At 41.7% G+C, this 144,179-nt stretch overlaps 2 protein-coding genes across 2 annotated transcripts; one reads left to right on the top strand and one right to left on the bottom strand.

The window, feature by feature from the left end:
* Positions 1-38,133: 38,133 nt before the first annotated feature.
* ANKH (ANKH inorganic pyrophosphate transport regulator) lies at positions 38,134-141,830 on the top strand. The gene is made up of 12 exons (XM_064443402.1): positions 38,134-38,879; positions 98,732-98,948; positions 107,354-107,472; positions 108,605-108,688; positions 111,224-111,394; positions 112,012-112,146; positions 114,744-114,836; positions 118,649-118,744; positions 137,042-137,171; positions 138,182-138,305; positions 138,892-138,991; positions 141,161-141,830. Exons 1-12 carry the CDS (start codon positions 38,784-38,786, stop codon positions 141,275-141,277), a joined length of 1,482 nt encoding a protein of 493 aa, XP_064299472.1. The 5' UTR covers positions 38,134-38,783; the 3' UTR covers positions 141,278-141,830.
* On the bottom strand, positions 64,730-66,099 carry LOC135312191 (uncharacterized). Its single transcript, XM_064445324.1, is given in 3 exon segments — positions 64,730-65,213; positions 65,215-65,306; positions 65,923-66,099. Coding segments are annotated over 3 exon segments (753 nt in total).
* Positions 141,831-144,179: the final 2,349 nt, after the last annotated feature.

The raw sequence follows: 144,179 nt of genomic DNA, 5'->3' as shown, positions 1-144,179 counted from the left end.
ACAGATATAACAGGTTCCTCTGGAAACAAAAATAATCTGACAAATTCCTTGACCATCTCATGAATACTGAGCCATATTTTATGTGCATTGGTTTTATCTTAATGCCAAGCTAAAAAGATTAGTTTGCCCCTGCGTTGCTGAGCCAGTGGGCTGTAGACTACATCTACTGCTGCAGTCGCTGAGAAAGAGTGCTTACACCAGTGTGCTGAGCTATGAAGCTAAATACCCACTGACATTTAAAACCACAGCTACTACTGAACATACCTAAGCTGCTGGGTAGAAGTCCAGTCTTCATATGTGTATGCCCTCGTACAGCAGGTTGTGTAAATCTAACCTAGAACCTCACCAAAAGCTTTTATTTCTTAGCGAGCCTGGCTACGCCTGTGAGACAAACAGGCTGCATTCAAATATTTGAAGGTATTTTCTTGGCACATGAAAAAATGTGAGGTTTTGGAAGGACTTCTTAATTGAGACTCTCTGACTCTGTGGTTCTATGGGGTTCTGGTAAAGAAGTTGTGTGTATATATATATTTATGTATAGATATACACACTCATACACAGAAGGGGGTGTACAGAAAAAGCAGAGACAGGCTATCTAGGTAATCCTAGGGGCACACTTGCATGCTTTGCCTGCTGCAAAGCATCAGGTATTGCTTGGATCACTCAAAGAACAAAATAATGATCTGTACATCTGCTGTAATGACTTGGTTTGAAGGCTGCATTCCAAATAAAAAGGGAGCTGGCAGGGACAGATTACAGTGGATTATACCACTTGTTGCTTCTCCAGCAGGAAGCCAACTCAAAATACCTTGTACATCTGCTAACTCAACAGCAGATGTGCCAATCTCATTGGTTAGGTTTACTGGTGATTGCTCTTACCTGGGGTCTCTAATACACGTCACCTGCTTTAGGAAAGACCAGCTGACAACACAAGGTTGAGGTGAAGAGGCCTCTCAGAAGGCAAGGACAGGCATATTGGCTAAACCTGGACCTGTCCCAGTGTCTGCTACTAACAGTGGTCAAAAGGCATGCACCTAGGGAAAAGTGTACAATGAGAGCGGGGAGGGAGCGATCCTTAACTGTAACGTGTGCTGTCTCCAGTGACTCTCAGCTCAGACACAACTCCTGAGCAACAGATTAATATTTAGTAACAAAGGATAGAGTTTTCTTCCACACATTTTTCCAGTTTCCCCTTGAACCTATGCAAAATATCTAGGACAAATAACACCCCATGGCAGGGATTTCTACTGCTTCACAAGCAGTTTTGAACCTGATTGCTGCCAGTTTCATCTAATGTCCTCTGTTTCTGCAACAGAGGGGCCACTAAGCAATCAAACCTCACTCACATTGTCCGCAACACTTGAAATATTACATGAGATCTACTTCTCATAAGCTCTCTCCCTTCCAGCCTGAAGAGTTGAAGTCTATCAGATGACTTCTCGTACAGGCATTATTACATACCTCTGACCCTTTTTCCTTCAGTTTTATTATCTCTTTTGAGGTAGGCTTGGGGGTGGAGTAAGTGGAAAAGAGGAGTACAGGAGAAGAAATACCATAATGGTACACAATGTGCCAGATATAGGTGTACTATGGATTTATGCAGTGGTCCAGTGCTGTCTGTCCTGGACTCTGACCATTACTGTACACTGAGCTGACAATAATACAGGTGACTATAACAAAGTCTATGTGCCGTCCCTCAGAACTATGGGAAGACAAACAGTGCTGTGTGTGCAGGATGGGAGTTGTTCCCTCCACCCACCCCTTGAGCACCACTTCATACCCGTCTACACAGAATTTCAACAGCTGTTCAGTGCCTTGAAGTTCTTCTGCAATTCTTTACAGTCTACTTCTGATATTATGCCTTCAACACCATGGTATCAGCAGCAACACAGTTAAAAGGGTAGCTTTCCTGTAATGCTCGTACTGGCCAATAGTCTGGGTGTCAAACTACTTACTGTCAAGTATGCTCAACTCCAGGTATACACAAAAAGCCTAATTAAACAGTTCTGGTCTCCTGACCACTTCTAAGTTTTTAAGTACATTGAAGGACATAAAATGCTGCGCCCACTTCTGTTCAGGATGGAAATTGAGTGTTCCTACATAAATACAGCAACAAAGAGGCTTTGACTCAAGGGTTTCATTCCCTCTTCTTTCAGTAAAAAAGTAGACAACACTTTAGATGCTGACTAATTTTTGTCCCATCAAAACATCCCCTCTTGTATATGTCACAGAGATATGAATAGAGGCATACAAACAGTGATTGTTAATACATTAACTTCTCCAAGCTGAGTTTGTAAGCTTGGTGGTTTATGGTTATCAAATCACCACATAGTTGGTAAGTCCTGGTCCCGTCTGTCTTAGAAAGCCATGGAGCCAAGAAAACTGGATTTTTAAATCTCTATTTTCAACCAGTAATAAAAGATTATTAGTTTAAGATCCTAATGAATGTATGTACCCCCTGCAAATGCAAAGCTAACTTCCTACACAGTGGAGTCCTGCTGGGACAGAACCAGCCCTGGAAAGCACTTGAAACACATGCTGTGAAAACTCAAGAATTTTGACTTTCCATCACAGGGAGAAATTATATATAGTAGACATTCACTGTGAGTTAATGAACTGATTCAAGCTATCTAACCCTCATACAGGAAACATTTAGTTCTTGTATCTCAGTCTGACGTTAGCCTTCAGTTATGTCACAAGCCTTAAATCTGCAGGCAGTATTTTGACCTCTAGATAGTGATACCTCAATGACAGAAGTTTTAATTTTCACACACTGATTGTCTTGAAAACATTTTCTTAAGAAACTTGATGGTAATAGTCTCATGGACACTTCTTCTTCAGGTGTTAAGACAGATGTATATCAACATCTCTAGATGTACTCCAGAGGGAATGACCTAATCTGTTGCAGTTAAGTAACAACAAATGTTATGACAATGGCACTGTCTTCCCATGTATTTTCTGAAAAGCATAGTATCATATAGTATCAAAGGCATCTTCATGCATACACTGACTATGCTTTTGACTCCTGCAAAAGTGCAACTGAAGTTGAGCACAGTATTAATGCTCTAGCATGGTCCATATTAAAAGGTGTTTGTAAAAATGGGGTATAATCAGTTGGGAAAGTCAACAATCACATTGTCATTGCATCACTTATTAGCCAGTATGCTGTGGCTTTTACACCCTTGTTTTTTCCATTCTGCTGTAGGTTTGATCTTATTTCTCTGCATCACTGCAAAAACAAATGTCCAGCAAAGTTTCATTCAGATCTTGCTGAAAAAATAAAACTGTTCTTTGTATGCAGGAAAGAGGAGAAAATGGTGCTACCTACCTGAATCTAAACAACTGTAGCCATAGGTGACTGAGGTGACTTTATGGCCATGTGGCACACACTGGAGATGGTTATACAAGTGACTGTTAAATAAATTAACAGTGAGTCCTGGGGGTTTCAAACAGCAAATTTCCCAGCCTAAGGAAACAACACAAAACAGTATCTGAATGCCTGCGGACACCACACCAAGAACCATCGGAAAAATTTAACTCTTCTTCATATTACTTCTTTAAGATGTCAGATGTGAGGGAGTCAAAGCTACTCCCTTTGTCAGACATAAGGGAATAACCCAAAATCAGAACAGAAGGCAATAGCTTTCAACTGTATAACTGCATGATTTAAGTGGCAGTGCAGAAACCCCCGTTTCTTAGATCCTACCTGCACTGTCAGCCTCAGATATATTGAACTAAAGCAATTTCTCAGCATCATTATTCTGGCTAACCTAGAGAAGATCCTGCAATAGAAATATTGGCAGTAGTAACTGCTGTATAGTGATGACTGCTGACCTCACAGGACGAATCACTTCTGTCTTCCCAAGTGAGAGTATCGGAGACAACACTTAGAATTTAATTCCACAGTACATGTTACTTCTAATATGCACGTCAAAGGTCACCTTGCCTAGAGAAATGTGGTGAAAATATGCATTCTCCTCTCTGCAACAGAACCAGTGCACATCACCTGTCCTCCAAATCAAAAGATAGATAAGCCAAGCACTGCCTTTCCTATTGCAGTCACCTTCAGAGATTCCTCCTCTCATGTCAGTTATGCAGGCAGCTGCCTAAAGGATAAATCACTACAGTCTGTTTGAGGACTGAGGGAAAAAGCACTGCTTCCTTATTTCCCTCAGTCTCAGCAACAAAAGGGCTGCTGCTGAGACTTTATCAATTATTTATGCAGCTGACATTTCTTCTGCTGCTCTTTATTCCCCAGATTCAAATACCCTCTCTCTGGATGAAAATTCATCTTCAATTATTCATTCAACTGGGCAAAATTTTTCCCTTGCTCATTTAAGTTCTTTCTTTGTTGGACCTGAGCTGTTGGAACAGCTGCGATTTGTAGATTAGGTAATACTGAGTTTGGAAGTTAGCCAAGAGCTATAGGATGACGTGCAAAGTAAATCATCTAGACTTGGCAAGGAGGATGGAGTAAAGAATATTGCAATGACTGTCATGGGCTTTGCATCATATCATAATCATGCTGGCCTGATCCATGTGAATAGTGGCACTCACGACAACTGGATAAGTAGCACAGCTGAAGTACCTGTGCAGTTTGCAGATTCATAACATGCAGTGACCTCTGTATATCCGTTGCAGCATATAAATCCCCAATAACCACACAAGCAACAAGTAAAACACCCAAATACCAGTCAGCTCCCTGTGCTGTCATCCCAAGCAACACATTTCGCTTGAATTCACTTTTTCATCTTCAGAAGAAATTTCTTATTTTGCTAAGAAATATAATTAAAACAAAATCAGCTTTTTTAGAACTAGCTCTACAAGCATGACCCCATTACATATGCAGGGTACTCTAAAGTACCACAGAAGCTAAAGAAAAGGAGGGAGAAGGTTTTTAGGTTAATCTTAAGCCCACAAAACCTCCACATCATCTCTGGAAATTTCTCTCTTTGAGTCTTTGAATTTTATACTGAGCCTTTTAAGGTGTTAAGGACTCAGAAACAGCATTTGTCCATCTTTTTAGAGGTTGTGCATGACATCTTTAATATAACAAAAGCACACATTTTAAAAAAAATACTCAGAAAATAACTTCTCACTCTTCCTTTCTCATTCTTTGCAGCTTGAAAAATCTCGTTATTCATATAGAATCATTTTGTCTCCTATTGCCACCAGATAACACATTAAGACAACTAACCGTAGAACCTGAAAGTTCTGAAATGAGAGCGAAAAGCACAGAGAAGGCTAATTACTGTCATTATACAGACAGTTGTTGTGCAATGGTTAATTACGGAGATAACCATTGTGGCACCATGCCTAAGGCCGAATCAAGAATTTGGCTCCAAAAGTGTGGATTTTTTACATACAGTTTCTGAAATCTTAACATATAATATACAAGCAAGCCTTGTTTACATTGAAAACATAAAATGGAATCAATGTGGAAGTCTCACCATCTTTCTCAGAGTTTTTTTTAGTGGTAACTTCTCTCCTTAGTGGATAGAGAACAAAGCATATTTTTCTGTCTTCTGGTCCTCTCTGCATCATCATACTCTACTAAGAAGAAGTTGTTTTCCCATCAGACAACAACAGGATCCTATGGTAATGTACTAGAAGGACCTAAACCCTTGCTTATGGTGATGAACTGTACCTCTACCTTAGATCCACTGCACTCTGTGAACAAGCATTTTCGAATGCTAAACACTTAGATAAATTGGCCAGATAACACATACTTGCTAGCAATACTCCGATGACACACAGCTGTCTGTTGACAGAGCATTGCTACTACACCCAGTGATTCAGTATTTGGAGAAGACCAATTACAAGATGAGGGAAGGCTGGTTGAAACCAAAGCTGAGGTAGGTAAAAGTGTAGTCACTCCACAGCTCAGCAGCCTTATTTTAAAAGACCATCTGCAACTTCTGGCTGACAGTTGGAGCAGATCGCTCTTCCTTTCTGACTTTGGGGGTATCTCCTGGGGAGAGGAAGGAGGGGGCCCGGGAGGAAGAAATGCTGGTTGTGTAGGAGACAAAAAGTCTCACATTCAGTCCTTTAAATAAATATCCGACACAAACCTCATCCCCACTTCTTTGCTTTGTCTCTTCTAGAAGACTGCATGTAATAATTACAAATAAAGTAAAAAAAAACACCCACAGGGCAATGTACTGCACTTTCCGCCTCCACAAGGTGGGAGGAAAAAACATGACAGATGTTAGGTGGCCTTGTAGAAGGTGATGAACAGACTGTAGCAATGTTGAGAGGCATGCAATGGCACGGAATACAGGAGAACAAGACAAATGAATTCTAATGCTCACTGAGTGGTCCAGATTCAAATAAAACTATTTCAATCATTAATTTTACAACAAAGCAACATTAGCCAGAGATTAAACACAGAGGGACTTTTAGGTCAGTATCAATCTGTTGCAAAGAATGAATGAAGCCAAAACAGACATGTGTTTTAAATTTACATCTGTTAAATTACTTCTACTTCACGCAGGTTTGGTTCAAATAGACTTGTCTCTAGCCTGTATTCCAGAGAGTTTTTTAAGTTTCGAGGTATTATTAATATGGCTATACTTTAAAGTTACTTTTGTCATTAGTATCCCATGTAACTAAAACTAGAAAAAGCCAATGCTTCTACAAAAGATTCAGTTGGAGCATGAGTACATATCAAATGCCACAGACTAAGTGTACAACTATTAGCCTTCATCCTCACATAGCTTAAAGAAGTACTAAAAACACTCCAAATGAAAGCAGACTCACTTCAAACACCAAAGCACAGCAAGCCTCTGTACATCTTGACAGGACTGATGCATTTTGCATCACTCTTTGAGTACAGATTAGACACTAGATTAGTCACTACTACTTGGAAATTTTTATAAAAGAGCTTTAAAGGCCTCGTTCATGTAACCAGTATCTTTCACCCTCAGGCACTTTACCCAGTGGCACAGGTAAAACATCAGCAAAGCACAGTCCAACCTTATTTGATTACAGCAGCACTCAGCTTTTATAAATAAGGAAAGAGAAAAGACAGAAATAACTTACTCTAAACACTCAGTAAAACAGTGGGCATTCCTGAAATTGCCAGTGAAGGTGAAGGGCTGTGACTGCAGTGCATCTATTTAGTTTCCCTTGGTTTGCGATTCTGACCTGTCTTCTTGCACAGAGGAAGCAGGAGCTCATGGACTAACTTCTTGGAGCTGCTGAGCCCAAGGCAGGCAAGAATAACAGCTCTGGGTGCTCAGTGTCTCGAGGAAACCATCCATTGAATTTTGAGACTTCCTCCACAGGCAGTCTCAAATCATGTTGTACAACTGTTAGTACATCTTCCCCTCCCCATAGAGTCAGAGCCATGCCAGTCCTATTAGAGCTCAAGAGTAGCTACTTATTTCAAGCCTGCTACTTATGACAACTTCACAAGACCACGGTGATGTGAATTAGGAAGGTTCTCCCCCTTCTCCACTTTCCCTCTCCCAGTAATTCTTTCCTACAGAGAGAGAAGGGTGTTGGATGGAGCTAGCATGCCCATGAACTCTCACTGCAAGCGACACTTTAACTTCTGCATGCTCCGAAGATTACCAATGGACCTTTGGCATTCCATGTTGAGAAGAGAACACTTTGTATTAATTATATTGCCATCAATTAGCCATTGCTACGACTTCAGTGCATTTATGCTCAGGACCAATTTGTCTGTGAGGCCTTTCAGTGCTGTGGCTTCAGCTGCCTGTTAGAACAGCAGTCCCTTGGGAAAACCTCAAAAGACAGCCTCTTCTTCCTCTTTTAATTTCATTCTGCAAATTTAATTCCAGTTATTATGTGCATTGACAATAGCCTTTCTATGCTGTTTGTTTATAGAAAGTGACATCACTCCCTTTGAAAATACAGGAGGAGGAATCTGCGGAAATAAATGCACCGTGGCAGGGGACCACTTTGGAGTAAGGCCCCTTCACACAGGGTGAGCAGCTGTACCGGGAGCTCGCTAAGGGACCGAGTCCTTTGCAACTGCAAACCACCAGCAGGAAGCAGCCTCTGTGTAAGGAAGTGATTAGGTATTTATATCCTTCACTGTGGCCTGTAAACAGAATTAGTGTGACTTGGACCAAGTTTTAATTACACAGGAGCTTAACGATCTAATCTGTTGTGGGAGGAGAGTGTGGGGAAAAAGAATGAAGGGTCAACAAAGTGCATCTGTCTGTTTTCTCTCCTCTCTTCAGAAATGGCATTCACAGATCTATTTTTATTGGGTTTTTCAAGGTGTTTTTTTCCCCCCTTAGTCTAAGGAATATTAGATTCATGACTGACTCCTGAAGCAGTGAAAAGCAAGGAGATGCCGGGTCATGCTTCTAAGTACAATGCCTTACCAGCATGTAGGTCACTAAGCTTAAAACACCAGCAACCTAATTTCTCAGCATCCATCCTCAAGCCTGCTAGGCAGGTCAGAAAATCCTCTCTGAATGGCACCTGCCCATGCTCTCTGAGCTGACAAAGTTACTCTGCTGCCTTGAACAACAGCACAACTTGACGGTCTCAGTGAAGAATCAGCACTGATTCCATAACTGGCTGCTCTAATTAGAAATCTCGGTGAGAGTGGGTCAGTTCCTACCCGTCTGAAAGGAAACTAATCTCCTTCATGCTTAACTTCAGGATCTGTAATCAGATTTGCATTTGACTCCTTATTTTTCCCACAATCTCCCAAATTAGAATCTACTCTTGGCAGATTGTATTGAATATTACTGTTTCATTCCAGCTACCAAAAAAGCTCTCAAAACTATGCATGTTCAGTCTGTTGTTTTGGACCTTTTGATCCTTTCTGATTTTGCTTTGCATAAAGGGAGCACTCCTTGAAAATGTCCAACACTTAGCTTGCCTAGGAAGGCTCCTCAGCTCAGCTGTCGCAGCTAGAATGGCAGGGAAAGAAGAACGCTTGCACTATAGAACTCATGTTTTGCATTTCTAAATGCACTTACAGTCATAGATAAGGCCTTGGATGGTCTTCCTAGGCAAATGGAGGGTCCGTACAGGTTCAGATCTTACTAAAGCCTACTTGCAGGGATTTCATTAACCCCTGCCATTCATTTTTAGGCTGGAAATAAGTATAGAGAAGTGGCATGCATGCTATAGTAGGTAAACTCAGAGACTTCTGGTTTTAGTCACAAATACTGGTATTTCCCTTTTTTGTCTTTCAAGTGCTAATTGCTACACCAGCCTCCCAACATGACTCCAAACTGACAGAATACAATCACTATCATAAACGAAAAATAGGGCCACCAAATTAAAAAATGAGGGCCCTGGCATATACTACTTCCACCAATCCAGAAATGTTCTTATGCAAGTAGTTTGCAATCCCCTGGAAAATAGGCAACGGTGATCAACATCATTATTCCTCTAGTGATGCTGAAAAGCACCTTAACACTAAAGGTAGCCTAAAATGTGACTTTCAGACATTTCTTTTACATGTGGACCTAGTATTCAGTATATGCCTTCCAGACAGAAAAGTACAGCACAGGAAATTGTGATTTACTGCTACCCTCTCCCTTCAGTGAAGCTCATTATGATTTTGTCTAACAAGCCTCCCCACCAGCAGGAGTAAACCACTGCTTTGTCAGCTCAATTACCACTCACCTAACCAGAGCACAATCCTAAAATCAATCAACTCTGTCTGCACAGAGACACCAAGATAGAGTCGTATTAATTTGCCCCACGGATGCTCAATCAGAGAAATCTCAAATTGGAACTGACTGACAGGCTCCTGCACTTGTCACCTGTACTTGTGCTGAGCAGACACACAGTTAAGTATTTGCAAGCAATATGCAGAGCGCAGGTATGTAGGAGAGGCATTGATGCATAGTTCAGGTAAAGGTTACACAGATTTGAACAGCTGCAGATTACAAAGCAGCTATTTAAGCAATTAAGTGCTCCTCACCCTGTGCTGAGACTGCAGAACACAGCGTTGTGGTTCCTACGCTGCTATTGAAATCCATTTACCAAAGGTTTGGTGTTCTTTTCAAAATGGCTGCTACTAGTTTTCAGCTTAACCAGTAGTATCAGCCTATGTGGTTAAAGCAACCTCAAAACTGAAGTTACCTTTTTTAGTGTAAAAAGGTTGATTGAAGGCAGAATAAACCATTGACACTACCAAGCAGATAGTATTAAGTGGATAATTCTGTACTCTCGTTTAAGGGATGATCAGCTGGATTCAAGTGTCAAGTGAAGAAAAAATCGGGTTACCACACTTGAAATCCCAATCCAATACATCATCATCTGTGAGTCAGCTACCATAGAACCCATGTCTTGTTCAGTGTGATAAAGTTTGGTGCGGCAAAAAACGGTTTCTCTATGCCCAAAGATAAAACCACAAAATATCTAAAATGAATCAGAGAGGTTTATTCTGTAAGAAGCTATCTATCATTTTGAGCCAATCTTCTGCAGTTTGTCATTCTGAAATAGACATCTACTGCAATTAAATTGGCTTTTCTTTAGGCTGTGCTGTTGATAAATATAATTTGTGAATATGCCAAGTACTGTTTCTGGAGATTCCAACCTCTTCACAAACAGTGACAGCAACTGAAGGGATCATCATCACTTATTCACTTACAATAAATGCCACAGCAAGAAGTAAGTCATCCTTCTGTTTTTCAAGGAAAAGAAAGTCTTTAAAAAACACACGATTTATATGTTACATCCTTTTGTAAAGCAGAGACATACCTTCTTAAAGATGTTGTTATATATGTTTTCAAAGAAGCCACACAACAAATAGTGTTGTCAATTCCAAATGTCAAATGTTCTATTAACACCACAGCAAAAAAAAATAATCCAAAACTGAAATTCTTCACTTCCTGACGAGCTCATGTAAGACCATGCATTGGCATATGTGTAGGGGTTATGCACTTTCTAACCCTGTTGTGCCTATCAATCACATGCATCAAGGACAGGGTCTTCAGAGTTTTCATTCTTACATGTAAAACTGCTAGTTCAAATCTGGAGGGCAATGCTTCAACACAAAGCAGTCAGCAATGTGTACATCTGGGATTTACTTTATTTCATGACTCCCATTCAACTTCAGTGAATGACAGTTTAAAATGTTGCAGTCATATGGTAAAAACACTATGATGAGACAGCTGGAGAGTGACAAAATTGATTGCTTCATAACATGGACAGACTTTTTAAAACAGAAAATCCCAGGCTGAGTTATTTAACTCTGCAATAGTAAGCAGCTGTTGACCAATATTTCCAAACTATCAGTAAGGAGTCAGAATGAAGACTTGAACTAAGACATTTGTAAGGTTCTAGTCCTTCTTTCAAATGCAAACAACATGCATTGAAAATGTGTAAAACAAAACATATTTGTGTGTTCTGTGGCTTCTGGCTACAATACTTCTACATGCACCCACTTCACAGAACAGTGGTGTGGCTGGAACACAGTTTTACTTATTTAAATTAAATTTCAAATAGGAGGAGGGGAGAAAGGGTTTACTGAGCAGAAATCAGCATTTACATACAAATAACTTTCTAAGCATGCAAAGCTGTTCAAGAAGTTTAAAAAATAGCAAAGTGATTCACTCAACCCCGAATGTTGAATAAGGAAGAAAAACCAAAGGCCACTTGAAGTGAGCATCTCTGTCATTTCCTGCTACAATTATGCTGTTTGCAAAGAAGTGGAAAACTCTGCAGTACATAATAAGAAGGGAGACTTAGAAACTGTGGCTATGCTTTCAGAATCCCCATCAGAATGATTTTAGGCAGCATTTTTAAAACAATAGAGATTAAATGTAGGCCAATGTAAAGATTACTTTTTTTTTTTTACTTCTTATCCTATGTAGGTGTTTTTCAGAATGAAATAATTTCTCTAGTTTCAAGAGTCTTGTCATGATACTTCAACAAAAAAACAATCATTGCTTTTCAGCAGAATGGGTCTGAGAAATTTAAGTACTTGACTTCTTTCCTTTACAGAAATATTCAACAAACTGAAACCTCACTCTCCTAAACTGTTTGCTCCAAACAACATGCAAGAAGTTACTTTATCTCTCTACTGAGCCCACCTGACGTGCTGGGCCAGGTGCCCAGACCCGACAGGAACAAAGGAAGGTGGCACAGAGTAAAACACAAATCAGAGAAAGAGGGTAGCGCAAGAAGCAGGGCACCACCAGGATCAGGACTCGATTCTGGAGAAGGAGCACTCAGTCAGATCATTCCAAGATAAAAGCCAGTAAAACATTAAGACACAAGCTACCATTAAACTATGCACTGTCAGTGCCACTGCACGATTCATCACATTGCATGGGATTCACAGGATCAGGGATGTTGCCCTGGACATGAAGTCTTTTATGCTGCAGGTTTTTTCCATTACTTTTCCGTTGAGTTGAGGGAGTTTTGGAAACTACGAGAGTCAAGTCAGGAGGACAGAAATCACCATGAGTACTACCCCTATAGCGTGGGTCTTTTGATGTCAACGGAACGGAACAGTATTTTCCAGGGAAGGAGTTCCAGACAGTTAGTCATTGGTGATAGTGCAGAATAACAGGCTAATTACAGCACTATTTCTGGACAGCAACTTTCCAGCTCCTTGTAGAACACTGTAATGAGAGAGCTGGCATCATTTTTAAGGTGCCCAAGGTGACAGAAGATAGCTGTTATGTGCTATCCCTACAAGCACAACAAATATAACAGGGGCCTTGGAAATCTCAGTCAAGAAAGGAACAGAGTAAATTTCTGTTCAGAGGATAAATGGCAATATTATAATATTCTAAAGAGAGTTTAATGATTGTCAATCCATGTTCCCAGCATGAAGCCCTGCATTTGACAACTATGCTTTTGAGAACCTCACAATATAAGGGAGAAAAAACAGTGAAGTTGGAAAAAAAATTAACACAATATGCTTTGCAACTCATTGCCAAGTCCTCATCCAACTTGTAGTCAACTCGCTAAAAGTAATAAACCAGCAAAACTACACAAATAAAAAATAAATCATTGTATTTTAACACTTAGCAGCATGGAAAAGAGACCATTTTGACTTTCATTCAGTTAAAGAATTCAGGGACTTGTGCAGGTTCTCCATTAACCCCAAGGACATAAACTATCATACAAGATATGTACTGATGTACCTCATTGAATCAGAAACCTAACCCCTGAGAGGTTGTTAAGATTTGTTTCGCTCCGCAGGACTTGCCCAGCACCTCTTGCAAACCACTTTTTCCCACCCCACACTGCTTTTTTGTACTACTTTTCCACTGAGTGCTTACTCACAGGTTTCTATCAGTTCATGACTGTATGGCACGCTGAAGGTAGGGTGTAAACTGAAGTACGTGTGTATCAGTCAAACACCAAAGTTATTTTGAACTCATTGTACAGCTATTACCACACAGGGATAAGCAGGCCAGCCAGCAAAAGATAAGAAAATGTCATGTGGGGTTTCATATAAAGCTTCAATTTCAAGCACAAAAAATCCATAAAACTGCTTGGCTCACATCTACAGAAATGTGAACCTGTTTACAGGAGGCTTTGACCTGACTCATGGAGATCATTTATTTACCAGTAAGCTCAGGTTTTTCCATTTCAGCTGCTCACAACTCAACTTGAAGCTTCTTATCAAGAGAAATAGGAGTTTCTCCCATTCCCTCTGTGACACATTTCAGCAGCAGCACAAAGCCACAGTTAATGTCTCAGTTTTAGAGAATAAAACACTCTCCCGTTCAGTCTTGCCAGGATATCTTCAGATATAGGAGTCAAGACTCTTCCTATCCTTCTTCCCACCAGCCCACTGTAAGGTGACAGCAATTCTTTTTCTTCTGCACACACCCCTCCTTCATGAATTTTAAGAGGTTCTTAAGAAACAAGAAGCAACCAAACTAAATACAAAGTTTACTCTTTGCTCTGCCGATGCTCTGCAGACTGTAGAATATGGCTTTCATAAATCACTTTCAACTCATAATGAAACACCTTATCTATACCTGTTTTTAATACTTGTGATGTTTCAGGATTTTGTTAGCAGCATGGCAAAAAGAGACTTTAATGAAAATGCAGCACAAAGATCTGTAAAATTAAGCAGTTACTTGGTTTTGGAAAGGAGGGGCTTTATTAAGAATTCAGTATACTAAAAGAAGAACAGTCTCTTATCTGTGCTATTTTTCATACACTGGTGGTGCCATTATGGACGAAGGGGCACCCAGGATAACAAAGGAAAAATGCAAAGCAATTCCCTTTAAATATTCTGGAGTGCATTACAGAATAGCCCCAGTCTGTCAGGGCCCTGAGTGCGCTAATACACCTTAAATAGCTGTGACCAGCCTCACCTGAGACTGCCTCCATACCCTTGGGCCCAGAAGCTCTATTTAAGCTCAGTCCTGGGCCTTCACTCTTTGCCTGGGCTATGGTAGAGGTGTGCTAGTCTCCATGGCTGAAACTTAATCTAAGCCCTCACCCACAGACCAGCTTTCTGGCTTGACCTCAGCATAGCCTTATTGTTCTGGACCTTCTGGGTGATTACTGGACCTAATCCTAACCTTGACTTATGGATTGACTTCCTGGCTTGACCTTCAAACTGCCTCGACCTTCAAACTGCCTCATGGCCATGATACTCTCTTATGATCTGAACTCTTGGTAGGACTTAGTCACCATCTCCAGATCTGTTCTGCTTGGCTGATGTGGGTACTGGAGGAAGGGCCCTGGCCAGTAAGGCCCCTGTCCTGCTAGTCCAGTGATCCCCCTTGGCTTCCAGCTCCCCATCCTTCAGAAAGCAGCCCTGATCTTGATGCAGTCTGTACAACATAGGGTGATCAGTAGGTGCAAAGCTTACTTTTAGAAAGGCAATCAAAAGATCATTTCCTGCCAGAATACTCTCTTTTGGGAGACAAAAAGACAGGGGCTGGGAGGCCTTTGCCCACATATTTCCATTGTTTCTTCTGTTTTCTTCCCATGCCTAGACAGAACATTGTCAAGTTTAGCATTCCCCTGATTCATCGCATGTCTAATCTTTGTGCATATTAAACATGTTTGTCTTGATTTTTTTTGAAGACAGCAACCATCTGAAATACTAAGTAAAATGAACTTTAGAAGCTGAAGCAGAAGATGCTGAAAGTCGCACTTATTCATGCTCAAATGCTGCTCATGAGAGTCATCCTGTTCATGCTCATAAATTCGACGCTTAAATCCTGGTTTAGTCAAAGACCACTTCCCACGGTACAATAAAGGTAACTTTCTATAGATTGCCTAGCACATCATTGGCTGACCCAGTCCCAGGATTAGATCTTTCTGCCCTGCACAAGGATTAAAACACATTCTTTTTACTAACCATTCTACGGGGAAAAAAGTCAACAGATGAGAATGACCCAGAATTTAACTTAGTTTGGAGAAGCTGAAGCAAACCAATAGGTATGCAGCTGTTTTTAGATGAAGCTATGGTAGTAGTTGCTTTTCACTTCTGTTCTTGTAAAGGTGTGCGAAAAATTAGGGAGAGACGTCTCCCTCATGAGTGAAGAGGATAGCATCTTGAGAATGGAAATAAATGGAACTGATATGCAAATAACAGCTTTTTCACTCTAAAGGAGAATTAGTGAACGATTCCGTCCAGAACACTGAAGGAAGAGTTACTTCTACACCACTTCAAGGATCACTTGTTATAACCAGAAATAAGATTTTCATAATATGTCAGATCATCAGTCACTGTCTTATTAATACAACTATCAAAAGACCTTGACTTGTACAAAATGTCACTGTGGGAGTTTTATGTGAGGGACATAAATCTGAAAACTAGTTCAACCCTAAAATAAGGAAAAAAATATTTGTAAATTTAGAGTTATAATGGATTCCTGAAAAAGAAAACAATTATAATATTTGGATGTGCATTTCAGATTGCATTCAGGAAGTGGGCTGACTTGTGGTGCAATCACATGAAAGTAACTCAGATTTTTTTTTTATTGGTTTATGCCTTCCTAAGAGCAGATTGTAATGCCTACCTGTTTAGGGAGCTTATAGTGGGCCTTGTTAGACCACTTAAGGAAATGCTTTCTCATTTGTGCATGGGATTTGGGCAAATGCAATTTATTGTTCACTACAACTTTAAAACAAAGGCCTTCCTTTTTTTTTTTTTTTGGGGGGGGGGGACAAAACACAAAAAAGCCAAAACCAAACAAAAACTTCTACCCAGATGAAGTATGCTAACACAGATCAGTTCACAACATACTTTAAACGACACTGCAATATAATGAACATTAATTCGCCCCAAAAAATGCTATTTGCAGCCAATCTACATACCAAACTATTAATTTTAAGGTAAAGAGACTTCATTTTTTAAAGCAGTTATGTAGATTGTTTTGCAAATATATTGCTTTTTAGATCTATGACCTCTATTTCTTTTTACCCTCAGGTTATGAAGCTTATTTCAGAAATAAAAAATGCTATTTTGTACAATCTTTTCCTGCACTAATTTAAACTTTATTACACAATATGATGAAGTCACAGTTCTGTTTTCCAAAAGGAGGCAGGAAAGACCTGACCACAGGAGAAAGAATCTTGGGATGTAAGGGGGACAGGGGCAACATAATTATCCATTACTTAAATACTGCAAGAAAAACAGGGGTAGCGAAGAGCATGATGAGTGAAAGAAACAAGGCTTCTGTTTACCGATGAAGGGGAGAGTCATCTTCTGTTTCTTGTGTAATCTGTCAAGTAAGAAATGTTTGATTTGGGCAAGAACCAACAGTAGAAGAAAAAATACCACTACTGATCAGTGTTAAATCACCTTTGAGACCTAGAATAAATTTAGAATGAGACTTCTTGCACAAAAATATCTGAAAACAAAGGACCATATGTCTCTAAACATCAAAACCCTGATGTTTTGTTCATCATACTGCCAAAGGAACTTAAAGTAATTAATCTGCAAGAAGCATATCTTTAGTACACATTTCTTAATCCAATTTATCCCTACTATAAACCTTGAGCTCCTGTTCAGGCTCTACTTTGATCCCTGTAAGTTTTCTGCCTCCTTCCATTCTCCTATCACTTGATCCTGTTTTTTCATCCTGCTGCTGAAGTATCCTTTGATTTTCTTGGCTTGAAGCCACCATTTTCTAGATTCTAAACAGAGGCAAGTTTTGTCTAGTACTGTACAGCAAATAGCCATGCTACATAGCTAGTATGTTAGCCAACATATATCCCTTTTAACACTCTTTCCTCAGTTGCCAAAAGACTTAAGCTACATCTGCTATATTGGGTTCTTCCTCAACCTGCATACTTTTGCAGTTTAGATTTAATCAGAATCAATTCTATCATTTCTGAGCAGCAGGAAGAGTATTTCATCCTGATTTAACAAGAAAAATAAAACTATTCCGTTTTGAAAATCATACTCAGTGCTTTCCAGAAAAATTTTAGGTCTGCTGGGATGGTACTACAGTCAAAAAGGTAAAGGGAATGTACCTTTTACAGTCACTGTGAAATCCAGACAAAATGCAAGCCTTTGTACTAGTCATAATCTATGTATGTATTCAGGGCAGACTGCCTAACTGTAAAACTCCTATCTCCCCAAAGATTTTATCTGCACTATGTACAATGAACCTTTCACAGACATATCTAGTGATTCTACTTGCTCCCTGGAAATGGGAATGATGAGCAGTCAGAAGATGCAGTTGCAGGAAAAATCACGCTGAGGTTGAGTGTTCTTGCTTCAGGCAACTGAATGCTGGTGCTGGAAAAGGAAACAATGTGCCCTTCTCTGACACAGCGCCCATGGGATGCAGGACATTCATCCAAGATAGAAATTTCAAAAGTGTTAATTCCAGGCACTCACAGGAGACCCTTCAGTCTGGCTTAAAAATTCTCAGCATACACAGACAAATGGTGTAGAGAGGGACCCATGCTTTGAACATATCATATAGTATATATGGGCTCTTCAACTTTCAGGTTTTAGACATCTCAGACCAGGTATTCCATGTTAGTTACCAAAGAGCTTTGACTTTAATTTCTCTGTGTTTTGATTATCACCTTTAAATTTAGGGCATTGCCCTTTGCACATCTCATACAAGTATCTGTGAGAATTAGTGTTTGTGGAAGAGACACTGTTCAGAGTACACAATAGAGAAGCTCACAAAGATCCTGCCAACAGGTGTGGCACAGTCTGCTGTAAACAGGGTCTAGCATTATGAAGGGAATGGGAATAAGAGAACTTCAGGCAGCTATGCAACAGCTTCCCATGAGCCCTGAATTGCCCAGACACACCTCAACATCTCACTGTACACCCAAGACCCTCCTGTCTGCTAGTGGCCACTGGGAGACATAGCTGTCTCCCCTCACCCCACCATGCCAGCTCTTCACTCAGGCCCCAGAGGAGCATGGGAGAGGAGATTGCAAAGTCTGCCAATGCACTCAGATATCGTGCAGGGTCATGACCCATAATTTGTCTGGCTATTGAAGAACTCCTTGCCTCAGCAAAGGATTTTTTTTTGTTTTTTGGTGACTCACAGACTTTTTTCTGTGTGAAAAGTGTTTTATGGTGGACATAATGCATCAATGTTTATGAACAAAATATGTGATTCAGTCAATAATACAGGATAAATACATGTAATTTTCATTACTGCCTCAGACACAACAGTATTCAACCACTTTTGGGATCATAGCAGTCTTGGGAGGGCTGATCCTCAGTCTCGCCTCAGAATGAAAAATAGGATGTAGTCATCTAATTTAAGACTGCATTGATGCACCCAGTCAAGAAACCAAACTAGAACTGTAGACAGAAATGCAAAAAGGCTGAACAGTCCCTACACCTCTATTCCTACCCCAATGACTTAAGTTACTGTAATGTTTCAAACAGTTTAACTGCCATACACTTTCACACAAAAAGTCACAGGGATCAGAGGAACCAAAAGTTACAAATAATAGATTGTGCTGGATGTTTTGACTTTATCATCACATAGACTCAAGACTGTGAGGCTTCTCTTACTGATAAATCCCTCCTTTAATCCATGGGGCTCAATTTGATCAAATACAAAGCACTGCATTTTCAGTTTTAAACTCATGCTAGGCTGCGTTAACTTTCTCTGTCAGTGCTTGCCCGGATAGAGACTCTCAAAGGAGCAGGACCCCGTCATTTCTCCTTTCCAGAACTGGCATGCCATAAGACCAACCAGAGGGAAACTCCTCAGTGTCAGGTCTATGGCCAGTGTAAGTCACAGAAAGAGCTCAGTCACTGCAAACTGCTCTGGGTGAATATCTTCCCAAGGGATGAAACTCTGGCCCAGAAAAGATAACAGGGGGGAACTTTATGAAGTGAAGCTCCAGATTCAATCATCTCAGTCTCCCCTTCAAGTAAGGAATCAGTTTCCTTTTGACAGAAGTCTCCAGCTTTGAGGACTGTCAGGTTGCTACCACAACCCAATCATCAGGTTAAAAGCCAAACACACACCCTGTCCAGGTGGAATCACAAGAAAAAACTTTTCCCAGTGAACAACTTTCTCTAGCCAATGTTTTGGTGTACTTTTAGATAGAGTTAATATAAATTCTTTAGTACAGTTGCAAATGCAACACAACAAAATTCTCCAAGTAAAGAAAATAATAAACCAGCGCATGTTTCTAAAGCACAAAGAGACCAGTGTATTATGTTTCCACAGACTTTATGTGTATTAGTTTTAAAATTTTCCCTTCATACAGGAGATTCCAGTCCCACAGTCTTACCACTGCTGTTTGAACGGAAGCCCCAGTCTTACTCAGCATGAGCTGTTTTGTTGTGTTCAGAGGAATAAATCTAACAGGATAACATGCTCCTTGTAGAATCTAGTGACATTACTGTATATTAACATCCAGATTTACTTTATATTTTCAGTAAAATTACACATTTCCTTTCTGATTCATTAGACAATAAAATACAATGAAAATAGACCTCCAGAATTAAGTAGCTTTTGTTGTATTTTTAAAATTATTATTCTAATATGAAATATACCACTTCTCTCTTCCTTTCCTACCAACTGCTTTGTTGTAGTTGTCATTTCTACAACGAAAAATCAAAGAATTTGAATTTTTTTTCATTATAAAGGACTACCAGACTTACAAGGTTTAAGACTGAAGGCCTTTCTTTTTAAGCCACTGGAAGGGTTCTGTCATGTTAGTCACATGCCTCAAGTCAGCAGTAGGGGGTCTGTAACATCTCCTCTTGCTGCTTTGTAAGCAAATACGGTTTCACTGCAGGCTAATGTAAAGAAGATAAAATAAGCTGTTGAGGGCTTAAGTCACCTTAAACCATAAAACTCAGGGTCTGATAGGGACTAGCCAGATAACAATATGCAAGGAAGAAACTATAGAACTACGGAATTAACTGTGGACCAGTTTTGGAAGCAAACAATAAATGGTGGTACAGTCTACTCTTCAGCCTTTCTGCTGTGCCACGTGAAACGTTAGGTTTATATTTAAGCTACCTATCCATCTGCAAGGCAACCAAGAACAGCAGCCTAGAAACCAGCCTAGAATCCATCCTACTTCTAAATTACTTGTAAAGATGGCTATTTTGTGAAATTCTGTACCCAGAGGTACTCTGCTGTCCAGAAATCTCCTCAGGGCCTAAAAGCAGTGTTTCTGGACAGCGTTTGCAAGGCATTCGAGCACACTGTTCCCTGTCTTGGGTAATAAAAGCCTTTCAATTTGATCAAGTTAGTTCTCTTACAGATGGAGACATTTATAATTTGTTATTGTTATTGTTAAAACAACTGAGGTTTTGAAGGCAGGAAAAACCCTTACGGAATGAGGTTTCTGAAACATGACCAAGCCAAAGCCACCAAAAATAAGTCTGGCCTGTCTGCAAAACAAAACTCTTTGTCTGTCTCAGTCCATTCCCTGTGTTGAAGCTATGCTTCTGGCAAGACAAACTCACCTTGCCACTTAATCACCAGAGGAAAAACAACCTAGCCAACCTCAGGTCAGTAGTTGAACCCCAAGTCTTAATATTCACACAACGGACTGGAAAACCTTAGAAGAATAAGGTTTCATTTCATTGTATTCCTCTTCAGAGAAATATACACAGAAGAAAGGATTTAGAAACAAGCTAAACAGCACAAACATGCACTGACTTCAGTGACTGTACTCCAGGTTTACGTCAGCAGAAGTGGAGGATATCATGTGACTGACTGACACTCTCCAGATGTCCTCAGGGGACCAGAATGCAAGAGAGCTTACTGAGATGGCTGTTCAAAAATTAGTGAAGGTTCAGACTGTTGTAGTTTCCTTCAAATAGTTAACAGCAACTTTTCTTGGAAATCTCTTTCCTCGGTAACTTCTGGCTAGAATCTCATCAACAAACTAATCTAACTGTATAACACAAAAATAATTACATTAGGGGACCTCAGAGCAGCACCTGAAAGAAACTCTGAACACAAAACACTATTCCCTTTTTGTCTTACATCAAAACCATACAAAACAATGATTATAGGGAAAACATGATAAAGAGAAAAGGAAGAGATCTTGAGTTTTTCTGTGAAGGATCCCACACAGGATATTTACTCGGCCAGTTGATGACTATGGAGAGAGAATTCCAGACATGTGGGTCTCAGCTAGGAAAGCCTTCTCCTCCCCTACACACCCACACACATCCACTTTGTGCTACTCTTAAGCAAGCTCCAGGATGAAACAATAAGAATTATGGGTGAAATATTTGACATGAACATACACTCCTTGGCTTACACAGTGCTCTTGATGGATTGTCTTGAGAGTAAATGTGTACCATACAATTTTCCTTGAATAGAAGGAAATGCCAGATGTTTACACAGTCACCAAGTTACCACTGAACTTTGGTGCCTCTGCTAAAGAGAGCTGTATATTTGATTCTCTTTGAAGAGGTTTCATTGTCAGAGGTCACAGGTTTTGAGCTTAGGGACACTGTGCATTAGTAACCATTAAGAACTCAACAGTTATCTAGCAGATGTTCTCAGATATACTGCCCTTATTTCTTCATCCAAGTGCTGGGAAGTACTGATATACTGTCATATATGAAGACTTCTTCATGGCCGTTTCATACTGATATACCAGCGTTGACTATGAGTTTCTTGTACCCTTCATGGATACCAAATCTTCATATCAGGCTTCCTCCATTTTCTTCAAGCTAGCAACTTTGTTTGAACCCAAAAAATTAATCAAAACATAACTAAAGGCACTAAAACATTATAATGTCTATACTAATAAGAGAAAAGTAAGTATCTCCATGCTAGTCACAGCTGATAAAATCTATTTGCGTTCAAAGCATTAAGAGACCATGTGAGGTATACAGTTGTTGAAAAAGACATGACTGCAATAGTTTTTACTCTGTATTGAGCTTAAGCATCTTGTGAACCTAGTGGCCTTTCAGTTGAAAACATTCTGTTTATTCTTTCTGGTGTGAGAAGCCAACATACATAGCAATTCTCAAGTCATATGACCTTCAGGAGAATAAAGAGCTGATATTTGCACTTCATCATAAGTCAGGAAGGATGACTCCACTTCCTGATTGCTAAGTTTACTGTAAATCCCAAAAACTGACTTTCAAAAATGAAGTTCCAGGAGCCCAGGTCTTCCCGAAAATTTATCACAACGGAAAAACAAAGTAGCTTACCCTTCTTCCACGCCTACATCGCAAAGGAAAATAATATTCTACCTACTGATTGCAGAGCTCTACCAACTGCTCCAGCCACTCTATTGTTTTGGCCTGGATTGCTTTCCTTGCTGGCTTTTAGTCTTGGAGAAAATTCATCACTGAAAAAAATACCAAAAAAAAATCTTTCACTGATTTTCAGAGAACATATATGCTTAGACCATTAGTAAGTTTAGACCCACTATTATAATTAAAAAGGGAAAAAAAACCTTCTCAAATGCCAAGCTCAGGAAAGACTACTCTGACCCACCTGGTCCCCTGGTTATGCACCTTGTACAATTCTCCTTTCATTACTATTGCAAGTTATGGATCTCTTAGGTATGGAGCATGCATCCACAGGTACCAAGTGGCTGATTTTCTCACAGACTTGATAGGATGGATAGAATTCCTAACTATTTTTCATTTTTAAAAAACCGTTAAAGTAGAGCAACAAGAAAAAAATCACTTCCTCTGTTAGAAAATAATAAATTTAAAATACATGTTTTGCTTTTTCAGCTTAAACACTCCAATACTTGAAGGTCAATGTCTTCCAAAATGCTGTTTCTAGCCACTGTGGGACAGAAAGTGAAGCACACGTGCTCAGTGCTTGCCTGTTTAATCTGCCCTAAGATTTCTGCACTCACATGCATCTTGTAATTGCCATGTATCAATCCAGAATTTGTCCCCAGTTGCAAGGCTGAAGCTTCCTGAAGCTTGGCTGAAGCCACCCATCAATTCTGACTAAATAAGCAGCTAATTATAGCCATATGTTGATGAGTGACAGACCTGTAAAGGAAGATTTTTGTAAAACAATAAAATAAAATTAGTGGAGAAATAAATGCTTAACTTCACTGAGAAAGCTTTCACTTTAACTGAAAGCTGTTGACTCCGTACTTCAGTGCTGAACGTTAATGGCATGTGTAGATAGCAATCATAACCAAAGAAATTGACCTGCTAGGATCTACAAATGCATTTTTTTTTAAAATAGTGAAACTACAAAACAAAATTTGCAGCTTGTTTTGGAAGAGCCCCATTACTTCTTACTGAATCTTGATCTTCATGACAGTTACCTCACTGTCTCAGGAGAGGCAGGAGGACACAGTTGTACTGCATTTTGAAATTTACTGGTACAGAAACCACGCTTGTCAAGACGGTAGCATCAGTCACCTAGATTTTAACCCCTGTCTGTCTGTTTCCTTCCTAAAGAATGTAGTTAGGCAGCAACACAAGGATTTCCTGTGTTTTAAAATTAGTATTTGCACAGTCTGATGGAAACGTAATGATGGGTCTTTGCTTCTGGTAATTGTGGGTTACACTGTCACAGCAGTTTTGCAAGGGACGAAGGCGGTGGGGGGTAAATGGGGAGGATGTGGTCGCCCCATTAAAAAACAAAGCGGTGGGAAGCTGTCCACTTGGCTGAGGATGCTTCCCAGAAGCAGTAACACGCTACTGACATTCACCATAGAGCCCAGTTTATTTCCCTCATGGAATTAACAGGTGTGCAGTGCCTTCCTCACCATCTCTCCCTTACAGTAAAGTAAGAACTTGCTGATTAAGAATAGAAATAGAATAAGAAATAGATTAAGAAATAGAAATAGAAACGAACAGAAAGGTGTGACTGCATCCTTAATGATTAACACAACTAGGCTCCCTTTTCTCCAGTCAATCATCAGAGTGAAGCATGAACATCAAAAAGGTGATTCAGCCCCTCTCAGCCATATCTTGGAACTGCCTATTTCTCTCCATCATCTGAGGAGAAGGACAGAACCATTTTCATCTGAACACAGGCCTCTCAGTTAGAAGGACAGCAGCTGATCTACTGTGTTGACGCCACAGCCAGGCCCTGGCTAGATTCTCTTCCCAATTGCTCTTAAACATGAGTGCCAACGTGAGATATTTTGGCACAGATGCCTCCTGGAGCAGTGCTGTTTCAAAAACACTTCAATAATGCTGAAGTTTTCTGACCAGAATATTTGAAGGATCCTGAGAGAGCTAAGGACCTAACATTCAATGAATCCTCCTATTATGTTAGCATGGCACTTAGCTGCCTAGGTGTTTCCTGCCACTGGAATAAAGGGAAAGAAGCTAAAACATACAAGACACCCTAAAATCTATTAACATTTGACATTACCTGCTTCAACTTGATAGTATTTTGTCAAGGAATAACCTTCTTGGCTTGCAGTATCAAAGAGCCTTTGTTGGCAGCATACATAAAATCCAGATTTCACAACAGTAAAATGGCACATCTGATTTTAGCTGCAGATAAAAGCATAATACAAGTCTTCCACAACTCAGCTGATGATGATTAGTATAAGCTACTTTTCAGACTTCTAAAGAAAATGAACCAATTATCCTGTCCAAGCAGATTTGTACTCTATCCTCCATCTGTAAAGAAGGCACTTCTATATTTATTTTTATTTTGCTGAGAGATTAGTAACATGCAGTGAAAACTTTATAATGCTACAACTCTTTTTATAATTACTGCCATGTATTTGCCACCTCTCACATTGTTGTCAAGAATTTCAATGAATGCTGTCTTTAGCCAGTATCTGGGGCAGAAAGTGAAAAATCACGGCTTCATTGGTGAGAATTTTCCTACAGACATTATCTATCTATCTATCTATCTATCTATCTATCTATCTATCTATCTATCTATCTATCTATCCATCTATCTCGTTCCTTGAGCCAACAGCGTCTCTAGAAGGACGGCCCAAAGCACTGTGAATATGCAGGTGTTTGTCTTGAACCCCTTGTCAAACAGTTTGGCAGTTATGAAATGGATGGTAATCACATTGGTTTTGCTAGAAATTATATCTGGCAGATGGATAAGCGCCTTAACATCATTCACTGGTGTTGCTTCAGCCCAAATTTTACATGTAATTTCATAGGATTAGAGATAAGCACACTTCACTGACTGTTCTGAAGAACAGTTTTCCTCTGTACCATCACAAGTGACACATGAAATGATGGTCACTCTTGTGACGATCACCGTTCACAGTTCAGAGGTTTCCATTTGTTTGTGGATTCACTACAAGAGCAGGAGACATTATTAAGTGAAGACAGCTGATAGACTCCTGAAACTTGCCAGCTTTGTCAAAATCTCCAAAAGCTTTAAATACCACTTCTATTGTCAGCACTAACCAATAAAGCAAAATCAAACATAAAGCCTTAATATTCCTTTCCAAGAGTTCATTCCCATGTCTTCATAAAATCCACCAGCCAGAGCACAAATGATATTTTTTTGAACACTTTTCACTTCCGGCAGGATATCACCATGGAGGTGAATTGCAAAATAAAATGTAACTAATTAACTTTGACAGAGCATTTATTTGATGAAGTATCATCTTGCAAAGCATGGAGTCAGTTACAGACACATGCTGCCAGACTGAAGAAAAGAAATCACTGTTATTCTGCTTAACTGCAAGGCTTCTCTAGCTCCCAGACACCTTCCGACGCAGTCTTATGGGATCCCAGCAGTGGTATCCCTATGCTCAAAGCATGCAGGCAGCAAATTCTTGTATCCTTCCTAGGTAAACCAGAAAATTGGTGTATTGATTAATAAGAACTGTTTCTGCTTAGAGTGTGGAAGTGTAAACAGGTTGGGTTAATCTGCAAAAGATTAAAAATAAGCATCACATTTAAATCTCTATTCAATTAATTGATATTCACAAAACATGTCCAGTGACTAGAAAATCTCAGATTATTTACCTTTGATAAAGTGGTGTCAAGGGGAGAGTCCTGTGCCAGGGCCCCTCCTGCAGGGTTGGCTCCCCAGACTCAGGGCCAGTGCAGCCGTGGGCTGTCCATCACTAATGAATGCATTACATTTCACACTGCTCCCAGAAAAATGAATATTTTCACTTATTCTGAGATGTGAAATAAGTAAATGACTCTCAATAGATGCCACGTTGTAACAAGGGATTTGCCAGATTACAACCAGGTGCCCATGCGCACAGTGGGCGGCTCAGGGAAGGCTGCCCAGCCACCCGCTCCCACAGGGGTGGCCCCCCTGAAAAAGTTCTCAGGCAACCTAATATCCTTATGGGCAAATAAGAAACCTAAAATGCTGCAGCCAGCAGAGAAACATTATTTCTGACCAGCTGAAGCTCCCTGTGTGCAGGATGGACTGCGGGCTGAAATAAAACTGGAGGCGAAGTATGCGGCTGCACTCATCCACTCACCACCTGAATTTAGCTGCTCAGTCCCTTCACCATGTATCTGAGGTTATATGGCACATATCTGCGTTAAACCAGAGATGGGTATTGCATATTCTTCCCCAAATCCTGTACCTGTTTGCTCTGGAAGCATGACAGGCTTGCCCTGAGAAACAGCAGGTAACTGAACAGATGGATCCTCTTTGTACAGTACAAAATGGTTACAGACCTCACTCGGACCAAGTTTCCACTAACTCAGCAGTTTCAGGGGCCACGTTTGTGACCGTGAAGAAGGACTTCCATTCGCAGAAGCTACGGAGGATTCTGCCTTGGGGGAACACCTCTGTGCCCTATCCACTGGACTCCTCTACCTTTAAACTAAAAATATTGCCTGCTTTACCAGAAAAGTGGCCAAAAAATGCAGTGCTTTCTGACACTTTGCCAGCAACAACAAGATGGAAGAAAAATTTGGAACAGCTTCAGCACTTGAAGGACAACTCCAGGTCAAATGTCCTCATGGCAGTTTTAACAGCCCATGGTGTTTTCCTGGTTGAATGAACAATCTCATGGACTAGAAGAACCACACCTCTTACGTTCACCCATATCCTGGAAAGATTACCATCTTTGGTCCAGACAGCCACAAGAGGTCTAGCCTCCAGTCATAGCAGGGGTTGCAACCAAAATTGGAAAATTACTACCAAGTGAAGCGGGAGAACAGCTATCACAGAATTTCCCATATGCTACATTAACAAGCTGAATTACAAACGTATTTATCCTTCAACAAAAGTTTGTCCTAGATGTGACACAAATTTAATAATGAAAAGAGAAGTTCATTTTAAAATAGTTGGTACCTGGTTATGCTGTAAAAACACTGACACAATCAAGGTAACTGCTGATCACAGCAGACTCAAACCTTAACTTAATGTTAATAAAGCAAAAGCATCCTTCAGGGGAAAACATGTAAATATCTTCATCTATATTTTATCATTTAACAATTGAACAGAAACCAAAGTTAATCTGTGCTATTGCTTAAGTATCAACAGTACCAGAAGGATTCAATGTTATTCATATGCAATAATAAAAATCAAGTATCCTGGGTTTTATTTGTTTACTCATGCATTCCAGAGATGTCTAGGTGTAAATGAGCGATAATGAAATGTTAGGGACACATGCCAAGATTTGTTCAATAAATTGTGATAGGACTAGAACTGTCAGACCTATTGAAAAATACACAGAAAGATGTAGTCAAGTTTCACACGGATCATTAATAAAGACTTATGAAATCTGGCATCCCTGAATGACCTAACCAGTTCTGGATCCACATCTGGAAGAAGTGGGAATCTCATCACGTGGAGTGGTTTGGTACATGTTAGTAAACACTTCTATACTCAAAGCAAAACCAAGAATTTGCAGACAGTTAATGGAAAAGTGGTTATCAGCTTCAACTGATTTGGTCTTGAAAAGGAAATCTTAAATACATGTTAGTTTTTTACAAAAATACTGCTTGATAGAATGACAAAATAAAGATCCATTTCTGAAGAATGATGCAGTTAGGGTGGTAAGGGGGCCTGTAAGAAGCAAAAACTCAGAAAATATATCTTGACTCTGTCTCTTCAGAGCACTTGTATACCTGTATCTCCAATTACCTCAATGACAATGTGTTCTGTACATAAACAGTTCAGGATCAATCATCTTAAAAGTTTAATATTTGATCTGTCCTCAAAAGGCAAGTTCCGCAATCAAGCAGCAAGTCTGTCTGAGAATTACCTATATATACACAAACACCAAAGCTTCATAATTATGGATTTTCCTCACAATAGCCAAACTAGTCTGCACTGAACCATATCATCAGCCAGAATCTGAAAGCAGATTCTGAACGTCAGACCACTATGAGCAAGAGATGAGCCCCAAATTTAACATTGCACATAACTGCTTCTCATCAACCTAAAAGCTCAGCACAAGGCTACCGGAGGGATTTACCTGTTACACTAGAGTTATCAAACATAGCAAGGAACTGCTGTTTCATAGTGCAGAACACCCCTTGCCCAATTTAGTCCTTATTTTTCATGCCCAGAAGAAATGCTCAAAGCCTAGAAAATCTATGCAAAAAGCACCAGAAGAAACACTCTGCTCAGCCTGCCTCCCACTGACGCCACAGAACCCACCAGCAGCAGGACACCAACACACGGTGATAGAGGAATCCCACAGCACTGCATTGCTAATTCACACACAGAGAAGCAACTGGACCATGGTAACTACTGAGTGAAAAATTAAAATGTTGCATGCATTATAAAAATGCATAATGAAATAAGATAAAAAGAGTGGTTTTTCTATGCTAAAACTTACGAGTATAAAAACTAAGATACCCCCCAGTGGAAGCGAGCAGCAATTGCTGGCTTGTTGGTGGCAAGTCTTAATTTGTCACAGAGACTTACTAGCAGCAGCACAATGATGTGGTTGCTCTCATGCTACAAAAGCAATTATTTTTGCAAAAGACCAAATCACTTTACACTATGGAGCTGTATAAATAATTAAGATTCAACTAAATTTGTCAAAATATATAAGCACAGCACTCTACCATGTTAAAGACTGTGATTTATTCACGCAGTTCCAGTTCAGTGCACGTAACAGAACCTCGTCACTTTGCCCAAAGGATACGTGAGCCCCCAGGAGCTCGACCCAGAGCTGGAAGACCACGTGGCAGGAACCTGGGGATGGCAAATTAGCTCACCGTATTTGTAACATCTTCCACAACCAAAGCCCCGAATGAAAAGAAATTGTTTGGGCAATTGGCATGCTGTGAATGAAACAATGCTTAACCTTAACAGGGAGATTAATCTTTAGGCAAACAGCACTGATTCTAACTTTGTATTCCCAGGGATTCATGTCAGCCAAACAATGCTCATGGGACTACAGGTCTCCTCCTTCTTCCTCCCTCACACAGGCAAGACTAGGACAACTTGAACCACCCTCTTCTAGACTAGGCCTTGACAGCTCAAACTTGTTAATTCTGGTTGGAGGAGCTCTGATTCACAAAGTTGATGTCATATTGTGGCACTTTAAACAGCGACTGTGATGTGTTTTGGATGTGAGGGAGATTTGATTACCACTTTGGGATTTTATACATCAAATCAGTCTGTTCAAGACTGCCCCAAGCCTGAAGCAGTTCTTCTCCAAGTATTTATTTATTACTAGAAGGCTCTTTTCTAGAAAGGAAAGGAGAATTCGGTGATCAGCTGCTGAATATATTGGTGAAACTGGAGCTTGCCTACACCAAATTCCTGGTGGTTCATCACCAACTGAGACAACACACTTGTTAGACAGTTTTAGTAAGGAATCAACCCAGCACATGATTTTTACTTTCAATAGTAACTGCTTTATTCCATTTTATTCCATTGGATATGACAAATCTTTCTTGTAATTTAATATAATAACATGTTAATCTGAATTCCCATAGGCAGAAAAGACTGCCATAGCATTCTTTTTTCAGGCTTATCTTAGCACAATGTGGTTGAGCTAATAGAGCCTCATTCCACCTGCATGCAAGAAAGAATTATTTGGCTATATCCAGATACAAATACACCTGGTTTAGACAATAAGTATAAAACTGGAGTCTGAGGAGATTAGCAAACTGGTTGCACTGCACCCAAAAAATAAGCAAGCAACTGAAAAGTCTGATAACCTAACTCAAAATGTTCAGTTTTCCATGTCCTAGAAAGGATGTGAATCCTGTTAATGAAATCTCTGGAAGAGAAAGCAGGGGGATTTTGAGAGAATCCCACTCAAAATATTTCATGTCCACATAAAAATGACAGCCAGTACTGTGCCTAGCCTCTTCTGTCCGTTCATAATACTGTTTTGAAACTAGAGAAAAAATGACAGCAAAAATTTTGGGAGAAGGAAAAATGCCAATAGTTGTGTTATTCAGCATCCTTCGTGAAATAAAAGATTACTACACTCCTTTAACAGGCTTACAGGTGCTCTTCTGGATTTGAATGTAAGTGCAAGAAAGTACTTGCGATTTTTTCTAAACCTCGAACTCATCTTTATATGTGGGAATGCATTTGATCAAAATCACAAACCTTATCACTGAGAGATCTTCTGCTGAAATTTATTGGCTACAAGGCAATTCCAATATTAAAGGGTCATGCAAATTGAATTCTTTCATCTTTCCATCACTGCTTCCTTTTTGAGAGGACCTGACCATGCTGCCTTTTTGCATAGCTATAAATAGCATCAGAAGAGGAATTTTTGTATTGCTGGAGCTGAATTGCTTTTAGATTTTTACAATTTATTTTTCATCAATCCAACAACTGCCTTCATTTGGATAGGCCAATATTGACTTTGTTTCTTTAACCAGGGAATGAAAATTGAACAGACTTCCTTCAATTATCCAGTGTCTATCCTTCCCTTATTATAAGAGACAAGCATCTTGCAGGGACAGAGAGAGATGATTTTTTTCAGGGGTTAGCATTTTGAAAAGTCATGTAAGATACTAATTAGGTTGTGAGAACAGCTTACATTTTTCTGCCAATTACACAGGCTGGTTTTTTTTTTCAAGAATCCAAAATATCCAGGCCTTGGAGGAAATATTTTCAACTTTCAGATCAAGCTCATCCTTCTCCTTTTAGTTCCTTGTAAGAGAAGACAATGATACAAGTTTATCTGTAAATAAAAAAAAAAACAATAAAAGTCTGAGACCTTGGATAAGGACATAATCCACATGCAAATAACAGACTATACTTGGCTTTAAAGTTCTGCTTGTTCTCTAAATAGTTATGAAGTAACTAGGCAGATTACACTATCTGTCTGTTAACCAATTCTTCTTCTTTTCTTCTTCATTTAGGTTCAGCAGAAAAACTGGAATAAATCAGAAGGTGCAAAAGGGTCAGTTACAAATCTGGGATACACGTCCCCCGTGCCCAACCTGCACAAGTCATTCATTTCCCTCTGTTTTGCCCATGTGTGAAATAGGGGCATATCTTGCCCTTGGTACTTCTGGTATTACAGCATACATCACGAGGACAGCTCAGATTTCTAAAGCACTTTGGGTATGGAAGGCAGCAAGGGCAATCAAAGTATTCAGAAGTGTTTTTGTATAGTTTCATAAACTGGCTTCCCTGACATCTTAACATTTCCTTGTACCCTCTTGAAAAACTTCCTTACCATAAAAGTATGGAATGCTTATTCCTAAAAGCAAGTATTTCTTAAAAGCTCCCAGTGGGCATGAAGTAGTTAGGAACAAAATCTTATTTCTCTAAAATAAGCAAATTTCATCAAGTATTACAGTTAGATGGCCACACCGTAGCAATGCCTTAAGACATCAAAGAGCAGTACTGTATATTGTAAAGATAAAACCTACTGCTACTTTTAAGTTCTAGAGTACTCAGGGAATACTGGCTTTAGGCATGCATATACTACAGTATTTTCAGTCATACAATACAAGCACTAATAAATAATGCTTATGCATTTGCATATTACTGTCTTTTCACAAGTACATTAGATTACTCATTACTTTACTATAGGTGCTCTACAGAGGCTATTTTTATGATTGCTGCAATAACACAGAAGCCCTATTTGGCAGGACACATATTTAAGATAGACTGACCCCCTTCTGAAGAAAACTGGAGAGGATGAAGTATTGCAAGCTCATAAATGCACATACCTGAAACATTTAAACGCAGTCTCAACAATTAACCTAATTACTGAGCTCAACATCATCAAAGGACATAGAATATGGGAGTTTGGAACACAAATTTACCACCACCTCCTACAAGTTTTAGTTAAATGGTGTTCAACTACACCAATAATCTCTGCAGACAGCTAAAGTCTAATATTGATTACTGTTTTAATGATACACAAAGCCATAAAGATCGACCTTTGCAACCTTACATTATTGGCAAGGTTGTGTGCTTATCACATTTCATGTATAGCACAGCAAGTGATATTACATGTAGATGTTTTAGTGGGAAGCAAATGGGCTGCAGAAAGTCCTAGTATGTCCTAATGCTTGGAGCAAATATGCCAAATGTACATTAAAAAAATGGACTCTGAATTCCAGGCAAATCAAAGTGTATTAAGCATATAAATGTATTTTAATTTATTAACTAGAATTAAGTTCTGGAAAGCATTTTAAATTGTTACTTGCATTTCTTTCAAGATGTTTGAATGCATATGTTATTAAATAAACTGCAATTTAGAACTGGGGATGGGGGGCAGATAATACCCTACACACAACACAAAAAAAACCCCTACCTTTAAAGACTTGATTTCTCCCTTGCTCAGGAAACACAACATTTGTGTATATTCGCTTTGATGATGAGAAAGCTTCTCTCCCTCTGATCATGAAACAATACCGGAACCTCAGGCCTGATGTGAGGACAATGCAACCTCCTCTGTAGTACACAAGGTTCATAAGCAGCGAAGTCCCTCAGGATCGCAGACACCACACTACAAGCACTTAAAAGACAGAAGTCTCCAACTCGGGCAGAGCCTGGTCCAGTTGGCCTCCCGCAAGGCAGGAATCACATTTATGCAAGTGAAAAAGGAGCTGTCGGGATTAAACTGCTAAGAAATGGCACTGTGTCGCCTTAGTGAGTGGGGCTGCAGTCGCGCATCACCACACGTCCCCGCCAGCAGCCTGCAGCTTGAGACCAGCTGCTCCCTCCAGCTCCCTTGTTTCGGAGCTGCGGCAGTCACACGCCTCATCTCATCTCAGAAGAAGACACAGTTCGGAACTTGGAACACAAGCCCAAAAGACAAGTCACATTATTAATTCCAGGACCACAAATCATGCATACAGCTGGGATTACCCCAGGCCGTGTGCTTGAGTGAGAGGTGGAGCAGATGCCATTGTGAAGACAGGGAGGGTGAAGAGCCAACACTGCCGGATGCCCGGTGGCAGAAGGCATTTTCTGGGCTGGTCCCCTACTGCAGGTGACCAGAGACAGCATTTTGTTCTCACCTGAAAAATGAGTCAGGCACTTCTGAATGACCCAGGTCTCCTCGTGCTGATGAAAACCAGCATCCTTTTTATCTTGGTCTATTAAGCATTAATAGGAAGCTTCTCCTGCTTCATCAGCTGGGAAAGAGTTTTGCCTGAAGCTGCCAGAGCAGTTGTGACAGCCAAAAAAGAAAGACGTGGCCGTCCTGCAGGGGCACCATCCTAATCGTCTAACTTGACAAGCCAGCTGCGGACAGAGCAGACTGGCCTTAGGCAGGGGACATAGGATGATTGTAAAGACCATTTTTATTCTTCACACAGAGCTAGAGCTAAATTGGAATTGGATTAGTTGGGCATTTATCTGACTGACAACCCCAATTACTTTAGCTATTTTCTGATCTTTCAGTTCATCTCTACCCATTCACAGAATAAAACATTATATAGATACAGACTTTTCCTGCAGCATTTCTATAGTCTTTCCAGTTATAGGCCGTAATAGCCTGTAACACAGCCAAAGAACATAGTGCCCCCGATCATGAGGAGTAAGACAAGGAGAGTCCTACCAGCCCTTTGAGATGAAGGCTTTCTGCACAACTCAGTGATTGCAGTGACACAGGCTTAGTTTAAACCTAGGAAGAGAAAATGTTGTGCATACAGCTCTCCTTTGCCTTGCAGGAGACGAGGAGGCTGAATGTATGTTTTTCCTAGATACAGGCTTTCTGCAGAACTGGGGTCCCAAGGTAAGAAGGGAACCTTCGGGTTCAAGGACTGTCAACATTCCTAAAAACCAAGCTTTGTGTCTGGCCAGTCCCCTAAAAAAATTAGTGGGCAGATGACTTTTGCTTTTTATTCCTCAGTGCTAAATAGGAATGAGTATTTTTCCACTAAGTGCAAAAGACCCACATTCTGAGCATTCCTGCAGTACGATTCAGTCGTAGTTTGACAACATTTTCAAATGACAACCTTATTGTTTTAATTATTGTTGTATGAAGAGCTGGAAGTAGGCATCAGACTCCATTCCAACTTAAAAGTTATGTCTGCAAGAGGCGACTGTTGCAGGGGGAGGAGTAACTCAAGATAGAAGCAGAATATGACCGTGGAGGTGTGCTTCCAATTTTGCCAGATAACAGACAGGAAAAGGCAGTCGTCATTTGCTCTCTCCCAGCCCAAGGCCATTCAGAGACCAGAATTATTGGCCATCCTGTAGGCTTGGAAATGGAGTTTACCTGTCCTGTTATGGAATGACTGGCTCACAAATTTTATTATCTACTAGCTGGAATTCCTTATACAATGACTGCTTCCCAATTCCTGACTTAAGAAAAAAAAATCTGGGTAGAAGCTAAGGTTTGGAAGACAGCCAGTAGCTCACAAAAGCAGGGGTGACAGCTAAAGAGCCAGCTGGGAATGGAAAAACGAAGCACAGTGATTTAAAAAAAAAAACAAAACAAGACCCATTTTCTTTAGTAGGTAATTAGCAGTAGCCTCAACAAGGATATAGAGGTTATCTCTCTGAAGCAAAACAATACCACAGCAGGGTCCTCTCATGATTCCCATCGTGTAGTTGTGGTGAGGGGCCTGCTTTAAGTTCAGGAAAGGACTAGGGCTCTAGCACATGTTAAAGCTCAGGTGCTGATCTGCATGTTAGATTGATGACTGCATGAGTAAAGCTAAAGTGCACTGCCCTGATATGATCTGCTACTGGGGACACCTTCAGACTTTGGCCCTGTTGCTTAAGCAGCAATTACAAGCACATTTTGCTACCAGGCACAAGGGAGTTTTCTGATACGTTTCATCATTTATACTGTAATATTCTGCAGAGGAACACATTACAGCACCGTACGTGACCCACACGGACTTCCATCTCCGGTGAGATGCCTCCATCCAAGGCACTCCTGGACCACATCATTTTTCTATCAAAAGCAGAGAGATTATGTCTAATTATTTCCTGCTGTCCTCTCTGTGTCTTTTTACTTCCATTAAACAAACAGACAGTGTTTGGCATATGAGTAAGAAATGTAGTGTAACAGAAAATCTGCTAGAAAGGAAATTATTACTAATCACTGTTTTTTGCCCAAGACAGCTAAAATGACCTATTTCCTCAGCTCATCAGCTGAGCAAACTACTGACTTCAAGATGTGAGAAACCATTCTCGTTCTTTGGTTCCAAACACAATTTTGTTTCTGTAATGAATTCGAGGAGCAAATATGACCTGGCCTGAAAGAGAAGCACACAAGAACTACATTCATCCCAAAAAAGAAGACATGAATGGGAAGCAGACAGACAAACCTCAAACACAGCCTAACGGTTTATTAAATAAGTTTAACAATTTTAATATACGAGACTCAAGAGAGCATTGGTTAGATTAACAATTTCCCAGGATGTTCCAGGACACGTTATGAAGTAAAATTTAAACTACACTTAAAATAATACCGTACTATTTCTTTGGGCAGCAGGTAGATTAGAAGCTAATCTGAGCTCTCAAGCAACTGATCAGATGGAAATTAATTACATATGTAAGGGGTCTGATTCATTATCTGCCAGAGTTTAAAAGTATCAACTATGGTATGAACACCTAACAAACCCTCAAAAGGATATGCTCCTCCTATATTCCATTAAGCTACTCAGGTGTCTCAGTGTTTCCAGGACTGAACATAATCTTGTGACAAAGTAATTAATCATTTTGTATGCTTTTGATTTAGCACGGTGAGCCACACGCTCAGTGTCCAAATGTTTTGATTGAGGAAGCTTTAATTTTGTGGTGGCTTGTTTTTGCCAGGAATGAGAGGAGGTAGTCCTCAAACATCAGCTCATCTGAAAATTTCAAATGGCGAGTTAAAATCATACATTTACAAGTGGCTTTGGGGCCTCCTTTTTACTTTTCTCTGACCCAAGAACAGCACTAAAGGTTTCTTTCCCCTGAAAAAAAAAAAACAAACCAACCTCTAAACTTGAAACAAAATAGGGACATTTTACCAAGAAAATACATAAAAATACAGAGCTGTAAACAACATTCTTCCATAATTTCAGCTCTACATTGTTATCAGACCCATGCCAAGGAGGAATGACCTCACTCCCAATAAAATCTAGTCCTATCAGGAAGAAATTAGTTACTGGCAATACAGTTATCTGAAACCAAATACAGTCTCAGGAAGACAGAATTTAATACTGAATTAAAGCTTTTATATCTCCAGCCTTGTCTTCAAAAGCCAGGAGACTTGCTTGAAAGAAAGGGACCTACTACGCAGACCTACTACAACTTACACATAAGCATACACACAGGCTATGGGTAAATTGTCAGGTAATCCAGCTCGGTGCATGTGAACGAGTAAAGCAAGGCAGCGGGCGTAAGGCCCCTGAACTACAGAAGAGTTTACTTCATCCCAACCTTAGTCTGGTTGGTCGGAGACCAAATGTTCCCCATCGCGGAGGCGGTGGGAAGCTGTGCGATGCACCAACCACTGGTCCATCCGGAGACCAATCGATCTTCCTTAGGATGCTGAAGATTTGGTGCTGTTAATTCTGAGACACACTTAGGCCATCATGAACAGCTCCTGCTTCCCTCTTCTCAGTTTATTGTCCTCTCCTGCTTTGCACTGCTCCACACCACCATCCCCAGGACACCACCATGCCTGTGACATTTTAAGTGATCTGCAGGACGAAGGCAGGTTTGCACTCTCACAAGCGTTGGTGTTTGCCTCTGTGTGCTCACAAGGAAGGCTGTGCCAGACTGAGGGCTGCTGGTGATGGTGACAAAGGTGGCAAGGTGATGGTGACACCACAAACTCCAGCCGCAGGAGGGAAAAAACCCTCAGGTGACAGTGGAGACCCACTTTGGCACCTCACCCCGGGAACCAGGGGCTGTCCCACTCCAACCCACCCCACAGCCTGCCATCTGCCTGGCAAGGATTCTCAGAGCTCACCTCCTGTCGACTCTCCCAAAATATGTGGAATGGCTCTTGGTTACAGGAACGTTTTAGTATAGGACGCTCTGGGTGAGGAAGGCTCTGCACTGCTCCTCCGCCGCCCACTGCTCCTCTGAGGATCGGACAGAGACATTCGACTCCTCACAGGGCTTCCACCTTCCCTAAATATCTGCCAACCCTCCTTGCAGGTGGCGAGGTGATGGTAACACCACAAACCTACACAGACGGGTGTGGGGGGTGTGGGGGGGTGTGACACGGGACGGGACAGGGGACACGGGACCCCACTGCGCCCCAGCGGCACCCAGCGGGGCGGGGGGTTCGGAGAGGCGCCCGGCCCGGCCGCTGCCCCTCGGCCGGGCCGCTGCCCCTCGCTCGGCCCCGCCGCCCCGGCCTCAGGAGGAGCCGCTCGGTGCCGCTCTTTCCCCCCCGGCCGCGGCCGCCGCCGCCGCCTCCGGCCCCTCTGCCGTGCCGAGCGTGTGTCAAACCCACGTGCTCCGGCAGCCCGCGCCGGGGAGCGGCGCCCAGCGGCCTGGCCCCGCACCGCCGCCCCTCGCCGAGCCGCGCAGGGACCTCCGCCGGCGGTGGTGGCGGTGGCCGGCCCCGCACGGCGGCCCCGCGGCCTGCGCCGGCCCCGCGGCGGCGGGGAGGAGGGCGGCGTTTCCCTGCGCGGCGCCGCAGCCGTCGCCCCGCCGCCGGCGAGCGTCAGGCGGGGGGGAGGCCCCGGCCCGGCCCTTCCCCTGGCCCCCGCGCCCCGAGGATGGCAGCGCTGCCCGCACGAGTGGCTGGCGGCGGTGTCCCTCCTCTTTTTTTTTCCGGCGGCGGCGGCGGATCATTGTTGTGTGGGAGGAGGGCGGCGGGGATGGACTTGATCTCCCGGGTCTCCTGCTAAGGCGGCAGCACAGCGCGCCCCGCCGCCCAGCCAGCACCGCCGGGGCCGAGCCGCGCCGCGCCGGGCAGGGAGGGACCGGCCGCCCGCCCGCCCGCCCGCTCCCCCGGCTGCTTTATTTTTAGGGGGCTCTGCTGCTCCTCTCCCTCGCCCTTATCCCCCCCTCCCGCCCCCCCGCTCGCACACACGCACAGGGACACGCACGCACCCTCCTCCTTTGCCCTTTCATCCTTCCCCTCCGCCGCCCTCCCGCGCCGTCTCCTGCCGCGGCAGATGCGCCGGGGGTCACCGCGCAGCTGGGACTATGGTGAAATTTCCAGCGCTCACTAACTACTGGCCCCTGATCCGGTTCCTGGTCCCTCTCGGCATCACCAACATCGCCATCGACTTCGGGGAGCAGGTAAGGCAGCGCCTCCCCCGGGGGCGACCCTCGCCCTCCCCGCAGGGCCGTAGCGGCGGGGCTCGGCGCCGCCGCGGGGAAGGGAAGGGGAGGCGGGCCCTGCCCTGCCCTGCCGGGCCGGGCCGGGCCGGGCCGGGCCGTCTTCCCCCGGCGCATCGCGGCGGGCGGGGACGGCGCCCCTGCGGCGTTGGGGCGGCCGGTGCCGCCGTGCGTGCCCCGGGAGCACGGGATGCTCCGCACCCCGCTGGATGCGCGGGGAAGGACGGCGCCGTTTGGGTTAGGTTTTGTGTTTCTTCCCCCCCCACACACACACCTCCCGCCGCCCCCCGCTTGTATTTTAGGATTATATAATCTGAAATTACACAACGCGTTTGCCAGGGGTTGGTTTGGGTTTATTCCCCCCGCTGACACGGCTGCTCAGGTGCAGCAGCCCCTAGCGCAGTGCAGCGCAGCTCGGCGGAGGAGCCAGCACGCCCGGAGGCGGCGGCGGCGGCGGCGGCTCATCCCGGCGACCCGGCGGGCCGGAGCGAGGAGCGGGGAAGGGAGGCCGGGCTGCCGCCGCCCGCCCCCGCCGGCCGCGGCTCCCCGCCCCGCCGCCCTGCCGCAGCGGCGCCCCCCCACCCCGCCGCCGGCAGCCCCCGCCGCGGCATCCCGGGAGGAGGGCGGCAGCCCGGCGGGGGAGCCGCGCCGCATCCCCTCGGTGAGGGGGCGGCTGCCCGGCGGGGCTCCGTGCAGGTGAGCCTCCGGCTGCGCCCCCGTCCTCCGCCGGTGCTCTGTGAGGGGGGAGTCCGCGGTGATGGGCGCGGGGCAGGAGCCTGGGAAGATCGGGACGCAGCAGGAGGAGCTGCTGCCACCGCGCTTCGGCCGTGACCGGAGCTGTGCGGTGCAGCCCAGCTGAAACTCCCTAGCGGTGTTGGTGACCTAAGGCTGTCCCCTCTCCTGGGCACTAAGAAGACGCCCCGGTGTCCCCCGACTTGCCATCAGGCTCCCTTACAGGCGCCCCGGCGGCTTCGTCCTCCTGATCCCTGCTTGCTGCCTTTACACTAAAAAACACGTTTTGTGCCTGACGTATCCACTCCTCCTTTGCCCCAGCTTTGTGCGCAGGGTGCTTGCTTGCCACACCACTGTGGAGCCGGGAAATCTCTTCTCACTTGTTTTGGTATTTATGACAGGTGAGGCCCCGGTCTTGTGTCATGCTGCACGATATAGGGCCTATCATTACATTTTTGTGGGTCGTGTAGGACAGTATACACTAATAGTTACTCACGAGTGTCAAGCTGGGCAGCCACAGTAAGTATTGCATCTCAAATAGCTTTTATCCATGTCCTAAGTCACTCGGTTTTGCTGAGAAGCTCTTGTTTTCTAAGCAGAATAGGCACTTGCTCGCATGCTCCTTGAGCAAAGATACCAGAAAACTAGTGGGTACTTTCACTCACTTGTAAAGAAGAAAGTGAAAGGAAAAATATTTCGGTGGGAAAAAATAGCTAACATTAATCATATGTTTGTCATGGCTGTGTTAATCGCATTTTGCTTCCTAGTCCTTTAAATAAGCCGCGATGCTAAAAAATGCAATTCCATCCTTGTCTAACAACTACATACTTTCCTGCTAAGCCAGTCTACTATAAATCATACTCAGGAAGGAGAAAAAGGGAAAATGAAAGATAGAAATGACAAGGGAAGAGGTGATTTAAATGCTAATAACTGTGCCACGTTATTAACGTACAGCTAAGTTAAACTGAAAGCAGTTCACTCAGCAAACCGAGTATGACAGGTGCGTGTATACAGTTTGCTTCATACAAGGTCAGCTTGATTCAAAATCCATGTCAGCCCATAAAGAACATTGCCTTGACTTCAGTGTGCTCGGGACCAGGATTTTAAAAATAAGCAGGCAAGAGGTTACAATTTTATAAGTGAGGGGCCTTCTGTCTGTCTGGGTACCAGTGATGCGGGAGGGATATTAATATGTGGCTGATACATGGAAGCACTTATCTAACCAACTTTGGCAGTGTTATGGACAAAATATCTCAGAAAATGTGTTTTATTTGATAGCCAAGTCATAGGATTGGCCCTCCAGGAGAGCTGGGGTTATCCTCTGTCTCGGATGGCAGCCCGGGGAGGTGCTTAATTGAAAAGGGAGAAATCTAGCAAGCAGGGAGACTCCTGCAGAAAACCCCAGCTCAGGAGCAGGAGCTCAAAAGGTGCTTTTTGTACCAGCCTAGTGGGAGACTTACCTACATGGAAGTCAGGAAACTGAGGCCAGGAAACTCCAGGTCTGAAGAGATCCTCATACAAACAAAAGGACGGGGGTTTTATTTTCCTGTATACAATACATGAAGTTATTTTTTACACTTGTAGGACATTACTGTTAGACTTGTGTGGCTGAAAATATACTGACTTGCTGAGCCCGTCACCTCTCCGCTTTCCAAAATTGTAATAATTTTAATGACAGGGCTGAATGGAAACAACATAGAAGAATGGGTGTGCTAACAGACAGCTCTGAAAAGGCTGCTATACCTCCTTCTGTGAATGTATGCTGCAGATAAAAAAGTTTTTTAAGAATGATAGGGGAAGTAAAATTTGCATGATGTTACCCGCTCTAGAAGATACTGTGAAAGAGACAGGAGAACTATAGGTCAGAAGTGAGAGGTGACTGTAAAAATTAGGGAGAGAATGGGCCTTGCCTGACGAGGGAAGAAGAGGTGTTTAAGAAATGTTACAAGTCATAAACCCTTTGCATGTGCTGCATTCATACATTGCTCTCTCAAGTGTGGAGATATTGGGAAGCAGAATGTTCAAAGCCCTTTTTAAATAAAACCTAGTACTATTAAGTGCCTGAGGTTGAAAAGGGAGAAACAAAGAGATTCTCACTTTTGGGTTGGTTGTTGGTTTTTTTTTGCCTTGAGGGGCTTTTCTGGTATTCAACAGCAGACATCGCCGGGAAATTGCCAGATCCTCGGTGTGTGGCTGTCTGTATATTTCTTGCTACTTTAAGGGAAACGTACAGTAAGGCTAGAGGATATTTGCAGAACATAGGTTATGACTGTCACCCTTGCCCCATATGAGATGTTTTCTATGGCAAGTCTGTTTGGTTTGTAGGATGTAAAAAATGCTGGAGCAATGCTCACAAGAGCTAACAAGCTCATCTGCTGCAGTCACCTCCAGAACCACTACAGCCCGTCAAGAGCCCCATGTTGACCTTTGGACCCTAATCTAATAACGCTTTAGGACAAGGCTATATTACAGAGTTACTCCAGTCTAGTGAGCTAACCTCATCTGTTCACCTCATAAAATCTTCTTAGACAAATATCTGATTGTTTTTTTCCCCCTACTAAAAAAGATAGTCCTGATGCATGACCGGGTAAATTAGCAGAAGATTAGAGACATAAACCATTTCTAACCTACTTCAGTTATTTCCTTCTGCAACCTTGTGCAGGAATTGGAAAAACCAATTTCCCTTACAATTTATTTACAGTACCACATAGCTTTTATGAAATAAAATACTACATACCTTTCTTCTTAGAGTAAGGCCTTCAGGAAAATAGTCCCAAATATTTTGGCTGAATGTTCCTTCCCCACACAAATATGTGTGAGAGCGTGTGTGTGCGCGCGGGCATTCGTTTTCTCTAGGTATATGCACGCACACACGAATATATGCAACGGAGCATTTTCATCCCAAGAGCTTAACACTTACCACCAGAATAGAGATCCTCCCTTTCAGTCTGCTGGTGAGAACATTCAACCCTCAGCATCGTATCCTGAGATTCACAATAATGAGTGTTTTATTTAGAACTCAGCTGTTGGAGAGCAGCGTTTGCATTAAAAACCCTGGCTCCTGTGCAAAAATGTTGCTGGATGTAGGTGCTTGGAAATAAATAAATAAGCTGCTCCTGTGTGATGGAGCACAACACAGCCTCAAACAGCTCACCCAGCAAATAATACCACTGTTACCCCGTGCGCTCAGAAATCCGTCACTACCCACATCAATTTTCCATTTAACACAAGTTTCAGAGCTGCTCCACATGTATTGTGGTGGCCTGACTGGTAATGTACGTGCATCTTTGCATTAGCATTATTATAAAGGGGGGGAAGACTGAGGTGTGCGTTAGTTCACTAACTCTCTCAGAAGTGCCGAATCAGCTCCAGGCAGCGTTAAATACAACTTGCAAATGTGGCTGGTTACTCTCTCTGCTGGGTGGCAAGGGCCAGGGAGAGAGCAACAGTTTGAACTCAGGGCCTGTCCGCTGTAGTCCCTTAATTATCAAAGGGAAGACTAGGGTGGTTTTTTTTTCCCCTTTCTAGCTATCATGTGGCCAGCCCCTGAATCATTAGTTTCAATTGCTGTCACTGGTTGTTGGTTGGGCAGTTTTATTTGCCAACATAACTGCTAGGTGTGCAGGCATAATGTTGTTCAGTGGCTTGCAGGTCCCTGGAAACTAAAACGGAGGAGGCAGAGCCCTGCTGCCCATTTCTCCTGGGGTCACTCGGGTGCTCCGGTCCTGCAGAGGTATTGCCATACATTGCGCACAGTGTAGTGGTTGGGGTCAAACAGGCGAGCCGTAAAGCAAGTGCTAAATGTTTTGGATTCCAAATTATTTTGCAATAATTGCTTGAAAAACAAACTGGTTTCTTCCTGTATTTGAATTTTGGTTTTGGTTAGGTTTTTTTTTCTTTCCTTTCTTTAAAAAAAAAAAAGCATTGCCAGAAAAGGAGAACAAGTCATGAATAACGTATCAAAAAGAATTAGTGAGCTTATCGTCTGTCCATGCCATTTGCAGACTTAGTAGGGGGTTAAACATTTTGATTAATGCTTTATGAAGCTGATTTTTGGGGTAAGTGTTATTGTCTGGACGTTCAGAACAAGCAATGGGAGAGTTCACATTCCCAGCTGTTCCCTGGGGATTTGGGCCAAGTTGCGTAACCTTTCCATGGCACAGTTCCCTTGCCTTTGAAGTGTGCCTAGACGCCTACCTGTGTGTCACAGGGATATAATGAAAATTCATGTGTCAGAAGCGCTCCGAGATGAAAGGTACTTGTACGAGTGCAAAGTACTCCTGTTATTGCTTTAGCGAGAGGTCAGGGATTTGTTTAAATCATGTAGGACTTTTGTACCATATATACAAGAAAACTAGCAAGGCCTTATAATTAGTGCAGACCATGACTGTATGTTATTACACAACCTCATTATTAGTATGGTACACTGATGGAAGTGCCCTATTTGTTTTCAAGTAATGTGAACTATACAGCATTTTAAATTAAATTTAGTTGAAATTGTGTTAAAGAAGCAAACATCTACAGAGTATGCTATCAAGGGTTTTTGGGGTTTTTTGAGTTTCAGTGGTAATATTTTGAAGGAATTAATTTCTCCTGCAGGATTCACAAACCAAATAGTCAGGGAAGCGGCTAGGCAATATCAGTGAAATACATCTAACTTCCCTGTTCGGAGTGAGAAAATCCAAATGAGACCTAATACGAAGGATTGAAAACCGAACTGTATACACCCAAAGTAGTAGTTTTCAGGATTTGTACCTCACTACTGACTCTAGAGACCTCCTTCTTCTGAGGAATGCAGCTTTACTTCCTTTTGCATGACAGCCTGAGCCTTAACTCCTGCATAGTCGCCTGCCAAGCACTGGGGCGTTTCAAGCCAGTGCTAAGGACTACACAAACAATTCTTGAGACTGCAGAAGTGATCAGTTAGGCTTATATGTCTACGTTAGTTGCAGTGGGCATTAGATACCAGGCATTACATTCACCAGGCATGCAGAGCATTTGCTGGAGTTTCACAGCTAGTAATGCATGCTGAGATCTGGGAAGCAGTCAAAGATCTCATAAAACATTTGCAGATAAAAGCCAAGTCTCAGCACTGTGTTAATGTTCTTAAAGGTAACAAAGACACATACCCCCAGCAGCTAAACCAATATATTTTTGCATTTTATAGCACATAAGGTACAAAATAAACAGGTTATGAAGAGCTGTGGGGCTATCACTACTGAAGATTTCAGATGACGCTAGAAATTATGAGAATGAACCTATGAAATTAGGAGTCCATCCCCGGCAGTGCTCCATGTTGCCATAATGTAAAATATATCATCTACAGCTAGGATCTATGCTATGCCTCATTTGTCAGTACCTCCACTGTTCTCATCCAACCCTCTCCTTCCTTCACAAACTCCTCCAGTTCCCTGCTTCCCACTCCCATTGCCTCCTACCCCCCATGTTTTTTTTATGAAGTGGTTTAATTCATCTCAGAACTGTGAGTTCAGGTGATATTTGTCCAGCAGATTGTTAGAAAAAAGAACTTTTCCGCCTCTGGGGTAGAAGCAATTCTCCCTACCAGAAGAGTAACCGATATGGTGGGAGACCAGGTTTTATTTACCACTTCGCTGAGCAGTCCTGAGTCCCTGTGTCTATGGTGGAGGGCTCTCTCTGGAGGTACTCCAGTCATAATATCACTGGATATTCACTGCAAAAGGGTCACGTGGTAGCCAAGTACTTCTGGTACTTATTTCGGACACAATGGTATGGGGTTCTTCTCCCTGTGCCAGTGGAAATCTAGTAGACTAAGACAGCATCAGGAAGGACAGATGAAAATACCCCTAGATTAATTTTAAAACATGGGTTCAAACCTGGAATTTTGAAAGGGGTTTGAACCACTGTATTCTGTGTCCTGGAGAGAAACTTGCAGAGTAAAACTTTGGGGTCTGAGCTGAACTGACCATTTGGTTTGTTTCAGGGGTTTTCCTTCTGTTGGTTGCATTTTCATGAAACCAGGAAACCTGATTTCTCTTTGTATTTGATTTGGTCTGAACTGATTTCTTGTTAATCCTCACTTATTTTGGTGCTGCATGGAGAACTTGGTTGTATACAAAGGCTTATATGACATGACCGATCCTAATGACTGTTTGAAGATGTGTCTTTTTATATCAAGATTCTAGCTATTAATTGACTTCCTATCTTGATCCTAGACAAGACATTTATCTCTCTCGTTGTGTGGATTTTGTCAGTTCTAAAATAGTGATGTGTTTCACAAGGCAGTTACAAAGTTTATTCCTTCATGTTTGTAAAACATGGATGTAAGTTGCTGTATAAATAGAAAATTTAAATATATCTGCCAGCTCATGCAGAAACCTCCGTGCATAAAACTGAGCAATTCCAAACAGATTTTGCTTTGTAGCTACTCTCAGAAATCTGCAATGTTTTTAAATAACATATAGATTACTGCTGAGCTCACTTCCAGTTTAAATGGCATATCAGAACATGTGTTTCTTTAAAAAAAAATTACGGAAAATTTGTAATGACCTTAGATTTTAACAAGCTATTGTAGCTTGTAACTAGCTGTTGGTACCTCATCCTATTTGTACTTGGAAACCTGTGGATTTTGGGGGAGAGGGAAACGGGAGTGTTAGCATGCAATTACATCACCAGATTATGCTTCCTTCTGCTTGCTTGATTTTCTACTGACATGATATTGCTGTAGCTATGGTTTTAGACACTGCCGCTGCCTTTTCAGATAACCATTAGCCAGAGAATTAAAAAAGAACCACTGTAAGAACAAGAGGCCTAAATGACCCATGAACTTCAGTGCCTGAAACTGCAAAGCTCTGCAGTTCTCCAACTTCTCTTTCCTCTGTGGAATTATTGCTTCTCTTTCAGATTTTCTGCAGAACTTTGCTACCCTGCTTTAGAGTTTGTCTGCATGTGCAGTTTTTCTTGAATAGTTCCTTTCTGATGTAGTGCAGAATAAAGTGCCTGCGTGACTTCCATACTCTTTTCAAGAGCATTCTAGAAAAGGACAAAGGAAAAGTACTGGTGAGTTAAGAGCAGTTTGTTAAAAAATAAGTGCTACAATGACATGAAATCTCAAGTGCCAATTTAATTATTTTCCCCAAGATGATGCAAAAAATTCACTGTTTCTGATGTGGCAGGAGAGTTACTGTTGAAGAAAGGGTAGTCATTGTTGCCCACCATGCTCGGCTTGCTTTACTGATGTAGTGGTCCAGCAAGAGTTCAGCTTTTAGCATGGGAAGTGAATTATCTGCAAGATGCAACTTACTTTCAAATGATTTGCTTCCCATAGCTTTTTTGCATTGCTGTCGGATCGCTAAGGCGATAGTTTCCAATCTTTTTCAATTTTCAGAGCCCGGAAAATTTTCCAGGGGAAATGCAGAAAAAATTGACATCCATACAAGCTGAAGAGCCTATCTGTGTTTACATTTATTGTTTGTTCCCTCTCTCCAACTCCATGTAAATATTCCCTAAGGTACAGGGTTCTGTGGGGCTGAAAGCTCACCGTACCAAAGCACATGCTAGTACGTTTGCTGACAAATACGTATGAAAGACTTCTGGCAAGCAGACAGTCAGTCTTCTTGGCTTCTTACCTCTGCTTTGTCCTTAAATTAGTGAATGAAGTCAGATGCAGGCCATACCTGAGCTTTTGTGTGCTGGCTTTAGATCATTTTGGCTGCATGGCTTTGACCTACTCTGGCCGAAGAAAGAGTTGACACGTGCCAGCTGGGACTGGTGTTTTCCTTCATTGAGCCAGATGGTCAATGTGTGTAGGTATAAGGGGTGCAACCACACTGCACCCACTGTTCTTGCTGTGTTTTTTTTTAATGACGGTATTTGACATTTACTTCCCTAAAAGTGCAGGATTTATATATAGCTATTATTAGACCCTTTTCCCTCTGCGCTTCCTGCTCACACTGTGTTACCCCTCTCTCATTCTGCTGCATATCGGTGACCTATATCTTACTCATATAACCTCTCTGTCAGTGAGCAGCAGCTGCTGCTCCTGCAGCCGTGGCCAGCTGCGATCCACCTCCACCAGCTCCCTCCTTGCTGCGAAGACCTTCCTTGCTGCAGCATATCAACGGTGCTCCAAGAACTTGGCAGCCTTTGATCTCAAATCTGCCGTCCTGCAGATGAGAGACACGCTCTTGCACAAGTCCTTCGTTACCACTTCCTCTGTCAGCGTCTTACCAATTAAAAAGCGTTTAGCCCATTTGAGAACAAAACAAATAGCAGCATTACTGGCCAGGAAGACACTCCACATTTTCGGTTCTGGTGAGAGGGGAAAAAAAGTCAGTTACGTAAGAGGAAAGATTTTAGAAATGAAGCGTTTATACCTTGAACAAAAAACGGAATTTGATAACTGTCTGCAGCTATATGAACTGGAGTGTTGTTGTGAAGGAGAGGAAACAATGTTAGCTAGGTCACTGCCGTGGAGGAGAACGTGGCCAGGAGCAATGAGAGAGATTGGGGTGGTTAAACACAATTTATACTGGAAAGGTTTTCGGATGATTTTCCAAGTAAAAAGCAGGAATTGTTCCCTCTCATACATTACTTCCTTCTAAAATGTGTTGGCATGAAGAGTGCTGTGCTTTGGATGGCGTTAGGTGGTGGTGGCACTTTTCGTAGGCTCAAATTCAGTGAGTCACCAAAAGCAGAGTGTGTTGTGATCAGTGTAGGGTGCTGTACGTGGTGGGTCAGACCTGAAGTCCATATCTTCTGGTGAGGCAGACAAGCAGCTTGGGAACTCTGTACTCCTCAAAAACAGTGCAGTCTCGAAGGGTAATATAGTTATGGGCTGTTAGCATGGCCTCTTCCAATTAAATTGTATGAACTAATGTAAAATATAAAAAAACGCAAGAGGTGCAGAATTGCTAGTATTAAACAGTTGTCTTATAGCCATCTGTTTTCCACATGACACCTACCAGGTTCAGTGTACAGAGAGCACTTGCTAGGAAGAGAAACCAGAGTTACCTAACTAATAAAAAGTATTGACTGTGAAACCTGTCTTGTTCATTTTAGAAGCGTAGGCTGTGGTCTCCCCAGCAGAGCTGAGCAGGAAAAGCCCAAATGATATGAGCTTATCGAAATATGAGGACCTTTCCAGTATGAGAGAAGTGGAGTGTTGAGATGTCCTCCGCATGGAAGTAAGGGGGATCTTAACTCTGCTTTTAAACTGGAGGCTTGCTGAGTTTTTTAAAAGGCTTAAAGGGATAGCTGCTGTGAGACAAGACCCAGCAAGCTCAGGGAGCATTTCAGGTCCTGCAGTGCCATAAAGTGCACACCCAGCCGTGCACCCTTACTGTCTTTACAGTTGTGTTCTGCAGATCCTTTGTTTTGCTTGGTTATCCCATGGGTGCCGGAGGGGTTTAGTTATGCAGACATCCATGTATCTTCGTCACCAGGCAGGAGCCTGCCGAGCAGCTCCTCACCCTAATTGCTACCAGGGTGCCTGTCCATTTCACCCTCGTCCTGTTACTAGTTTTTGTAACTTACTCCATCAGTTCATCTCACTTCCCCCCAGCTGTAGCATTTTGGAGATGACTCTGAACACTAGGATTATTTGCAATCCCCAGTGAACGTGCCAGGCGACGTGCTTGGAAGGGCAGCTGGTTTCCCCCATTTGCACAGCCTATGGGCTGCCTCTCAGGCAATGGGGAATAAATCTTCCAATCTGAGTATCTGTATCATCCTCTCAATTACATTTTAATTTTTGCCCTCTCTTGCTCATAGTTTTTTGAAGCCCATCAAAATAACCCCAGTTGTCCTTGGTTTTGTACAGTCAGAGGGACATCTGTGGTCATTTTTGTCTGCACTTCAGTAGCACAAAACAACTGGTAATGTGGAGCTCCAAATTTAGTATGACAGCATTGTCAGCTTCCCCTGTGTTTATGTGGGGGCATAACGATTTTGCAATCTTAAGCATTGGCTTTAAAAGAGAAAGGAAGTCTAAACTGCAAAACATTTTTCAGATCCTTAAGACGCCGAAGATAGTCATCCACAGAAAGCTTTCTGTTTGCCACAGGTAAATACAATTTTCAAGTACTTCTCTAATACAAAAGGTGCACACATACACATGCACATGTACATAGTGTGTTGTGAGCAGGAGTCTGCCTTTGTAGGAGAATTATACACCGAGTAGTGCTAAAGTACTGTCTTGATTACTTACTGGCGTATACACAAGGCAAAACGGTTAAGGAAATAAGGACAAGAGCTGTGCCTGGGACTACTTAAGTAATTGCACGTGCACCTGATGTGTCCCTTATAGTTTGAGCTGTCTCCGGTGACATGCTGTTATGGTGGTTGCATGTGCAAATGCTAATTTATTTTTGAATCAATGATTTTTGTACATGGATCTCATCTTTTCAAAATACGACCTTGAGAGCACTCCTGATTACTGCACCACTGGTCTTTATATACTTGTGGGCAGTCATTTTGCTTCAGAGCTTTCTATTTCAAAGCATGAAAGCATGACGACCTTTCAGCATTCACCGTCTTGTTCTTATATGAGCTTTCTGAGATGCAGTCAACGGTCTACCGGTTAGGACATGCTCCAGCATTGTAATAGTCTTGAGAAGAGCTTTCTCCAGCAATGCCTTCTGGATCTAATATATAAGTACTGTGGGTTTTTTCTGCTAATACTGTGCAGAGGCCAATGTTTCTCTCTTTAATAAATTTATGAGAAATCACAGCAGGTTGCCTGCTTGACATTTTCTTATTGTAGGCTTGACCTGTTGGTGAGCTTTGTATCGCTGTCTGGAAAAGGCTTGTATAGTTGTGGGCTAGCTTTTCCAAATCACGGCATGCCTTTTTTGTCAGCTGCAAGCTCCTACCGCATTGTGGGTGGTTGCATCACTAAGGAGAAAATAGCTAGCAAAGGCACAATCATTGCCTCGGGACTTCGTCAAGGAAACCTCATGTTAAGTTGCATATTTGTGACTTGAGCTCCAAGGGTTTGGTCGTGCTTGCAGTAATCTGCAGATGTGGAGCCTGTTGTTATTCTGTGTTTATCTACTGATTTGAAAGGGGAAATGGGTAGTAAGAGAGAGAGGTTTAGATCAAGGGGGAAGCCGCCTGCAAGGAAAAAGCCTGACAATTTTGGCTTCGGAAGTACCAGCTCATCCCAGAAGTCCCAACATCCAGCAAATGCCTGTCTCGGGTCAGGAAAGCTTTTCACCGCACTGGAGAGGCTGAGATGCTTACAGATGAAGCGGCTGTGGGGCTGTAATTTCAACACTGAAATCTTGCTGAATAATGAACTAGATATTTTGTCCTCCCTCGTCCCACTGGAAGTCTAAAGTAGACAAAGGAGGCATGCCAGTGTAAATTTAGCTTAACGAAAAGGCAATCAGGTTCTGTATGACCAGCACTGAGAAGAATGTTAAAGCAATACTTGTCCAGCTGGTGATAAAGGATAACCTGTGCTGAACTGTAGAAATAAATGGAGGAACAAAAGTGACTCACTAATATCCTTGACCTTTTTTGAAGAGCAGATAAGAATAGTAGCAGCACCTGAAACCATTAGATATGAATACGGTGATTTCTAGATGAGTTTGCCTTGTCTCTTGAGAACACTGAGTATGGAGTGCTGTGGCAAGAAATAAGCAAATTGGCCGGACAGGGACGTGGTTATGTCTACGGTTGGGAGAGCAACGGGTATTTGACTTATTTATTTTCTACTCTTAACATGCATATAGCATTAGGGACCCTAAGCGGTTTCACTTTGCTGTTGACATGGTGTAGGGATGAGGGATGCACAGACAGCTTGGAACGGTTACAAAAAAGGATTAGTAGCTGTTTTGCAAGAGGTTATTATTGCAACTTCTGGGAGTTGGTTTCAAAGGCAGCTGTAAGCATGAGGATCTCTCATTTGCTCTCCGTAAAGAATAGAGCCTCTATAGTCTCATGACATTTAGCATCAAATGCCTCTACACTTTTCTTCTTTCTGTTTTGGCCAGATAAGATTCTATAACCTCAAATCTTCTGTGTATATCCCTTTGTTTTGTGATTCCTTTGTGAAAGAAAGAAAACACCCCATTGAGAAAGAGAGAAACAGGATATAAAAATAAGGATCTGCTCACAATTCAATCCTCTTTATTTTCCCTTCCACTGAACCCCTGCGTGGCAGCGCACTGGTGCAGCACCGTAACCAACAGTCTGGTGTCTGCAGCCTCCCAAGCCAAACCCAAAAGGATTGGACATCATCAGTCTCACCTTTTTTGGCTCTTTGTTTATACGTTGTTACTTAAAACTGGGGATTTCTTGGTTTCAGGCCTGGGTTGGGGCCTCCAGTGCGCTGCTGTGGTTTGTGGCCCTGGACAGCTCCTGACCCTCCTCCTTGCATCCTCCTTGTTATCCTGCCACCCATTTGCTGCTCTGTTTTTTCTCTGGAGTAGTCTGTAACCTTCAGATATCTGCTTCCCCTCTGTCCTGTCTACTTTTCCTTTTCTGTGTCTGTCCAGGGGCTGCCTCCAGAGCACATCCCGTTGCCGTTTGCAGGCAAGCAGCACGCCGTAATCATGACAGCAAGGTTCCCACCGCCCACCTCCAGCAGATTCCTCTCTTGCGAGAGAATTGCTTAACTTGAAATATTTTTCATGTTTGTGGGCTTTAAATTTAGGCCTGAGTTAAGCTCATGCACAGGTATTTATCTCATATGAGGCAGCCAGGCTTCAAGTGAAGAATGTGAGCTTTGTAAAGCTGCAAAACTTTTTCTAGCTAGCAAAGGGTCCATGCTCTCCTCTTCGTGTTCCTGCAGACATGCAGTTGCAGTACCAGGGAATGAGCTGCCCAGCTGTTTGTACTCCTCCTTTCACCTTCCACTGTGTCAGGGCCAGCTCTGGGTCAGTCTGGTTCACATACTTTTTCTCTAGGAGCAGGCCTGTCACAGTGCTGGCGAGATGTGCTGTGACTGCTCTGCCGCTGCAGATGACCTGTGGCTCCCTATCATCCTCACTCCAGTGGCTTGTTTTGAATTTCTGCTCATGATTATGCTGTGGAAGAGAAGCAGTGAAATTTTTCTTCCTGCGTATTGGTGTCTGATGGCACATGGTAAATGCCTGCTGTCCTCACTGGTGGCTCATTTTAAGATGTTGCAAACGAAGGTCAGGGTGATTATTCTCTCACTAAGTCTTAAAGCCAATTTCTGGATCGCAGACAAGAATAACATTGCCTGCATTCCTAACATGCCTGTTCATCCTGCCACAGAAGGCTCGTTGCTGTAGCTGACCAGTGATGTTTTCTTACCTGCAAGGTCAGAGATAAAGATGTTGGGACTGCTGAGAGAATCTAATCTCAGCAAAGCCTCTCTTGGATCAGAGAGTACTTCTGCTTTTTGGTGTATTCTTTCAAAGGCAGTCCTTTGAGGAAACTTGGGAGAAGCATGTCAAGCTCAGTCACTTTACATGGGCATGAATGCATTATGTGGAGCAGTTCAGGTGTTGTGAAGTAGGTGTTCAGCGTAGGCTTCAGACCGAAATGTAGCCATTGTGAATCTGTGCATCACTTGAGGGACTTTGGAGGTATTTATAACCATTCTTAACATTATAAATGTTTTTAAATGCTATGTATAATTTAGCTTCAGACATTTTCAGGTCATAACTAAACTACTAGGCTTGTTCCAAATCAGGGATGGATGGCATGAATAGCACTGTGTGAGTCAGACCCATCACACGTTCTAAATTAAACTTGTGCTGAGCCGATGCTGATCTTAAGACTTTTCGAAAATCTCCCCACCTTACAGAGGTTGATGATGATGAAAAAAATAAAGCAGAAGAGTGGAAGAGAGTAAGGAAGCAACAAGCCAACTGGTATAATGGAAAGAATCAAAACATGCAACTAGGAGAAAGAGTTTGGAATAAACAAGTTAGTGAAATAACAGCTTCAGTAGCTCTCAAGAGTTCAGACTGCAAATCCCTAAGTTTACCAAAGCAAGGCTGTCTCCTAATGAATACAAATGGGTGTTGTCCTACCTAGGCACTGCAAGCTGCCTGAAGGATTTCCACAAAGGGCTCTTGTTCTCTGGGGAAAAAAAGAATATGAAATACATGAGGATGAGGTAAAGATGAGAAGATTGACGAACTTGGAGAATTTATCTGATGACCTGTCTCCCAGTAGAGATAATACATGCCTCAAGTGAGATTTCACCTGGAATACTTTGCACAGTTCTGGCCATGCATACTTAAGGCAGGTCAATTCAAGCTTGTTCAAAAGGTTGGGCAAAACAAACCCCAATGATTGGTTTTCTCCGTTTTTCAACCTATCTGAGAAGAAGAAACTGCAAGACTTTGGTGTCTATGTCCCACTAAAGATGGGTAGAGCATGAATAAGTTTGCTGTCTGTACGTAGATAAAGGAAGATGTTAGCCTGCCTGCAAATAAGAGTTTACTGGGTAGTAACATCTGACTGAAAACAGACTGTGTGTACAGTTAAGCTGGAAATGAAGGGGACTCCAGGCTACCAGAAGAATGAGGCTCTGGAAAGAGCAGGGGCAGGAAAGCTGTACTTTTAAGACTGAGTTAATGAAAGTCATGCTATTGCATGTGTGCCTGGAGCACAGCAAAGGACTGAAGCCTACACCCTTGGAAGTTGTTTCCATTGCCTGTGTGATGGGGAGAAAGAGAGAAAGCAGAACTTGCTACGGACAACTATTATTTTGTGTATATATATCCAGTATCCATATATACACAAGAAGGAATGGGAGTGCCTGAGTGAAGCTGCAAGAAAGCAGATGCCCTGGCTTCAGCTTATTTTGTCCAGTGATTACCTAAAAGAACCTGCTATTGCTGTTTAAACCCTGATTTGGAATGCTTTTCTCTTCCCATGGCAAATTTTTTAATCTCTCTGAATATGCAGTAGGACTGTCTCTGCTTCTTTTTTTTTTTTTTTTTTTAAAGTATTGCTTACTTGAGACCTCCGTAAACCCCGCTAGCTGTTCTCTCAGAGGAACAGCAGTTCATTGGGATGCATGATTCGTGGAAACATGAGGTGTGCCCTCGGCCACGGAGGCAGGGTGGCTGCTTCTGCAGGGCTGACATTGCTGCTGCTGCTGCTGCTGGCACTAGCAAACAAATGAAGCTCTGTTCATTTTCTGCTCTAGCAGAATGGGCGGGGGGCGGGGGACAGGCCAGAAGAGGGATGAGCTTGGGGATGGAGGTTGCTCAGTCGAATGAGGAAAACATAATAGAAGAGAACGTATATTCAGGTTCATAAAGAAGTGCTTTCAATGATAACATGTTAAACAAAATTTGGAAGGATTTGGCAATCCCCTTTTATTGCTGTTCACAGGACAGCTTATCTGCTCATTTTTTCTGTTTCTGCATGCTAATGATAAATCAAAGCCAAGCATCAGTGTTTGCTTTGTTGTTGCCATTGACCCTGATTTAGGACAATCTCAAAACATGAAATACCTTCCCAGTTTTCTCATTGCTTATGACTTCTCCCAGCATTCCAAATAGCAGGCTGGTGTTGTGATTTGAAAAACCTTTTAAACATTGCTGTTGTAGAGTATTCTTAGTAAAAAACAAGAGTGCAAAAAGTACGCTGGAGAGGGAAACATCCAGACTGTGCTGAGAGCACTGGGAGAGAAATGCTTAACTCCTGTTGGCTACTTTGGTCTGTATATTTCCATCCATTTAAATTAGGCTGCTTTGGTCCTCCTGAAAGCAAAGCAACCATTATTACAGTAATAAGATATTGAAAGAAAAAATGTATCACAAGTTTTATAAGACGCAGTACCTTTCAGAAATGTGGCATTTTAGAAGTGCTGGCATGAAATCTGTTGGCCTCTGCATAAATGCAGTGACTAAGAAGACATATTGGTGTTGCTCTAGTTAATTAAAAATGTGATTTTAAAGTGTTTTCATGATATGACTGGAACAATGCATCCTGTAAGGAGAGCAAATGCTGAAACGTGAGAGGCTTACTTCTGCATCTGAGAGATTAAGCATTTTCATCTGGCTGAGTCAAGGTTGAGGGAAAAGGGAGTTTCATTTGACTCGGGGGGCTTCTGTATTCTCTTTAGTTACACCATGTATGTGCGAGTGTCCCAGCACTGACTGAGCAAGGTCTAGTTACTCTGCTGACAGCAGATGGAAGCAAACAGCCAGACTGTTAGGTGTGTTGACCTGCTTTGACTTGCGGCCATCATCTGGCCCTACTCCTTGTTCAGCTGTGCCGAGGGGGAACCACCAGTGAGAGGGGCAGGCAAAAGGTTTGTCTCACTCTGCCCACTGCTGTATGTTGAGAGGTGAATCCTCCCACCACCCTTCTTCTCAAGGACTTGTTTGCAATCCCATGCGTTTATTGCTGTGAAGGGCCATTTGTTTGGTGGTTCAGGCCACAGAACCTGGCCCATGTACAAGGGGGCTAGGTGTGCGTAGCAAGGAGAGGACTCCTGTCCCCTGATTCCATTGGGATTAATTACTGTTGGCACTTAAAAGATTTTTTGCAAAGTAGGCATTGTTGTCTCCAGCCATCCCCATCCTTGGGTGCCTCAAGAGCAAGCAGGATTTCTCACAGTGTGCTCGGCTGTGAGGACTCTCTCCCACGGGCAGAAGTACCTGCATCCAGCTGCATTCAGCTTGTGTCCGCATAAGACATGAAGCCTGCTGACCATTATATTCTTTTTAATCAGGGCAGAATTCATTCTTCCACAAATAAAGAGTCAGATCTGTTTATACTTGCATCCTGGACTCAGAAAGGTTGAAATCTTTCTGCAGTGTAGCTATTCCCTCTTATCTCTGATGATCGCTCTTCATTGCTAGACTAATGCATAGGGAAATGGGTGCAAATTTGGTGTTTCTCTGAATAAGTTCCCTCCTTGAAGAGTCATTACGCTCTCCGTAGCCCCGTGTAGGTAGCAATGTCCTTAGAAAGTAGAAAACTGATTTTTGTTCTTCCCCAGTCTTTTTAGAAGCCTGATCTTTTTCATTCACTGTTGGTAGTGAATTAGAAATTTGCTGTATCATTGTTAACTAAGCAGAATAAAGACAGTCTGGAAATAGAAATTGCTGCAGCCTGTGCAGAGAGATGTCAACCATGGCTCAAAGTTGTTATGAAACTGTGAAGTCATCAGAAATAATCCTCACTGGGAATGTGAATATCAGGCACAATGGTGGGTTTCCAAACTGAAAATAGAGACACAGAAGTCTGGGAAAAAGAAAACAGAGGAATATCACATGGCATAAAAGCAGCTCCAGTTCTTTTTGGCTCACTGGAAGATTTTGTCTGTCTGTGATATCTGATAGCCACAAAAATGATACCTGAAGATCCATGACCAATAAGCGCACTCCTAATCCAAGATGGTCTGTAGAGTTTCCATATGCTCGGTGGGAACTTTCTGCACATTAGCATTGAAGCCATGCAAAAACATGACCCTTGAAACTGAACAGGAGGAGGAGACTTAGGAAGGATAACTTATCTTGTTAATGACACCGAAGGATAAGACACTCAGGAGAAATCAAATAGCATCAGCGGTAAAGGTCCTGTTACCACTGTCAAGGATGAAAAGGAAAGCCTTTAAGAAAAAGAGGCAATAAATTTGCTTTCCAACTCCTTTATCACCCATTACATAAAAAGCCTGAGGGAATGAGATCTTACAATTGGAAAGAGTCTTAATGGCCCAAAAATCAGCCCAGATCTTGGAACAAAAGCTATAGTCATCACATTGCTTTCCAGACAAAGAACTTATTATGTGAAAAGCAGAATAAAACTCAAGAGCCTGGGATATGCCAATAAGCAAATCTCCCTTTACTTGGACAATAAAGGAAAAGATCAGGAGAGAGGAACAAATACAAGGCTTCAAACAGCAGTCTGTTAACCCATCAGACCAATGTGGATTTAAGATGAAGGTCTACCAGTTTTTCACCTACAGGGAATGAAACTGCCTGTGCCCTTGCAGTTTCTCTTGTTACATCAAAGGTGGTGCCTCTAACAATTCCACAGCTTCTGTACGAAGTTAGTGCTGTCGTAAAAGTGGGGAGTATGTGCTTCTTCACATAGCACAATTCAGCTTCTTTTGCTACCAGTAATGTAAGAGCTGAAATCACTGCTGAGTGCTTATTGCATGTTAGTGGTGTTTCTGAAGAGAGAGGGAAGAATAGAGAAGCTAGTAGTTGAAACACTTGTTATTTTATTACCTTCTCAAAAATACCTTTGTTTTGTACTAAATGTATCACGAGGACTTGTTTGCCATGGACTGAGAAGTCAGCAATGAAAGAGAAGGTAGCTGGCACTCATCATTGACAGAAAGAGACAGCAGCAATGTGTGAACAGGCATCTTTACTTAGTAACTATTACCAGATAATCCTAATGAGGCTGCAGGATGTCAATTGTAGAAAGCAGTAGTCAAATCTCACAGATTTTAATGAAGTTAACAAAACGAGGCAAAGGATGTTCTTCCTTTTTACTGCTCCAATAGCCTGGTCTTTATTTGTAACGGAAGGGTACTTCTGTGAAGAAATCATTATCATTATAGTAAGATGCAGGACTCCCAGAAGGGATGAGGAAACCTCTGCATCTGCCTTCACTGGGTACCCGAGGAGTGTTGTCTGCGATGCCTCCATTGGAAGTCATTTTTGCCCACTGGTGGACCCAGACAGCGGCTGCTGGGAAGAGCAAGCTCAGACCTGAACAAGCAAAATGCTGATTTTCACTCTACAGAAGTGTGAGATGTTTTCTGGGAATAAAGCTCAGATAAAGCTGATCCCTCATAATGTAAATTCCATGAAAATGGAATTTAAGGCAGTGATTCAGGCAAGTGTGTAGTTTCTATTTGAAACTCTAAATTGAGAACTACTGTATGTGAGTAGTTCTATTTTCCACAATTTTCTACACAATGTTTATATTACTTACAGAAGAGCAGCAAAACATACAGCCGACTATACACATTCTTCGCAGTTAAACAGAGGAGGAAGGCTTAGCTAGGGTCATGAAACAGGCTGCTCTGAAGCTACAGCTAATACATTGCAGTCTTCTTTTTTCAAGATGGATAAAGAACCAATGTTTCAATTTTGTATTGTCACAATTATATTTCTAAGACTAATATCAGGAATAGAAAACAGCATTAATCTAGACAAATTCCCTAACAGGTAGTGAGCAAATCACAGAGCTCAAAATCAGAAAGGCCGTAAAACAGTTGTGGAGAACAGAAAGCATCAGTTGCGATATTATGTTTCAGAAAATAGATCAACGAGAAACATTGCAGATGATGAGACGATAAAATCCTGCACAAATATACAGTCCTACTGAAAAAAAAAAAGAGATAAAATCCTCACAGTGAAATTCAAGTGTCTTACTTGATTCATCTACATTTAGGAAGTCTGTGTTTCAGTCTTTTCCTTTTACTGTAGAATTTCAGTATCTATTAAGTAGTGAAAACGCAGACTTATAGCTACTAAAGCAAAGCTTAATGTAAAAATGAAGTGTGCTTATGCAGAGGAAGGGATTTTTTCATTATGATATCTTGGCTTACTTACTGTGTCTGTTTTCAGAGAATTTAGACTCTGAAGACAGGACAGTTTCTGTCTTTAAGTAGGCATTACTATAGTTCAGTTACAGTATTCTGTATTTTAATGCCATGTTTCATTATCGATCACCTAGACTGTAGTTTCTTAGTATCTGAACACCTGGGATCTTCTATTTAAAAAGAACTACAGAAAGTACTAATTGTTTTCTTCCAATGTTCTTTCTAGTTCATATGACACTGTAGCTGTAATCCTTTATTTGCTGTTACAACGGGAGTCAAAAAAGATTATTTCCACCAGAAACCTGAAGACCCACCTTTTCCATGGAGTTAATTGTTTCTAAAGTTTGCACGTTGCCTGCTTGCAAACATCTGCCTCCAATTTCTATGCAGATGCTCTTGATCACGTGTATCTGAGTCATGCTGCTTCTGGGAACATATGTAATGAATTCTGTAAATATCAAGCTGACCTGGTGTTATACTGAACGGCCACCCATTCCCTGCTTCCTTTACTGGGGTATCACTGATCTCAGTGCTGCTGCTATAGTCTCAGCTTTGGTGTCAGCACTGGAGTAATTCATAGCCCTGCAGTCAGTATCATTTAGGATGAAGAATGAATAAAATGCATGTCTCAGAGAACCTCAGAGTCTTAAGAAAATTCCCTCTCTTCCGCAAAAAACATCCCACCCCCCCGGCCCAGATCTCAGGATTTCTTACTCAGACGGCACCTAAGTTTCTTTCCTTCCCTTCCCCAGCCAACACTGGGAACCACAGAGGGATGCTTACACTGCTGACACTCTTGCTCTCACCTGGGTCCTGAAGCTGTCTCTGGCATCTTCAGCATGTGTGTGCAGCAAACCAAGCCACAGCTTAGATCATCTGTGAACTGGGGAGCAGTGACAAACAGAAGAGAACTTAGTGACAGCACAGTTCCCTAGAGCTACACCCTTGTAGAAGGAAGCTCATGAGTCTTAAAACTAATTTCTGCTTAAATAATTAGTTCAATTGTTAGGTCATCAGCTGAGGAATTAAAAGTTAGGGACAGGAGTACTATAAACAAATGAAATGGTGACTATAATTCAGTGTTGAACGTTTGTCTCAGTTAAGAAGTCTACTTTCAGATTTTTCTTCACTGTTAGTGACTGTCACCATTTCACCTGCTCTGTCTAATACGTGGAGTTATGTGATGCAAGTCACTTGTTACTTTGCTCAGTTTCTTCCTCCCTGTTCAATGAATACTTACCTGATCTAAAAATAGATGTGAGTTAGTATGTAAATACTGTCCTTGGGCTGCAGGCTGCTAGGTAAAAGCAAGTTCAGCCAATCACTGTGCATATGTGATAAAATGAAATCTGTGCATTGATTTTTTCCTGCTTTGAACTTCAGGCCATTTTGTATTTCTGGCTGCTGCTAGCAGAATGAGGCTGTATCTGACAACAGGAGTAGAGTTTAAAAGGCAGAAAATACATAAGATATTTGGAGTGAGCCCAAGGAGATTAGTCTTGCTTCTTCCATTTTCCCCTTAAATTTCACTTTATGGTTTATGACAGCCAGTCTCATGCTCTTCACTGAAACAGTGAGAACTGCCCTTTGCCAAAATTCGAGTCGGTGTTTTTGAATTGAAGAAACAAAGTGAATTGAGAAAATGTGCCACCTAGAAAACAGATCTCCTGCTGTGGCTGCAACAGTTCAGTAGCAGGCACTTGGTCCTGACCATCCTCTGGTGGGCAGGGGCCGTGGAGCCTCCCACGGAGCCTGGGAGCTGTGCCTCCAATGCTGTGGAGATCACTACAGGTCTGGCATACCAAACCTGGTACAGTAAGGTAGCTGTGAAACCATCCATCATCCAGCACCTGGTGGTACTGTTGAGGGGCTATCAGACTAAAGAGAAAACTAATCAAGTAATAAGTGAAGTTAAAATGCCTCCCTTCCCCCTTTCCCTATGACACCAAAAAAAGAAAGACAGGCGTTTGCACTGCTGAGGCTGACCGCGGCAGACAAGCACGGTGTTGCACCATTGCCGTTTCTGTGCTTTCCTCATGGGGAGCATGAGTGCTGAAGTGGAGAAAGGATTTATTGCTTGTGGTTCTTTGGGGACAGCGCAACTTGTGAGCTGCATTTCGGAGATTATCAACTCTGTGTAAGCACCTTTATCGTACAGCAAGCTCCATTTTGTTTGTAAGCCCAGTCTCTCCTTCTGCTACCTTAATTACCTCCACAGTCCACATTTGGATGCAGCTGCAAGCAGTGATGTCGCAAGGGTGTCCACAGATGGTCACTAAACCTCAATGACCCTTGGTTATCAGTAAGAACTTATCTGGCAGCCATTTTCAAGAGAAGAGGAGTTGCAGAAGTCAAACCTGTGTCAGTGAAGGTCCCTGAATACTTTAAAGGCCCCCAAATTCCCTAGTAAACAACGATCAAAAGGAAAAATTTCCAAAGCTGGGAAATGCAAACAGCAATTTTTGTTTTGTCTAATTCTGTTTATTTCTTGTGCAACTGTAACAGAAACTTTTGCAAAAGCTCCGTGCTGTGTCTCAGCCATACCTGCTCCTACAGTTACAAACCATGAACTGGCAAATGCATAGAAAATGGAAAGCCTAGTGCTTCAACAAATGAGGATGATTGTGCGTGTGTGTGTATGTGGAGTTGGATGGGGATAGGAGTAGCTCTGACAGGACACTTGGACTATGGAGTTCTACTTTCTTATATGTTAACAGACTGAATTTTGTGAAAGAAATATGTCTCAGGGCTACTGGGAGAGGGGAAAAGCTTCAGGCCTAGAGCTACCCTAGGCTAAGGGTAAATAAAGATATACAGGTCCACATCCAAACTCAGTTTTTTGGTGAGCTTAAAACTCTGGAAACTTTATAAGTCTGTACCATTTTCTAATAAAAAATTTTAATACACTAAAGTTGACTGGACAAACATGAGCTCTGGGGTAGCAGCAAGTAGATCCAAATTTGAAACCCTGTTTGTTCATTTGTTCTCTCACTCACAGGCTAATGTTATCAGCGATGGCTGATACTTCAGACTCAGATTTTAGGTTAGTATTTGTTAATATGTAAACCTACATGTTCAAATAACAACTCATTCTCAGCAGTTAGCAAACTAAGTATGGCATGACTTACACAGGGTTAACATCCCTTAAGGATGATCTCCTCTCCTCCCCCTTGTGAAATTTCATTTCAGGAGATAGAGACGTTATCTACAGTATTTATTCCATTTTACCTTAATTCCTGTTTCATCTTGAGTTAAGCTGATTTTCATAAGACCCTGGTTTGTCTTCGTCTGTTTGGACAACCTACAGCTGTATTAGTGCCTGCCAGGCAAGGTTATGCAATTTTACATATTGTCTTAGGGCTCTGAAAACTCAGTCATTCAGCACAAATGTAAGAGCTTCAGCTCCAAGAATCTGGAAGCTTTCTCATTAGTGAGGTGTTTTGATTCCTGCCTCAAAGCCACCAGCAGTTTTGATACCATTGGGCATCTCTACTCAAGTGAGGATAAACACTTGCCATCAAAGAAATATAGCAATATTCAGCTAGAACCTCCTAATATTGTCAAGAAAGTCTAACCTGATGAATTATGTGACATTTATCCCTTTAAGTATCAAGTCCCTCCTGCCCCATAACTCCTTCTGGAGTGTTTTTTCCTGCCTTTCTCATGGACAGTTTCCTTTTGCCTCACCTATTTCTTGACAATTTTGTCTCTTCCTTCAGAAGAACTTGTGTATTTTCCATTTACAATCAGGAGAAAGCTCCCTCTTCCATGCTACCCCTTCACTTCCTATTTCATAGTAGCTAAATTTGTAGACCTTGTTGTCATATGCCACATCCCCATCTGAAGCTCTGAGTGAGGAAGACGGGAAAAGTGATAAAGAAGGACTATGGTCCTTGCCTTGCTGGGGTGAGCCATACATTATTATTCTTTTTAGAGGACACCAAGTTCTTATTATTGATACTTTAAGGGAATGTGCATAGAAGTGGTCACGTGACTAGCACCCTTGGAAGTATGCACTGGGTTAAGAGTGGCTTCCTAGTCCTACCAAATATTGTGTACCTCTTCAGTGATTTGAACGAACAGTGGATTAGGCAAATATGTTGAGTTGCATAACAGAACAAGGCAAAGACAAAGATCTTTTGCTTGTATGATTGCCAAACTGATTGTGAGTGACAGCACAAGTCTTAAACATGCAGACTTCATCATTTGTAAACATGGATGTTTTACAGTTAACTTTTTCACTTCTGTGGTAGTTTGGAAAGGCATGGGAATAGCTTTACTCAGTGTTAGTGCGTTTTGTATGTAGAAAAAGAGCAAAGCAAGGTTCATAATTTCACAATGCAGGAATAAGCATTCTCTGCAGTCTTAATCTTTTTTGTTGTTGTTGTTGTTGTCGTTGTTGTCATTTAAAAACACCTATGAAGCCAATTTTCTCTCTTTTACCCCAGCTAATAACCAACCCACTGCTGATTTTAGCAGCAGCCATGAAGTGAAAATGATACATAAATACTTCTAAAAGGAGAATTAAAGCCATCAAGTTGACAACTTTCTCCACACAATGCAATAACCACAAACTTCACAAATTATTTAGATTTGTCATATATTAATATAAAAACAGAATGCCAAAATGCACCATGTGCTTGAGCAGTGTCTTACAAGTAGTCTATAATGCTGTCATGGTCAGTGTCAGTCTGGTCCTGGCACACAATGCGTTATGAACAGATGCTTGTAGTGCTGCACTGACTTCAAAACAGCTTTGTGCATGCCTGAGAGATTATTTCATGGTCAGGCTTCGGTACCAATCAAGTGTGGTTGAATGTGGCTCAGAGGTAGAATAGCAAAGAGCACCGAGCATGGTTTACAGATCCAGTCTCAGGTGAGCGCATTCTTGTGTCACAGCCCAGGATGCCAAAATGCATATTTTGTCCAACATGATCCGGAGCGAGTTTTATTAAAGTCACCTTTCCTTTTTCCGTGCAGCCATTCCCATGGTACTTCCTACTCATCTGTGCTTCTGTTCACCTTCCTTCAGCACCTTCACCTACCTCCCATTTTCCTGATGGCCCTTGGGTATCAACTATTTGACAAGCTGCTGGTCTGTCAGTGCTCTGAACTGCTTATTTGCAAAAACTGACTTGTCTATGTCTTCAGTTCATGAATAAACTCTTGAATACACTACTGACATCCATTTCATTTCAGTGAAATTAATTTCATAATCTACAGTGACTACTCCCTGGCAAAGCTTAAAGCCTATGATTTCCTCTTACCTATTTCTTTCCTTTAGTCTGTATTGCAGTTCACTGCTTTTTACTGCATAACCTGTTCCTTGTTAGTCTCCTTCCCAACTTTTGTTTATTCATTTTCTGTTTTATTGTAACCATCTGTTATCTCGGACTCCTCTTTTAACATTTTCCTTTGTAATTGTACCTGTTTTCACTGGTTTTCTTACTGGCACTGCCTGATGACTGTGCATCTGACCTCTCAGCCTGCTATGCAAGAAGCACAGCGTCTGCTCATTTAAATCTATGCCGATACTGTATTTATTACCCCCTCTAAACAACAAATTCTTTCCTCAAAACAAATATTGTCAAAGGAATCATAGAATCATAGAGTCATTTAGGTTGAAAAGACCTTTAAGATCATCAAGGCCATCCGTTAACCTAGCACTGCCAAGTCCACCACTAAACAGGTCCCTAGGCACCACATCTACATGTCTTTTAAATAAGTCCAAGGATGGTGACTCAACCACTTCCCTGGGCAGCCTGTTCCAATGCCTGACAACCCTTTCAGTGAAGAAGTTTTTCCTAACACCCAATCTAAACCTCCCCTGGAGCAGTTTGAGGCCATTTCCTCTTGTCCTATCATTTGTTACTTGGGAGAAGAGACCAACACCCGCCTCGCTACAACCTCCTTTCAGGTAGTTGTAGAGAGTGATAAGGTGTCCCCTAAGCCTCTTCTTCTCCAGGCTAAACAGCCCCAGTTCCCTCAGCCGTTCCTCATAAGACCTGCTCTCCAGACCCTTCACCAGCTTCGTTGCCCTTCTCTGGACAAGCTGCAGCAGCTCAACGTCCCTCTGTACTGAGGGGCCCAAAACTGAACACGTGCATTCGAGGTGTGGCCTCACCAGTGCCGAGTACAGGGTGACAGTCACTTCCCTCCTCCTGCTGGCCACACTATTCCTGATAAAACCCGGGTGCTGTTGGCCTTCTTGGCCACCTGGGCACACTGCTGGCTCATGTTCAGCCAGCTGTCGACCAGCACCCTCAGGTCTTTCTTCACCAGGCAGCTCTCCAGCCACTCTTCCCCAAGCCCACAGCATCGCATGGGGTTGTTGTGACCCAAGTGCAGGACCCAACACTGAGCCTCACTGAACCTCATACAACTGTCCTTGGCCCATCGATCCAGCCTGCCCAGGTCCCTCTGTAGAGCCTTCCTACCCTTAGGCAGACCAAGACTCATGCCCAAGTTGGTGTCATCTGCAAACTTACTGGGGGTGCACTCGATCCCCTCATCCAGATCATTGATAAAGATACTAAACAGAACTGGCCCCAAAACTGAGCCCTGGGGAACACCACTTGTGATCAGCCGCCAACTGGATTTAACTCCATTCACTACAACTCTCTGGTTTTGGCCATCCAGCCAGTTTTTTACCCAGCAAAGGCAAAACCTGTCCAAGCCATGACCAGCCAGTTTCTCCAGTAGAATGCTGTGGGAAATGGTGTCAAAAGCTTTACTGAAGTCTACGTAGACAACATCCACAGCCTTTCCCTCATCCACTAAGCAGGTCACCTTGTCATAGAAGGAGATCAAGTTAGTTAAGCAGGATCTGCCTTTTATGAAGCCATGCTGACTGGGCCTCATCCCCTGGTTGTCCTGTATGTGCCGCATGATGGTACTCAAGATGACCTCCTCCATAACCTTCCCTGGCACTGAGGTCAGGCGGACAGGCCTGTAGTTGGTGGGCATCACGTTTGCTAACCTCCAGTCATCTGGGACAGGACTGCTGATAAAGGATGGAAGGTGGCTTGGGGAGCACTTCCACCAGTTCCTTCAGTACTCGGGTGGATCTCATCCAGCCCCACAGACTTGTATCTGTCTAAGTGGTGTAGCATGTCACTAACCATTTCCCCTTGGATTATGGGGGCTCCGTTCTGCTCCCTGTCCCTGTCTTCCAGCTGAGTGTGACAGTCGATAGAAAGAACACATCCAAATGAACGTATGTTATTTTGCAGCGTGTCCCATATATCATTCAGATACTTTTTGGCATATGCAAAAACTGCCCAGGACACATGGCTCTACTACCTTGCCTGCTGTCCAGCTGACTGCCTCTCTAGTCCCGCTGGCTATTCTCCTTCCCCTAGCGACAGTATTTGTGTTGACATTGCAATGGCAGTGCCTGGTAACAGGATCCCATATTTACATGTACAGCAGTACATGGCTCTTGCCCTGGCCCTGGTCTAGGAGTAGGGTCTCTTGCTCCATACACTGTATCTCTGCAATTATTTATATGATTGATAAAGAGAGTCAAAACCTTGTTGGAAACAGGGTCAGCAGGTGTTGATTTGAATTTTGTTACGTTAATTCTGTTCCCAAGTTTCTTTTCATCAGTAAAAAAACATTCACTCTACTAGTCTGGGTAGAATTCATGGGGATAATCAGCAATTACAAGCAGATCATGATTACTAATTCGCTGCAGCATTCCTGGAACATACTGTTTCCATTCCTGGATTGTTACATTGGCATTTAAATTATTGAAGTGCATAATAACAAGTCATAAATTCCCCCTGGAGGACCTGAAACATTCTGAAATTTCAATTAATTAAAATACGTCAAAAAGATTTAAAAAAAAATAATTTGAAGAATTACCACAGGAGCATGCAACCATGCTAATAGGTTAAGTACATATCCACTCAATTTAGGAAAAGATTAGCAAATTTGTGACACCTTTGAGAGCATTTTTTACTTCTTCATTCAGATATGTATTTACGTAGGCTTCTCAAGCCAAATTCAGTCCTCTTGAGTTACTATTTTTAAGGAGTGCATTAGGATTGATTTAGTGCAAGTTCTTTACACCATAGGTCTGCAATGTGTTTTTCCAGTCTTGCTCTTTTACCCCCATACACATGACTTGGTTTGGACCAAAACTGATTACAGGGTCTGTGTTACGGTGTTTCGTCTCAGACCGCTTCCTTCCCTCCTCTGAGTAGGCTGGGTTGTTGTGCTTGGCTGCCTCTCACACAGGCTGAGAGGTGCAGAGGGCCAGCATCTCCCCCCAGTTTCATACTGGTGGTGCCAGGGGAGGCAGCCCCCTGTAGCCCACAGCCTGAGAGGGTGTGAGCACCATGCATGCTTCTGATTATTTTTTCCACCTGAATTTAGGTTTATTGCGATCGCTTTTTCTGCAAATGCAGAAGCCGCTCCAGAAGAAAACAAACAAGTTCACTCAGTGATAGAGAACCTGGTCCAGTATTGATTGAAGCCAAAGAAATGTTTCCGTTGACTTAAGCGGAGACTGGGTTGCAAGAGGAGGAATGCCAGGGAGGCTGACATGGCGGAGGCTGTGTCAGGCAGCTGGTTGCCTTCAGCCATGAGGCCAGCAAGGCCAGCCTGCTAGTGGGCAACCAGCACTGGGGTTTTTAATTTGCATTTTAAAGAAAAGAGCAATGGTTGTTCATAAACAATATTGCAATTTGCCAGAAAAGCTACTGAGCAAGATGTGACATTTATTTCACTGTGAGGTTTCTCATCACATGCTGTCCTGATAAGGTACACAGCAAAACATCTACCAGTAAAGACCTTGCTCTTGGGACACAGAGACTGTGAGATAGCTCTTCTTCCCTTGGGACCTGGCTTATTTTTAAGTTTATTCCTATCAGGTAGTTCCTTGTCCTGAACTTTCTGGACTACTTATCCATGCAGTATTTTTAGCTTGCATGCCTTCTGCTCCTCCCATGGGAAATCATTTAAGATTTACACTGGGAGGTGAAGGGGGAGACGAGTAAAAGTAATGGTGGACAACTTGGTGGGATGGTTCTGGCTGTTGAATGACAAGATGCACCTGAGGCGAGAAGCCAGCGTTTTAGGAGAGACCAGAATGAGCCTGGTACTCCTGCCTGCTGAAGAACAACCCACCACACCTGGGTTCAACAGCACGGCAATAAGGAGAATGTTGGAAAAGCGATAAATACCTCAACTGGCATTAGCTGAGGGATTTAGGCTGCCTGCTGCTGCTGTGAGCCCATAGCAGCTGGGTGCCTCATTCTCTGGAGGGTTTTTGGAATAAAACCTCTCTCTTCTAATTGCACTGAGGAAAAACAGCAACTGGAGTGTCAACTCAAGTATATGTTAAAATACAGATCAATTAGTGCGATTTGTTTGATGTCAATTTATTAATTTTTATATGTATATCCTAGAAATTATTTGGTTGGCCACCTCAGAAAGTATCTGAAGATTTAGAGATGTAAGAGTGTGACTTATTGTCATTTTTACTGAAAAAATTAACCCTGCAAATGCTAAATGCTCTGGGCTTGTCATTTTTCTTGTCACCATTGTTTTTAAGCAGATCAGTGTTCCATATATAGGTTTTCTTATTTCAGATACCTTCACAGAAGACAAATTACTTCCCATAAACTTAGGTGCATATTCTGTGTATAGGACTCTTACCTCAAAGCACACCTCAAATATCAGTAAATATCCTCTGAGGTAGGTTAGTAGTGTTTCAAATGGTATGAATAAGGAGTAAATTTATGTTATTAACACTGGAGCAGCCTCTAGTTGTCCATCACTGTCCTCTTGGTTGTCCACCTAGTCTAGCAACTCCTTCTGACAGTTGCTAACATTTGTTAGAAGCTGGTGCTGAGGGATGTTTGTGTCCACTGGGGAGGTTTTGTCCGTCTTCGGCAGTGGCACTGCAGTGGACAATGGGGGCTCACATGCCCCCATATTGACGAGGAGGATGATCCTATTTGTGTATAAGCTCTCATACTGCTTAGCATCAATTTCCTTTTATTATGTAAAATATATTAAAAATATATTTTTAGGATTCAGATTTTATGAACTCCAGTTTCTTTAAACTTGTATTATGCAGAGGCTTGCACAGACATTTTTCTTCGTAGACTGCACTCAGTTATCTTTCCTCATGAAGGTGCCTTATTCCTCCTGCCAGGGTGCAAAGCCCCCTATCGTCCGAAAATCACAGCTTTTGCGCATAGAAATCTGATATCCAAATCCACATAGTGAAGGTCAGCATGGGGCATTCTTTATTTCAGTACTACTATTGCATTTTCCACTGTGTGGAAAGTATGTATTTCTACATACTTAAATTCTCAATGCATATTGCAAAGTCATTGTTATAATGAAGGTCATGTAAGTCCATGGCTGGACAAGGAAAAGGACTCACTTTCTTCACTTCAGACTACATCCCTAAAAACTCTGGACCATGTTTTCTCTCTGTTAAAAGCTCATCCTTCAGCAAGATACTGTCACTTGCTGATCTTTCTTTTTAATAGTCTTTGCTTCTCCCTGCTGCTGACTGAATGTACACATCCCTACAAATAGGCATGTCTGTCTATTACACCTATATTATCTGTGGGCCTTTATTTGAGACTTCTGTTTTTCTCAGCAGTGAAAGAGCTACAGAGTCCTTTACCAATTAAAATAGTATTTAAAATAAATTTAAGAGAAGCAGATGTCACTTTCTGGTGGAGAACAGTCCTTAGATACAGAGCTCTTCTTTTGCACATGGGGCCTAATTCAGTTTATATGATGGCTCCCCTTGCAATTTTTGGGATTTGGATCAGTAACCTGGGGACACATTGTGCAAAAGCTTTTAGTTGTGACAACACCACTAGCATCTTACTCTGTGCCTTTCATATAACATTATGCTTCTAAGCCATTGCGGTGTATGCAGAAATGATTTAAGATGCTTGGCTGAAAGGTTCATCTCTTTCCTCCAGGACAGCTATGCCACGGTTGTTGTCATTTATATTCTCTCCTCCTTTGTCATGTACCTAATAACAAGGCTTAGTTAGCCAGCAGCCACGATCTGACTGCACAGAAATGCTGGACCAGGGAAAATTGATTCTTACCTCCGCTATTGTCAAAGGATGTTCCTGTTAAGCTAGGTGTAATGTAATAAATTACAGCTGTAGCTATTCCTAGGTGGAGCTACCTTTAGGTATAAACTCCACAGTCTGAGCAGTTTGCATGGAAGGTGCTGTTGTTTTTTTCCATTATAGTTTGGATTTCAGCTGCTGGTGCAGGCAGATCAATTTTGGCTCCTGATTTTCTTTTTTTTTTTTTTCTTGCTGTGTCACTGCACTGCTCTCTGTTTTTCAGACATCGTGCCAAACTCATAATTAATCCAGTGTCAGAGGACAGCAGTAAGAATTACCAACAAGGGAGACTAAAGCAAGGTACTGTTTGCGAATACTGGTAGCAAAGGAAGGAAATTCACTTTTTTTCCCACTGCAGTCTAGGAAGTCTCCTGGGTGAATTATTCATGCCATTTCCCCCCCAGCTGTATTAGAAAAGGTATAGCAACCTCACATCCTTGACTGAGAGTTGCTTTCTTCCTGTAGCCTTCCACACGCACTCCAAGGGATGGCTTCTTAGGAATGACCCTTTTCTAATATTGTGGCCTACTTTCATGCAGCTCAGTCCCTGCAACTGCAACATAACTCTGACAGAATAATCACCCATAATAAATGTAGCTCCATTTTTACTGTTACTGGCATGGACAGTATTCCCCGCTTTTGCTTCCCGTCCCCCCCGCTCCCCCCTTCAGAAGGAAGGCAAAGGATAAAGACCAGCTGGGAAGACTCTCACAATTTCATGTCATTTTTCTAATTAGCCCCCATGATCCTTCCAGGAGTCTCCACAGGGCTGAGCCTAATCAAAGGCTGGAGATGCAGTAGGGAAGCAGTGCGTTCATTCAGAGAGTACACTGCTGGTACTTCTTTCAAGTCCTTTTAATTATCCTTTTAAGTCCCTTTCAAGTCTTATTGCTCTTTTAACCTCTCTGTTTTCCTGCTACTATCAAGGAGCAAAGGAATAGCAAGTCTCAGCAGTTTCTTCAGAAATTGCAATACCAAGTGGGAAAGACTGAGAAGTAACAGGACTTAGAAAGAATATCATCCTTCAGCCCAAGGATGAAATATCTGCCTATTCAGTTTTAGAAGCAAACTCCAAAATGACAAGCCAAGTCACCAGCAAGTACCATATATTCAGATTCAAGCTGCATCTTCTGAAGTATACATGTTCAGTGTAATGCCAGTGGTATGTTATACTTGGGTCACTTTGTACAACTTTAATTAGATATTTTTGAACAGCAATAAAGGGAGAAAAGTCTCTTATTCTGAAAAAAATACAGTAAGATTAGGGCTCAGGAATGGCCCATAGAATTAAAGACAAGAATCCTATGTGGACATTAATAGTAATAGTATTAAATTCATCAGTGGTTGTATGTAATAAGCCAGTATTGGTCAGCACAGTGAACATCTCTTAATGGAAGTCAGCACAGATTGGTCTTAAGAGAACAACCAGAAAGGAGCAGGCACCGTGAATTATTTTTTGAGAAGTCATTTATATGAATAAGATCATGTATGTCCTTCTGGGCCCACTAGTGTAACTTAGTGAGACTTTTCAATTGTGATAAGAAGAGAGATTTAATAGCAACTTCTTTTGTATTTTATCTCAAGAAAAAAGTTACTAAAATGGAGCTTTATCCTCCTACAAAACCAATCTGGGTCATTTCTCAGCATGCACTGAAAGCAAAATATGACAGAGCTGTCAGTCAAGGAGCACAACCTCTTCAAAAGCAGGCACCACTTGCCAAACTTCAGCAGGAAAGAGTGAAGCTCATAAGCATCTAAGCAAGAAGGTACCCAGTTTTGTGAAGAACCACCCGTAGATGGTTCTCATGCCAGTTCAGTCATGAATTCAGAAAGAAATCTGGTCTTTCTTTTAAAATGAAGTAAAAACTTTAGGCATTCTAACTAAAAAAAAAATCTAAGCTAAAAGTCACTTCAGTTCCTTTCAGCCGTAGAGGCTCAGTGTCCATTCTCTGATCTACTCTCTTCTCTACAAGCAATTTTCCTACTTTGGTTTCCATCCCTCTTGCTTAATTTGTACTTTGTGACTTGGCAGAGGGAAGGTATAGGACAGAAGATTTTTTAACAGCAGTCCTCTCTGACTTCCCACTTTTGTAGTACTCTATTTTCTGAATTTAAGAGGACTAATGAGAACTTCGAAAGAAAGGAGGCACCAGCATGTGCTACAGCTCTTCGCAGAAAATCAAGTTGGTTTTGCAGAAGATGTGAGTGTGCTTAGGTAATCTTTACCTAGAGGCTGTCATCTTTTTATCATTATGATCCTTATAAAATAGCTTGCTGGCATTATGTATTTATTAAATTCATTTGTTGTTTCACTTTCTCTGAAGGTCTGCAGCCCAGTGGAAGGATGTGACATAAGTCTTTGCTCTTCCAGAGCTTTCCTCTTCCCAGGAAAGTCACCAGCTCTTCTGCAATAGGAGCCAAGTTTCCTTCAGAACAGTAGCAATTCAGTTCCATATTTTCCCCACAGTTCGCTGCATCACAAATTTGCATGCTGGTACTTAATTTCTTTCTCCTTGCCTATAACCTCACTCCCATCTCTGCTAGCCGTTTCTGTTAGTATGATGCTCTGGTGTGTAGCTAGTGCCAGCTCCCTGTTCTATACTGTTAGCTTGTTGCAGGAGCCCTGTTTAAGGTGTCATCTGGCATAAGATGCAGTTTTTATGCTGCTGAAAGACAGATTTGGTGTTACTACAGTTACAGTTTTAAATGTGAGAATTCCCTAAAGAAATTCTGACTTTATTATTATATAGTCCTCCTGTGCTTTTTCACAAAGACTGTACGCTGTATGCTTTCAGGCTTTTTGTAGATAAACAGGAATCAGCAAAGCCACATATGCTTTCAATGTAACAGAAAGTTGTTGACAATATTTTTCTTTTTTTATCAAAAAAAAGGCCCAAACCCAAGTTCTGGCAGGCGCAGCAAGAGAGTTTTTTAAATTGCCATTTGGGGGCATCCTGCCATCTTTCTCAGTGTATGCTGCTTTCCTGTTTATGCCCTTCACTCCCCCAGAACCGACATCGGGGAAAAAAAGGCTACAACTAATTTCAAGCCAGCCTATGGAGAAAGGTGGGAGATTGAAAGTAGTTTCATCGTAAATAGACATGTCCTGTTTAAAAATAAATAATTTCTCTCAGCAATGCCTTTTCAGCTTGCTGAGCTTCCAGAGAGCGTTAAGGGCTATGACAAGTTGGCATTGCTGCTGTGGTATCATAGCAACTCCAGCAAATCAAGACGGCGCCCTCCAACAATGAATCATTCATTTAGAAACCATATCTCCTCTTTCCCTTACTTGTGAAAGATTTATTCCTTTCAGGAGGAAAATTTATACCCACCATACAGACGTGGGCTGCACAATACCTGGTGGAGCATGTACAATAGCTTTGGAGGGATTGCTCAGGGCACTGCTTTCTGCCAAGGCAGTAGTTTTAAAGAATTCTGAAAAAGGCAGCACTGGTAGCTGTTTGGATAGCTGCCACTTCCCAAAGCTGCTCCCCTTCAACCTCTGCATTTTACCTGTCTCACCGAAGGGAATTAGCAGTACATCATTACATCCTTCAGTTTGACTTCTTCTGGTAAGGTAGGTAAATCACCTAGCGAGCCAGCAGCAGAAAGTAAATATACTGCCAAATTAGTTATTAATGATCTGCTTCTAACAAGCATCTAAGCTATAAGCAGGGGAAAAAAAAAGCAGTAATTAATTACTAGGAAATCCCAGCTGAGCAAATTGCTAAGAAACACAGCAAAAGAGGCAACTTAGAACACACTAAGTCAGATTTCCTAAACACTGCTAGACACCTTTGAAATCAATTACACAGCTGAGGACCTCCATAAGAAGCCATCCGAATGAGAAGCCTGTGAAGAAGAAAAGTGCCTTTCCAGACCCATGTCCAGTCGATGGAGTTAATAACAGCGTCAGAGCACATGCTTTGTTTTCCATTTGATGTGCAGATTGAAAGAGAGGACTTGCCTTAGGACAAGTAAGACAATTCTGTCAAATACAAATACAGAAGTGAAATGTCTTTGCACAGTAAGAGGGTATAAAGTTATTCTAGCAGTGGAGTTCAGCCCTTTAGGGAAGTAATATGGTGAAGTAACTTGATTAAATTAATAAATACAGGGATATGTCATACTTAGGCTTATTGACAAGAAAGTAAACAATAACAAAATTGCTTGGGCATTCACTGTAATAAAATTTTATTACATGTGGCATTTCCTAAAATGCTAATTCTTGAATTTTGTGATTCTGCCAACTGTTCAGCTTTTGAAAGTGGACAGCACTCCAGATTCAAAAATTGAAAACATGTACTTCAACGGGTTAAAAAAACACAGACTTTAATTTTTTAAGCTAGTCAACAGATATTTTTATATCAGCTGTACATTTTTTCTAATTACTTCAGTGCCTCTAAAGCACTAAGGCTGGTATGTTTTGGTTTTTTACTTTTAACTGAGGTATGGCAAGTTTTTAGGTAACGCTGTTCAGAAGAATTTACTCGATTTGAAAGAGAAAGTGAAAGAAAACTTGGCAAAACCATTTCCTCCATGCATGGCTGAGCCTGTCAATTAAAAAACCCTCCTTTCCCCTCTCTCTGCCTACAGTTTTCTTACCAGAGCTGTGCAGGAGAACAACGATGAGTGACTAAAAGGCTAGTTTCATTGGCAAGTACCCTCTCTTTTTCATTGGGCACAGAATGCCTGATAATTCAGTTAAGGTACTTTATGTGGAAGGGCTTGATATCTGCTTCATCACAGTGTGCTAAACTTTAAACACAGCAACTATTTGTGCTTTGTTTAAACTATGCAGTCGTGGAGAAACAAAATGAGCTCAGTCGTTCATTGCTGGCTTAAGGAAGCATAAGGTTGTCTGTTACACTTCACTGTAGAACAGGATAGTAGACAAGTGACATGAGCTTTTTTGAAAAAGCACATGGAGATATCTTTGAAAGCTATAGTGTCCCAGTTTCTTTATCTGAGGGCTTTTTGTTCCTATTTCAAGGTAAGGGAAATAATAAATGCTGAAAAAGTCATGAGCGGGGTTGAACCTAGAAATACTTTAAATATAGCCGTTGAAAAGGACATGTGACGCACACAAAACTATCCTGATACATCTCTGATTATAGCATCATCACTGTCACAAACCTAAACTTCAGTCAGTGCATTTCAGCCCTTAGTTTATTTTCTCTCCTTTCCATCGTCAGAAAAGACTGGGAACAGTATTTTCAGTTACGATGTCTTCATTAAAAAAAAAAAAAAATATGTGCAGTGGTGCTAAGCAGTGTTCAAATATCGAGGAGGTGCTGCCTATCCTAACAGGTCTAATCCAGTTCCTTCGAGTTACATGGTGTATGTGCATCATTATTTTCTGTTCACCACCCTGAAAAAAGCTACTAGCTTTCTAGGGAACTGCTTGTATCCTCACTCTGGCAAATAAGGAAGAGAGGTTTGAGAGGCTAACCTCTAATAGAAAGGTCTGTAAACGTATGACCGTTCACTAGGGAAGGAGGCAAACCACCTCATTTTCCATCTCAGATCTGCTCAAATTGTTCAGTTGAGTTTCAGCCTTAGTTAAACAAAACTTCAGAGCGGTGGTTTGAGCCCCGCTGTTGGGTTTGGCTCCCAGATTAGGACTTTGAAAGTGTTGTTATAATCCATAATATAATTCTGTTTGTGAGTTTTTACTTAAATGTAGATGGGTTATTTCTTTTTTTTTAACTAATGTCATCCTTTGCCTCTTGGCTATTAGTGCATTACAGTGCCACCTCTGAATAGAAGACAAGCAACACTGAACTTCTCTAGCCAAAGGGGGAAGCAATTTCTTTAGAACCCATGTGACCACTTAGATCATTATACTGTCTTCACGTAGAAGACGTGAATACTCTTTTCTCTCTATCAGAGATCTTTTAAAGCTATTTAGGCTTTACATCTCTGGGGAATAGAATGGTAGGTTTTCATTCATCCTCTGCCAAACTGGCCGTATCAAAATTTCAGGTCTGGCATTTGAAGGCATGCCTGCCTTGTGCCCATGAAAAACTGAAGACACTTTCATAGGTTAAATGAAATCTTAGTCTTGATGACCTTTTCCTTGTTATAGGAGATTGTTTTTTTGGACTATGGCCTCTGGCCTTCAAGTGTAGTATCAGATTTTTCCACTCGTGTGCTGTGAGTACTTAGTCATCAGGAAGTACACTGCCAGACAAATCATAGCTCTGCCTTTCCTGTTGTCACTTTTTAGTACCATTCTTTGAACTATTCATGAGCTGATGAGTTTTTCGGCAATGAATGCAGGGAAATAAAGTTCATGATTCCCCAGTGAACTGCTCACTGCTCATCATATTTCTTCAAAGGATTGAAAAAATGGAGGAGATATGCACTCAGTTTTTAATTACTTAAAAGATGTCCAAGTTTGCTTCTCCTTCCTCCAGACATTTACAGGATGTTTATCCTCACTTTAGCAGTCATTCGCTCTCTCAGACATGCAGATGGACACCACTCCCAAAGGGGCAAAGTGAATAAACATTGGTTCATTGACTGGCCTGTGGTAGGAAGAAGAGAAAACTGTAAGAAACCTTTCCATCTAGGTCTATTTGGCAAGAAGAAAAAGGAAAAAAATACGGGAGTTGCTATCTTCAGGAATTCAAGCCTTCTGCCCTGGAGTATATTAAATTTAGAAAACATATTAACGTACCGCAAAACCCACAGGACACATTTCAATTGACTCCACCTAGATTTTGGTGGCAAAACATCCTGGCCACATAAACCAATGGAGCATTTTCTGTGGAAAGGTTGGCCTCAGCTGTTATTACTCACAAGTCAAAACAGAAAGATTTATTTCATTTTCCATTTCACTTCTCCTCCATCTTATAACCTCAGGAGGAGTGCTTCCTTCTTTTTCAGTTTATCCAGATGCAGATACCTATAGAAAGTAGAAGGCAGTGAAGAATCCTCCCTGAAGCTTCTTCCTGCTGTGTTCTTCATGCAGAAGCTTGGAAGAGATTTCTGAAGTCAGAGAGGGCACTTGGGATTCACCTCTGAATCCCCTGCAGCTGCTCCAGAAAACAAAAGCAGCTGCTTTTATGATAGAGCATTTTGGCTAAGTTTGTCCCACTATATAAATTGTCTAGGAGTAATACTTCAGAGCGGGTAAATGTATTGGAAGGGTCTGTGGTTTAAGGTGGGGAAGCTCTGTAGCCCCTGAAGATCAAGAAGTGTCATGCAAACAAAAGAAAGTCAAGCAAAACTGAATAATGGGAAAAAAAAAAAAAGGAGATGGGGATGGTGTTAAGGGAAAAAAGTATTTCTTTCCAGTGGACTGAGGTACCAAACTAACCTAATTTTTTAGTTCTTAGACTAAAGAGTGGTTTTGAACAAGCCTCAAACCATTTTGGGGCACGACAGCTAGCTCCTATACCTAGCTGGTGTAGGTCTCACGCTTTTCCCAATTTGTACCTGCTTAAAGTCTTTCTGAGATTTAAGCAGGGGAAGAAGGACACAGATCCTGTCACGCTCTTACTAAAATAAACTGCAGAGCCTGCACCCTTCCAAGCCTGAGCACCTTATTGAACACAGATTCCTTATGATATTTCACTTCTAAAAAATACAAGAAGTCCTTAATGAAATTTCTCATTATCTTGGCTTGCAGTGCATATACAGCTATCTGCATTATAACTTTTAATATATATTCATCTGTTCTGTTTGCACATGTAGTCAAGTAAAAACAGTGATGCTGATAAAATATTGGCTTAACTGATGCTAAAGAAGATAACTTGAGGCAAGGCTAATAAAAGCTGAAGCCAGCAGCATGATTAAAAAAAAAGGAGGGGATACCTGCAAGTATAGCAGTATTGAATGGTGCTGGCAGGCTGGTGTTCCGTGTATGCAGTGTGGAGAGAAAGAGGAGCCAGGTGCTTTGGGGGCTGAGAGCACAGGAAAGTCGGGGGCGATGTGGTTGTGATCCATCCCTCCCTTACAGGCTTCTTTTGAAAGGCTCTTAGTCTTCCCTTTTACTTGTTGAAGAGAAAGAGGAAACAGGGAGGCAAACCAAGAAGAAACTGGAACAATAGTGTGGGGTGACAGGCAGAAAAAAGCAGGACTATCGACCCTCCCCCTCGCCCCCCCCAACAACCTTCCCCTACGTAACAGAGCTGTTGCACACACACCGGGCTTCCAGCAGCACTGAAACATGCTGCCTCAGAGGCTGGCCCAGCTGTTTTGTGTTAGAAAACAGCTGGAGAAGGGGGGGAAAAGACCTCTGGGACAGGACCTGGAGCACCTAAGTCAGAGCCCTCTGCTGAAGTTGTCCTTGGGAGCATCCCCTGCAAAAGGAGGCAAGGCCCCCTCTGTTGAGGGGGGCTTTTAGGCCGGTTTTCTCGTCCTCATGCTGCATGTTGTACTGAAAGAAGGGGTGAAATCAGATGAGTGATCCAAGCAACATTAGTTCCTGTGGAAATAATTAAGAACTAAGATGCAGGCACCCCTTTGGTTCTCCAGGTCATGTTTCCCTGCGTTCAAGTGCACAAGTTATATATTGCTGACAGGAATTATGCCACATACCTTTTTGCCCTTGTTACCTCTGGAGGAAAAACAGTTTTCTGTTTCAGTGATTAGAGGGCCGCCTTCTAAACTACAGCCAAAATGTATCCAGGTCCTGTTTATACCCATTTATTCTAATGCCAGCACCATCTTCTGAATTAAATGGCTCCTCTTCCCTGTTTTTTCCATCACGGTTGTGTTGAAACAGTGCAGCCTCTCAGCCTTCCCTTTGCTATGGAAAACAAACTCTTCTGGTTTCCTCTTACTTGATCAGGTTTCCTGTACCCCTGGATCAGCTTAGGAACCATCCACTGAACTGGGGATGCTCTGAAAGCCTCCTTGATCCAGTGCAGAGTTATTCCTGCTGTCGTCTTAACAAGGCCTTAAAACAGCAAAAATATTTCTTAGTTTCTACCAGAAATGCCTCACCAGACCCATTCTCCAATTGCTTTTGCCTTTTTCCATGGCTGCATCACACTGCCAGTCAGTCATTTGGCAACGTGTTAATACACCCAGTCTAACTGAGGAGTTCCTGGCTCATGGCAGAAATTCTTGTTATTAGTCCCCAGTATTTGGCTTGGCATTTTCTACTTTTTTTCATCCCATTTTTATTACACAAATCTCAAAGTCATCTGTGCTGGTGGTGCTTACTAGATTTGCATCCTTAGCATATGTAATCTGCATATTCACAGTCTTTGTGAGGTGGTGAATGAAAATTAATGAAAATGCTGAAGAACATCAGCTACATCTTCAGGAGCCCCACAAGTAAATTCCTTTGAGGCCAGTGCGTTTCCATTCAGCATTACTGATTGCATTTCTATTTGAGCTAGCCCTGTAAGCATTTCAGAGGTCCTCTTCTAATCCATGTAATTATTCAGTCTGATGAATCCTCTCCTATGTGATACCATATCAGATGCTGTTACCTAATCAGATTGTACAAACACCAGCATGGCAAATTAATTAAACCCCCTGCAATTTCATGCACTGGTTCTTTCAAAGGTTTGCAGTGTAGACTGTCTAGCTGTTGTCGTCTGGACCCTGCATTAAGCTTACTGAGTATAGCTTCAATCCTCAGCTTTGCCTGTGTTCAACATCACTGTATTTGCCAAAAATACAGTGGTGAGATATTATTTCAATTTTGGAATGATGTTTATTATAGTTTGAACCATTTCAATTAATAATAAGAGGAGGAGAATATTCTACCTCATTGGTCGTTCTCTGAAGCATTCATCATTACTTTTTCTCCCACGTAAGCACTGCTTGAAGATTTCCTCCTTTTTTTGTGTTTTCACTGCTGCAGTACGAAAGCTTGGTTGTTTACTTGATGTGGGCAAAGTATGTAACGTGGTCAGAATGCACTGGAGTACCAGTGCCAGCAGTACTCCCACAGACCTTTGCAAAGGCGTGTTCAGCAGACTGGGAATTTTTGTGAGCTGAAACCAGCAGTCCTGCTTCCCACTGACTTGGTAGCATTCCACCATGAGATCCACCATCGCCTCAAAAATAAAATGTGCATGTACAGCCAAATAGGCTTGTGAAAAGAGCATTTGCGATAGGCATGCAGCTTTGTTTCCCCCAGTTGACTTCAGGGTCTCTTCTGTTGTTATTGCTGGTGGTAGAGACGCAGAGGTAGAGATGTCTGCAGCAGTGGAAAAGGGAAAAATAATGACTCACTGCCAAAGCCGTACCTTGCAAGTACTTTTTGTTCTGAAGCCTTCAGGTGTCTTCCTCTGTAAGCCTAGTAAGCCTTTTCTTATGGCATCTTCCAAACCTGTCCTCTCCCTCCATTCCGCAGCTACCAGTGCAGGCACAACTGCCTGTATGTTTCTGTATGGTTTGCTGCCTCCCTGCTTGCAACAGATTGCTTTCTTATCGCAGGCCTACTGGTAAGCGTGCTGAATTCATGTTGCTGAGCATCCCAAAGAACTCATTGACTTGTTACCAAATCAATAAACCCTAGTGCCCAAAAATGACATAAATGACATGACATACATAATGTCGTGAAGCATAAGGACGTAGACTATATGTATGGCTTCAAAATGGAATAACCATTCCTGCACAGACCTGGATTTCGCTTTCCTCTTTGAAAATCTATTTATTCCAAACTACTTTGTCCTGATGGGAAATCATAATCCTCTATGGCATGACATAATGCTGGCACTGAAATAACTAACAAATGTATGATGTTGTTAACATCAGGTTCTCTAGGAGCAGGAAAAAGAAAAAAACTTCTGGTTAAAGGCAAATTATCAAAATGCCCTCTAGTAGCAATATAACTAAGGTATTTTTGTCTAGGTCCACTGTAGGCTTGCTTTGCATTTTATTGATTTGCTGAAGGCAGACAACCCAGCCTGGAATCAGAAAGTTGGAAAGCCCCTTGGTTGGGGTTTCCAGAGTCACAGGGACAGTGGCACGCTCACCAGCCTCCGCTCACAGCCGCCTGACATAGCTGTGGCACCTTGGCTTGCTTCACACAGCATACAGTCATACGGTATAAAGCCTTTTTGAGTTCATGGGTGCTTTAAGCCTTTTTGGTTCTTCCAATCTCCAGAGAAGAATGGTAATCCTAATCTGAACCAGTATTTTAATAAATAAATACATAGATAAATGGCATTTATACAATTCTTTCATCATAGCACAGTGTAAACTGTGAAATACTCAAAATAAACATTGCTCTGAAATGTAAACTTGCCTGGAAGATTACAGCACCTTTGTGAACAGCCCTTAAATAACCAGCATAGAAATTTAGGACAGAAAGCAAAGGCTATTACTTAACAGGAACTTTAGGTGAACAAGACTGTTTTACCTAACAGCTTTAAAAGAAACCTGTCCAAATCATACAAAACAAGACGTGTGACTTTTGTCATGGTCACAGGTAGCAGGGCTGAGAGTCAATAGCACCCTTGGAAAGAAATTTGGAATATTAAAAGCAATATTAAATTCAACAGAGCCAAGCTTAGCATCACCACTTCATGTAGAACTGTACCATTCCTTCTTTCCATTGCTGATATAATTTCATCTGCTTAAGTTTGTGAGGCCAGCTGAACAAGATGATGGGGAGGTCTTAATACTCATTGCATCCTTCCATGTATTCTGGTAGGAAACCTGGAGAAGCAAAAACACTCAAAGTAAGTTATTCCTCAAAGAAAAAACACTTTTTGGTTGCACTGAGTGCAGAGGCTACTGGATCAGGTCCTACCACTTGCATAAAATAGCATTTTAAGTACATTTACTTACCATTCACAAAACGTGTTTGAAAAAAGAAGCTTATATTTCAGGTTATCGTACTACCGATAGGAACCCGATCTCAAGAAATCCTTGTGGCTATTATGAAATTCTAACCAAAAATTATAATGGCCTTTTTCAAAGGCCTGTAATTTTTTTCCCTTTGCTTTTTACTTTATAGCCCTTGTTTCTTTCCCAGAGATGCTTCTGACAACATGGCTTGATATTTAATGCAGCTCTGTTGACTGCTCCAGAACCTTCCTGCCCATCAGGTGGCACCTGTCCCTGTGCTGGCTGCAAGGGCGAGTGCTTTCCCAGTGCAGGCAGCAAGGATAGTCCTGGCTGAGTGACCGCCCTATTGCTTCCCGTTCCCGAGAAATTACTGCTGGCTGCAGTAAGTCAGCAGACTGGGGTGTACCTTCCTGCGCCCTCAACCTCACTGCTAGTTTGAATTAAAGGCCGTCACTCCACCAGGTCTGTTAGGAGGGTTCCTCTGTCACTGAAACTTCTCGTGCAGGGCTGGGACGTGGTCTAGGCGGAGTGTTTGTGTTGCGAGCCTCATTACACAAGCATGAAAAGCGTGCCAATTCATCCTGCCACAGCCCTCTGGGATTTAGCAGAAAACTTTGGGTTTTACCGTCATTGGCAGTGCAGCCATTGGTGCTGTAGATCTTTCTCCAGAATTCTGAGAGCAGAGGGGGAGCACAGATGTGCTAGCCCAAACTGGGGCTCAAGAGTTGATCCCCAAATTGGAGGTCAAATAAATACCATGACTGAAAGAGGTTTGAACTATTTTTCCAATTTTTTCCGATGCTGTTCAGGTTTCCAGATACGCATGCAACAGAGCTTCAGAGTAGAATTGTCTTTTAATTTTACAATGCCTATAATTCAAGGCTCTTCTGTTATAAATCCCCCCAGTTTGAGGGAGAAAAGGCTTAATCCACTAGATACCACTGTGACAATCATCTGCTTCCTAAAAGGCATCTTTATTAAAAGGAATCAAGATAGTCTCCTGGGGAAAAGATATCACGAAAGCTCTGTAATAAAAAGAAATACCTTATTTTTCTTAAAGCCTTTTGATCAACAGCAGCAGCTTTGTTACTGGCTGCAAAAAAGAATTTATAGTATTTGACTATGTAATTGAGTGGGCCTGTCTTTTGTTCAGAGTGGAATAAGTCATATAGCTAAAAAAAGAAATTAAATTCTTCACCCAGATTTTAACTGTATTTGTTTAAAAGATTGTTAATTGAGTTACAGAATTGTTGCAGCTCAATTCCTACTACAAAATAAGATTTTGGCACTCTTGCCTGGAGTTGACAAATCGGTCCCACTGGTAGCTTAAATTCGCAGTGACAGCAACAATTCTCCTCCTCTGTAACCTCAGCAAAGGATTTTCTCCAATATCAAACACTAAAATGAGGTTGAAACATAAAGTCAGGTCTTCCAAAAAGAGAACACAGAAGTAGTAAGGGAGTTGCCTCATAGACAGTGCAATAAGCATTTTTATATATATATATATTTCCTCTACTTCTAAGTTTATGAAAAGACAGTCCTTTTCTTATGTTTAGGGCGATTTGACCTTGCCCCATGGCAGGGCAGGAGGCAATCTGCAGTGCTTTTAAAGCTGGTTCAGCTATCTGTGATGAGACACGAGATGTAAGAACAGCTGGAGCCCACGAGGGTCCAGCTTGGCAGGCCAGTGGGGTGCATACCTGCCCCATGCCTGAGCGAGAGCTGCCAGGGATGCAGCTGAGGAGGCAGAGGGTGAGAGGAGGAAAGCATGAAGGAGGTCTAAAGCATCTGAGGGCAGGCAGTGGTGAGAAGCTGTTTTCTGTGACACCAGCTACTGCTCTTTGGTAAAGTGCATGATGTCCTGAAGAAAGCTGAATCTGTTGCTGTTAGATCAACCCGCAAGGGACAAACCCATTCGGGTTTGTACGTTACTCACTAGCAACAGGCATAGGGGTATATTTTGCTGGGGATTGGGCTCTTAACTCCTCACTACCATGACAACTGCCCTATGCTGTCGTCATGCTAGGGTAACCAATTTCGGGAAATTCACTGCCTGCAGTAAATTTGGGGCGACCCAAGGGTAAGGCTTTGTTTGGATCATCTAACCTTCAGGTTAGACTATTCAAGTGAGGTGTCATGGCACCTGCTTTCACTTCGCTTCTGTCACAGTCATGTTTTTGACTCTTCGGGGTAAAGAGTTTCAAACAGAGAGTTTAGAAATTATATGTGCTGTGCACTATTGCTGAAGTCTTTAAATACCTGGAGTAGAGAACTATGCTTTTATGGGCCTAGTAAGGTGGTTTTCAAAATTTATCTCTTTAGAGTCACCACTTCCAAATGGCAGTGCTTTGGAGGATGACCCGCAATACTCCTACAGCTCTTAGACTGCAGTTCCTGAGCTAGAACACTCGCATTCTGGCAGAATATAACCTGGTTTTAGTTTAAGTTATAAATTTCCCTTTGAGACCTGTGACTAGTATGAACAAATTTCTTTTTCTAGCCTGCTCAGAACAAATGTATTAGATTGTCAGCAGGAACATGACCAGAGTGAAAGTGATTAAAACCATCACATGGCATTATCTCAAATAATTTTTTTTTTCAAGCATACCTTCCAGCTTTTGTCTGCTGCAAAATATTCCAGATGCTTGCTCCCACTACCACTCTAGAAGGTCTGTTCCAGGACCTCATTTCCCTGATGTCCCAAAGAATTTATTTGTCAAGACCAGCATAGATTAATTTGTTCCTGACCTGCACCTGGAGGCTCAGAAGTCTTTGTGCCTCCCTGGCACTTACTTCCCAGAAGTGTTCCACAGTGGCTGCGGATGTTGTCATTTCAGTTTTTCTACCACACAAGTCGAAAACCAGAGTTCTCTGAGGATGACTGTGTGCCGTTGGCTGCATGCATGCTTCTGCAATGTTTATATTCTAGTATTACACACCACTCCTACAAGACCTTTGGTATTGTATTTACCCCAAGATGGTATGCCCATTGCAGTCCTAGATGGTAGCCTTAGCACCATCACATTTCAGAAACTGTTTTGGGAGGATTTAACACTTTTTCCCAGCTGCCCTGCAAGCCTGAACAAAGAAAACCCAGCAGCCTCTAAGGGCCAGAGTTTTGCCAGCGCAGATGCTGGAGTCCATGGGAATGTGATGATGACCAGAGCATCCACTGCTTTCTATCAGTCCCTCACATCATGCTTTAAAAATGAAGTATCCACTGTGGTTATTGTTTTAGGTAGAGAAACAGTGCTTCTAAGTAAACAGATGAATGAGGATGGAATATGTGTGCAAGGTACATGGGCAGAAGGGTTTTAAGCCCTGTTGTTAAGCCCCAAGGAGGAAGCCAGTAGAGTTTCTTTTGCTACACTTTTCTGAGGACCTGCAAACACAGTGTAAGCTGTTTACACCCACAGATTCAGAAACTGGAGCTGAGCAGAAATGTGTCCTTTGTTTCCTGCTTTATTGCTAAGCCCTACCAGAATTGACGGTGCAGCCAGACAGAATGCAGGCAGTTTGGGTCTGTGATCATATAAATATACCATGTTTGGGTTTGTGTCCCCCTCTGCAAGTTTTCAAGCTTTGTTAAGACAAAATACAGCTAGTTACAGAGACCATCAACTTGTCCATGGTAATGTTGGTCCTTTTGTTATCTTTTTTTCTTCTTTTTTTTTTCAGCCTTGTACCTTGTATTGTATTTTATCCTCTAGCATTGAAGATTTCAGCAAAGGATAAATTTTAATCCATTGTTCTTGTAGACAGTGTAGTGAAGAATTCACTGAGTAAAACTACCTTATAGTCCGTACTACGCTATCAAAGCAAGCCAGCTCAATTTATCAATCCCCGCAACGGCAATAGTGTGACACTCGGCTCTCTCCCCCTCGGTAAGGATCTTGGCAGGATGCCCATCCGAAGCCAATTTTGTATTTGATATTACAGCAGCTCAGAGATAAATTTTAGCTGTGCTGAATTAATGTTTTACATCCTGCGCACTTCCTTGCACATCAGCAAGAGGACAAAAACCCACGTATGGAGAAGTTAGAAAAGAGATTGTATCTCCTCTGACGTTATGGAAATAGGGCGTTAAATGACTGAGAAAGCAGAACAAGACTGGTCTAGGGGTAAGGGGACTCTGGAAACCTCCGCACAATGTAAAGTAGTAGTGTGAAAGAATGGTAGATAGTCTACCTTCATTGCATTTCTTACCAATTTTGAAATCCAGGAATAAGGAAATCTATTATTTAAAACCAGTGACTCAGAGAGAACCTGCTAGGCAAAATTACCTGTTGCACTATGATGTTTCAACATCAGTTTCACTTGAGCTTCTGGGAATCTGTCAGTGTTTTTGCTGAACTTAATAAGTCAGGGTCTTGTGCTTGTATAAAACAAATGAAAATGAGCTAGTATGTTTTAACTATGCAATTCAAGTTGAGGAGTTAGAGGGTGTGGGTTAGCAGAAAAACGTTCATTGCTTTCGAAAGAATCACTTTTAATAAGAAGGGATCATTGTATCAGGCCATAAGGAAAGCAAGAATGAGAAAGGATGCCAGTAAAGACAGTTTTAAGCTTGGAGATAAGTTTGGTGTAGGCATAAGGCTAAGAGACCATTGAGCTTATATATCAAATGTCTTATGATGGCGGGTGCTCTGTTGCTGAAGGTGGCTGTACAGATACTATTAGACAGGAGAAGCCATTTAAGGATTACTGTGACACCATGTACAGTTCCTCAGTAGTGGAGGAACCCATCCACTGCATCTCTGATCACCTCTTCAGCTGAAAGAGATTTTTAAAAATACTTTTTTTAAAATTTGGATTTTGTGAACCCAGGGTAGACATCTCTGAAATTAGATTAGGTATCAAATTATACCACACATTTGGCATAATGAAGAACACCCACAAAGTCTCTTGTGGCTGCACTTCTGGTTGAGACTCACCCCTGGCAGACACATAGAAATAAAAGCTACAGGGCTTGCTACAACTCCATGGGTGTTTCCAATTCTCTTCTTCCCCTAGGAGAAGGCTGCCTAGATACTGCTTAAGGAATTCTTAGTAGAAGTATTAGCCAAGGATTTGGTGAAGATGTAACAGGATTCATTGTTGCCAGGCACTTAGAGGTTTCTCCAGCGAACCCCTGGCTTTAGGGTTTGTCTGTCCCAGTATATTCAGAAACAATGCTTTTTTGTCTCCTTCGGTAACTTATGTGTTCCCAGGAGGTACAGAGGAAGAGCTTGAAACATCGATACATTTTCCAGTTCTCATCTTTATTATCGAATCCAGTAATGACAGAGTGTATCTAGTCTGACTGCATTTCAGATCAGTTGGTATTTTACCTGTATTTCCATTACCATGGAAAGCCATTTGTTGTAAGAGCAGCAACTGGGCTCCCAGCTGCCATGAGATCCCACAAGCAACAGTAATCAGGTTCTCCCATGGCCTCCTGCTCTTCTGGGTCAGAGAGGCTATTTTCAGCTTTGCTTGTGTAGAAGTATTACTGTGCTTCCCCATGTGACAGGTAGGGGGTTTCAAAAAGAGTGCATGATTTCAAGAGAAACTTATTAGTTATCTGTGCTCCATACACCCACTGCCTGGAAAAACCCATGTGCGCTAATTTCGTTGTGAGTTGACTTGTTGACTTTATGTCATTGGATACCAAGAGAACCAGTAGAGTTATTTTTAAAAGGAAATGTTAGCAAGTCCTGTCAACACCACCTGCAAGAACGAGGAGAGGAGTTTGAGGTTCTCAAAACTTAGGCAGGGGGCATAGAAGACTGGATTTTTTGAGAGAAAAAAATTCCTTTGGAGAAAGTCTACCCATTCTCTGTTCTGTCTTTCTCGACTCCCACGTCTTTACCACCCAGTTCCCATTTATTTTAAACAGGTACATTAGATCAAAATCTAGGGCAGAATTACCCGTTTAGTGAGACTGTTGCTTTCTGCAGGTATTGGAAAGTGCTGTAATAACTGGAAGTGCTTCAAAGCGTGTTTTGCAATAAAGTCACCAACCCTAGAGAAAGGAAATCACTGCCACTATCCACGGTTTGCTTCCAGTTTGACTGAATAACTTTAATCTCATCCTAATAAAGCTGGTACAAAGAATAAGAATGGAAGGGAAAGAAAAACAGGTACAAATGAAAGGTTTTCTTACCAATGTTATGGACTTTGTTTACAATGGGTTTTTCCAGCAGTAGAAACACGGAGTTTGTATTTAGGCTGGTGATCTGGGTGCCCTCTATTTGTCACTCCTAAGCAATTAAGACATGAGCTAATCTGGCAGCTCTACACTTGCAGTCACAGGCACTCACACCTAACAAACTCTGCTTTGTGTAGCCCACACTGTGCTTTGCCTAGCCAGCAGCATGCTGGAGGGAACAGCTGCTTAATGACGGACCTTAACCAGCCGTGCTCCCTGCTCCTGGCACAACAGCTGATGAAAATCACAGACCTCAAATACGTTCTGCTCAGCTGAAGTTGGGCAAAGCCCTGGAACATAAGTAACAAGTCTGTGCTGTGCCACATAGGGAGGTAAATGCTTTAAGAGTAAGCTAATGGACAGCAGATAATTGCATAGTGCACTAAGTACACATAAAGGTAGGGCTGTATTACATGTTCAGAAACAGCTGGGCAAGCTCCCACTTCTCGAGACAGGCACAGAAGTCTTATTTGATGGCTATGTGTATTTTTTGTAATTATAGTGGCTTTGACATGTACTTTATAGATTGTTCTTTGTTTTGTTTGGGTTTTTTTGACATAATGCAGTACTGAGGAGGATGAAAGACCAAACTGCAATTATTTGCCTTTCTTCTTCCTAAGTCCAGCCATATTACAAGTCAAGAATTTTGTGCATTTGCTCAGCAGGGTCTTTACCTCTCCTGTCTGCAGTGAGAGAGAGAGAACATTTACCCAAGCTGAATGAAGAAAACCTGCAGACACTTGTTTCAGTTTGCTTTAGCCTCTCATCATGTACAACTAATGCTCATTAAATGGCAGAGACTCAGTCGCTTTACATAGTTTGCCTAGCAGACATGGGTGATGACACTTTCAGGGAGCTCTGAATGACTATGGGAGCTCCACTGACAACAGAGGGGCTGCAGTTTGCAAGTTACACTTATATTGGTCTGCTCCTGGCTACTGATGAATTTCAACAACACTGGGGGAGGGAGGGAGACGCACAAAGGTAGCCCCCCATAATTTTGACGTTTTCAACTTTGAGTAACTAACTTGCACTTTAGTCACATCTGAAAGTGATTTAAAGAAAAAAATTATTTTTGCAGAGTGAGTGTCTTCCCTTAGAGCCCCATTATCTGAAACTCTTTTGGTCCCATGCTGCACATTGTCACTGAGGCTGAACTTCACCATCTTCTGCAATCAAAACAGCCTGGACATCTACCACTGAACTGTCTCAAAGGCTTATTTCCCAAAGGGTTCAGCTGCTGATTTAACAGAAGGTTCCCCTTGCAGGACATCCATCTTAGAAGGCTACCACTTCTTCATTACACCAAACCCCAGAATACCTGTTTGCATGGCCATACACCAGTGAAGGAGCCCACCCCTCCCAGCTGACTACCAGTTCTGACTGTGACAAAATGAGTGACTCTGAACAATAGCAGCAGTAGGGTAATATCAAGTGCAGCCAAGAAGTGGTAGGATAGTACGTGTGATGATACTAAAATATTTTGTTGTGGTATTGACAGCCGTGAATTTGATTGTTGGCTCTTGCAGAGTTTGCTGGGTATAATTATTACCTCCCTTAAATTCCATGTGGAAAGAAAATTGAGAGGAAATGCCAATTATTAGTCTTCCAAGTAGGAGGACATGGGATCTTCATCACTAAAAAAGAGTGGGAAGTGTACAGAAATAAGAGAGCTGAAGCAATAAAAGCAAATTTTACAGATCTGGCCTCCAGGGTACTTTCCGGAAGAGCCAGGATAGGAGAATATTCCACTTCATAATTCCTGAGAGAAAGAAGTCTTTGCAGGCTACTGCATCTTCAGTCCATGGAAAGAGAAATGCTTTCCTTTTTGCTTGAGCTAATGATACAGGTGGCGTTTCCTTGTCTCCTGGTACCTTAAGGACTTGAACCTATGCAGTCTCTGCTGCGTGGTGCTTGACCTTCACTGCTCTAAGCTTAATGGCCAGGAGCACACTCAGCACAAATGAAACATAGACAAGATTTCTGTGCAGTTAAAAGTAGTTTAACAAGTTCCACTGAGCCTGTGCAACTCAGAGTTTGCAGGTGCTTGGACAAGTTTTGGTCTGTTTTAAAGGCACTTTTGATAGCCTCTGCCAAATTTCAGAAATTTTCACCAAATTCTGCATGCATTAAGATTTTTTAAATGTGAAAAGTTTAAGGAAAACGGTTAAAAATCCACAAAGCCAGGGACAAACCTTACTCTTTTTTTTCCTTTTTTTCTTTTCTTTTTTTTCTTTCCTTACTCTTGCAATTGGCAAAAGTATATTTGCAGGTATGTTAAAGCATTTGCTTGTTTTGGGGTTAGGTTTTTTTTGTTTGGTTGTTTGGGTTTTTTAAATTGGGGTCTTTGCCTGGACTGATTTTTTTTAAGGGGAAAAAATGGACTTGCATTAGATAGAGGATCTTGTAAGTGGGAGTGTCAGGTAATCTTATGTGAAAAAGTACCTCGTAAGAGAACTACTTACCGTATGCAAAACAATGAGGAAACAAAAGCCTAGCTTCATATGTAATCCATGAACTAAGAAATAAAAAAGAAATGGATACAGCATTAAATTACTGAAAAATACTGTCTTACTGTACTGTAAATTGTATCTATGAAAATGCCAACAACAGCAGAACAGGAAGGGTTAAAATTGGAACGCAAGTGGAGCTGAATAATTCCTTGCCACGAGGTGAAAATTTATGTGAGTTATTGTCAAGGACAAGAGCTTTGGTGAAAGAGAGCAGCAAGGAGGAGTGGTACAAAGCGATGAAGCCAAAGAGCCTTTGGGAAAGGAAGGGGAAATGTGGGAAATGGACATTTGGGCCAATGCTAGATGCGTGCCCTTTGCTGGCAGGACAGTGTGTTTTAATGTGCAAGGGAGATGGCCATGCATCTTCAGATGCCAACTCTGTTTACACGTTAAGGTTCAGAGTGAGGGTGGCCTCTCAGGGTAGCCACCCAGGGAAGCCACGGGGTCTCCTCCACAACATCTCGCAGACGTTCAGCCCAGGGCAGTGCCTTAAGCAGGCCCCCAAAGGCCCCTTCGAACCCGAACCTGTCTGTGCACTTTGGAGCCTAGTGAGAAGGTGTGATCATGGAGAAAGTGGCGATCTCCATTTCAGGGTAAGAGAGACACAAGGGGTATTTCAGCAGAGACTGAGTTAGTGCTGATAAAAAGGCAGTTTGCTGGAGTTTTGAGAGACTGACAGGTATGGCACCTGTCTAGATTAAATTTGCTGTGTGCATACAAACAAGTCTTATAACAGTCCTCACAGAAATTTAATTTATAAACATGAGAAAATGTGATTTTATGAAATATGCAACTGATAGTAAATCAGCTTACTTTTTACTTTGGAGGTATAATGTGAGGAAGAGAACATTGTTTCTGTGAGAAATTAAAAGAAGGAGCACTGCTGCAGGTACTGTATCATTTGTGATTAAGGCAAATATTCTTTGTGTGTCAGTACATATGATATGCATTTGTATCCTCCCCAGTGTTTTCTAGCACTTAAAAGTAATCAAAATGGAATTTGGTGAAGAAACGATAGCTATTCCACAAGGCATTTTGAAGACACAGGGAGATGACCTTCTCCTAGTTTTATATGTCTCAATTTATGGCTCAATTTTATTTGTCTATATTCATAGACTTAGAAACTGAAATAGCTTTTGAAAGAAAATGAGTCTCTGGCATCCACGTGAAGAAGATCTGAAGACAAATAACCTCAGCCTGGAGTTAGCCATATTTCTGTAACATAAACAGAAATGTTTCTCACCTTTGTGGTGAGAAAATACAGGAAAACCTGAATGAAAAGCTCACATGCTGCTTTGAGAGCAAAGCATTTCCTTGCGAGTTTCACTTTAAATACATTTTGGACAATTGGTTAGCATCAGTCAGAGAATACCAGGGAAGTCATCATGCAGGGAAATAACTCTGACATGTTGATTTTGCTTCTGTCGTGTGCCCTGACAAGCACTGCTTGGCTAAAAAAGTCCAGGAAAGTTAATGGTTATGGTCTCACCTCAGGGGATGGGTTTCTCCACAGCTGTCAGTGGAAATGGCAGTGGTTTAGGTCTCCCTCATACAGGTGTCAGCCGTCCCCATTCATTAGATGCTACCAGGGGAATATGTCCTGAAGGGGTTCCCACCATCATGGCTCGTAGTTCTCTTGGCTTCAGGATCACTGTTCTCCACGTCCCGCGGGGAGGCAACCATCTGCAGCAACTGATTCACCCCTCCAAGATTGCTCCCTGTGTAAATATTCTGTCACTTTGTCAAATGTAGTTTTGAATGAGGCACATTTTAGCTTCACTGAGTCTGGTTTCTTTCCTGTGGTCCTGCGCCGTTATGTTCTGCAGTCTCTTGTGGTTTTTGTATTATTCTCTGCCTTGTTTTGCCAGTGGTTGTTCATGAATGTACATACAGGCAGTAGGTGCCCTAGGGTAGTGTGCCGTAGGTACTCTTCCAGCTCCCCGACGCGCCCTCCGTTGCATTAGTTCTTGCAATGGGAAGGACTTCCCGTTTTCACTGACTTCACTGTTGTCACTGCTGTCCTAGTTATTCTTACACATTCTGGCTGTGCCTGTTAAAAGGTGCTGTTCCTTGATGTATCACAGGTCAAGTGAAAACTGCAAGTGCTCAAAAAATATGTCATTTTGGATTTAGAGTCTTTATTATTTAAACTTCTCCCAGGACACACTTTCATACAGCCTTGACATTGCATTGTGAGTAGATAGTGTCAACAAGTAAAATGGAGAGCCTGATCGTGGTCACAGAGTAGCAGGCATTTCAGAGAAGAGTAGGAATCATGCAAAAGCGTTCATTGCTGCTCAGGAAGGCGAATGGGGAAAAAATTGTTACTGACTGCATTTCAGTCTTCATGGCTTGGTTTTGTTTCACAAGGCATATTGGCTTTCTTCTAGGCCATGTTCTCCTAATTAAGAAGACAGAGTAAACTTCATTGAAATTTTGGTACACTAACATTTTTTTTAAGATAAAGCTGTGACACCTGCCCTGCGTTTACAGTTTCTTTTGAATTAGGAAGCAGCAAGAGCAGAAGAACTTCAGTTCTCATTTTCAGGGCAGTCCTAATGCTCTTCAAACGATACCACAGAAGTGTCTAGGTACCCCCCTGTCAGGATGGGTATCTCATCTTCCTTCAGACGGGGGGGTCAGGGCTGCTGTCTCTTGCTGGGGACTGGGATTATTTCAGTGGGTTGAACTGATGGCAACACTTGAAGTGCTGTGGACAGGGGTGAGTAGCTGTTCTCTTAGGGCCAGCTTTAGTCAGGGAGCTGGGGGGAGCTCAAGTATTTGATAGTGGGCTAATAGGAATTGACCTCAGATGGCATTTCAGTCGTCTAACACATGAACTACAACAGATGCTGACCCAAAATTAGAGACACTGAAATAGGGTAAAAGTGTTGCAAAACAAAACAAAAGAAAAAAAAAACAAACATCAAAAAAAAAGCCCAAAACAATGAGCACTCCTCATTCATCATTTTCAAGCTACAAGGTCAGACTCCCTCTACCCTTTCAGGGCTTTCTCTTCATACACTATGTTTGGACAATCTTCTTGAGCCAGAATAAATGTGCGTGTGCTATTTTTACCCCATTTTCTCCCACTTCTATGTCTTCATCCAAGGAAGTCTTACACAGAGCACTAGCTATTTCCCTCAAATTGCCTGCCAGTGGCTCTGGTTCCTGCCTTTACAAAAAACCCAGCCAGAAGCAGAGATGCAGATGGGATAACACTCAGGTAGCACCGACACAGTGGTCTGATTATGCCATGCATATAGAGCATCAGATCTGTCAGGTGTCCTTCTGGCAGTGCAGTTAATGACAGGGGGAGGCAGAACAGCCAGAGCCAGCTGGAACATTTGATGCTGAAGATTTCAGTGTGACAGGATTTAGTAAATGAAAACTCAGCCAACAATCGTCAGGAGAGAGATTATTTGACACAGGAGAGAGACTGTCCCCTACGTCAGCTTGCTCTTTAGCTGGATACTTTGGTGCTCTTCCATTTTCTTAGGGGAGGACAGGTAGTAAGAAAGATGAAGGGGGAGGGGGAACATCTTACAAATGTTTGCTGAACCAAACGTACATTTGGCCAGGTTATTGCCAAATTGAGCAGGGTTTTGATGTCACCCTTAGGTAGATAACTAGCTGGAACAGACTTGAAAACAGCTCAGGCAGAATCCCAGCTTCAAACTGAAGAAGCCATAGGAACACGCCAGCTTGCACTAGGTCACAGTCTGCTTTTCCAGGATAAGCAAAATTGAGGACTGACAAGAATTACATTTCTTGGATTTTACTTGCTCTTATTTGAAATACATGCACTGATCAAGTATTGACTGCATAGCCAATAGTTAACTTTGGATGAAGTAGAAAACAAGCCCTTCTAGTTAAGACTATTGAATTTCGATGCAGTATGTAGGTAATAAAACATTTCTAAAAGCAGAAGAAAACATATACAATGGGTATGGCTTTCTCAGTGGTTTGGGGTTTTTTTATGCTTTTATATGTCTAATCCAATGAAAAATAAAACATCAGTCATCCAGTAATCTGTGGGAGGGGAGGATCATGTGAGAAATGATCAGACTCTATAGAACCAGCGTAAGAGATGGACATTGAATTTTTGGCAACAGAGTTGTGTAGCTATATATTGGAACCAAACCTTTTCTGCCAACATTAGAGAATAGTGCTGAAAGCTCATACAAAATTGGACAAGCTAGACCATTGACATTTTTCTCACAGTTGTTGCTTTTTATAAAATCACTGCTTTTGCATGCAGAAGTTTGTTGGATTCATGCATTATGCATGTCCTAGAAATTTGATAGAGGTCTCGTATGTTCCTTCTAAGGGGATAAAGCCAGCTGCACTACCCAACTCTAAAGATGTGGTTACTGGCTTGAAATGTCATTAAGTGTATTATTTGGTATTCCCCTGGCTTGAATCTTTTGGATGGGAATTTAAAAATGCTGGCCCTCTCTGATTTTAGTGAACATTGGAGACAGCATGCGATTATTCATTAAAAAAATGCTCAAGGAGTTGTTAGCAGGTCCTATAGTAAAGATTTCATCTTTCTAGTGCTAACATAATGTGTTATAGAAGACATTGCATAGAAGTAATGGTAAATCTTTGTGCCTGCCTTTTTGAGAAGTGTTTTAGGAATATGATTTGATTTAACTAACATGTTCATGTCCCTACCAGATCATGCTCAGCCTGGAAGTATTGTGTGCTTTTTTCTGTTATTTCTAAAGGAAGAGTCAGCAATGCCAGTGGCTTTGTTTCAGTCACGTTTGATGAATAGCGATTTACTGTGACATTTTCACCTACTACCGTATTAGGCTAGCTGTTCATTAAAAACTCAGGAGAAGGTGCCACCACCAATAGTCTTTCTTCCAGCATCTGGATTTCCTAGTTCTCCCTTCAATTTGGTGTGAATAAGCCAGCTGAAAGTCAGATGGCATCTGAAATATGTATGATCAAGCTAACTTCTCATATTGTCATTATTATTATTACAACCTAGTTCTGTGTGATTTTGTTGACAAGCTACACAAATCTTTTGTGTGTGAAGCAAACGTGGAATACAGACCCTATTGATTAAGTTTTGTTATTAATCTTTGTTCACACAAAAAATGTACAAAACAGATAAATAAATGGAGACCTTGTCCTGGTTTTCTACCTTTATGAGAGATTTAATTGGAAATCTGACAGGAAATTAGACTGGGAGATTGCCAATTGCATGGCTGGCATGCCATGAAAGATCAGGTGCCTGTGTCTTTCACTGGGATTTCTTGTGGATTTGAGGATATGAAATATGACATCGGTAGCTTCAGTAGCAAAAAATATTCTAAGGTACATGGGGTAGAAAAGCTACACAAGTTCTCATATAGTGTTTGGAAGTTGAGGATGAAGAACCTTTTGCATTGTCATCTTAAAGTGAAAAAGGAAAAAGAAAGGTACAGAAGCTAAGCAATCTGTACACAGCCCTACTGACTGTTCAGTTCCTAAGGATCTTTCCAAAGAAGCATTTAGGAGGATTGCTTTTGCAGAGCTAGCCACTGGAGTATTTCATCACGTCAGCCAACCATTCCACAGGAGTATAAATTAATGGCAACATACCTCTTACAAAAGTCCCTTTCGCATTTTGCCAGTTTACCTTACCTGGTACACAGTGTGTCTCTGGGGAAGATTACTCAGAAGTATCTACTTGGCTGTCATTTCTTCATACAAAAGAGATCAGAGTTCAGTCTGTAAAACCAGAGAGGGAGAGAAAGGGGAGTACTTGAGTCTCTCTGTCTGTCCTACTTAGGTGGAAAACTTAGTTACCCCAGGGCCAAAGTCACACGGAGCTAGTTTCACTGACTTGAGTACTGTGCTTGGCAAAGATTTGTCTACCTGCAGAGGGATCATAGTGCTGTGCCGCTTGACAGATTGTAATTTCTTAAAGCCACGTTTATCTCAGAGACCTTGTCAGAAGTGGATTACCATTCTCCACAGACTTTGGTATTCAGTAGTTGTCCGAACCACTTGTGCTTAGAAAACTGCTGGAAATTATTCAGCTATTTACATGTGATGAGAAGCTTTTAAACCAGACTACCTGAAATTGGTTAGCTGTTTCTCTTTAAATTGAAGCTGCCGGAAATATTTCATCATTAACAAAAGAAAAGACGGGAGAAAAGCCATGATCAAGGAACCCTCTCTATAGCATAATCTAAGGCTATTTGCCTATTACTGGCAACAGCAACAAGAAGATTCAGCATCTTTAGGAAGTTTATATTAAAAGATTGTAACTCTGTATACACCTTGATATCTATTACAACATCATCATAAGCATCATTACAAAATACAGCTAAACTTGACTATTCATTTCAGAGGCCACAGTCCTTTCCACAAATTGTTAGAGTACAGTTTTATGCACCCACCAGCAGTTATGGCATCTGCAGATTAAATATAATTTGAACTCTTATCAATGCAATACATGGAATTATCTATACCCCAGAAAAGGCTGCATAAAGCAGCTGCAGGTATTCCATATCTAACACGTCGTATTTTCAGGAAGGGACAAACTGGAGCAAGACAGATGAAAACCTTTGGAGCCTCAGGTGTTCAGGTCAGAGCACGTTGCAAGAGAGAAATTCTCCATCAAGGATGGAGAAGTTGGCATTTTTTACAGCTTTTTCCTATGTTGACGGTGCAGCTTTAGTTTCAAAAATTTAGCTCATCTCACAGAGTAGAAAAGAACAATAGGAAAAATGCTCATTTGCTATGGGGATGCAGTTTCTTTTGAAGTCAATGGGAGTTGTTTGCTTATATGGTCTTTAGAAGGGGAAAAAAAAGTCAGAAGACTGCAACAAAAAGACTATGCTGAGATTTGAAATGGAAGGACTTCACCATGATTACCTGATGATACTCTGCTTTGTTGTTCATTCAGAAGAAACGGTATTAGGTCTGCCATGTAAGTGGATGGACTGAGATTTGGAGGGTGGCTTGGTGAGATGTTCCTGGTTGGCCTCATTGCCATGGCCCTGTCAGCACACGTCAGCTATAACCCATAGGAACCAAATACTTGTGAAAAGAAGTCATATTTCATCCTTCATGCTTTCTGAATCTAATCTTCTTTTAACAGTTTGCTGGGTGTACCAGATGATTGATGCTGTCACACTGCAGATAAAATTTATCATTCTGTCATTTTTATTCAATATTTTAGAAGCATCGTGGTGCAAGTGGGAATCTGAAGCAATGTTACACATTTTTTCTATGGATCACCTTAGTTATAAAAATAATCCATCTAATTCACAGTGATTCATTGGCAGACATTTCCTAAATACAGACCTAGAATGAATTAGTTGGTTAGTTGAACCTGAATGTGTCTTGAAATACCTGTGCTGTATCTCTTTTTGAATATTCTACAAGGAGATATAAATGAATATAGGACCAGAACCTTGTGAAATACATGAAAAAGAACAGTTATGTTTAGTCACATGCATATTTGGCATAGTTTCGTAGTAAACATCATAGGATTGTATCAGCTATTCACAACAATTACATGGAATGTAGTGAAAAGCTCATTACACTGAAAAAAAGTTTGAGCTCCTGAAATTTCAGCCTATGATAATGTCAGAGTTTTTACCTGTAAAGATGGCCTGCAAGGACTATGCTTTTCTCAGTTCAGGGCCAAGGCCTCAAAGCAGCATTTAAATGGTCGTGTATCATCCATGATTATTGGCAGGTCATGAAATTACTCTAAAAAGGAAAGAGATTGACTTCTGGTGTAGCAGGAGTTCTAATATGTACTTCAGAAATAGATGTTTACCTTATCCTCAAGTCTACTTGAATTGAATTTACTGTCCATATGAAATTATGAAGTTGCCTGTATCACAAATCACAAGTTACTGCTGCTGAAACCAGAGAAATAAGGTCCAACTCAGGGTGAAAACAATGAGAGCTGAACTTGCTTGTTCCTTCAGAAACCAGCTGCAGAAGGCTGTTTTTGGTACACTTCCACATGTGCTACAATATTTGCTCTTTCTGTGTTTCAACAGGCCTTGAATAGGGGCATCGCTGCTGTCAAGGAAGATGCTGTGGAAATGCTGGCCAGCTATGGGCTGGCATACTCCCTGATGAAGTTCTTCACGGGTCCGATGAGTGACTTCAAAAACGTAGGTCTGGTGTTCGTGAACAGCAAGCGGGACAGAACCAAAGCAGTTCTGTGCATGGTTGTGGCTGGTGCTGTAGCTGCTGTATTTCATACCTTAATAGGTAAGGTCATTTCATGTCTAATTAATATGTCTTTTCATTTGTTTCACTTGCCTGTTCTTCAGGCTGATTAATCTGTAGGCTTAAGATTTCATTTATAAGTGCAACAGGAGATGCAAAAGAGATTAAATCTCTTGGGCTGGTATCATGTCCATCCACGCAATTTTTGTGACTTTTTAAACAGGTTGTTAAGTGGCAGATTGCACCCCCACAGTCCTCTCCTGCCTGGCAGCAAAACATGCTGCTGATCTCTTTCAGGTGTGTGAGCAAGACTTTGGTTGACAGGTTGCATGAAGCTGATAGCTCGGTCTTACTGTTAGGTATTGATGATCAGCTAGCAGTATCTGCCTGAACGGGTTTAGCAGAACTTCAGTTGCGCTTAGTAGGGCTGTCTGTCAGAACTTGGTGACATTGGCAGTGTACTCCCTCTGTACCTGTTCTTTTGCTGCTTATCTCACACTACAAAACTCTAAGCAAGTAGATACCAGCATCCTCATTAAAATATCAGGTATTACTCTCTACTAGTGCTAGTCATCATCCACTTCTGTTGAATAATTAATCTGTAAGAGAAGTAGTAGTTACTAAGAGCACTTTTTGCCAAACTGAGACCGGCTTCTGAGTGTACTCTGAAACAAAGAAAATACACAAGCAGATATGAACTGAACATAGAAACTAAGACAGCCACGGGATTTGCCAGTTTCTGAGAGCCTGGAGAAGTGGGATATCAACCCAACTATCAGCCACAGCAGTAAAAACCCATGTGACCTGGAAGACTTTCACTTCATCCTCCCCAAGAACTGCACCAGATTCTCTGCACCTTCTGGCTCATTCTGCAGAGCCGAAACCTCTGGACCTTAGCAGCGAGGAACAGGAGATGCTGGAGGAAGAAGCAGAGGGTGCATTGCATTCAACAGGTAAAATCCTAAAAGCTGGGAGCTCTAAGGGGTGGTAGGAGGGAGGTAATGCAACAGCCTGTGGAAGCATGTTTTGGTTGACAGGCAGTAGGGTTGAGCTGGATGACCAGCAGTAGGGGGCCATTGCATTGGTGAAAGATGGGAAATGCGAGTGTGATGGCAGTATCAAGAATTGCCATGAAATTATAGAGTGGCCTGGAAGTGAGACACCGTTCATTATCAGGCTGTTAGTACCTCAAGAGCAGCACATGCTGCTGATCAGCTTAGAATAGAATAGAATAGAATAGAATAGAATAGAATAGAATAGAATAGAATAGAATAGAATAGAATAGAATAGAATAGAATAGAATAGAATAGAATAGAATAGAATAGAATAGAATAGAATAGAATAGAATAGGACTATTTCAGGATCTGCCCAAGTAGGTAGAAGAGCCATCTGCTAAATATGAATGTCCCCTGCTCTTATCCTTTAACAGGCTGCCAGCTATTTTCACCAGCTTTATGTGCCTCCCAAGCACTCCGGTATGTTTGACCATCACATCTCTTATTCCACCACTGATGCAGCAGCCCTGTGCTGTTTCCCTTTACTCCATGTAATGACCATAATAAATGCTTAAAGTAATGGCTCACTAGCCATGGCAACTCTGTGCCAGGGATAAGCTTTTGCTAATTTTATAAGCTGAATCTACGCATTCAAGTTAATATAATTCACTGGTATTGATTGGTCACTTCCTCAGTATGTTTACAGTTGAGGCTGCTTTATTGAGTCAGTGTTATAATCTTTGGGATAATTGTACATTTGGCTTGGAATATTTCTTCAGCCCCCAGAGCTGCTCTTTTAGTTGCTCACTTGTTTTCCTGCCAGTGCTGGTCAAAGTTTTTGGCTTTGCCAGCTGGATAAAGAAATATTTTCTATTCATCCAACATTTTATTGTAATCTATGATAGATTTTAAGAACATTTAAAGTGTAACTATCAAATTTCCAGGTGAAAGACATGGATTTTCCAAGTGGAACTTCTTATTGAAGGGGCAACCTTTGGAAAACATGCCAGATGATAAGTTTCTTACCTTTGCCTGGAAGTAGAGACCTGCTGAGTTCAGAACGTCTGAAATGCCCTCTCTACAGATATTGGGAAAAAAAGAAAAAAGAAGGCTGTACTTACCATGCTTTAAAGTCCTGAACTAAAGGGATTCACACAATCTTTCAGCTGCTTATGGTGGCAGACTGCAAAATATTTTTTAGTATTTTAACTTGTCTATGCCTGAAAATATGCAAAGGCCACAGCAGAGACTGGCAGAGCGCCCGAGAAAATGGAGTTAGTCAGATTCTAGCACCAATTGCCTGGGTGATGTTGCCAAGTTTTATGCTCCAAGTTTCCTTTGAACTTGTTTCAAATCCTGATTATTCTTCTCTGACCCACAGATGCACAGCCTGCCTAGCAGGAGGAAGAGAAGGAGTCCAGTGACAGACAGGCAGCCTCCTAGGACCTGCAACTACTCACCAGCAGCTGCAAGCCTATCACAGGCTGTCTATAGGAGACACAAATACAGGTTACTGATGCTCAGCAAATGAAAAAGAGAAACAAACAGCACTCGGACTGAATTTCTTCCACATGCCATGTGTATGGGGCTAAGGAAGATGACATGACTGTCTGCCTCTGCCGTGGACTGTTGAAGCCCAGGAAGGAACAGGGAACAAAAAGCCCAATGAAATAAGGAGGAGTACTGAAAATCAGAAGGAAGAAAACAAGTGGTGGCAGAAACAAGTGACCACAGTGAATCACCACATTTCCAACTGTGATAGAGACTATTTGCAGTCTGCACACACAGATTCTCACAAACAGCAGCCTCTACTTATTTAAAATATCAAAACAGACTGTTTCACACAACTGACTCATGCTTCATTGCTTCAGCACCAGCTCCCCACTACTGCTTCCCCACTGGGCTAACACAGTCCTCTGTGGGAGTGACTGGCTGAGCCAAACCACTCAAACTCACAGTTGCAAGCTCTGGGTCCATAAGTCATCACCCCACCACATTCCCATGAAAGTCCTCACCAACAGTTCCTATCACTCCCCTGTACAGGTAGCGGTAAGAACCAAGAAACAAGTTGTCCTTGACCAAAGGAATTTGAAGCCATATTCTCGTCCCACTATAATGCTGCTGCAAACTTTGGTCAGTATAGTATTCTGGATTTGCTGTTTCAGTTGTGACCTGGGAATAGAATATAGTATGGTGCCTTCCTTCCCTTGTGCTGTTTTGGGGACAGCTACTGCCAGCAGTTAGGGTTTACTGGTGGGAAGTGCGCTGTGTAGCCAGGGTCTAAAATGTCTCAGTATTTCAGAGATTGGCTTTTGGCAGAAATATTCAGCTGTTAGAGAAGCAATTCAGGAGACTAAACCTGTCTGCATATTTTTGACATCTTACTAAACTGCCAGCTTGACAGAGGAGAGAAATAATTTATATAGCATTATGCTACCATAATGCATTTCATGGTGTTGCTGGTAAGTCCCCCGTACTAAGTGGGTCCTTTTAATGCCGGCGTCATGAAAGACATGCACATTTTCTATGGCAATAAAACAGCATTGTTCAGCCTTTCACTAGTTTACTGAGAAATAGTACACTGAGAAAGTTTATTTCCTTTTGCATATTAATATTACTTTCTGCAGCTCTCTGAGGTTCTGTAAATGACAAGGCAGAAGCTACTTTGGGGAAGTACCCTCTTTGCTTAAGTAGACATTCTTAACTGGTGCCCATTTCACCTGATTAAAAACTAAATGATAGAGCATTTGACATCACCAGGAAAAAAAGGTTGGAACTTTAGTAACCAGGCAAACCTACAGAAGACTGGATAGTCAAGACATGGAAGTGATTTGTTTTGTGCCAATTTATTACTGACAGGCTAGCGGGCACGGGCCACTCCCTGCACAGATTACACAGGGGAAAGCTTCAGCAGTTGCTAGTGATTCCACTGATTCTTTTGAACTTCCCACATGTGCGGTCACTGCATGTACATGAAAGATCTGCGTAAGAAATGAGACAGAGGTTTAATCCCACCACTTGCAGTGTAACACTACTGAAATTTTCTAGAGACTAGGGGTTACAGAGTGGCTTATGACAACCAGAACTATTTTTTCAGTCAGTCTTGTTCTGATGTGCCCACTATACTGGTTCATACTAAACATTTTGCTCTGGGAAATGATGATAGCACAGGAATACAAATCAGAATATAATCCAGGCTTGCTTTTTTTTTTTGGTTTCTGAAAGATGATAAAATGTTATTCAGTAAAAATGCATTCTACTTCAGCATCTTCAGATGGCCATTGCTAAAGCAGTAATATGCTTCCAGCTGTCCAAATCCCGCCCCCCCGCCACAGGGATGGTTTCTTATCAGCAAGGTATTCGGGGCAAAGGAAGAAGGAAGAAAGCCTATGACCAAAGCATTTGTGGATTTTAGGATAGCAATGATTGGGTTTTAATTGAAACAGGCTAATTTTGAGACTTACGAGATGTTGGCCTGTCCAGAGATATTTCATAGACCAATGGTCATTGATAGATTTGGGAAAATCAACTAATGCAATTTTGGTACTAGAGCTGAGCCCAGAAGTAGATGACTGCAGTAAGCAGTCAGCATTGAGATGCTTCTAAACTGTTGGGTTTTTTTAATTCATTTATTACTATGAGCAAAGAAATCACAAAGCCTAAAACGCTCTGTTCATCTGGGCTTTCACAAGGGGGACACAGGCTTTTGTTTCTGCTTTAAGTCAGGATAATCAAAGATGTAAAGAAATCTATGTACCCTGTGCCATCTCCAAATGAAGATTTGCCATTCAGGTCTGGGGTTTGGTGGTTGGTTTTTTTTCAGATTGGCATTTACCTATCTGCCCAAATCATTTAGCTGAACAAACTCCTGACCAGTACCAGTTTTGGCCATGAGAGCCATTTTTCTGACATGCAGGAATAGATTTTTACTTCTCAAGTCTCCAAGTTTGGCAGCAAAGTATGAAAATGGAATGCATCTAAAAAGAACACGCTTTAACACAAAAACACTTCTGGATTTTTTTTTCCTCCGGTAAAGCTAATATTGACATATGTAGCTCTGTGTCTGGAAGTAAATAGTATCACTTCCTATGAGGGTTTTTTTTCTGTTTTCATTATGATGTAAGTATAACATGCTGGGTAGGAGGCAGCTCCAAAATGACTGTGGTACAGCTAATTGTTTGAGACTGCTGGCATCACTAAGAGTGTGTTCAGTTGTTTTAAGAATGTTTGAAGTTAATGTGGTAGTAATTGGCTTGTTAGGGAAATCAGTGCAGGGAAGAGGAGATCCAATTAGGTATGCAGTTTTCAGTGACATTTTTAAGCTTCTGGGTCTTAAAACTCAACTGGAAAAGCCAAAAGTAAGAATTCCTGCCTAAATTCTGTAGCAAAACTAATCCATAGAAATATCAAAATAAATGAGGTATTAGAGGAGAGCAAACAGGCAGCTTGTCTCAGAGTTGGACTGCTCTGTTTTGGTTGAAATGATGCAAGGAATGGGAAGAGCCATCTGCTTTAGATTCATGTAATACTCTTCAGCTCTGTTGTCTGTGTTATTAATTTTGTACCATGCTTCATAATAATTTTGTAAGGTTGGCCAAGGTTAAGTTCTAATTGCATCAGCACTTGCTTTATTCACAGCTCAGAGACACATGCCTGTATATTTGTCAGTAAATCTCAGCTTGCGGAGTCCTTCTTTCCAAGGATGGAAACATTCATGGACATCAGCAAAAGTGGTTGTGTGCTTTCACTGACATGCGGAGTAGCTGACAATTTTAAAACTAGCTTTTCAGCTTAGCCATTATGATTTTAAAATCAAAATCACATTAAAAAGTGCAGTTAGACTTTTTTCTTGGATGGGGGAGAATGAAAAGGATCTTAAAGCTTACAGAGCACAGTGCTAATATCCTTAGACATCTTAAAAATGTGATGCTGTGGGCTGTGGTGGTGTAAGTCCCTTGAGAGTGCCCTGCCAATAAACTACAACCCTGTGGTGAACTGTCTGTTCCTAGAAGTGAGAGTAGTTCAGCCTCTGACCCTTCTGATTCTGTGAATATTTCTGTGATAGTAAACTTAAAATAAAAAAAAAAATTAAACATCTCAATGGCTTTTAGAACCAAAAAAGTTACTTATTACTCATTTAGAAGTCTTATCTAAAGTAGGTGAAGCCCAGCGGGTGAAGTGCATGGAGAGCACAGAGGGTGACTTCTGCGGCGTGCTGTCTGCCCAGCACTGCACTGCTGGTGGAAGCCCCTCCACAGAAGCAGGTTCCTCAGCACCTGGACTCTGATTCTGTCAGTCCCCATGTAGGGAACAAGGCTGGTGTGTCTCCTGCAGCAGTTTTTAAGTTTTTATGCAGCAGAACTGTAAAGCAAATTCAATGGAACTTTAGAGGCAGCTCAATGAATCTGACCCTCAGAGGTGGCTTGCCTCACATGCCTTCCAAACTTCTCCTTCATTCAAATACGTCGATTCAGAAACATCCATGTACTGTCCTGCCATAAAAGCAGCTTTCCACAAGGACTTATCATGCAAAAATCTGTGCATAGCAGAGAGTTTTCAAAATACTGAGCAAAAATTGGTGTGTGGGTATGTGGGTATTCATGCAAAAATAAAAAGAGGCTGTACTTGCTGCGCGACTGGACCGCAACAAGCACACAAACACTTAAAGAATGAAACTGGCCTCCCTGAACTGAGGAAAGGTTGGAGTCCTGGTTTAAAGTTCTTCCCTAACCCCCTTCAATAGGATACAAGGCTGGGAGCGCCTCAGGGTGGATGGCTAAGCAACTTGGGGATTACTGGGTGAACAGGGAGACTGCAAATCTAACGATCATAGCTCAGATGAAAGACATATAGATAGGGACCAGCATGGGGAAAGGGAGAGTTTTTAACATTTTAGCATCTTTTGGGTAGTTCTGGTTATCTGGAATGAGGCTCGTGCCTGTTCCCAGTGCTGTCATACCACCTCCTTCTATTTTATTACCTTGTTTACACTGTCTTGTTTGGACTGAAAAAGTCTTTTCAGTCCTGTTAACCATTTAACTGCTGTATCCCTAAGCCATCACAAAACAATGATGACTTAAACTCCTCTGTAATTGCTTCCAAACAAGTTACGAGAGAGAGTTTTAGGCTAAAAAGGTTGAACTGGACAACTAGTGTTAGCATTTCTTAATCCAATTATGTGACCTGTGTGCATGAAAAGGATAATTTTCCTGAAATATCCTATATGAAGGTCTGTACAATGATAATGGAGTTGTTATAAATGGAAAACAGGATAGATGTTCACATTTGAAATAATTATCTTAGAAAAGACACAAACGGAAGAGAACTGAGGTAAGATTCTGCCATTACTTGTGATGGGAGGTTGACTTTACAACCCAATCATTCTTTTAACAGCTATTGCAGGTGTATAGAGGAAACTAAGTAATAATATGCAGGTCTAGACCATAGTTTATAAAAGGTTAAAAACTATTTGGATTATTTAACTCTGCATATTATGTAAGTCCCCATAGTTCAGACACTCCAGTCATAGCTAGGTCTTCATTATTCCTGGGCATGGGGGGACTCTGGAGTTATGAAAACAGGTAGATAACATGGGTACTAACAGGGATGTAAGCAGTTCTTTAGAGAGCTGTGTGGTGAGTCCCTGCGTCCATGCTGTCTTCAACCCAACACCTTGGGAAGAGAGACCTGGCAAGAGGCGTGTTGCCCAACACTAAAAATTCTTGTCTTGGGGTGAAACAGGACAGTGAAATAACATACTGGCGATCAGAAGTGGCAACCCCCGATTTCCAGAGGTCTCCTTTTCTGACTTGTGGCTCCTGAGATGACAGCCCTAGATAAGGAAGGAAACTAAGGCTGGTCGAGGCTGCCCAGGGACTGTACAGTGAAGAGAACGGTGCCCTGACAGGTCCCAGCAGAGGTGATCATTAGGCAGTGAGAGGGAGAGGCATAATGAGTGTGATTTGTTGCATGCCTTCACAGTTCGTAGTATCCTTTTACAGCTTTGGGCAGGTTTACAGGTAATGTCGTGAGAATGCAGTTACAACAGATGGTTTCAGCATTTATGAGGTACTACATCCATGAAATACACAATGCCTGGTGAAAACAGCTTTTCTAACAAAGAGCCTTGAGTTAATGAAAGAGCAGTAGATTTTCTGGAGTACCAGTGTGTTCATTTAGCGAACAGATGTGGCACTTACTTTACCCATCTCCCAGTGCAGCCATTTGTTATCACTCCTCTGCCAAAGGTTACTTGAAAAAGAACCATGAGAGCGCTCCTCAGTCATAAACAGCAACTGGTGAGGCTGTAATATCCTGAAGCCCCTGCAGCTGGTTGCTAAGTGGATGCATGTCTCAGCTCCTAGGCATCACAGTCTTTCAGGTACTTTGAACATCTCACCCAGAGTCCATATGTAACCTTTATTATTCATTCCTATTTTTGTGTCTCTACAGCATATAGTGATTTGGGGTATTACATTATTAATAAGCTGCACCATGTGGATGAATCAGTGGGAAGTAAAACTCGGAGGGCCTTCCTTTATCTTGCTGCCTTCCCTTTTATGGATGCCATGGTGAGTGCCTGATTCAGAACTGAATTTTCATATTCTTTTTTTTTTATTATTTTGGTGACATTAGTTCACAAAGTCTGTTACCTGATGGGAAACTGGAGATGTGCAGAAGGAAGGTGTGTCTTTTGCAAGCAGTAGCTCTGGATATACCGGGACACATCATCTTCTGCTACGTGGAAAAAGTATATGGGTGGACTTTGAACATCCAGAGATCATGACAAATGTGAAAAATCTCAGCTGCCTTGTTAGAGTGACTGTATGTGCATGCTGGAAAGCACTGGTCATCTTGTGATGAGCTGCACTGGTTGTCTGTATGTGTCCCCTCTAGTGAAAGAGTTGGATTTGCAATGCATTCCCAGATCACATTCAGAGCTGACAAGGAATAAGCTTGATACTTTCTCAAAGCAAGTTTGTTGAAAAGATATTTTTTTACCATCAATTTTTGCAAGCACAGCTAAGTCCAGTATATCTCAAATGCTTGGGCAAGAGAGCCACACATGGGGTGGACTGCAGCTTCCCAGATCACCAGGCTTACTGCTTGTGGCCTGCACAACATACAAATATGGCAGCTCTCTTTAATGCCTCTACTTCTGTGTAAAACTGGAAAGGGGTGACCTTCTCATGCCCTACCTCCACCTCTTTCTTTACCGCTTTGTCTGCTTGAAGTAGTAGCTGACAATAAAAAGAAGTTGGATCATTAAGTTTTCTTTTCCAGACAGGACTCAGTATAACTCAGTAGGCCAGTGAATATTACGCTTCAGAGGTGCATCCATCTAGTGAATGAGAAGAAACATTTTTTCCCTTGGATTATTTAGTATGATAATCCAACCTGTGCAGCATCTGTTTTATGAAGAAGGGGCAGTTTCTTAATAGATCCACTCAGAGATTTCTATACAGTCTATAACATTGTTCCAATTCTCCCTGTCAGCCCTGGCAATGAGGAACTGAATGCGGCAGTGCTTTCTCTGCATTACTGGCTTAACGTTTTCCCGGGTTCACACTAGGTACTGCTGGTGGAAAAGAGCTTTATAAGTTGTTTGTGTACAATGTAACAACCAGAAGATAGCATTCTTGGACCTGAAATCATTCACAAATATCAGAATCACTTCCCAAACTCTCCTCTGCCTTTTTTCAGGCATGGACCCATGCTGGGATTCTGCTGAAACACAAGTACAGTTTCCTAGTGGGATGTGCCTCCATCTCAGATGTCATAGCTCAGGTAATGAGTCCTCTTAGCAGGGACTGTTTCCATTGTGTTACAGACTAGATGCTTTCCTAAGCAGGAACTCTCTTGCACAGAGACTGCCTTCTCTCTCTACCGTGAACAACACACCAGAGGAACTAATCTTGTGTGCTGTTCTCTGGCTGTTTCCCCATCATGTAGATGCTGTTTGATGACAGTTGTGGTTCAGGCTGGTGTCACTTGACTGGATCAAGTCAGTCCCAAACCAATGTCAGGTGAAGGGAACCAGGATTGTTTGGGCCATGTCTTCCAGTACCTTCACAACCCTGTTTTAGAATGGCTGAGAAATAAGTTATATATACATGTGTATATCTGGCAAAAGGAAAGGTCAGAAAAAGAGACTGATGGCTGCTACCAATCCTGAGGCTGACAGAGTGCTTTGAAAGAGACTTTTCTACCCCCTGTGCATTCTCCCCTACGCTTCACACAGTTGCACTGAAATCCCAAGGGGGGCTTGTACGTGGGGAAGTGAAGGCTTGATTCGCCAGTTCACCTGTCAGTTTTGTACATGCTGTCTAATCCAGTGAAGTGCAGTAGTGTAAGTCATCTTCTGAGTGCCAGTATGGCACTGTTCTTGTTACAGGTCCAAGAGGTGAGGGCTCAGAACTGCAGCAGAGGGGATCTGTGGTGATAGCCCCTGGGTGATGCAGAGAAGACCAAATGTTGTTTGAACTTTGATTTGTGAGGGAGGTGTTAACTGTACTGTTGCTTTGTACTAGACACACTTGAAAAACAACATTCATACCTGTTGCTGATGGCCAGCGCTGTAGCATTTAAGAACCAATATACAGCCCTCTTTTAAAAACATATATAAAAATATTACGAAATGCAGAGTCCCAGTACCTGTAAAACAATTGCTGTACTGCCCTATTACCAGCTGAATGGTGTAATGACTGCGTAAGAGAGAGGATAATAATAGTACAACATCAAAGGTAATATGAAGTCAACAGCACTTAGTTCAATTTTCCATAGCATTTTCCTCCCACTAAATATGAGCAAATCATAAACCATGTTAAACCATTCAGTCAGCTGCTATTCTATGTTTGGCAGGTCTGCCCCTCTACAGTACTGCACTAAATCCATAAAGATAATACCAATGACTGTAAATTACCTTAACCCTCAGGATCTGCTCTTGTTCTAATGTGACCTATAAGGTTTGCTGACCCTAGATGCATGTCAGGCCATATACAGCTAAATACAGAAACAAATTCTTATTGTGGCCGTGGTACATGTGCCTTTTCCACAGTGGTTGGTGAGTGGGGTGCCAGGGTTGTGAAGAATAGGGCACCTGTCATCTCTCAACAAAATATTGCACAGAGCAAGAGCAAATCAGGAAGACAAAAAGTTGTGACTCTCCATACCCCAGAACTCTCTACACCTATATCTGCTCCCTGCACAAGCAATAGGTGCACAGGCAGTAGCTAATTCTCCTTGGGTAACTTCATATACACATTTTTTGTCACGGACCGCTTCTGTTTACTGAAAATCAATTCTTTTATGGGGTTCAAAAGAGCAGTTTTGCAAATCCTTATAAATAGCATGACCTGACTAATAAACATTTGCATAGTGTGTTTTTCTTAACTATTTCTTGAGCTCTAGCAATGAAGGAGAGAACCTGACCCTGAACAATGTGTTTTATGTGTTTTGTATTTCTTGTAAGTCACTTGAATGCCAGCATGTCCTGGCAGGGTTGTCCTTGATTATGCTGTTTACAGCACCAAACACAGTGGGCTTTCCAGTTGTGCCCTCCATACAGAGATATTTGGAATTTAACAGGCATGCCTTCAGCTTTGTACTTAAGAGAGTGAATAATATCATATTAATAATTTCCTTTGCATTTTCTGGACTGAGCATTTAATCTTATGAGACTGAATTATGAGCTGTTCATTAGCCCAAAAGTTTCCATTTCATTTATATCAGCGTGGCACTCAGATAGCTGAAGAGAGAATGATGAAATAATGAAATTTCCCTCCAAAAAGTAGAAAATCAGGATGACATAAGACTTCCTGCTTCTAAATGCTGAAGTGAATACTTTAAAGCATCTGGCTTTTTAATTGCCACTGTTCCCCTGCCCCCCCGCCAAAATAAGCCCCAAACAGTAGGGCTTATAAGCTGACCGTAGAAGCATGTCTGCAGCCTTGGTGTGTATTGGAACAGCACATTCTCCTGGGAAGGGTGGCACTCAGCCGCATGCTTGCTGCCAGACCTTGCCAGACTTTCATGCTAACCTTCTCCTATTTATGGCTCCTAGCCTGACACCTGCCCATACCTTCAAGTACTATTGCATAGAGCTTCTGTATGATGTTAACTCTTGCTCTTCTCATTTGTATGACCAAATGCAGGGAGGGTCCTGACTAAACTTGCAAATGCCACAAGCTGGAAGTCGGATAGATACTGTTGTCACACATGGTTGTTGGTTCAGATGGACTAGCTTGGAGTAAGACAGGAGATAGGCTGGCCTTAAAGAAACACACAGACGAATTGCTAATCATTTCTTTGTTTGCCCTGCAGGTTGTTTTTGTAGCCATTTTGCTTCACAGTCACTTGGAGTGCAGGGAGCCCCTCTTGATCCCAATCTTGTCCTTATATATGGGAGCACTTGTCCGATGTACCACGTTATGCCTCGGATACTACAGGAATATACATGATGTCATTCCTGACAGAAGTGGGCCTGAAATGGGAGTATGTCTTAATATTTTGCACTTTTCCAGATTCAGTAATTTTAAACTTGCTTTTTGTGTTATAATACTGTATTAAACTGCTGTGCATGAAGGGCCCTCTCTCTCCATCCTGCAGGAAAAAACATTTTCACTTAAAGAGGCATGGTAGAAACTATTCCAGCAACAGTGCACATGAAGCAATGCTTCCTGTGGTATGGATGTGCCGTCTGCTGAGCACCTCTGTACTGAGCTCTGTACTGAGCTGTAAGACAGTACAGCATGAACTAAGTAGACACCTTATTTCACAGGGAAGAAGGTCTCAGGTCTCAAAATTCCTCTTTTTCCTCGAATGTCATATTGGTTTTATCATATCTTTGTCTGGTAGCCAGCACAAATTATGCAGATAGATAATTTATGCATTATTTATTGAGATCCATGACACAGCTTCTTTTGAATCAGTATTACTAACATGAATAAAAGAATTTTAGGGTCCTCATATTGAAAACTATTGAAATGAATGTACCAAACTGGCAATGGGTGGGAAAAGCAAAAATCCTTTCTCTGTGCTTTTGGTTCAGTTCTGCATGTTTTTTTCCAAAGAAACTTCTTTTTTTTATTATTTTTTCCTATGTGTTGCAGGGAGAGGCTACAATAAGGAAGATGCTGAGTTTCTGGTGGCCTTTGGCATTAATTTTGGCTACTCAGCGAATAAGTAGGCCCATTGTCAACCTTTTTGTCTCCCGGGACCTGGGTGGCAGTTCTGCAGCCACAGAGGTAAGAAAGTCAGTGCAAATGATCATTTACATGGACTTGCCTCTGTGTTTCCCTTCTCAGCCGTGCTGACAAGAAAAAAATTGTCTTAAGTACATTTCAGTTTAGTGCTCTCTTTATCCTTGACAAGAAGACTACTTGAACTCTTACATAAGCGTTTCTGCCAGGCCTAGTGGGACCTCACCTTCAACAAGACCAGTAGAATTTTTTCACTAAACAGCTCCTGCACCCAGGTTTTCTTGCTCTACATATAGGCACATATTCTCTGGAGCATTCAGATCCCAGAGATCCTAGGACAGCCATCAGAATCCCATGTTCCACTCTTTCCTGTCATGTATATTTATGGCTGTGCAAACTGATGTGAAACTACTGTTAGCGGTCAGTGGAGCACACAGAATAGTGTAGAGATGTAAGGAGGCACATAAAAAAAAATCTGTGTCCTGGTTGGGATGTGAAATGCACCCTGTTTCTCTTGAGGAATTTGAGATTACTCCAATAGTCTCCTACAGCTGATGGGAGCTGGACTTCTGATGGTAATGCACAGCCTTCACCAGTGCTCACCATAAGTATACCTATTCTGTGAAGAAGTCTGGGGCACCTTTGCTGCCAGTTTTGGTGGGAGGATGTCTAGATCCATGTAGGCATTAGCAGATTTCTCATGTTTTTTCTATAGAAAAAACAAAGCTGTAAGATACTAAATGGAAAGGAAAATTCAATCAGCTGATGCCTAAAAAATGTTCTTTCAGCACTGCTGATTTGTCATACATGATACTGTGTATTTCACTTTCTCGGGAGCTGCCAATGACTGCAAATGAACATCTGTGGAGAGAGAATTTAGGAAACGGAATGCCTTCACATGTGTAAATCAGGGATCAGTTTATGTGTTATAGCAGTCTCAGTACAAAGGGAGCCAGAGTGGGTTAGCAGAGATCAGTTTTGCATTACTTGGTGACTTTTGATTTTAGATGCGTAACTTTCATGGCTAGCTAATTGCATTTTGTTGCTATTAGGATGACTCCAAATACATGTCATAGCTGGCGGTTTGCTGGCCTTTTTACACTAAGAGTAATAGTCACATTTCAGCTTTCTCTGATTTCTGAAATAATTGGCTCTGAAAAGGGAGGTGCTGGCAACACAGAGAACCAGTGTCTAGAGCATCAGTATAGATAGGAGTTTTATAGGTCCCCTGTTCAATATCAGCAAGTTTCAGTGTGGACAGCATGTCCCTGTGATGGGCTAGGCTGTAGCATCTTCATGAGGACAGCAAGTCCACTTGCATTGACCAACTCCCACTACTTCTGTTTGGAGTGCCAGCACAGTTATGGTGATTGGGGTACCTTTTTTGGCATTGGCTTTGATGGGGACTTTTTCATCTGTCAAATACGGGTTCGAGACATTTAGGAAAGCTTTCATGCACATATTTTGGGATCCCACCAGTTGAGAAGAAATACCGGAAGAAAAGTGGGATCTAGCATACAAAATGTGGCAGTGAAATATTGTTTTCTTTAAGAGTTACTGTGTCTTTGCAACCTTTTTGGACTTCATCGTGAAAATAAGCAAAATATCTTCTATATTCCTGATTTGATTTAACCTAGTTAGGTTTCATACAGATGGAAATTCTGCTGAAAATACAATAATGGGGAGTGGGGGGGGTACAATTAAAAAGGGTGCTGTCTTAAAATTCCAATTTGTTTTCTTTGAACCAATTACTTTTTCAAGGTACATTAAACATTATTAAAGCTATTATTAGCAGGGAAGAATCTATCCGCTCTCTTCCTCTCTGTGGCTATCACTACTTGCCCCCCTCTTTTTAAATAGGGCAGGGAACAAATTGGCTTGCTACATGGTCCTGTGTTTGTATAGATCTTTTAACCAAGCAAGGACAGCAAATACATTTATAGTGGGAAAATGGGCTCAGATAGCCAAGAAAATGTATATCAAAAGTTTAGGAGTGAAACCATAGTTAAAAAAAGGTCATTCTTAACGCTGCCATTGCCAGATGTAAAATTAATCTGAATTTAAGTGGTTTTAGTTGATGAGCGTTGAAGAGGGGAGAAGGGTATATTTGTCTCGTGCCTCCTGCCCCAGAGGCATCAGTTTGATGTCCGAAGTCAGTCAGCCACTGAGGCCTACTGTTTTGTAGTCTGTCTGTCGTACTTAAAACTGTTTTACGTATGATTAACCAAGTATAATGTATATAAATTAAAATTATGACATCTGATCCAAAGCTACCGTGTGAACTGTAACGCATTAAGCTGCTGGGGTATCTGTAGGTAAAATAACTCAGGAGCAATGTGGGGGGGAGGTATTTGGCTGGCTAAGGGGCACACACCAGCTCAAGCTAACTATCATCCCAAAGTATCAGAGCAATGGTGAAACAACAAAGCTGAGTAACATAGCTTCATGGCACGAAAGATTTCATAAGCTTAAAACGCTGGGCCACTCTGATGATCTGCCTGAAACAAAGAGCTTCCAGTCACCTGCCTGGTTTCTCACTGTGTCAAGGTCAATGTGGTGATATTGGTGGCAAATGGCACCCTATGTTGGTTTAAGAGTCCTGTTCAAAGATTTGAAGTTCATGTTCCCCTGTCTTTTCATAGGCGGTGGCAATTCTGACAGCTACGTATCCTGTGGGACATATGCCGTATGGCTGGCTGACAGAGATCAGAGCAGTATATCCTGCATTTGACAAGGTGAGTGCCCATGTTAGGGGTGTAATAAATACCTTTTGTGTGGTTTCACACACGTGGTCCTCTGTGTTACAACATCGTAATTTAGGGATGGCTTCAGTGATGTCAGAGGAATTTCTGCCAGACAAATATGAAGAAAGTTAGTTCATGGCTCCATAATCAAGTGTAACAGATTCTTCAAAAAATAAACAACCACAGATTAAATAGAGCTGTATTAATGACCATCTATTGCCTTGCTTCTCTTTATTTTGCTTTTGATACCTGTTGTTCCTTGTCCCACTGATAAGGTTTTCTTAAAATCTTAGTTGAAATTAATGTGGTTTTGGTGGCTTCAAGCTGCTGTTCGATTTATGATTTTGACCTTAGCTATGTGTTACAAGGTATTAAGCTACCTTTTTAATAGATAGCTGCTGTATTTTTAAGGATTAAAATAAGTCCTTACTTACTCACTATGATGTAGCTACTTAGCCAATGAAGTGATTTCTCAAAAAGTGTCCATCAGTGAGTGCACAAGCTCACGTCTCTGTTCCAGATCCTGTGGTATCTCTCAAATGGGTTTGGGTTCATTTGCTTCCGTTAATATTTAGCAAAGGTTGTTTCACAGGCTGACAGTAACACAGATGACATACGTTATTTTAGTAGTACTGACTTAGCTGACCAAGGCTACGAAGATATTTGTTGGCAATACATGTAATTACGTAAGAATGCAAGGACTGCTCCTGGAACTGAGCACAGAGTAGATATATAACCAAAATTAATTTGTTTAGACTTTTTTTGCTCTGTTTTAGAGCTAGTACTCACTGGCCCATATGTTGTGTGAAGAACAGTCAAGTCCTGTGACGCCCTAATTCAAATGCTAGATCCTCTCCTTCCCTTTATTTACCAATTAGTAACTGAACTTTCTGGTTCCAAATACTGATGAAAGAAAATGTTTGATTGCTCAGGGACCAATCAAACTTACTTAACTGAAGCAAGCCCTGTTTGATATGATCCATCATATTTCTAAGGAAAATTTAAAAACAAAACAGAGAAAAGTCAAATCAGTCATAACTTCTTAACCCGCCTGTGTACAGCTAAATTGACCTGTCAGATAAAATACAACATGCAGGCTTTCTCAGAGGTCATGCTGCTGAAAAGGAACTGCAGATGCAAATCCAATGAACTGCAAGATGAAAGTGGTTTGGGACAGGAAACATAGGGGCTGCTAACCTCGCCTGTTACAAGCCACAATCAAACGCACAAGCAAAATTAACAGCAATTAAGACTGCTGAATTCAGGTCTCATTTAGCTGGTGGAAGATGTGCTGACAACTTTAGTGGTGACAGGATTAGACCATGATTTGTATGTTTGTTTATTTCAGTTACAAGACTTCTCACACAGCTCTTGTGGAACAAATGTGAGGAAGAAAAAGCTAGTGTAAGGCACAGATAGGTACAGTTCATCTAACTGCCAAAAAAGTATATAATGGGGATTTTAGTTGCATGTTTTAAGAGCAGTTTGGCATAAAATGTGCTAAGTGAGGTAGCAGCAGTCTAAAGGCTATTTCATCCTGGCATCCATGTGTGCAAATGCCTCCACTGTACCTTGCAGACAATAAATACCGAACCAGAAACCCACAGTGGGTTGTTTTTAGATTGCTGTGCAAATTGCTTTGCCCTTCGTCACATAATATTCACGTCACCGTGCCTTTCAAAAGCTTTGTTTCCTTAAGCTAAGGCTTTCTCAGAAGAGTCCGGATGGAAGCAGTTTTTATTTCCGGACCCTGTAAAGCCTCCATTGTGTTTTTCAGATGCTGACCAGTTTGCATGCATGCAAACTTCTATTTTCTTTTGTCAGTTACTCAGAAAGCTGGCAATGCTGATGGCCATCAGAAGAACACTGCATTGCCTTAACTGACTGGTGGGATTTGCCCCTCTTCAGTGGCTGTACTGGAGAAGTCAGATTCTTGTCTTCACAGGAAGGGAAATTGTTACTTCTATTCACGTTTGTGAGAGAGATGCAGGGTCCTGCTTCAGACTTTATGAGATTCTGTCCAGAGCAACCCCGTGGCCTAGCAGTTACACTCAGGTTAAAGTTTACTACTGATTTTCTGAAAGAAGACAGGCGTATCCTGGTTCTGTGCTCTGCTGTTTTATATGGTGATAATGCCATTACTCTTAATGGACTGTGCTGTCAGATTCAGAGCAACAACACCAACTATGAGAGGACTTGTGAATGCTATTTGGCTGATTAATAGATGGATACTCTTTTTGCTCCATAATCTGCATAGTGTTTTGATCCAAGAACTGAATAGTGTGCAAGAGAAAGATAGGAATAAAGAGTACCTGGTCAAGAGTTAGAGCAAAGGGCGGAGCAGAGCACGGGCAGAGTAAGCAGCAGTGAGGTGGGAACAAACGGGAGCCCTTTTTCTTTGTAGCCCTGTTGAATGACTGGATTTGGGTGTGCTTTCCTTCCTCTCTGTTATTTTAGCCGTGTTAGAAAGTTGAACTATGCAGCAGAGTTCATTTAAACACTGGTGAGCAATTTAAGCAAGGCCTATCCTCACATAAATAAAACATAACCGTAACAGAATATTTATTCAGAAACACAAGAAATAAGAATAGATATGTGAAAAAAAGTGTTTACAGAGAGTCTTCATAACCTGTTCCCAAAAAGGTCAGATGTGGGAGTGGCTTTCTGCTTTAGGGTCTGGGTTGTCTACATGCGTCTTCATGCACCCAAACTTCCAAGCAGATGTCTAGGCAGGAGCATGGGGCTGTCCAGGTGCTATCACTGCACTGATCAGGGCAAAAGCTTTAAATTGCAAAATTCCATCAGCTACTTAGAAGTGTGTGAAATGGTGTACCTTTCACAGAGCTCATGTTCGGTTTGTCCACTCCTAAGATGTGTTTGCCTAAGTTCCTGTTTCCCTTACAAGTAATTTCAATAAAGCAGGCTGACAGTGTGACAGATACTGCTGTTCTACCTGAGTTACATCAAGGATGGATGTTGTACTACATCTCATGGTACAGGTTTTATCAGCATGGGCACATACTTGTGTATCTCAAACAGCCCCAGGGTAAATGCAACAGATGACCCAACAGCCTACTGCTACAGGGCTCCTAGTGGTGCCCTGCTTTTGATATCCCATCCACTCCTTTCACAGACCATTTAATTTGTTTTTATGTGTTCCCTGAGGGCAATTTTAAATCTTCAGCTTCATTTGCTGTATTAGACGTTTGGAAGAGGGCTTTTGTTGTTGTTTTAAATAAAACTTTGCTGCCGTGTGAGTACAGAGCCCATGTTCAAGCTAGAACATCTAATAGTCCTAATTATGTTCTGTTCATTAAACTGCATTAACGGAGCCAGCTGTTCCAGGAGCTTTGTTTATATTACCTACTTGTCTAACTGGATCAGTAAGGGTGCTTGCATTGGCGTATGGATTCGGTACCGCTCCGTGGTAAAAAGGAATGGAATCCTATTTTTCCTGCAAAAATATGCTACAAACTTTAAGGTAAAAAAAATCACGTGGATGGAGTTTCCTTAGAAAGAGCTAGCACCCTTTTTCAAAGCTGAATTTGTGAAATAGGACTTCTTAGAAAAGTAGGGAGATTACTCAGCTCTCAGTGATCATAGGAGCAGTTGCTGTCAGTTTAAGTGGAAAAATATTCAGTGGTGGTACAAAGTACTCAGAAAGCTCTAGGTTAAAAAGCAAACGAGCAAAGACAGACATGCATGTGCACAGAACGTCAGGCCCAACACATGACTCTGATGGCATCATCCTCCCACTAGTCTGGAGCCAAGCTAATACTCATTATCTCTTTCTCTCACCCTAGAATAACCCCAGCAATAAATTGGTGAACACCAACAGCACCGTCACAGCAACACACATCAAGAAGTTCACTTTTGTTTGCATGGCATTGTCATTAACGGTAAGAAACTTTTGTTCAACGCTCTGGCTTTCATCTCAACCAGAAAATTATCTCGTCTACCTAACACTAGAAGCACTAGCAGTTCAAGAAAGGTGGGTTGTCTTTTCTTATGAAGGTCTGTGCTTTTACCTGGAGCAGAGAGTGTGATCATAGTACCAGACTACTAAGAAAATCAGCTATCATTAACTCAGGCTAGAGTTATTCTATTTAATTCTTCTTACTACTTTTTATTTCAAGTCAGCCTCCACAGGCAAAGAGATACCAGAGATCTGCTTTTCTTTTTTCTCTTTTCTCTTTTTTTTCTTTAATGAACAAAACTTCTGGTAGTCAGTGCATCAGGAAAATGAAGAAACGCATTTGTCTCATGTGCAGAGGGATGGGATTGAATCTTTTGACACCCCAGGCAGGTTTTCTCTTTCTACCCTGTGTCACATACCTTCCGGGGGTAGCTGGCTGCTTTGTAACTGTCTTCTCCCCACGTTCACAAATTTGCTGTTGGGTAACGGAGGGCTGACATATTTTCTCTCTCCCCTTCTTTTTAGTGTAGAGCCTTTTGACTGAGTCATACATGGCCTATGCATGAAGCAAAGCTAATTTACATCAAAGGAAACCTTCCACTACATAAGTCTGCAATGTTTGTAACTATCCCCACCACTTTGTCACAGTCAGAGAAAGTGGGATACGGTACTCTCTGTCCTAGTTCACAGTTGTAAATGAAGCAACTCGATCTAGACTAGATGAATTAGGAGATTTCTTGTGCTCTTTGTTTCATATAGTTTTTCCCTAAACAGCTACAACTGCCCACTATCAAAGATGGGATTGCATGAGCCAATGTGGCATCTCTTCTGTCTATTAATTTCCTAGATTTAAGACTGAGCTCTTTTCATGGCTTAGAGGGGGGCAGCTCTTGCTCTAACTTGTATTTCCTACAGCATGTAGGAAATTAGCCACTGAACTGGCCATTGTCTGGAAACTTTCCACAGCTCTCATGTTATCTACCGTCACACACCTTGAGGTTTTCTTTTGTGTGCTGTGCCAAGCCACGGTTATGTTCTCTACAGCTGGAGCCTCCCTGGAAGAATGACAGCGTTGTTAGAGACCCACAAAAGGGAAAGCTTTCCTCGTTATAAATTGTTCTGAGAATACTATTTTGGTCTCAAAGCTTTCTCTGAACTGATTATTTTCTTAACCCTTCTGGTCATTTATCAGCTTACTCGAGTTCTGATAGATCATGACTGTCCCAAATTACCATCACCATCCTCTGCAGAGTGATTTTTAATTACTGCAGTAGCCATTTGTTTTGTAACTTTACAGGATGTTTTTTTCCAAAAGTTCTCCATAGTACTTTCAAGGGCAGTTCTTTCATAAGCTCATCATGAGAGATTTGTCTGCACTGAAATACCAGAAACACTTTTGAGGTTCATAGCTTTTCCTGTGCTGTTTCTATTTTTGCCTACTTGTGACAGATTCCTAGGATTGCTTGTCAACAGACAGAGCGGAAAACCAGACACATGAGCTCTAAAGACTCAGTTTGGCTCGAGGGCCTGAGCCTGCAAATGCTTCAGCACACAAGTTCAGTAGATGTCGGTATGACTCAAGTTACTATGTGCCACAGGTTCTGAGGAACTGGACCTCAAATTTGCCTCTGTTGCAGCCAGGTCAGGTGGCCATTTTAGCTGAGTTCCCACGGCCATCGGTGATGGCTGTGTTGTTCTGGAGGGGCTCTACTGCAGTGAATGGCAGTCAGACTAGCGGCATCACTGTTGCTAACAGCTTGTTCTTCAGAGGGAAAGTGGGAAATAAGCTCCCAGGCTGACCAAGAGATCAAAACAAGTCAATTACTTAGACATGCTATGTGAATGCTTTTTTCAGTGGACGTTCTATAGAAGGATTCCAGAAGATGGAAAGATAAAGGAAGTCCATTAACCACTGGAAAAAACAACAGTGAAACTTTTAGTATGAGCAACAACCATGCAGGAAAGTACCCTCCCACTGTGAAACCCTGGGAAACCTCCCAGTCACTGTTTCATAGAGTTAGAGGAAAAATGTCCTACCTCCTTCCACAGACATGCCCGCACAAGAAGTACTGTAAACCTACTACTACAGCAGAAGCACTTCTTCACCCTTTTTGACAGTGGCAGTATTGGGTCAGAGTAAAAAAAAAAGAAAAAAAAGCATAGTTCTGTTATAATCATAAATTTGTTTTTATTTTAAATCTTCATGGGATCTGAAAGGCTGCTCTTGAGCCTTCCTAGACTGACTGGGCAACATGTAAACGTGTTCTGCCAAGAGTCATTGTAAGTACTGTCTCATGGCCTTGAAGTACCAGCCTGGTATTAAAGCTGCTTCCTCAAAAAATGGGAATTGGTTGTATTGCTCAGTGAAAAAATTGTAGACAAGCTGCAAGGCTGTAGAAGCCATTAGACTCCCAATATGTAAGAGAGCTGATGTGATTAGTCATGTTGATGTGGTTTTGGTTGTAAGCAAGCAGTGACTCCTTCCAACAGCTCTGTTTTGTGGCGATGTAGCTGAATGTCAGATTTATATAGCAGAGGGGAGGAGCTCAGCTGAAGAATTTTGCCGATACAATTAAGGGACTGGTTCTGATTTTAGAAAATAAGGCATGCTTGGTAATTTACTGTCAGCTTAAAGAGAACGCATAATGCTGCTTGCCATTATTTGTTACTTCATTGCCATTAGGCACTTCAGAAAAAAAATGCTTCTTTCTATATAAGTAGAGATACTGCTCCAAATACTAGTCTTGCTACCATTGCCAGATAAGGCTGTTGAAGAACTTAACATTTTGGTTCAATGTTAGACCTGTTTAGATGACCCTACAATTCAGCCCTGAGATCATTGCATAGTTGTAAACTAAGTGAACATACAGACTCCCAAGAAAGAAAACTGGTGCATTTGTAGCACACATCCCTTTGGTTGTGGGATGTGTTAGCCTCGCTATAGTGCAGAAATCCCAAAATAATTTGTCCGGGTGCTAAATTACTGCATTTCTCCATTGCAGCAAAGGTTTGCTCTGTCAGGGAAGAGCATTCCCTCACTCATGAGCTGTGTGGAAAGGGGCAGGCTGTGCAAGGAGTGAGCTACTCAAGGAAACCCTGCCTTACCCAGCAGGAGTAACAGCAAATAGGCTGCGCTTCAGCAAGGGTTTTTCTTAGAACAGTGACAGCGTCTCTGAGCTTGGACACCACAGTGCAGAATTTAGGGGTTTTCCAAGGCAGCCTGTAGGGCACAGCTACTGCCAAATTACCTTTTTCTCTTTTCTTTTCCTTTCCTTTCCTTTCCTTTTCTTTTCTTTTCTTTTCTTTTCTTTTCTTTTCTTTTCTTTTCTTTTCTTTTCTTTTCTTTTCTTTTCTTTTCTTTTCTTTTCTTTTCTTTTCTTTTCTTTTCTTTTCTTTTCTTTTCTTTTCTTTTCTTTTCTTTTCTTTTCTTTTCTTTTCTTTTCTTTTCTTTTCTTTTCCTTTTCTTTTTTCTTTTTTCTTTTGTTTCTTCCTTCCTTCCTGTCTTTCTTTTTCTTCCATTCTTCCTTTCTTTCCTTTCTTTTGTCTCCATTTCCCACTTGAGCTCTTCCTTAAGTCTGTGATGACACAGAAGTTGCAGTCAGTTAAGATCCTTTTCCCTGGCTAATGTTAGCTGCTGGCAGCCACACAATTAGCATTTGGTCATCTGCCTCTGAGCTGCAAGGCTCTCCAAGCTGATTTCATGTTAGTCAGTGCCTGCTGTATGGCAGTGATGAGCAGAGGTCTCCTTCGGGAGGGCACAAGCTCCTTCTCTGTACCTGCTGCTGCCCACTCCACGGGGCGGTCACAGCCATGCCCTGATGCACCCGCCTGTGTTCACAGCCTGCGCAAGTCGGTGAAGTTGCGCGCCCCAAGTTGAAAGCAAGCCATCAATTGTGCAAGCAGCGCTAGGGAAAGTGGGACTTTTAACTCTGAGGGGACTGGGAGTGGTGGTATCTGTTCATGTCTCCAAGTCAGCTTGGAAGGCAAGTGATGTGTTACTTAACAAGAGCTGGGAGCGCCCTCGTTTAAGCCGCTGCCGTTGGGGTAAGAGCTCAGCCCGCTCTAAGTGGCTGAAGCAAGGTCACTGCATGAGGAGCACAGAAGATGGTGATTAGAGAAAGCAATTTCTCAGAGGCCACTGTGAAAGCTCTCTAGCTCACCAGCACTCAAAATGACCCAGAATGGTCTGTATTTGTTTGTTTATACCAGGGAAGGAGCAATCGGTTCTTACAGCGGTAGTTAGTGAACTGTGCTATTCAGCTCAGCTTCCTCTTCAAGCAGCCTCAGCTGGAGCAGACCACAGTGCTTTAGGAATACATTTCCAAACACCAGCACCTGCTAGCTGCATGGTTCCTGTTAACTAAAGTGTCAGCAAGACATGTGGCCAGCTGTATCTTCATATTCTTGAGTGCTTTATATGTTACAACAGGCTTTCCCTTACCAATAAGACAGGCTCAAGGTGCCAAGGGTGACATGCTGTGCGCACCATGCCACATTCAGCCGTCTGTCACCAAGTTAATGTACAGCAGGAGAGCTGCACAGTACTCCTCAGTTTTAGTGTGTGTTCCATTAGAAACAGCTCAAAGCTCTTTCCAGCTTTAAGTGTAACAGCACCAGTACTATTATAAAAGGAATTTCAATGCTGCTTTGCTGTTTTTTTAAATTAACACGTAGTTACGGATAAATGGGGAAAGTAGCACTTCTCATGAATAAACAGGCTAATTAAGGGGAGAAGCTAATTATGTAGAATGCTATTTTTTGTTTAATTAGCGGACACCACTTAAGAAACAAAATCCAGATGTTCAAGTTTGCCCTGTGATTTTCCATTCCTTTCTATTCCCAAAGGAGACTGAAAGATAGAGTGGAGGGTAAGCTTTCACATTTACACTCATGTATGAGTGTGTGGCTCATGCAAGGCTTACAAAGTTCAGATTCACATGTTACAAGCCACAGAAAAACTACTAAAAACTGTAAATCCCTTTTTTAAAAATAAAAAAAAATTTTAAAGCCATGAAATTTCAACTGAAGTGAAGGCACAGGCACTTAAACTGAACTAATTGATATGCATCAGTTGTGTTGTGGTAATCAAATTCAAATGCCAAGTAACCTGCATTACATTTAAATCTCAGTGAAAGTTTAAATCTCATGTACTCAGGAGCGAACAGCTGGTCAGTTTACCGGCTTATATATTTGGGCCCGAGAATTGAATACCTGTCAAAATGTCACCTGCTTTACAGTCAGGTCTGCCCATAAATCAGGATTCTAATGATAGCTTTAAAATGTTTCTAATACTTAAAGTATTACTTTCTATATTATATATTAGGCCATTTTTTATATTCTATAATGAAATATTACATTTTTTGTAAATAGAATGTAGTATTTAGATTCGTACCTGAACTTACTCTTTTGACAGTGGAAAAAATGTGTCTTGATTTCTAAGGGTTCCTGCCGATGAGCAACTGTCTGTTTCTTTCATTTGCGGGAGGTTATCAGCCCCTTAGGAAGAGCAGCATGCAGGCATTGTGTCAGCTCTCCAGTGCTTACATCTTGTACCACAGCAGCGTAAGCTACCATCAGTTGGCAGTTATATTCATCTTGTATGCATACAGTGCATGTAATTATAAATATGTATCTGATAAGTATAGAATTATATGCAGAATGCCATTATATATAAAGGGGGGAATATATTTTATTTTAACGATCAGAAGTTTTAAGCAGCAGCATTTAGCATGTTCGCCTGGAAACCATAGGCTCTTTAACTGATTTTGCAAGACGCTATGGAGGGATCTCATCACAGTCTTAAAACAGCAGAGAGGGCTCCAGAGTCACAGGGTTTCTTCTGCTGTGAATTGTCCCTGTGATGGGACAATCCAGTTTCAGCCTGAAGAAGGGAGGAGGAAAGTCTCTGTCCCATTTGGTGACTGTTTACTGCAAGCCATCCCATCATTTGCCTGATCTCCTGTCATCATCTGCTTGGTTATCTTCTATAATAATTGTCAAGCACCTGGGAGATAAGAAAAGAACCCAGATCAAGAACAAGGAAGCCAGTGCAGCAGGGAAAATTCCCAGTGTGAAGGAACTGCAGTACAGAATACAGGACTTGGTAGTTGCTGCTTTCTACTTAATTCTGTAAGAGCTAGAGCCAGTCCCTGTGGAGGAGAAGCAGCAGAGTTTCATTCAGGCTGAGAAGCCTCGTCTATTTAAAGGGCAGCTCCAGATGCCCAAGCTTTTGTGCTCTGCTTTGGATTTGGTTATGCCAAACTAGGAACTGCCAAGTGGCTACTGCTTGCCGACTGTCCTGTCCCGTTGATCAGCAAGGCTTCACCGGCCAGTGGAACGTAGGCTTTGGCAGATAAAACTAGGGCCCACATGAGGGAAGACAGAACATTCATACCAACTCGGTATATTATTTATATAGCATTGATTTATTGATGTATTCCCACTCTGATGCTATGCATCTACCAAACATTATTTTTTTACTCAATAGTTGTTTAATTTCCAGGTGAACTCAGCAAAACGTTCATTTTCCACGTGACAAAATATCCTGAGTAAAGCTTTTGCATATGTAAGACATTGATGTATTTGATGTTTTCAGCTACGCTGTCCTGCTAAGCAGTGAGGCATAAAGCAATCCTTGGTAAAGGGCAGAAGTTAAAGAATTTTTTGCGCCTCCGCAGCAAGATTTACTACTGTCCTACTAGGCTTCCTTAGCTTGTATCCAGGGTAATATGAATTAGGCTTGCATATTGAGAAATGCCAAGGAACATGTTCCTGTTTCACTGATGAAACCTTCTGAAGGCAGGAGTGTCAATAGCATGATATAACTGCATGGCAGTTCCTTGCAGCAGGCATCTCTTGCTGCGTGTGAGCTGGTTGGTTTCTGGAGTCCCACTCCCACGCAGGCTGACATTTAGCCACTGTGAATGCACCCTCACCTTCATGCACTTCAGCATTTTAGCATTTAGAGTGAGAAGGTTCCCGTGTACACACTTGATTAAGTTTGGTAAAGACCAACCTAGAGTAGAGCAAAGTGATTTGCAAGTTCTGACCAATGCAAGAGACTATCAGGGCTTTTACTCCATTATTCCTCCTTCACTCTTACTTAAAAGACCTTTGTCCAAGTATCTGCTGCCTCATCTCTGTGGTTTCAAGTGATTCAGGTGCTGGAAAAGGGAACAAGAAAAGCAAGGGGTGCTGTTTCTATTTCCTTGTGACTATGCCACGGTTCTCTGTGTATTGAGACAGGGTTGCTACCCGAGAAAATAACCTGGTTATTACAACTCTTACAGCTTTGATAGCTATATACATTCCAGGCTGCTGATGCTGGTTCTTAGTTCACAAGCTGAAGAAAGCGTTTTCAGAACAAAGTGGTGATTTCTGAGGTCCTTAATTTAGGTGTTCCTCTCTGTGCTTTACAACTAACCTTCATGCAAAGCTGAAACCTTCCCAGTTCCCCATCTCAACTCTTAGCAGATGACTGATAGCAGACATTCAGAAGGTGGCCCACCAGGGCCAAGCTGGGAACTGGGGAAAGAGGGGTGGGATGTGGGGTTTGTGTGTGTGAAATATAAGAGTATTTAATGCTAAAGAGAGAGCCAAAGATGTAGCCTTTGTGCAGTGACAGTGCAGGAGAGCCCAGCAGCTGGACAAGTAGTTACATATGGACTGATGTTAACAAAGCCTCATTTTTTCATTAATTTATGACTCATGGTCGAGGGAATAGCATCAGGATCTGAAAAGGAGAAGCTGTACTTTAACTTCCTTGGCCTTTCAGATACTCCACATCTTTCCTGCAAAGGCGAATGCAGTATGACATCCAGTTACAAACCTCATTAATCTTTTCTATCTTGAGGATTTGACTACTGTAGCATTTCTGCCTTACTAGAGGAAAGAACTTAGCCACACCATGGAAAACAGGATTCATCATGATGATTTCTTTCACTTTAACAATGAAACCTGTGAGTTTATCAGTGTTCATGTGCCCAAACTATAACATTGCACAGGCAAAGTTACTCTGTAGAAATCAAAGATTTGAATTCCGGGTCAAAAAGGTAACACGGCTTCTGGTGGCAATAATGCTTTTCAGTTTTTGAGGTGCTAGTGTTCTAACAAACATGACCAGGGACGTGAGCTGGAGTTTTGCAGCATTCCAGCACATCAGTTACCAGCCACTGCATTAGAATTTATTAATGGAAGATTACTTAAGAGGCAACTTTCTTAAAGTGGCTAGTGCTATACATAGGGCATATACTTAACTAGGACAAGCCTGTGTTGTTTTCTAAAGATGACCAAGGTTATATGGTTTTTGTGTGGTTTTTTGTTTGTTTTTTAAGGAAGTTAAGTCTGGATATGGAACTTTAGAGTTTGAATAATAATTGAAATTTTTCAATGCATCACACAATATCAAATCATAGATTCATACTCCCTATCCTCATTCCCCTTCCAGCAAATTTAAAGCAATCATGCTTTTTAGTACATTGTCCAGTTCACCCAGATTCAAGCAGTAGTTCATCCTACCGTGTCCAAGGTCATGCTTACAGCTCCCCTCAACAGGAGATTTTCCCTGAATATCTCCTTTCCTGCTTGTGAGAATTATTAATTCCCCCCGTGTAGTGCTGAAGAGCTTCAGGCTCAGAGTAGCTACTGCAGTGTATCCCTCCAGTTGCTTGCTTTCAGAAATAACTTTTTATAATGAAGAAGAACTTAGGCATGGCTAGCAATTGGCTTTAAGAACCAGTACAAACGGCTTTTTCTTCAGAACCAAAGTAGTATACGGCATTATTTAGCTTTCCATGTAGTTTTTCCTCCCAAGTTTAAAGATGAATGAAGGGAAACATGCATAGAAACCATGCTTTGCTGGCACTGTATATATACCTGTGACATTCAGTGTCACAGGTCAAAAAGCAGCCAAAAGTTTAAGCCATTGCAGAGGCCACTGGATTTGTGTTCAAGGTTCATTCATTTTTTTTGTATCTTTTATTGGCTCTCTTTATTTTACAACTCTGTATTGCTTTATTATCAAAGGTTACAACTGGGCTTTATTAGATTCATGGGATTAGATTCATGGGATAATAGGACTGAGAGGCAGGAAGAAATGTCACAGTGAGGAACTGGTCCCTCTCAGCGGACACAACACCAGCTGCTGACAGTGTCAGTATCTGGAATTCCCTGAGTGACTGAGTTCAGTGTCATTATCTGTCGTGAGTATACAAAGAAAGAAAATTAAAAAAGAGGGACAAAGTTCCCCCACACTCCTCAATCTTATTTCATCAATGGCTTCATTATAGCCTCATTGTATCAAGGAGATTTCACAAGTCCTATCTAGGATATTCACATTCAGAAAAACAGCATTGACTTTTCAGACTAAATCCCCATTCTTTATTCTTTCTGTCATACATTATAAGGGTGCCAAGGACAGCTATTAGAATAATACCACCCATCCAGAGGATGAGTTTGTTTTCACTGCTTTGATTTTGCCCGTCTCTGTATTCCCAGATGTTTTTTTTATATTCAGGCTGCTGACAGAAAAAAAATAAAAATTGGAAAATGACATATTGGCAGACAATCGCTCTAGAAGCTCTTTACCTTTTCAAGGTCAGGTTTAGTTCACACTTCAGTAAAAATTATTTCAGACATGAGTGGAAGTATTCCTGCATGCTCGGGAAGATGCTGGACCACCAGAGGCTGACTTTATAAAACCCTCATGATGGCCGTGTCCCATCAATGGTACTGCACTGAGCCTTTGTCCTGGAACAAAGGATTTCTGTTTGCTCCAGTGAGGTGGAGACTGATGTCTCCTTCATGATTGTTTAGGTTTCATACAAAGGGTCTATTCTGCATAAGTGGCTGGAGCAAGCAGAAGAGGAAGGGTCAAAAATTGTCACTGCAGCATGTTTCTGCTGAAACTCTGTCATCACAATAGGAAGCAGCAAGGGCTGCAGAAAACTCAGGACACAAGAAAATGGCTAAGTTGTGAAGTCAACAGTTGTCACAGAGAGCCTAGGAATCTGCCAGCTTTGATTTATTCAAGCTTTTTTAAAGTGAGGCTGTACTCAGTAAAATACCCTGCTTTCTGTAAAAAATAAAGCAGCATAATTCAATGGGGAGATACAATGACTATCTTAAACAATTTAGTGACCCTACCCAGCCTGAAAAATACCACCTAAGTATTTTCAGCCGTGGTTGGTGAGAAAGCAGATGTGGCATCATGTTAATGGTATCAGAGAGTCAGTGTATTGTGCAGCTGCTGGACCTACCTTTATTTCCGAAGAATGTCGTGCTGCGTCACTCTGAACTGTAAGGAAAGCTGGGGGAGGCTTGGGGAGACTTAGATCTGTAGAAACCAATTATTTCAGATGTGAAGTTAGGGAGTTTTCCTGCAGGCAGGCTCTGGTTCCTTTTGCTCCCCCTGCTGCTTGGCAAATTCTATGACAGCTGTTTTCAGCTTTCTGCCACCCTTGGCAGGACACAAGGTTCAGAGAAATCTATGCTGACTTGCGTGCGCCTGAGGGATAACTGCTATAAGAGAATGCCCTTGTGATTCAAGTCACTGGCATTATGATAAACTGCTTTCAGGTATGACTGTGGTCTGACGTTTCTACGGCACACAGATCCAGGGCTTTTTGCTTCATAGGATCACAGGATTGTTCAGGTTGGAAGGGCTCAGAGCAGGGTCAGCTGTGAGGTCAGGGCAGGTTCCCTGGGGCTTTGGCCAGTCTGGTCTTGAAAACCATACATCCCACACAAGAAATGGACCCGCTTTCTACCCGTTTCAGAATTACAGGGCATGCGAGCCCAACACGATATCTCAACAGAGCATCAGACTATGGGAACCTTCAATGCCTCCATTTAGGCGGATGATTTTTTTTTTTTTCCATAAGAATTGTATATTAAAAACTCCTCAAAACTGCGGTGGCTGTGCAAAGACTGCTGTCTGACGTGATTTATAGCAAAGGTAGCATAGGATTCTACAGGTCCATTCTGGAGCAGGCCAGGCTGTGGTATAAGCAGCTTCCATAGGAAGCCAGAGATGCTGGCCTCTGCTGTCATACCATGCCCAGCAGTTCCTCCACAGCTTCCAAAGAACTTTATGATTGTTTATAGCAGCATGCTTTAAAAAAAAAAAAAAAAAAAAAAACAAAAAAACTGAGTCATTAAAGATGTCATGGTTTAACCCCAGCGGGCAACTAAGCACCACACAGCCACTCACTCACTCCCTGCCCCCAGTAGGATGAGGGGAAGAGGATTGGAAGGGTAAAAGTGAGAAAACTCATGGATTGAGATAAGAACAGTTTAGTAATTGAAATAAAATAAGTTGTAACAAAAAGGAAAATTACAGAGATAAAAGACAAGTGATGCAAATGAAAACAATTGTTCACCGCCGACCAACCAATGCCCAGCCAGTCCCTGAGCAGCGTCCACTGGCCAACCTTCCCCCTAGTTTACTGCTGAGCATGACACCATGTGGTATGGAATATCCCTCGGGTCAGTTTGGGTCAGCTGTCCCAGCTGTGTCCCCTCCCAGCTTCTTGTGCACCCCCAGCCCACTCGCTGGTGGGGTGGGGTGAGCAGCAGGAAAGGCCTTGACTCTGTGTGAGCCCTGCTCAGCAGTAACTAAAGCATCCCTGTGTCATCCACACCGTTTCCAGCGCAAATCCAAAACAGCCCCATACTAGCTACTATGAAAAAATTAACTCTACCCCAGCCAAAACCAACACAAAAGGCAACCAGTTTCTCACTTGATTATTTTAATCTTAAACTCACATGTGATTACCTATCAATGGAGAATAACGTCTATCATAAAACAGACTTCGATTTTTTGGTGCACGATAAAACACAAAATGCCTTATTTGTGTCAGTTGTTGAGTGGTTGGATCTTGTTCCTTCATAAGAACCCTGTTGAATATTTTCCATGTTGTTCAACTATTTGAGAGACTGCATAGTGGCACGAGTGCTCCAGGAGGTATTAGGGATTTGTATTCTGTTGCACAGCTATATTCAACATGGAAATACACTCCAACTGTGGTCTGAGAAGGGGTGTAATTAATAGCCATTTTTGTAGTTTCAGGACAGTTAATTGTTAACAGCAGTTAACAATTCAAAACTCTCGTTACTTCTACTCTTCATAAAAACACAGAAGTGCAGTTTCTTTGAACATTAAGTTGCTAGAGTAAGTTTTTGAGTGACAAGCCCCTGTACTACAGAGTAATTTAGAAAACTAAATTTTCAAGGTCAGTGAAGGTATGGATTTGGAATAGCCATAAGAACACCACTAAAAGATTCAACAAAATATTTTTTTTCTCAACATCTTGCAAAATAAGGGGTTGAACAGAGGAGTCAAATTCAGGTTTTTGCACTGATGCAGGGTAGAACAAGATATTCTTTTGACTTACAAACATATCTGCGAGCTCAGCTCATCTGGTAAGTGTGATACAAGCTCTGAAAGGAGACACAATTATGGAAGTTCTGCTTATGTGAGAAAGAGCGAAACCATGGAGATGTTTGGTATATCAGGAGATGAGACCACGTAAGACTCAGGTACACTTCAAAAGGCAAAATCATATTACTTGTATTCTTCGATATGAATAGAAGTTATAAACTTCACTGATGCTATCCCAAAGATCAGAGGTGCAATCCAAAGCTGAGATGTGTAATAAGGCATGAAGTAGATTTCCTCTGCCCTCCCTGGGCGCCATGTAGCATAAATGGGCATAGGGAGGTCATGAGCAAGGCATGGGTTAAATTAGTTAAGATGCAATCCTCGATACATACACAGAACAATATTTTGAGAGTAAAACACCTCTTGGACAGGCATACTTTTGCAAATACAGCAAGTCCAACAAATGATAGGAAACATCTGCTGAGAGCTGTTTTGGAGGAAAAAAATATGAACTGCATTTCATCACAGAATAACCTTTAGCAGATTTAACAGCACCCTTCCCCACGGTAAAATCTGTTACCCCGTCTCATTCCAGGCTGGTATGTGTCTAACCTATTTTTTAAAACACCCATATTTGGATTCCATAGCTTCTTTCTGAGGAACATAGAGCCATATCTTGTCTTTGTCATCAGGCAGTGTTTCTTCTAACTGGAGACTGCACTGAAGCCTAGAAATGCTGTATTGTTGTTCGTAGCTCACTGGAATACTCTTTTGTGCCTCATATTTATCAATGAATGTCCCAAAAGACAGGCAGCTTTCTACAAGTGCCTAAAAGCAAATCAGTCTAGCACCCTGCAGATTACTGTACACATGACAATAGCCTTTGTTAGCATAATGTATTATAATGCATTATGTAGTGGGTCTCTGAGGTTTCGTAATCCCTGTCAGCAACCAGAATAAATGGAAATAGCTTCCAGGAGATGCAGAGGCTATGAAAAGACTGTTAGTTTTCAAGAACTAGTAGCATTCGAACTCACACGTGCACCATCCGAAACAAAATCTCATGAACAGTCAAATGCATGAAGTGTGCTAAGTAAAGAGATTAAAGAGAAGTGGGATTAAGCACTACCAGTTTGATACTTTCCCTGCCAAAACAAAGATTTGGTGCATTCTGTCAGGCTTGTTGATGGCAAAAGTTTTTGACCTGCAACCATTTAATAGACCTAGGCACTGAATTTGCTAGCTGAGAATAGCAAGGTTCCACACGAACGTAAGCACACCTACTTACAGAGAGCGTCTAAGCCACAAGTGAGACTTTTTTTACTTTAATGCGCAACTAGATTGGGAAAAAAACCCACAACCCACTCATATTAGATATTCTGTATGCACAAGATAATGCTGCATGGGATGAAGGTGCCTCACAGTTACTGAACACCTGAAGCCCTAGCGGCCAGCAGCTCAGACCATGCAGCCAAGGAAGGGCATCTCTTACTCTGCACTTGCCCTGCTCCATGCGCCCTTTCCTTGCACAACCCCTGGTGACCTTTAGCAGGGTACTTTATCTAGCTGGAGCTTTGATCTGATCTAGTACAGCTGTACTGATTTTCTTATGCCGCTGTAAATTACTGACATATTTTTAAAAGTCTTTCAAATTCTACTGCTGTAGATCAGTTAAAGACATGTTACCCAATAGCACAACCCTTCAGACCAGTTCAAATGATTAACACTTTCAGAAATACTAAGGCTACTGTTGTTTTTACAGAGATAACACCATAATAAATACTACTGTCTGTAGTCGGCCCTGCATATTCTCTGTAGTGTTCCGCTCTCCTGTTTACATCTTGCTTCCTTTTCCTGTGTTTTTGAAATGTTCATCACTGCTCAGCCGAAGTTCTATTTAAATGATCAAAGGCTTTAACAAAACTATCCTTTAATATCATGCTGTGCTCATACCATAAGATAACAGAAAATGAAGTCAATTCTGTTGCTGGAATTCCACATCAAAATCCTTACTCCCAAAGCATTAAAATGCTTCCACCTCAGCAGAGGTGCCAAGGTCAGTATTCATTACTGTATATAGCCATTGAAGCCAACTGCAATTGCAACCTGAAGCTGCAGCGTCATTATGCATGCGTGTTGTTGCTAGCCTATGCTGAAGCATTTACTGTTTCATCTTCACCTCTTGATCGGATTAAATAAAGGTATAACTGTAACTCTACCCAGGCCATTTATTCTATTTTTAACCTGGCAGACACATGCAGAAAGACATAAGGAGGAGAGGGAAACAGTGTTTAACCAGAAGAAAGACAGGAGAGATGCTAAGGCATACTATAGGTAAATCTATTTCCAAAAATCTTTCCGGATCTGAGCCCGAGGAATTTACCACTGCTTACTCCAGTAGATCCCATCCCTAACTGTGTGTGCCATCCTCTTGTGTTTCACTGGACTATTTGCATCATTTAATCTGTTACCATCTTCTCCGGTCTCCTTTCTGATCAGTCTTCGCCCTTTGCCGAAGTAATCACAAACATACAGACCACTCAGCATTACAGAAAGCTAAGACTTCATCCTATTTTCAATATACCTCATCTGTAATAAAATCAGTAGCCAAACTACCTTCCCTCATTTGCATGTTTAGTGTTGCTCTTTTCCTGAAGCAGAGCCTGATTTTTTCCACTATATTTTGAATTTGTCTTTGAAATAACATGGAAACTTCCCAAGTTGCAAGTACTCTAGAAGTTAAATAGCAGAGGACTTGCATGATGCAAAACATTAATTTCTTTTCCTGAAGCTTTGTCCCCTGCAGGCAAACAAAAATATCTGCTCATAAGATGACAGAGAGAAATCACTTTGCAGAACGAAAGTAGCTATCAATATCACATCCAAAAGATAGAAACATGCTGAGACAGAAATAGAAAGTCCTTCTGCTACCATGCCTCACCTCCTCAAACTGCTTATTCTTATGTTTAGCAGTCACTGCTGTCTTTACCCACCAGCTGCTATATAAGAAGTGCTCTTAGAAGCCATTTATCAGCACTGACTTTGCTGATCAGGGGGGTGGGGAAGGCTGCAGTTTGCAACAGTTGAGGAGGAATGACTGCATACCACCTGGGTATAAGTCATTACCTCTGATATGCAAACTGACCTTCCTCCCGTAGGAGCTGGATGGAGATTAAGTCTGTTCTAAGGCCAGAAACAATCTTTAACTTCAGAGAGGCTGAGGACAATCCTTTTGTTCACTATTTGCTTGCCTGTCTAATCATGTTGGAATAGTCTTTCAAGCAGCTGTTGAAGAAGGAAAGACGGCTCTATTTGCCTTTTGCTAGCAGTGGTCAGACTCCGCTGTTGGCATAAATGTGTGGAACCTTGCAGCAGCAGTAACTGTACTGCTCAGTAGGATGCTAATGGCGTTGTGCGGTACAAGCAGCGTAAAGGTCTTTGCTTTCATGAAAACAGCAAATTGTAATTGAAGAGTGGGCATCTTTGCATCTCATTTTATTTATTGGACTTTGAAGAAAGGTTTGACAAAATATTCCCTGTATGGTTGCTTTACAGGTCATTTGCAGTAAGACTACAAAAACTGCAGTCTGCCTAATGGCGTCTGCAACAATGAAAGAATTCACCCTTGTCACTGTACAGTTACTTTTTAACAACTGGATTCTCAACCATACAACATTCTCCTCTATAGATTGTCCCCTCTGCTTCAGTTGTACCCTGTACAAGTAGTTTGGCAGCGAGAGAGAAGTGCTGGCTAAAGTAGAAAAGCCTCCTTGCTCACTTCATTTGTCTTCTGCTCTTACCTTCCTCCACTTCTCTCCGTATAGGTGGTGGGGATACACCACAAGACAGCATCAAGTTAGTCAAGTAAAGCATTCAGTTGTGAAAAATAAATAGTAGTTCCTACCCTAAGAAGTGGAGAAGACAACTGAAGATGCGCCTTTTTGCAGGGAAGTTCAGCACACAGGCTGTCAGAATGTGAGACCTCCCGCAGGCCATTCAGTCACGGACCTGGGGAAGCTTCTGCAGTCTGGATACTCATAGGCTAAACAGAAAGGACAATCTCTGGCACACAACCAAAGAATGAGAGCTGTCTTGGAGGTGGTAGGACTTCAAAGACTAGCTTTAAAAGTCATCTGAATATGTTGGGATGTGGCAACTGGATAATAAGAAAAGAGGTAGATACTATGATGCTAGCTTGTAGGGTAAATTACAGAGGAGTGGTTATAAAGTCTTACAGAGCCATCAAATTGTACAGCCAGTGCACATAATTTACCTGGTATACCGGTTTGTAACCTGACAGAGGAGTGCCAGAGCATTTAAGGTCCCAAGTTTTACCCCGTTCAGTGAGCTTGCTTCCTTAACATCTGCTTTACTGCGAGAATAACAGGGAGAAATCACTTTTTGAATCACAATACCAGCTTAAATGACAAAGTAGTTATACTTGAAAGGATGTCTGGTACCCCTTCTTACAGGAAAAGTCCTGTGAGGGCTGTCAGCACCTTTCTTCAGTGAGTGCCTTGAACCAAAGCTGGACCTTCCATCTTCCAAGAGCCTCAGCCCGGACTGAAGCCCTGCCTGAGGACTGACCGAAAAATTAAGCAGCATGTACTACCACTGTACCATTTGGTGCAGGTTTTTTATGGAAGTTTTCCTTTCATGTACAGACTAAACAGCACACTCTTTAAAATAAAAAAACTCGGGATTTGTGGCCTGAGGGCACCGTGTCTGCAGGACTGTGCTGAACACCTTTTGCCTTGGTATCAGGCATATTACATACCAACAGTACTAGTATCAGCAGTGTGTTTAAACCCCTCATCTTAGATTTAGGTCAGATCTCTGGGTCTTGGAGTACTTCACATCTTTAGTTATTAAAACATTTTATAATCTGTAGAAATATGGGTGCCTTAAACCAGAGCAAGTACTGTAAAAATCAGGTTTCTTACTGTTGTAACAATTAGTCCATTCAAGTACAACCATTTGCAGGGACCATAAAAATTCTTTCTATATGCATCCGTCTTGGTATGTGAGGAACACAAAGAGTAGGAATTGCTTCTGAAGTTAACATGCATCTTTTACTTGTGTACTCTCTGTATTTGCATGCAAGCTGAGTATAAATATACTGTGTGCACATTAGATCTTACTGCATCTAAATATTTTAAAATGTCTTTCAGTTGTTGCAAAACAGTGCTTCAAATATGTTTCTCAATGTAAAGGAAATTAATTCAGACTGTGTTTATGAAACTTTGCTTGTGATTGTTTCTTTTTCAAAATTTTTGATTGATTTGAGAGAAATGAGAATCTGTTTACCACTCTTAATTGTCAACAAAATTGGTCGTCACTTTTGGAGCGTTCAGCATCCTCAGTTTAAATCAAAGTCAAGAATTGTTAGTGGTTAGAGTGGCTCTCTGAAGAACCTTTTAAAACCTTCCCTCCAATTTCGTCTTGATTACAGTCAGACTGAACTGTAATGTTTGAATCGTTAGAATCCAAGCTCAGACGACAAATAATTCTGTTAGGTTTGCATGCATTTGTGTGGTGCTTTTTTTTACTGATTGCTTGAGTCAGGGCTGTTGCTTAACATGTAAGTTTTGTTATTTTCTTTCATCAGTCTATGCGCAAAGAGGCAGAAACATAGGAGAATGGTTAAATAAAGTGATTAAAGTTAATCATAAAATACGCCTGCCTTAGTGATGATTAAAACCTTAATCATTGCTTGCTACAGACCCCTGAACATTTTAGAAAAGAAAACATATTTTTATTACTTTGTATCCATCCTCTTCTTTCATTTAATAGCAAAAATACCCATCAGTAGAGTAAATAAATGTTTTAGACCAGGAGGGCCTATCTTTTGTCATGCTTCCCTTCTGAAAAACAAACATTTCTTAATTTTGTTCTTCCTAGCTCTGTTTTGTGATGTTTTGGACGCCAAACGTGTCAGAGAAGATTTTAGTTGACATAATTGGAGTAGACTTCGCTTTTGCAGAGCTGTGTGTTGTTCCTTTGCGCATCTTCTCCTTCTTCCCAGTTCCAGGTAAAAAGAAGAAAATAAAAACTCTGTAACCTCAAAACCAAACCAACTTTGTGGTGTGGTCATAGAGTCTGGCATGGCTGAACATGGAGTGGCTAAAAGCATGCCTAGCATAAGTAACAGGGGTTTTGTTGGAAGTTGGTGTAGACCAAGACGATTTACATCAGTAGTCAAGATACAAAGGTTGCAGTAAGAGCAGTCTGTCATTAGGCAGATTTCTGACTGTCAAAAATCTGAATTCTGTCTACTGTAGCTGACTAGGAACACACGCATGAATGGCAGTAGCAATACTTGCATGCCAAGACTGAAATTAACTGTTTGGAATAGCATCTAGGACAGCTCCACAGCAGCATCACCTCCATTACTCTCCCCTTCTGCTGCCAAACTCAGTGGCACTTTCAGATATCATCAGAGGATAAGCAATATAGAATAAAAGTTAATGCCCGTATCCAAGAGAGAGGCAAGCTTGACAGCAGTAATCAAAATGTTTCCCCTCAAAAAAATTCTGACTTCTGTAATGAAATGCTACATCCTGTGGTGTTTTCTGCTTATATGACAAGACAGTTTTGTAATAAACACCAAATATAAGAATAGGAATATGTAGGTACCAGTTTTTGTGACTAGCTGTCACACTATATACCACACAGGAGCTAGAGGGAGAATTTTCCTTGGTATGATTTCTGTTTAGAGAAGGGGTATTCTTTCAATGAAGAAAACAGAATGGGCCATCTAGTAAACTGGTTTTAAGAGAACAGCTCTCAGGAAGGCTTGCTGTCTGTAACTGGCACTTTGTTTTCTCAAAAAACAGTATATTAAAGCAATTTGGACACAAGATCTACTTCATTTCTGGTAGGGCTTCCCAGTGTGCAAAGTTATCAGAAACAAGTTTCACCATCATCAGTTCTGAACAGTGCTCTCTGCATGAAAAGGCTTCATATGGGATGACTGATATTTTTTTATTACTCTCACCTCCCTTTCTTCCCATCCCCTCCCCTCCCCCGGTTTATGAACAGTGACGGTCAGAGCGCACTTGACTGGCTGGCTGATGACTCTAAAGAAGACATTTGTGCTGGCACCCAGCTCAGTGCTGCGGATTATCGTCCTCATCACCAGTCTCATTGTGCTGCCTTACTTGGGGTAAATCATCCTCCTTGCCACAGAGCTGATGGGTTTGCTTTCCTCTTCATTGCTATTTCCTGTCACTTAAAAGCTGTATTTGGGTAGCTCAGAACATAAATATACCATAATATAAAGCCTAAGTAGTGTCAATACCTGGAAAAGAAACGTATAGAAATTCACAAGTATGACTTTGCTCTAGGCAAGCATGACGGTGATGTCCCTTTTGAAAAAATAGCCAAATATCAGAGAGGCAAACATGTATCCTACGGGGAATTTAATTTATTTCCATTCCATTAAATGCCCTGTTAAGAAAGCTAATGGAAGAATATCTTGTTTATAAGATAAATAATCTGTTCTACAGCACCCTGTACAAGACATTAAATTCTTAGTCCATAATTTGATTCAGAAAGTGTTTCTTTTAAACAATGAAGCCATTAAAAAACCCAAAAGTCCTTTAAAATACCAGTTATTCTTTTACCAGTGTATTTTGTCTTTGAAGGAAATATTTCTAACAACAGATTGATTCTATGTGCCAGTGGAAGTATAATTACGAACCATGCATTCTCACACAACCATGACTACTTTCTTTTTATACCACCCACAGAGTTCATGGAGCCACTCTTGGAGTAGGATCCCTTCTAGCTGGTTTTATAGGAGAATCCACCATGGTTGCAATAGCAGCCTGTTACGTCTATCGGAAACAGGTAAGAATTAGGCTCTGTGAGATCTGGTAAAAGCAGTTGATGAATATAGAGGATTTTAGTTCAGATTAAGAGTACTCTTTTGAAATATAACTCCCCAGCATCCCCACTTACTGAGTTTAGTTTGCTTCCCCATGCGGTCTCAAGAGAGTGCTACTTGGGAATTCTTCAGGTTGAAATAAAACCAAAAGGTGCGCTCCAGCTGCTAGTGGGCATTCAGGCCATGGGACATGCTGGTCTGAAGTAAACCTCCTGCTCCTCAGAACATGGATATCATGTCATTACTACCACCTGTTTTGCACTCTAGATCTGCTAGTATAGTACAACGTAGCTTCTTTATGTAGACATAAGAACTACTTACCAAAGCTTATTATATGTATATGTGTATACTTCTATTTCTTTATAAAACCAGCTCTGCTGAAAATGGACAAAAAGTACAGTTGCTTTTTTTTTTTTGCCATCTGAAGAAGCGGCTTAGAACAAGGTATACTCCTGCAGCAGTAGAGGATAAGAACTTACAAGTACTTAAACAGGCAATGATTTCTCATAGGCATACTTTTACATATTTCACACACTACAACCCTGCATGTATGGAGTGGTAGCAGTACACGGATTTTAAAGAATATTCCACTAAATGAAGTCAAACACAGGATGAATATTGGCTAGGTGACTGGGTACATGGCAGTACCTGCGTGTTGCGCCCTTCCAGTTATGGGTTCAAGGCACTGTGTAGGCACCAGGCCCAGCCCCAGGCAGAGATGGCATGGTGAGTGCATCATTCCATGGTGCAGGCGGACTTCGCGGGTGGGAACAGAAAACATCATCTATGCATTTACTGTTTTTTTTTTAATTAGACGTCTTACTAAAGGCCAAGTGAAGATGCCCACCACTTCTGTTTTTAGCAAAAGAATACGGAAGGTAGAATATCTAAAAGCCTTATGTTGGCACAAACTGAAACAAGTTTTGATACGTGTTACCTGTGCGGGCCATGGGAGTAGACCAAGCCGTACAAGGGTCATAAGAAAACAGACCTTGACCTCTGTCATGATTAGTCTGTCATGTTTTTCTTGAGTACCAAAAAGTAAAGCCTGTAGACACTGAAATGGCTGTTCTTGGCCTGTGGTTTCAGAACATATATCTGTTTGGACTAATCTCATCGCTTAGTTGTTACAGGAATAGCTCATAGAGTGTTTCTGGCCAGGAACATGGTGCTTAATTTTTTGCAGTGATGAGTGTAGGTAGTAGTAATAACTGTGCCAACCTAATTTATTTCCTTACCAGAATTAGTATGTAGCTGACTACATTGGCTCAACAGTCAACGTGACAGTAGCAGAGCCAACCGGTAGCTGTATACACCAACTTGTTTGGTGGCGTTTGAGAGCTGCAAATCAAGTGTTGCGTAGACACCTCTACAATTTTGAAACTCTGATATGCCCATCTCAGCTGAATCAATAATACCTGTGGGGGATTTTTTGTCAGCTGTACAAATGTTTTCTGTAAAACTAGTCAGCCTGCTGAGAAACAGATAATAAGGAACAGATGCTTCAACTTGTTTTGTAGTGGGGCTGAATGCTTCTTAGCTTTACTAATCCAGGACATCCTGGATGAATCATAGGACTCCTGAATGCCCTCCTGCTCCTGCTAGCCAGAAATATTCTAATATTACTTGGCCTTGATGGGGTGGGGCTCACAGTGGGTCAGCAATACCAAGAAAAGCCAGAATGCTCGCATCTTGTAAAATTCCTAAAGTTTGACATTTGAGAAATTATGTTGCCACCTCTGTCCTCCCTCCCTAGAGCAGCTTATCTTCTTTCATATTTTGTTTGCTTTTCTTTTTTTTTTTATAAAAAGTCTGTAGTGTAAAAGATTCCAGATGCTCTTTTCCCTCCAGTCATGCCGAAGCCTGTTTTGGATGTTGCTTAGCGTAAGGAACGCCTTTTTTATTGCATTTGTGTTAGAAAGGGGAAAGCTGAGCCCCAGGAAGGTTATGGAAACCTTCTAAGTTAAGACAAACTGACTAGTGACAAGCCATGAATGTGGCACAAATATTCTAGTTTTTAATAACATACTAAAAAAAAAAATTATTCTCACCTTCTTCCCAGTGCCCAAAGCTTGTAGGACTCCGTTCATGCAAAATTACTGATAGGTTTCCAAATGCTTGTTTCAATCTAGAAAAAGAAGCGGAATGAGAATGAAGCAGCTACAGAAGGTGAAGACTCTGCAATGACCAACATGCCTCACACAGAGGAGATGACAGACATCGTAGAGATGAGAGAAGAGAATGAATAATAAATGGGATGCAATTGTTCTCTGCAGGGACGATTGGAGTGACACTTCAGCATCTTGTCGTCTCTCATACTTTTTTGTTTGTTCATTTTTATTTTTGTAATAAAGAGGCCTTGATTTAAAAGGTTTCAGATAAATTCTCTAGCATACTGAGTATGCTCTCACTGATGAGGGACCTAAAAAGAGGTCTTTGCTTTTTTTTTTTTCCTTCAATTGAATTTGTTTTCTCACTCCATGCAAACATGAAAGATACAATTGCATCACTGTAGAGTCTTCCTTACTTATGTATCCACCTTCTCTGGACAATCCATATTTGTCAACCAAAGCCCTGCTCTCTCTGCATGTGTGTGTGTGCGCGCATGCCCTCGCACGCTCGCACACGCACACGCGCCACTGGCTCAATGCTACTGCCATAACCCTACTCCCTCCCCTCTTCCCTTTTCCTTCCTTTTCTTTATGAGAAATGTTAAGGAAAAGAAGTTTGGAATACAGAGCTTTATTTTACTTGCTTGAAAATTACTTTGCTACATAAACTAATATACTATGGTGAACTATATCTTTTTGTTTGGCCTCATCACTAGAGCTTATACTGCACCGGGTACAAAACCGGGAGGAACGTGTAAGCCTCCACAGACAAAGTGGAGAAAACCAGGTTCCTCTCTCCTGTTAAAAGTGTGTGGATACACACAGGTACATAAAGAGAGACATACATATATATATATATTTATATATGCAGACGATAAATAAAACACAGACAGGACAAGAACTCTATTTAGCTTTCATTCTATCAGAAAGATAGTAAACTTTTGAAAAATGTAAGCGTTTCATTCAGAATTTTCTTGAGTTGTTAAGCCCCACCTTACGTACAATTTTCTTTAGAAAAAAAAAACCCACATGCACTTTCCTCTTGTGAAGAGGGTGACAGCAACTGATAGGCCTTGACTGTATTTGAATTTAAAAAAAATAAATATTGACAAGCTTTACCAAAGTTCTTGTCCACTGATTTAACTTTAATTTTTAAAGGTTGATTTGCTCTATATACTTATTTCTGGTGCCTATATATTAAAAAAAAATCAGAAAGTGTATGCAGGATACCATGGTATATTGCATTACTACACAGAGCTCCATGAAATTTTTTATATAGAGATGTACACATACTCACACACACGTGCGTATATGTATATATACTTTTTAATATATATATACACACACACGTATGTTTTACTATAGTATATTTACCTATGCAGTAGATAAAATCCATACAGTGAAGCTCAAGTACTGATGATCCTCCAAGTCATTAATTAGGGACTTTGATCATATGTTAGTGCTCAAGGCAAGAGTTGCGTGGCAGTGGGGAGCTGCTCACAACCGTCAGCCAGTGCTGTACTTGGAGAAGGTGGCAGGCGCTGTGTGGTTGTGGGTGAAGTGGACCTTAAATAACAGGGCGTGAGGTTGGATGGGTGACTTGTATCAGATGGAAATAAAGCCTATATAAGAGGTGACTGAACCAGAGAGGGTTTGGGAGCCACCAAGGATGGCTGCAGCAGTAGCGTGTATTTTTGTGCTCTTCTGTGCTTGGCTGCGGGGCAGCATTTGTTACCGGTTTGTAGTAGCTTGGATTCTTTCACATTTAATCATGCCAGAGTCTGGAAAACGTTATCCTCCATGCTATATCCATAAATCAGTTAATTTAAACCTTATTTAGTAAAAGTATATTTTTCTAAGTTGTGGAAATGATTATTTAATGGTGGACAAATTCCGTTTCTAGATTTATTTGCCAGGTAGTCCCAGCACTCAGAGAACTGATCAAAACTAAACATTACTTTAAATGTTATATCAATATATGTGTATGTAGACATACACGTGTATAAATATATATATATTGTATATTATGTACATTTATTTTAAGCTACAAAACATTTCCTATTTTTCCAAGTTCAGCTAAAAATGTCTCTAAAAAACTACAGAGTTGGCTAGCAACCGGTTATGGCCATCATGAAAGGCATTGTATCAATGAACTTTACATTTTATGGTAAACATTTGTACCAATTTGTTACATGTACAAATGCAATACGAAAAAATCATAGAAATTATTGTGTTGAATGACAGATTTGCAAAATCAGTTCATGATTAATGAGCAGTGGCACTGGGACGGTAAGACCAAATGCAGTAACCACACATTTTCTGTGCCGCCACAAGGTTGTTCTCCTTGTTTCTGACAATAGTTTAAAAAGATTTTAAAAAACCCGCAAACCTCAGACAAATGAACTTTGTGCAGTATGTCGACTGTACACATTCATGAATACAGGCTCTCAAACAGTCATATGTATATAAAGTGTATATAGACTGTTACAGGTCACGGTGGCCATTTGAGGTCTTCTCTATTCATGTAGTTTTGGTTTCTCCAGTATGTTTGCGTCCAAGCCCACAAGATAAGGCTTTTCAGGAACTGTAGAGAAAACAAGAAAATATTTTTGTGTAATATTTCTTTTGGTACATGACTAAAATTGAAGCAGCAGTATTTTTTAAGAATTTCGAGCATTACCAATGTAGGTTTCAAGGTAATAACCTTTTCAATTGGTGGGTAATACTTAATAGTCCCTTACTTCGCAAGATACCAGATGAGCGCAGGAGTGGTGGGATTTGGGCAAGAACTCGAGCAGTGACGTAAGGACGCATGCACTGCATCCCTGCCGCTTCCTGCGGGTTGCATATTTCTTTACGTTACGCTGCGGGATTAACAAAACGCGCTGCCGTTCCTGCAGCGAGCGAGTCCAAACCAGCCGTGGCGCGGGCCGGGGTAGTCGCTGCGTGGGCCGGCTGGCTGCTCAGCGGGGAGGCAGGCGCACCCGCGGAGCGCCCCGTCCCAGGCAGCCTCTGGCTCTGCTTCTGGGTAGCGCTGTCA

The sequence above is a fragment of the Phalacrocorax carbo genome, chromosome 2 (genome assembly GCF_963921805.1).
Source record: "Phalacrocorax carbo chromosome 2, bPhaCar2.1, whole genome shotgun sequence".
NCBI classification, from domain to species: domain Eukaryota; kingdom Metazoa; phylum Chordata; class Aves; order Suliformes; family Phalacrocoracidae; genus Phalacrocorax; species Phalacrocorax carbo.
The sequence above is the reverse complement of the archived record's forward strand: the minus strand, read 5'-3'. Positions and strand labels throughout refer to the sequence as shown.

What these genes read in the sequence shown, in the direction of transcription:
- ANKH (XM_064443402.1), top strand. Translation starts at nt 38,784, where the DNA reads ATGGTGAAATTTCCAGCGCTCACTAACTACTGGCCCCTGATCCGGTTC. An exon ending in TGTATTTCATACCTTAATAG is followed by an intron (nt 98,949 to 107,353) that starts GTAAGGTCATTT and finishes GTGTCTCTACAG; the next exon opens with CATATAGTGATTTGGGGTAT. An exon ending in TCTCAGATGTCATAGCTCAG is followed by an intron (nt 108,689 to 111,223) that starts GTAATGAGTCCT and finishes TTTGCCCTGCAG; the next exon opens with GTTGTTTTTGTAGCCATTTT.